The sequence below is a fragment of the Electrona antarctica genome (genome assembly GCF_951216825.1).
Source record: "Electrona antarctica genome assembly, chromosome: 5".
Lineage (NCBI taxonomy): Eukaryota > Metazoa > Chordata > Actinopteri > Myctophiformes > Myctophidae > Electrona > Electrona antarctica.
This window is the reverse complement of record NC_136810.1, coordinates 55278261-55422439: the sequence shown is the minus strand read 5'-3', so window position 1 is coordinate 55422439 and position 144179 is coordinate 55278261. Positions and strand designations below refer to the sequence as shown.

Below are 144179 nucleotides of genomic sequence, written 5' to 3'. Positions count from 1 at the left end.
ATCTGAAAGTTTGATGGGGCATTTTTTTACACTTGAGTGCAATTAGAACTTTTCCATTGCATCTTATGAGAGGTGGTGTTCTTCTGCTGCCTTTATGCGCGTGCATGCTGTTTCTTATCAGTGTGATGTCGTCTGATAAGGCGTCTATAGCAGGGGTTCTCAACGTTTTTGTCCGGGGACCCCCGAAAATGCTTTGGCAACGTCTCGGGACCCCCGCCCCGCCCCCTCCCGACCCCCAATATAAATTGACTGCTACAATAACCTTAACCCATTTTGGGCGGGAACCCCTTTTGGTGTTTTAAGCATTATGTTATAATTTAGCTAATGAAAAATAGCAGATCTACAAGCTCATAGCGCGCCACCGAGTGGCGCGCTACGAGCTTGTAGGTCTGCTATTTTTGAAAAATCGTGAAAATAAAATTTAAAAAATAAACTTTTTATTTTTTTATTTTTTTTGAAAATAATTTGGGGACCCCCTAAAATATTTTGGCGACCCCCCGAGGGGTCGCGACCCACGGGTTGAGAACCCCTGGTCTATACCGAGGGGCGATTTGTTGTACAGCAAAGCATCATAACAGGCAGACAACATGAATCACATCAAATACAGTAAAATCACATCATGGTCACATAAAAACAATAAAACAGGAAGTCAGTTCAAGTCATCAGTGTAGCATTGGAATTCATCATCACGTGCATGAAGAACAGTTGTATATTAAAAATCACACCCGTGTGAACTGAGTGGTGTAAGGTCTTATATAGACTGATCAGCTGTGGTCTGACGTAATATCTGACGTAATGAAATCACACCCGTGTGAACTGAGCGGTGTAAGGTCTTATATAGACTGATCAGCTGTGGTCTGACGTAATGTCTGACGTAATGAAATCACACCCGTGTGAACTGAGTGGTGTAAGGTCTTATATAGACTGATCAGCTGTGGTCTGACGTAATGTCTGACGTAATGAAATCACACCCGTGTGAACTGAGTGGTGTAAGGTCTTATATAGACTGATCAGCTGTGGTCTGACGTAATGAAATCACACCCGTGTGAACTGAGCGGTGTAAGGTCTTATATAGACTGATCAGCTGTGGTCTGACGTAATGTCTGACGTAATGAAATCACACCCGTGTGAACTGGGTGGTGTAAGGTCTTATATAGACTGATCAGCTGTGGTCTGACGTAATGTCTGACGTAATGAAATCACACTCGTGTGAACTGAGTGGTGTAAGGTCTTATATAGACTGATCAGCTGTGGTCTGACGTAATGTCTGACGTGATGAAATCACACCCGTGTGAACTGAGTGGTGTAAGGTCTTATATAGACTGATCAGCTGTGGTCTGACGTAATGTCTGACGTAATGAAATCACACCCGTGTGAACTGGGTGACCATAGCAACCATGCTCATTTTTTTAGCACAGACAGACAGACAGACTAACAAAGCCAGTTGTAGGAGTGGTTTACACCACTCAAAAAGACAGCAGACACCATGTCGACCCTATTCTGATTCTGGTGATTCTGAATTTATCATTTGAGTAACGGGTCCGATTAATCGATTAATCGATTATCATTTAAAGGACCCGAAATCGATTATGAAAATTAATAATCGATAATCGATAATCTTTTTTCTTTTTTTTTGAATGAAAATCTGTTGGAAAGGCAATATTGTCATCCCAACAGGACAGGGCTATAGGCCTACCAAAGTGTGCCTGGGATGTGTCTGTGTAGCTGCATGACTGAGAGGACTGTGAGTGACTGAGTGTGAGTGGAGATTGATTCCAATCAAGATACAGGTTTGGAGGATTTAGCAGGTGTTGGGAATTTGACTTAGGTACCCCTTGGGGGGGAAGACATTTTTTATTTTCTAGGGTCCATTAAAAAAAAAAAAAAAAAAAAAAAAAAAAGTCCCCCCCCCCCCCCCCCCCCAAACGATTAATCGATTAAAGGTATATTCAGTGATTTGACTTAATCTAAATATCACTTATTTTTTCTTTTTTTCTGGATAATCCTCCCTACTATAGAGTGTGCTGACCATATAAGGAGCTCCTCCCTGTCCCCAGTGAGCCCCTGGGGTCAAAAAACCCTAGTTTCAGTTTTGGTTGAGGGTGGCAAAGCCTTCATCCAATCAGGATGAGAGGGGCCTTCCTCCGATCATGATCGAGTGGGGGCGGGCCTTGGTGCACATGCCATTGGCCTGTTGCACTTCCCCCCACTGTAGAGCGTGCATGTGCACATTTTGTTACCGGGGCGGACTGGGTGGTTTTCCAAATCACTCAAATCACTGAATGCTCCTTTAATCGTTAATATTGAATTATACAAATCGATTTTGGACACATTTACACATCCCTAGTAACGATAAATCATTTAATTTCATATAGCCTATACTGTATAAATGGTTTTGCATTGCTAGTATGCGTCCTTGTCATGCTTCCTGTTCATGCAGCCTCTGAATAAAGTAATGCCTATATCAAATCATTAATACCGGTTTAATTACAAGATTGTGTTCGCTTCTTTTGTGTAAGGTTCAAGGTGGGGTTTTTTTTGTGTCTCATATGGTAGCAGTATTATAGGCTTTGAAATTCCTATTCTTCAGGCTTCCTCAACAGTCAGTGTGGATAATGGACAAATAAAAACAATACACAATGAAATGAGATAGAAAGGTAAAATGGCAGTGGTACTGTAATAAGTGTTGTTTTGAAAGGTGTCGCTTCGTGATGTTTGTCTGTTGGATTGTAGTTGACAGACAGCTGAACCACAACGTGAAACAACTTGGGAAAATAGGAACGGCATTGAAAAGAAAATGGACTTATCCTTTATACTGTAGCAGTCGGGCAAGACCAGATCTGACAAGGTCACGCCGAAGCGCTACGCAGTCAAGGTGTATCACACACTGTACTGTACCAGCTTTGAGTTATGACCTACTGTATGCGCTCTCCTCTCCGCCACATCCCACGTTTATAAACACATCAGCAGAGCTGCCCTTGAAATGACTCGAAAATATCAAATGGCCTGTAAGCAATAATAATATACGAGTTAGTAGACTGTGAGAACGCAGTGTTGTGGCTGTAGGCGTGAGGGGAGAGAGATAGGCATTAGTTATCAGATAATACTGGTAATGCAAAGCCTGTAGGGTCAGGGGATGTTAGTATAATCTGATCGGCGGTAGGAATTGACTTTAGAGAAACACGTTTTTTTATGTTTGTTTCTGAACAAATATCAAATATCAAAATATCAAAGCATTGTCCTGATTTATTTTGTGCATGGCTAGACAATTAGAAAAATGAACCAATATTTGATATGAACGGGCTGTCAAATTGTGGCTCAGACACCATTGGAACCATTCATCATTTTGTCAGCCAATCAAATCATCACAAAAGTCATTCCAATCACTTTTGTCGTCTTCACTTTTCTGCCCTCACTTTTATCTTCAATATGTAGGCTATGTACTTTGCTCAGCCAATCAAAATACATTTTAGTCGACTAAATCAACTGTAGATTTAGTCGACAAAAACTAGACTAACACTAAAACATTCCAGGTGACTAAAGTGACTAAAAAACTAAATGAAGTTTCATTCCATATAGACTATGACTAAAACTAAAATAGAAAACAAACACTGGTCTCAGCCTCCATCTACCTCGACATAGCAAGGCAAGTGCCCTGTTTCCCTTCATCTCTTTTTTCCAGAAATAAACTATTCAAGCTAAATTTGCATGCAGCTGTTGAGTGTTGCAATTAGAACAACAAGACCGTTCTAGGTGAAGGCGCGCTCTACTCAGCGAGTCAAGTTGATAGTCTCTCTGTAGCTGACATGGGTGCAGATTCTTGAAGATCAATGGAAAAAGGGGAATATCCGCACTCTCTTAATAAAGTTTGAGTTTCTTTATTTCATGAAATCTCATGCAGCATGAGCAGTATCCACCTAGAGAAACAAACGCGTTTCTCTAGGCACCTCAGAGTTTCAAACTAGGGTATGTCTCACAGAGAAGACATGCATATATAGGCTAGCAGTGTTGCAATTAAAGGACCACTTCACCACTTTTCAACCTATCTTCATATAATAGGTCCTCACTAATAATCATGAAAGAATGGCGCAATTTTTTTCTACTCGGTCTGTGTCTCATAGGAGGGCTGTGGGCAGTTCAGAAACCGTCTTCCAGTGACATCATCGATGGGGAATACAAGCTAATAGAAACTGCAGGCTTTCTAGTCCTGAAAAGTTGCAATGCGAAAATGGAAGCCATCGTTCTCACGATAATGAAAATCTAAACATTTTTGTAAAAAAAATCTTGTTTAAAAAAAAATCTGCCTAATGATGATGTCACTGGAAGACGGTTTCTAAACTGCCCCACAGCCCTCCTATGAGACACAGACCGAGTAGAAAATAATCGTGCCATTTTATCATGATTATTAGTGAGGACCTATTATATGAAGATAGGTTGAAAAGTGGTGAAGTGGTCCTTTAACCACGTTGAGGGTTAGACTGATAACTCAATTCAGCCACAAATGAAGAGAGAGAGAGAGCGAGACTGTGAAATGGACTGAACAAGAGTGTAAATCAGACGGTAGATTATAGTGTATAGATTTGGCTGACGCAGCGCTTATGTATGGATATTTCTGCTCTGTGATGTGATGTGCTATGTCCTTAATTGTTTTTGCATTGTCATCTAATTTTGACTTTATTTTTTTCAAGAACAATGAATCCCAGCGTGGATTTTTTTTCTTGGCATCAAAAAATAGCAGCAGTCAGTCATTCTCAATTATACTTAACCCATTTTGGGGCGGGAACCCCTTTTGGTGTTTTAAACATTATGTTATAATTAGCTAATGAAAAATAGCAGATCTACAAGCTCATAGCGCGCCACCGAGTGGCGCGCTACGAGCTTGTAGGTCTGCTATTTTTTTTATTTTTATCCCTGGATTTTGTAACCCATTTTTTCACCCCTGTGCCAATTATCTAATGTGATCCTGGGCTCTACACACCCTCCGCCAACCTAGTCCCCATATATGGGGACATGGGGAGAGCAACGGACTTGAACTCATGCTTCCTTCCTGCCTGAGTGTCCAAGTTGTTCCTTTACACCTGACAGGGGGGAGTTTCCCTGGTCTGCTATTTTTGAAAAATCGTGAAAATATTTCTTTCGGAAAACTGGAGGATTTAGAGGAATTCTTTTAAATTTTGAGGTCAGGCCTAAATGGGTTAACTGTACTATAATGGTACAGTAGACACAAATAAGCGATTAAAGCGTTCAGCTTTTCTGCATTTACCTGTCACGCTCATCTGGAGTTCTTTTTTTAGAGCAGGGGTTCCCGAACCTTTCAGGTCGTCGCGACCCAAAAGATGAAAGAGATTAGAACGTTTGCCCCGGGACACAAACTAATGAGCATCGCAATTCGCACCTGTCACAGACATGCGCAGAGCAAGTTCAGTGAGGCTTCGTACACACATATCAGACGAACATGCTCTGTGCTGTCCGTGTTTCATGGCCGCCTCAATGCTTTTCCAATGGAAGTCACATGGTTTGACCAAACAGTTGTGTGTGATGGGGGAGGGGGGGCAATCAAACACAAGTGTTTGGTCAAACCATGTGATTTCATTGGAAAAGCATTGGGGCGGCCATGAAACACAGGCAGAGCACAGCACAGTTGTTCTTTATGTGTGTACGAAGCCTCAGGCCTCATTCACACGTACCAAACACCAATCAAGCAAATGTTGGGCCACCACAATGCTTTTCCAATGGGAGTCACATGGTTTGATCAAACATTTGTGTTTGATAGCTGATTGCTGGTGGTGTTCTGCCCCTCCCCCCTCATAAAAAAAAAAAAGTTTGGTCAAACCATGTGACTCCCATTGGAAAAGCATTGTGGAGGTGGCCCAAAAAAACAAAAAAACGACCAAACATTTTCTTGATTGGTGTTTGATACGTGTGAATGAGGCCTCAGGAAACTCGTTCATTGGGCCGCCTCAGGCCTCATTCACACGTACCAAACACCAATCAAGCAATGTTTGGTCGTTTTTTTGTTTTTTTGGGCCACCACAATGCTTTTCCAATGGGAGTCACATGGTTTGATCAAACATTTGTGTTTGATTGCTGATTGCTGATTGCTCCCCCCTCATCAAACAAAAATGTTTGGTCAAACCATGTGACTCCCATTGAAAATGAATTGGAGCAGCAATCAAAAAGCAATCAGGCATCACACACGGACCAAACATTTGTTGTGTAGGTGTGAATGAGGCCTCAGCATCACGTTCTCATTCACATGATTCAACTTCATCCAATCACACACTCATTCCATCTTCATACCGGCTATTTAAACTGGAGGTTTGCTCTGCTCAATCTGCTTGTTTGCTTGCTGCTGCACACTGATACTGCTGCGCTGCTGTCTGCTTCAACTTTTGCTGCTCACCCTCCTCCTCCACCCCAGCTACCACCTGTCGTTTTGGATCTGCTGTTTAGGTACGGGGGGGATTCGGAGTCCCTGTGGTTGGGACTGATGCGTTTGATCTGAGTACCTAAAAGCAGATCCAATTCATCGCCAAACCATATAGTAAATTATATATTGCTCATTTTATACGCAATAAATATATATTCCATCCGTTCTTGAGTTGTCCTGACTGAAGTGAAAATAGCAGATCTACAGGCTTGCAACGTGGCGCGAAGAGCTTTTTTAGGGGTCACATTTTTAGGGGTCCCTTCATTTTTTGTTTCCCATGTTTTTAATTATCTTTTTTCTTTAACAATACAAATAAAAATAAAGAAATATTCCCAAAAAAGCATAATTTTTCATGAATTCAAAACAAACAAATGCAGAAATCAAAGAAACTCCATGAATTAGAAAACAATAGTGAAAATAGTGTGTCGCGTTATGAGCTTGTAGATCGGTTATAGTTTAGGTCCCGGGCAAATGTACGTCTCATTTCTCTTTTGGGTCTCGAGCTAAAAAGTTTGCAAACCACTGCTCTCTCTCTCTCTCTCTCTCTCTCTCTCTCTCTCTCTCTCTCTCTCTCTCTCTCTCTCTCTCTCTCTCTCTCTCTCTCTCTCTCTCTCTCTCTCTCTCCCTGTCTCACATCCAAACAAAGCCACACAGACACACGTGTCGCGGAATGAAAAATACACACACACACACACACACACACACACACACACACACACACACACACACACACACACACACACACACACACACACACACACACACACACACACCTGGCCTCTCTATCAGAACCTAATCTTGGGTCCTCTCTTGGCAACTCCATCTGTAACCCACACCACCGTCTCTCCTCTCTTCTCCTCTCCACGCTGCCTTCAGGGCGGGCCGCCGCCACCGCCGCCGCCTCGACCAGAATATTTTCAGCTTGGCTGGACAAAGTTGTTTTCCCTCCCCACACCCCGGACTTTATCCCATTTTGGGCGGGAACCCCTTTTGGTGTTAGCATTAGGTTATGCTTTAAGTAGCCTTGCCGAGCCATGAGGCCCATAGGGCAGGAGCCTATCTCCTGTTTCTGTAGCGTGAGGCAGCTTGATGTACAAGTACACCCCCTGGACATGACGCTAGTATGTCACAGGGACTTACCCCCAATCCAACCCTTGATGCTAAGTGTCAAGCAGGGAGGCACTGGATCCCATTTTTAGAGTCTTTGGTATGACCCGGCCAGGGATTGAACCCCAACCTCCCATTCTCAGGGCGGACACTCTAACCACAAGGCCACTGAGCTGGTAATGTTACGGTATGTTATGCTTTAGCTATTGAAAAATAGCAGACCTACAAGCTCATAGCGCGCCACCGAGTGGCAGATTTGGCAGATCAGATTCTTTAGAATCTGATCTCAGGTCAAAATGGGTTATGCCGGGAACAGTGGCCCCATTACATCTGATCTACTGCCTGTGCAGATAAATGTCAACGGCAAGGGGATAATTCGTAAAGTAATCGTGTGACCTTTCGGGTGTATAATAGTTCACGCGGCAGCTGGGTGGGGAAGTGATTGTCATCACTCACCCAACACCACTGAAGTGCCCTTGAGCAAGGCACTGAACCCCCAACTGCTCCCCCTGGAGCTGCTTAGTGGCCAACAGTATAAGACTGTGGTTGTACTGGTCAGCTCCCAGGTTTTAATGTGTGTGTTTCTATGTGCAGGGCGTTGCTGAAAATGAGCACTTGTGCTCAGCTACTACCCTGGGTAAATAAAGGATAAAAAAAGGGGTTTTGTCATTACGATGGCATCAACGCCCACCAAAAGAAGTTTTAGTCGATTAAATCAACTGTAGATTTAGTCGACTAAAATCTTATGAAAACTATTGAACTAAAAACTAAAACTAAAATCAAAATGTGCTGCCAAAAACCACACAGCTGTGGAAGTTGAGAAGGTTCCTGCTAAAGCGTTTCCTTCCCAGCGGGAGATATCCATCATTTGAAAACAAAACAAACAAAACAAAAACAAAAAAAGACAAACACTTATTCTTAGAATCTTGACTGATTGATTTTGATGTCACAGGATCAGAGCAAGTTATATATGGCAAGTTTGTGAAGACAAAAAACGAATACAGGTACTCTTTTTTTTTTCTCCCCAAGCGAAAATAAATAACAAAGTTTGTTATTGTCCCCGAAGGTATATTCGTCTTCGCTGGTCGGTTCAAAAACGCCCACAACAAAACAACACAATACATACAGTAGCACAGAAAAACACATCACCAGAAGACAATACATAAACATGAGGTCCCCACGACTGTACACAGAACCTTCCTATCCATATCTTTGAAGATATTGATAGATGTTTTTTGGTTAGTCCAGCATCTTGAATCCTTATGTTTTACAGTATTAGAGCTGTGGAGGTGCATACCGTATATATATACAGCCTGACCCAAATGTCCAGGTTGTGTGTCAGTCGTATTAAGGTTGAGCGGGTACAGTAAGCTCTCACGGTCGGCATTCGCCCTGTGTGTGTGCGTGCGTGTGTGTGTGTGTGTGTGTGCGTGTGTGCGTGCGTGTGTGCGCGCGCGCGTGCGTGCGTGCGTGCGTGCGTGCGTGCGTGCGTGCGTGCGTGTAGCTGCTAGGCCGACCAGTGTCATATTTACTGTGCACATTGCCAGCAGGCTAATATACTTGTATAGATAGAGAGACACAGAGAAAGAGGCTGATAATCTAATCCAAATACCATCATTTAATTACTAATTAATAGACCTGCCATATAAAGTCTTAATTAATGAATGATTTGGTGATGAAAGAAACTGTTGTGCACCGCATGTCGCTCGACGAGAAATACTTTTTCAGCTGAAAAGAATTGTTGTTGTGCTGGCTCACATTTTATCGTTTTTATCATGACTTCTTGACATCATGACATTTTCACAGACCATTTCACATTTGCTTTAATACTGTTTATCTGCTTTGAAGAAACATCTCAACAGCTGTTTTTATTGTGTTTGCCCTCCAGGAGACAAGTTTATGGTGGCTCCACGGTGGCCAATTCAAAAGGTAGGATAAACTGATCCTGGTGTGTGCGTGTGTGTGTGTGTGTGTGTGTGTGCGTGCGTGCGTGCGTGCGTGCGTGCGTGCGTGCGTGCGTGCGTGCGTGCGTGCGTGCGTGCGTGCGTGCATGCTTGTATGTGTGCATGTGATTGTCAGCCTTTAGTTTACACTTGAGCTGGCATGAGAAGCCCTTTCCATCATGGAATATGAATATCTAGGGCCATCTTGTGGAATGTTTAGTATATTGCGCTTGCTTCCACTCCAATGTGTGTTTTGGCCTTATTGGACTTCAATAACTAGAAACCAAAGAACCAGTAACTATCTGTGCTGTTTGGGAATAGTGGCCCAAACCAGTATAAAATAAAAAATAAAACAGACAATCTTAGTGTTTTTAATGGCTTCCATTATATAGCATGCAAACTTTCCAGGAATAGAAAGCCTGCCGTTTCTATTAGCTTGGATTTCCCATCAATAATGGCACTGTTTTCTGAACTGTCCACAGACCTCCTCTGAGACACTGAGTGAATGGACAAAAACGCTACCATATTATAATGAGTATTAGTGAGGACCATAAAGATAGATTGTGTGGTCGTCCTTTAACATGATAAATCACATATCCTATTGTGAAATAATTGCTGTGGTTAAGGCGTTACCCAACAAAACAAAGAAAACACAGAGGAACTAAATGGAAAATGATAAGTAAGTTGTATATTAATTGAGCTGTTAGGAGAATTTAGAGTGCTGACACTCTCAACTAAGCTTGCACCAAAACTAATGTATAGCCTAATAATACAATGCATGCCATCCTGAAATCACAGATATATGTACAGTTTCTGAACAAGAATGCTGGACTTGAACACATGTTGTGGGTGATAATCAGGTGCATATCATCATCATCATCATCTTCATCAGAGAGAGAGAGAGAGAGAGAGAGAGAGGGAGAGAGAGAGAGAGAGAGAGAGAGAGAGAGAGAGAGAGAGAGAGAGAGAGAGAGAGAGAGAGAGAGAGAGAGAGAATCCAACAGTTTATGTAATGACTGACTCCAAACTACTCTCGTTGGGTTTTAGGACAGCGGTAATGCAGCAGTGGAGCACCTCGATCCAGGCCAAGCCGAAGGCAGTCGTCTAAAACAAGAGAACCCAGCAGTCTCCAACCGCGGAGGAGACCTCCATCAAACCTCCTACTACTCTCCTCCACCGCCCTCCGAAGACCAAGCGGTTGGCCCCAAACAGCCGGTCACCAAGCGCCACAGGAAACTGCTACTGAAGACCAACTCCGCGACGTCCACCGCCCCTGCCGGTCAGGACGAGCAGCAGCAGCAGCAGCACCAGCAGCGTTTGTCCAGCACACTGGAGTCCCGCCGCCGCCTGCTGAGCGAGGTCTGCGCCAAGTACCAGCCCGGCGTCACCGAGCAGAGCGTCTCCCGCCGACAGGTGTCTCGCATCTACGTGGAGGACCGCTCCCGGCTGCTGTACTGCGAGGTGCCGAAGGCCGGGTGCTCCAACTGGAAGAGGGTGCTCATGGTGCTGGGCGGGAGCGCCGCCTCCACGCGGGGCATCCCCCACGACGCGGCCCACTACACCAACCACCTGAGCCGCCTGGAGGGCCACGACAGCGCCGGCATCGCCGAGAGGCTCCGCTCCTACGCCAAGGTGCTGTTCGTGCGGGAGCCCTTCGAGCGGCTGGTGTCGGCGTTCCGCGACAAGTTCGAGAGCCCCAACTCCTACTACCACCCCGTGTTCGGGCGGCCGATCATCTCGAGGTACCGCGCGAACGCCACGCAGGCCGCCTTGCGCACGGGCACCGGGGTCACGTTCCGGGAGTTCGTCCGGTACCTGCTGGACGTGCGTCGGCCCGTGGGCATGGACATACACTGGGAGCCGGTCAGCCAGCTCTGCAACCCGTGCCTCCTCCGCTACAACTTCATCGGGAAGTTTGAGAACCTCCAGGAGGAGGCCAACTTTCTGCTGAGGAAGATCGGCGCGCCGAGCAACCTCACCTTCCCCGACTTCAAGGACAGGAACCCGCACGCGGAAAGGACTTCCTCCAGAATCACCCAGAGGTACTTTGCACAGTTGAACTCCACGGAGAGGCAGAAGGCTTATGACTTTTATTATATGGACTATTTGATGTTTAATTACCCCAAGCCCTTCAAGGACCTCTATTAAAATTCCCTCACTTTATAGACGTTATAGCTGTGAAGAGATTTTTTTCTGTGGGTTTTGAATACTACCCTGCTGGCACATTTTCAACATGACAAATTCATGCTTAATCAAATGTGTGGAATTTCACTATGGACCCTGGAGGAAAGTATTTTCCCCCCTCCCTCTCTAACCAAATACCAAAAAGGTAATCCAGACGTTTTTGTATACTGTACATTTGAAATATTATATTATTCGGAAGATCACAATAGGCCACCCTATAGAGCGTCGCAGTCCCGCCTCCTACCCTGGACCAGGAAATGAAACCCAATGCATTTTCCTCATAGACATTTCTTAAAGTATTTATTTAAAGACGGTTACGCCGCGGACAAAGCCAACTCGAGTCGTGACAACTCATGACAACACAAACAATATTTTGGACCAAACAAATAATTAGAAAGAAAAAAACGGCAGGTTACAACACTTTTTTTGTTGTTTTTCTTCTTTGTAATTATTTGTTTGGTCCAAAATATTGTTTGTGTTGTCATGAGTTGTCACGACTCGAGTTGGCTTTGTCCGCGGCGTAACCGTCTTTAAATAAATACTTTAAGAAATGTCTATGGGATAAATGCATTGGGTTTCATTTCCTGGTCCAGGGTAGGAGGCGGGACTGCGACGCTCTATAGCAGCCTTCAACTAATCTATTTAACTGAAATACCACAGCGCTTATACAGTTTGAAATGTATTATTTAGTGACTTCTATGAAGTTAAATATACATTACGATAATTGTGTCAAGCTTATTAACTTATGAACAGTGTCACTTGAAGATGCTCGTTAATTTATATATTATGGTGGTGGTCATTATTAAATAAGACGTGTGTAAGAGCTAAGTTTTATGGAATATAATGGTCTGCTCTTACGCAGTTTCATGTGATTGTAAAATTCCTGGCTGAAATTCAATTAAATCAAAACTGCCTTATCGGGGAATTACGGTTTCTTGCACTTCCAACGGGACACATGGTTTCAGGACTAATGACTGAAGTGGAAACATGTGTTCAAAATATATGAACATTTATATCCTAGCCTTAACACTGCCATTTCACCTGATGCATTCATGTTAGTTGTTCTAAAACATGTGCTGTGATTATAAATAAATATATGAACCTTTTAGACACAACTGTCTCCGTGTATTCATCTTGAAACAAGAGTTTTGTTCCAAAGTTAAACCCTTTTGAAAACACAACTGTTCATGTGATGCAGACACGGCAAAAGGTTTAGGCCTAGAGGCTATGTCAAACACTTTTTCTTGAAGGTAAATATTTCGATATGGATTGTAGCTCTAGTAATAAACTGTGAAGATGTCAACGTTGTGTGTTCAGGTCCCCCAACCTAAACAAATCGTGATGTTTGAGAGCCAATATCCTGAACACATGTAGCTTGTAGCCTCGCGTTGCGATACTAATATACCACTGCGCTGGGCTACGGGGCATATGCATAATTATGCAATAGGGGCGGGTGAAGTGTGGCTGCGCCCATAGATATATATAAACTCTAGATAGCTCACCCGCGCTGTTGGCCAATGGAGAGTGACGTCGTTACGTGGCGGCCATCTTACCTCGGGACACATAACATTGTGTCTATGGGGCATGTACTCTTAAATGACCATAACTTGCTCAATTTTCAACCGATTTTCAAACGGTTTGGTTTGTTATAAACGTCAGAGACGTCCGCATACTTATATGCTTTTATACGACAAAAAAATAAATTAAGCAGATAAGTGTCCTGAATCATAGCCACGTTGACAACGTTTGTAATAAACCAACCCGTTTGTAAATCCGTCAAGATTTGAGCGAGTTATGACTGTTTCTGTTTGAGCTGCCATTGAACATACTGTACTGTAGCCCCGAAGTAAGATGGCTGCCGCCTGCCGGGTGAACGACGTCAGAAACTCCGCCTTGAGCCATCTAGTGTTTATATATATCTATGGCTGCGCCAGGCTATGTAGCTTGAGCTTATGCTATTCTTCTTTTCCGTGTCACACTGGGGGAACAACATTTTGTTGGAGTTGAAATACACAGTCTAAATAAGAAGAGGTGCAATAAGGCACTCTGTTCCAGTCAAGTGAAAAAAGCCTTTATTATGACGGCATGGCAAAGGTCATTAACCCATTTTGGGCGGGAACCCCTTTTGGTGTTTTAAACATTATGTTATAATTTAGCTATTGAAAAATAGCAGATCTACAAGCTCATAGCGCGCCACCGAGTGGCGCGCTACGAGCTTGTAGGTCTGCTATTTTTGAAAAATTGTGAAAATATTTATTTCAGAAAACTGGAGGATTTAGAAGATTTTTTTTTAAATTTCGAGGTCAGGCCTAAATGGTTTAAAATAGACCCCCCCAGAGAGTCATGTGATGCAAACGTTGAATAGAGGAAAGAAGCGCTGCCATACGTGGTCCTCGCTGAACCCTCGCCAACGAGCACCTGTTTTCAGTTCACGACTGCAAGGACCTTCTTTCCTCTATTCAACACAGTCTGGAGGTGGTGGTATGGTATGGGTGTTGGGCCTGTTGGCAGAGATGGGTGACCAGATCCAAACTGTTCATTTGAGGCCGCAGTGGCGTGCACAGATAGACACTAGGGGGTGCTAGAGCACCCCCTGCCCTTTTGGCAATGTGCCCTTTTGAAAAAAAAAGAAAAAAAAACTTTTTTTTCCTACTTTTTATTTTATTTTTCAAAAATAGCAGATCTACAAGTTCATAGCGCGCCACTCGGTGGCGCGCTATGAGCTTGTAGATCTGCTATTTTTCAATAGCTAAAGCATAACATAATGCTAACACCAAAAGGGGTTCCCGCCCAAAATGGATTAAGGCAACCGGCCGGTTCCACGCGCTGCACAAGGTGCCCTTTTTTAACTTGAGCACCTGCCCCTCTAAATGTCTGTGCACGCCACTGTTTGAGGGACAGAGATTTTGCTTGTGTGGGACAAGTGGGATCCCACTTGTCCCACACAAGCGATACTGGAGTACCGGGTTAGCAACTTACTACTTGAGTGCTATTTGAGTGCTATATTAAATGCCTTGATGTCATATTCGACCATAGGCCTATTGGGTATAAACTCCTCTGGTGTCTCACATTTTGTTTTAAAATCATGCTTTATTTTTATTTGTATGCTATAGAGGGTATGCGTGTGACATCATCATCAAACCCGGAAGTTATGCAGGAATGCCTACTGAGTGGCAAAAAATACTTTCTGGCCTTGACAACCCATGCATCCAAACAGAAAAGTCCTATCTGATTGCATTAAACAACGTTAAACAATGTTAAAGTCACTTTGCACGTTGCTTTGCCACTCGATTTGCCACTCGATGTGCCATTCACTTTAAGCATGCGCATACCCTCTATTTTAACAGGCTTAAAAACACATCTTGCAGGAAGAGACAATGAGAGAGCTTTACAACAGAAGGCCAACTATTAGGGGACTAAACTATTAGGGTATTTGAACACTGATGCAATTGCCTGCCAGTCACAATGTGGGACAGGGTCTCAATTTGTGGGATGCCTGAAAAGTCTTGGAAATGAGGGACTGTCCCACGCAAAGAGGGACATCTGGTCACCCTAGAGGCCCAACAACAACAACAGCACAACAGCACAAACATGGATGACTAATGGATGACCCTTGCTGGACGGATGACCCTTGCTGGACCTGTTCTCTTGATCTCGACCCTGACCTTGAGGTTCGTCCCTGCTCCCTCCACCTTGATCCTGATCTACTGGCCCCCCGCACCCTTCAATCCCTCCAAACAAACTAAAATCACTCTTGAACTCTTCGGAAAGCCACTTCTCCAGATCAGCCACACTAATGTTCAACGTTTTGAAATCATCCTCATTGTTTGCACGATAGGCTTTAGATATATACTTATCAATTTTCTTTTTCATTTTGCAGCAGTAAGCGGTCCAGAACCACTGGGGAACGTTGACTCGTTCTGCCCCCAACCATCTATCTCCTGGCACTACCCCGGTCACTAAGTAGGCCATTTTACTGCATTGTTTTATTCCTAGCTCGTTTTGAAAAACAAGGTTCTCAACCTTGCTCCATCCTGCATTAGCTTTACTTAATTGTGGTGCTGCGTTTGTGAGAGTGAAGGTGGCTTCTCTCCCCTCCTTGCTGTCAGCAGCGCGCTTTGGGTTCAGGTGGCCTCTGGTGTAAATGGGTGGCTGTTTTTGACCTCGATAGTCGTCATCCACTGCCTGATGCTTATATTGGAATCCTATCTCGGCTTGGACCATCTGTTTCACCCCCTGCTCGTCTTCAAGCTGTAAAATGAGTATAAATTATAGTTTGTCACTGGTGTACATCATTGTACATCAGATTTAATCTCTGTCAAATATATACAAAAGTAAATAAGGAATAAGCCAATCATTCAAAATGCTAACAGATCGAAAGACATTTCTAAATAGAAGCAACTTTCAGTACTTTTTCCACCACTGTAATAGGCCCCCTCCTTTTCCCCTCTACACTAAATCTATTTGCTGAAAATAGACAATCTACAAGCTCAGAATGTGAGCTTAGATAGTTTATTTGTTTTGCCAAATGTTCCCCCACCACTAGACACTATAGAGTTCATGTTCAAGTGGTTAAAGCAGTTAAAAAGATGGACTCACCTGGGGTTCAATCTTCCACTCTTCCACGCCTTTTGTGCTTGTCTTGTCAAGTGCTACAGTGTATGCAGAATACACCGGAATCCGGTTTCTCGTGTCATAGAGTGTGGCGAATCTGTTGTGGTTCTCGTAAAACTGACAGATCTGTCTGTAGCTGTTGTTTTGGTCTCCTTGCAGCAGGATGGTAGGGAAGATGCTGGCGTTCTGGTCGGTCGGGTTCGGGATGAAGAATTCTGGACAGCCTTGATCGAAGGCCACGACGTGTCCACTGGCCAGCGACGGGAGCGCCAGCGGCACCAACAGCAGAGCCAGGAGCCTCATGGTGAAGACGAGGAAGAGTCCTCTGCGAGGATAGAATAACTCATCAGAGGAGAGAGGAGAGTGATATAAGGTACTCTTATCACTCTCCTGATAAGAGTACCGGACTTTAAATACACACCAACACAGAGGACAGCCTGCCCATGTGTGTGTGTGTGTGTGTGTGTGTGTGTGTGTGTGTGTGTGTGTGTGTGTGTGTGTGTGTGTGTGTGTGTGTGTGTGTGTGTGTGTGTGTGTGTGTGTGCGCATGCGTGCGTGCGTGCGTGCTTGCGTGCGTGCGTGCGTGCGTGCGTGCGTGCGTGCGTGCGTGCGTGCGTGCGTGCGTGCGTGCGTGCGTGCGTGCGTGTATGTATCTGTGCACTCTGGATGACATTGACACCTTTGTGTTCATGTAAATTGTTCATGTAAATTGTTCTTGCTTAATGTAAGTCGCTCTGGATTAAGAGTGTCTGCTAAATGCCTAAATTGTAAATTGATAGAATCTACTGAATCTACTGAACAACACTGACACATTCTCATGTACCCTCTCTGCGACCTTTTTAATTTATCTCTTTCAACCCATGACATACCCTCCATCTGGAAATGGTCACGTATCACCCCACTCTACAAAGCAGGTAATCAACTTGATCCCAACAACTACAGACCAATTTCAATTATCTGTTCCATAGCAAACGTTTTCGAAAGATTAATTTACAATCAACTGTCTAATTATCTTTCCAAATACAACATTCTCTCACCTGTTCAATCTGGTTTTCGTCCAAATCATTCTACAACTACTGCTCTACTGAAACTCACCAATGACATACACTCTGCCTCTGCTAATCGGAAACTTACTGGTGCAATCTTTATTGATTTAACCAAGGCATTTGGTTAAACCACTACCTCCTATTAGACAAACTCCACTCTATTGGCATGTCACGTAATGCCTTACTCTGGTTCAACTCCTATTTGCACAATAGAAAACACTGTGTTGTCATTCAGGGCAGTAAATCGGATCTAGCAGTACAGGAACGTGGTGTGCCACAGGGCTCAACCCTAGGCCCACTTCTATTCTCCATCTTTATTAATGATCTTCCCTCAATTTTCTCTGGTTGTAACGTTCAACTCTACGCTGTGATACTGTCATATACACTTCACAAACTCAGTCGACATTGCAACTAAATTTTAATTATCTTGAATCATGGCTTATATCTAATAAATTACTTATCAACAAAACCAAAACAAACACTATGCTATAAGGTACTCTTATCACTCTCCTGATAAGAGTACCGGACTTTAAATACACACCAACACAGAGGACAGCCTGCCCATGTGTGTGTGTGTGTGTGTGTGTGTGTGTGTGTGTGTGTGTGTGTGTGTGTGTGTGTGTGTGTGTGTGTGTGTGTGTGTGTGTGTGTGTGTGTGTGTGTGTGTGTGTGTGTGTGTGTGTGCGCATGCGTGCGTGCGTGCGTGCTTGCGTGCGTGCGTGCGTGCGTGCGTGCGTGCGTGCGTGCGTGTATGTATCTGTGCACTCTGGATGACATTGACACCTTTGTGTTCATGTAAATTGTTCATGTAAATTGTTCTTGCTTAATGTAAGTCGCTCTGGATTAAGAGTGTCTGCTAAATGCCTAAATTGTAAATTGATAGAATCTACTGAATCTACTGAACAACACTGACACATTCTCATGTACCCTCTCTGCGACCTTTTTAATTTATCTCTTTCAACCCATGACATACCCTCCATCTGGAAATGGTCACGTATCACCCCACTCTACAAAGCAGGTAATCAACTTGATCCCAACAACTACAGACCAATTTCAATTATCTGTTCCATAGCAAAAGTTTTCGAAAGATTAATTTACAATCAACTGTCTAATTATCTTTCCAAATACAACATTCTCTCACCTGTTCAATCTGGTTTTCGTCCAAATCATTCTACAACTACTGCTCTACTGAAACTCACCAATGACATACACTCTGCCTTTGCTAATCGGAAACTTACTGGTGCAATCTTTATTGATTTAACCAAGGCATTTGGTTAAATCACTACCTCCTATTAGACAAACTCCACTCTATTGGCATGTCACGTAATGCATTACTCTGGTTCAACTCCTATTTGCACAATAGAAAACACTGTGTTGTCATTCAGGGCAGTAAATCGGATCTAGCAGTACAGGAACGTGGTGTGCCACAGGGCTCAACCCTAGGCCCACTTCTATTCTCCATCTTTATTAATGATCTTCCCTCAATTTTCTCTGGTTGTAACGTTCAACTCTACGCTGTGATACTGTCATATACACTTCACAAACTCAGTCGACATTGCAACTAAATTTTAATTATCTTGAATCATGGCTTATATCTAATAAATTACTTATCAACAAAACCAAAACAAACACTATGCTCTTCGGGACTAATCAAAACATTAAAGCACAAACTAACAATCATTCATTCAATATATCCTGTCTTGATGGTACACAACTGGACAGAGTTGAACAATGCAAATATCTTGGTCTCTGGCTCGATTCAAATCTAGCATTTAAATGTCATATAGATAACATAGTCCGGAAAATCAACTTTAGTACTGGTGTTCTATATCGTAATAGAAACTGTTTTTCTTTTACAGTAAGAAAGAAACTAGTTCAACAACTCATACTACCAATTCTTGACTATGCAGATGTAGTGTATCAGACTGCCACTAAAATAAACCTTCTTCCCCTGAACTCAGTATATAACCGTTTATGCAGATTTGTCCTTGACTGCCCATATTTGACCCACCACTGTACTTGTACGAAAACCTCAACTTACCATCTCCCACCTCAAGAAGACAGCAGCACTGCATCTTTAAATGCATTCATTTCAATTATCCACAGTATTTAAAACAGCTTATGATACCATACACTTCTACACATCAACTTAGACATTGCTCACAGATTTACTTTAACATACCCACATCAATTGGCAAAAAATCATTCATGTTCAAAGCTCCTTGTGACTGGAACAATCTACCTGTCCATATACGTTCAATAACATCTTTTCATTTGTTTAAAACTATGCTGTCCTCTCATCTTGAGACTACCTGTTCATGTTTTCACTAATCATCACTGTAATAGATCCATGATGCAATGATCCATGTGTTATGTCTACGTTATGTCCATGTTATGTTCAGTGAAATGTTGTTTTGTTTTTGTTTTTTGTTTTTCCTGTTTGTTTTTGTTTATCTATGAATTGTATTGTTTTGTCTTGTCTTGTTTTTGTCTGGTTGAATTGTCTGTAAAAAGTGTCTATGTATGAAGTGTACTTTGTGAATCGCGGACCCCCTTGAAAACGAGATGGTTCATCTCAAGGGATTGTTCCTAATAAAGAAATTTCAGACTATATAGCTGAGTGAGGCTATTAAAATAGCCAAAAGACCAGATACCTCGACCTTATAAACCTTCACTGAAAAAGTGAGAACCAAAGTATCCCAAAAAACATAAAGATGAACTCTAGAGAAACTTAGAGTTTTGCAAAAGACCTGAAAGGATTTTGGACACAAGACACAAGTTCTTAAAGTAAAGTAAAGTTTTCTTTATTAAGTATTCTTCAGATCAAGAGCGTGTACAAATGTAAAGGATAGAGGAGAGAGAATTCTCCTATAAGTGCTCTGAATTAAATGTCACATCATTTTGCACAAACATATATACTGAAAAATATGTCATAGATCAGGATTCAGCTGTCACATTTCAATAGGTTGAAAGGTCCCATCAGAGTGCGTGCTTGCGTGCGTGCGTGCGTGCGTGCGTGCGTGCATGCGTGCGTGCGTGCGTGTGTGTGTGTGTGCGTGTATCTGTGCAATGACATTGACACCTTTGTGTTCATGTAAATTGTTCATATAAATTGTAAATTGATATGATATGATATAGTACTTTATTGTCAGTTCACACTGAAATTTGTCTTGCGACACAGCAGCCAAGTATGCAGAACACATATACACACATTTGACATATAACACAAAGAACAAGACAATTTACATACATAAAGACATGAAGACAAGACAGACAGACCCATAAAGGTCCATTTGGTTCCTAATTATCATTTAGCTGGGTACCCCCTGGAACCACTGCATGACTTACATTTGGGGTGGTACAACGTATACAATTGGGGTGGTTGTATTTTGTCTCCCTGCTCTTCTATTGAGACATTTAGATGGTGTCAAAGGTCATGTCTCACCTAGACACAGGATCTGACACGAATTTTGACCTGATCCCCTGAGCAAGCAATAGCTCAATGGTAAAAAGAAAATAAGCACTTCATTCAAATCATGCATGGAATTGGTTCTGACAGCCCTATAGGCCTACTGTCTTATAATGGCAACTTGAGGACTAAAACATCACAGAACTTCACAGGTTCTGGAAAGTTCTGGGTTAAGGCCTCACTCAGACCTTTACTGCATTGATGTATGCTTGTTGGATGAATGTTGTGTAGTGTCATGGCCGCCCCAATGCATTTCCAATGGAAGTCACATGGTTTGTAGTCCACATTTTGGACTACAAGCTGTTGTATGGCTTTCGGCTGTGTTTCGACTGCGCCCCTCCCCCTCATACAACACAAATGTTGTGTCAAACCATGTGACTCCCATTGGAAATGCATTGGGGCGGCCATGACACTACACAACATTCATCCAACAAGCATACAGCCAGGCCCGGTTCTTCCTACAGGCCGACGAAGCAGCGGCTTCGAGCGCCATGGGGGAGGGGCGCCAACTCTGTCTGCCCAGTGTCCCCCCAGTGCCCCCCCAGTGCCTCCCCAGTGCCTCCCCAGTACCTCCCCAGTGCCAGTGTCCCGCCAGTGCCTCCACAGAGCCTCCCCAGTGTCCCCACAGTGCCTCACCAATGGACCCCCAGTGCCTCCACAGTGTCCCCACTGTCCCCCCAGTGCCTCCACAGTGTCTCCTCAATTTTTGAGGGGGGGGGCGCCAGATTGCTCAGGACCGGCCCTGCATACAGCAATGCAGTAAAGGTCTGAGTGAGGCCTAATAACCCTTTGTAGTCAAAAAGAGCCAAATGAGCGCTCGGTGAGAAACGCATGAACAAACAACATTTGTTATGTCGTGGGCGAGGCCCGTTGGCGTTGGGCAATGTTGCCACGCACTGTCACCATGACTCCTTGCTTGTATTGATTGAAATGATGATACTGTCATCATCAATCATCTGTGGTTTTTTGTTTTTGAAATAACAAAGGTTTTGGAAAGACCTTAATTCAACTCACTCATTTTCAGTTCTGTTTATTTACATATACATTGTGACGTGCAAATAAGGCCTGTCCGAACTTGTGCTCAAAAGTACCAAAAGTAGAAAGCACTCACTCACTATGCAGAATGTCCCATTTCAACTTTTCAAATGTAAAACTATTTTGAAAATAGCCGCAATGTACATAGGGCTGAAGTGTTTAATGTATGTTTTGTAATAATCTAGAAAGTAACTATAGTGACTAAAGTTTTCAAATAATTGTAGTGCAGTAAAAGTACAATATTTGCCTCTGAGATGTAGTGGAGTAGAAGTAATAGTGTGGTAAAGACAGATTGACTTTCCCACTTATGTCTTTGTACCACCAGTATTTTATGTTTCAGTACAATCACCTTATCTATTATACAATTGAAAAGGTGTGCCCAAAACGCTGTTCCCAGGACAGGAACAAAAGGCACCAGCTACTACGTCACTGACACACTGCAACACACACTGCAACAACCCACTAAACACACTAACACGTCACAGACTTACCCTCCGCGTCGTTCGTTCCCTATCTCCTCATGTCGCGCCGCACGTCCACACTCAACATCACCCGCGTAAAAATTGTCATTGCACTGCCACTACAGCCGCCTCCCGTCCAGACTCACAAACAATAACACTATCAATAATAAACACAAACACGCCACAAGCACCGACACCCCCGCCTAATTTGTTGCCAGGTCTATGAAAACAACCCCAGAAAAAATGCCATTCAACACGCTACTTACAACTCGCTTACAATTCGCGGACCTGGCAACACTGCATCCTGTTTTCCCATTGGCTACGGTTGCTACAACACGCATTTGCACTGCATGCTGGGAGCAACACAGCTTAATGTAGGGGTCACCGATTGCTGTGCTACATCCCCCTCATGTTCTCACCACCCCGTTCGGCTACACCACACACACTAACCTACACAATTCTCCACATGCAACACCGGGCCCTTATTGGCTAGCCCCCTCGCAGCAAAAAAGTCGCGAGGTAGGGAAATAGACATAAATGTAGCAATAGGAGCATACGAGTGCAGATCGATCATCAAAAGGGAAATAACAGCAGGCTGGCAGGAACAGTGAGAAAGTGGAAAGACACCTGGCGTGGAACAAACGGGACGAACCGAGGCGCATATAATCGGTTCGTCCCGTTTGTACGTGTGTGTGTGTGTGTGTGTTGTTCTTATCCAACAACACACACACTCTGGGTACCAGCCCATGTGGGGGTGGAAGGGAATGAAATGGCTGATAGGGCAGCACAAAAGTCGCTAGGTAGGGAAATACACATCAATGTAGCAATAGGAGCATACGAGTGCAGATCGATCATCAAAAGGGAAATAACAGCAGGCTGGCAGGAACAGTGAGAAAGTGGAAAGACACCTGGCGTGGAACAAACGGGACGAACCGAGGCGCATATAATCGGTTCGTCCCGTTTGTACGTGTGTGTGTGTGTGTGTTGTTCTTATCCAACAACACACACACACACACACGCGCGCGTGCGCGCCAACAACGCGCTGCAACACAAAACAGCTGCGTACAACGCACGTGTGTGTGTGCGTGTGTGTGTGGGTGTGTGTGCGCTGTGGGGGAATTTTGCATCGCCTCGCGATGCAGCTGAAATGGCACGCACACACACGCCACCAAACGCTAATAATCATAATAATAATACAAAATAACAACACAACACTAATGTCAACAGTACAGAGTACAGTACATCACAATATTAATCCATGTAGTCATAATAATAATAATAATAAATAACAACACAACACTAATAACAACTAGAATATCAACAGTACAGAGTACAGTACAGTACATCAGAATATTAATCCATGTAATAATAATAATAATAAAAAATCATAACACAACACTAATAACAACTATAATATCAACAGTACAGAGTACAGTACAGTACATCAGAATATTAATCCATGTAATAATAATAATAAGAACAAAACAAAAAACAACACTGTCCTGCGCCTTGCCATGATCGCTTTCATACGCAAATACACAAAAACAGGCCACTCAGCCAGCTTGGCAACTTTGCGCTTTCCAAGCAAATGCATAAATGAAAACATCATGGGTTGCCATTGCCTTCTTCCCATTTGCGTATCGCATGGCGTTAGGATGAGCGGGCCGAAGGCCCGCGAAATTCTAGTGCATTACAAATGGACAAACTCAGTTGAAATATATATTTATTGATTTAAAGAAAAAGCTCATTGCTCAACCAAACTTACTCCCTGTTTTTGGGTTGATCATCCAAAATAGTCACAGCTGATTCTGGGGATCTTTTTATAGGCTGGTGGAGGGACCTAATTGGGACTTACCACTTATGGGGGTGTGTGGGTGTGTATTTGTATCTTTATATTATGAATTATGAATGAAGAGTTGTTTGCTAAAAACATGATTATAGTTACCTTGTGGATTATGATGTCTGTAAGGTTTGGGAAATGTTTTCTGCTTTATTTTGGCTAGAGAGGTTGGTGAAACTATAGTCTTCAGCCAACGCTCCACACGTCCCAAACTCTTCTCCCTTCTGGCCCCAAAACTGTGGAATGCACTCCCCGTTGCAGTCAGAACTGCGGCATCACTCCCAATCTTCCGCCGTAGTCTGAAGACCCACCTTTTCAGACTCCATCATGGCCCATAGCACTTATCCTACCCCCTTAGATAGCACTTTTTAGACTTAGATAGCATTTGAAACAGACTTATAGCATGTCATGTAGACAGCACAATAATTGCATTGTATATAGTCATAGCACATCATAGTAGCCTACATATGTATAGCATAGTATAGTATATATGTATAGTTAATATGTATAGTGTCATATATGTTCTAGTTACGTTCTTAGCTTACGCATGTTTCTTGATAAATGCATTTTATATATGTGATGTATTCCCATACTTTTGTTCCTGCCTAATGTAAGTCGCTCTGGATTAAGAGCGTCTGCTAAATGCCTAAATTGTAAATTGTAAATTGTAAATTGTAGAGCTCAAGACTGTTGGTTTGACCCAACAATTGAAAGGCCCAGATTGTGGGTGGGGAAGGGATTCCAGTTTCAGGTAGTAGAGGGAATAGAAGGGCACAATGCTGGATAGCTCTGCCCTTATAGTGACCAGTCAGTAGCACAGAGTATAGCTAGACTGTCGTGTTGTTTTAAACACACCCTCAGTGAAAGGTTCGGCTTTAAACTTAGGCTTGATTAGAGGTCTGTAAGTTTTTTGTTTCCTTTTTCGTGAACTACCTTTCTTGTGAAACCCTATTCGGAAGAATGATTTTTGAACATTATTTTTGAACAGCTTGCAAAAGAAGAATAAAAGTACATTTTCTAAATCTCTGGAGTGTCATTTCTGTTCACCTAGCCCTCATCCAAACGGACTCATTTACAAATAGTATTGAAAATTGGAAATATACAAATACCTCACAATTGTACTTAAGTACTGTAGCCTATACTTAAGTAAATGTATAGTTACTTTCCACCACTGGTTATTATACTGGAATATCTGTGTGTAATTATATGTATTATATTATAATATAATGAAGTATACAAGGCCTGGTTACGCATTAAGTCCTTTCCTGGTGAAATAAATTACAATACCAAGACGAGAGCAGATTAGAGCAGCTGCGTCATGTTTGCAGTTGAATTAATTAATTAATGCACACAAAGTAGGCTAACTGAAATAAAACTAGAAAAAGTGCCCCTCGGGGCACAGGTCTCCACCAAGCCAGGTCAGGTTGTGGCCTCCTGGTGGCGCTATAATAGGCCAATGTGAAAAGGGTGCCATTTCTTCATACGCCTTTGATGGTAATTGGATGATTTGAGGCATTTTGTTCCAAAAATGTGTTTTGCAAAAATCAACCTGTTGGTGGCGCTATAACAGGCCAATGTGAAAAGGGTGGGATATATTCCTCAGCCTAGTAAGAAAATGTGTGAAAGATTTCACGTAAATTGCATGCTGCGTTCATGATTTGAGGCTTTTGTTCAAAACGGGGCAATCTTGCAAACTGTGAAAGCCAATTATAGCCAATTAGGATGGAACATGAAATATCGGACAGATCCGACTTGAGCACATGACCATAGAGATACTGTGTAACGATTTGTGAGATTTTTGGACAGAATCTGGAGGAGTAATATCAAAAAAAAATTTGTGTTTTACAATGTGTTTTACAAAAGTCGGCCTCCTGGTGGCGCTATAAAAGGCAGACGCGGAAAATGCAGGTCAAAGGTTTGTCCTTGGCCTCTAGGGAGTGTGCATGCAACGTTTCACGCAGATCGGTGCAGTTTTAGGTAAATAATGTGAAAAGCTGCCTCATGGTGGCGCTATAACAGGCCGTTCTGGAAAATGTGGGGCAGAGGTTCATCGTTGGCATCCAGGGAGTGTGTGTGCAAAGTTTGGCATCGACCGGGTTAACGGTGCCGGAGATGAGCTGGTAACGGACGGACGGAAGGACGGACGGACACACACACACGGACGGAGTGCAAAACATACTCTCTCCCCCTGCCTTCGGCCTGGTGGAGACAATAAAGTCAATAGTGATGTAGAAGAAAGGCATATTAGTGGCAGCGGTGGCCGAACGGATTGCGGAGCGGTCTTGATACCGGAAGGTCGCCAGTTCGAATCAGCGGTCCGACACGTTAAAATTACCACCGCTGAAGTGCCCTTGAACAAGGCATTGAACCACTACGATGAAATGTTCTATGAGCAGGGCCTGGCTGGAAACAAGTTATTGAGCTTAGCCCAGATACCCTGGGTAAATATAGTAATAATTTCATATACATTAAATAAGAAACCATGCACTGGATCAGTGATTTCATTTTATTTCATGATTTTAGTATTATCATTAGGCCTGCAACGTCCACTGTGTCCACAGGAGGGCTACTGAGACCGTGGAATGAAAGCGGACTTTGCTCAGGTTCACATTACCAAACCTGCTTCAATGGCTTTAATGAAATGAAATGAAATCTATATTTACCCAGGGTATCTGGGCTAAGCTCAAGAACTTGTTTCCAGCCAGGCCCTGCTCATAGAACACATTTCATCGTAGTGGTTGATGCCTTGTTCAAGGGCATTTCAGCGGTGGTAATTTTAACGTGTCGGACGGCTGATTCGAACTGGGAACCTTCCGGTATCTAGACCGCGCCGCTATCCGTTCGGCCACCGCTGCCACAAGTTTAATAGTTCTTATTCGTGAATCGTGGTGGTACGTCACACATACGGTATTTGTCTAACACTGTATGACTTGGATAATGGCTACAGCCTACAGTATAAACATTATGAGGGGAGGCTATAACGATATTATCGATATATCAAAGAAATATGTATGCAAGCAAGAGCTGTTTTATGATAAGTAGGAAATTGCTTTTGACAGAAGACAATGATATTGTCGGTACCCATGGCCAATATTATGCATAGTAAAGCACCATAGATGACAGGGAAGCGCCACTCATCGTGACATATCCATATATGGAGTTCTATATTAGCATGATGTCAGAAGTATTATGCTGTATTATGTCTCTGCCGGCTCCATATATGGAGTTTGTGATGATGTCAGACTTGGATGGGTTGTTCACGTATTGTCGGATATCTCCATATATGGAGTACCAATATTCAGAGGTTAACTATGGCGACCTATCAAATAACCATATGACGTGAAGGTGACTGAAACTTTGAAAGCCTTCGTCGTTACAGCCACCACTCTGTAATATTGTGACCAGATCTAAACCATCCATTTGAGGGACAGAAGTATCGCTTGTGCGATACTGGAATACCGGGTTAGCAACTTACTACTTGAGTTGCTATTAAATGCCTTGATGTCATATTCAACCATAGGCCTATCCCACGCAGGGACTGTCCCACGCAAAGAGGGACATCTGGTGACCCTTCTTAATTATTCAAGTCTGTAAAAGCATGTACCTGTAAAAGTGTTTAAAACTCACAAGTGAAGTGAGGGAGGCCTTTTATTTATCCACATGATGATATCACACAAAAATGTCACGCAACGTTATTTGCCAGTGACTTGGCCTGTAAGTTTGTACGTCAGAAGATTTGTCATAAAAAGTCCATAGACTCGTGGACCAATTGGGATCCACTCATACGAGCTTGTAGGTCTGCTATTGTTGTCAAAATGTGGCACAAATCTTTGAATATATATTTCAGAGCGAACATTTTTGAGTGGTGTAAACCACTCCTACAACTGGCTTTGTTGTGCAGAAGAAATGAGCATGGTTGCTATGTTCAAAATAATTTCTGACGTAATGAAATCACACCCGGGTGAACTGGATGACCGTAGCAACCATGCTCATTTTTTTTGCACTAACAAGGCCAGTTGTAGGAGTGTAATGAAATCACACCCGGGTGTGATTTCATTACGTCAGATCAGAGCTGATCAGGCTATATAATACCTTATCTTATATAATACCTCACACCGGACAAAAACTCCAGCTGAATCAACTTCATGGTCACAAATCATCACATCAGAAGACGACCCTACCAGAATCAGACCTGAAGGCCATTCATTCTTTGAGACCCTTGAAGCCAAAGATCTTTAAAGACGGTGGGAAGCCCAATAGACGAGACGCAAGACAAAGTCTTGTCCAACACCAAGAGAATATTAGATCACGGCTGCTCTTTGCCAAGACAGACCCTCCTGACCAGACCACAGCTCATAGCTGATTAGGCTATATAATATCTTACGTTATATAATACCGTACATCAGACAAACACCCCAGCTGAATCAACTGCATGGTCACAGATCATTTTCAAGGAAAAGAACATCAGAAGACGATACTTTCCATTCACATAAAATGAAACAACATAAAATTGATATTAAAAAAAAAGCCACTCTGCTCCAAATTAAAACTACAGACAGAAGTGAAGAAGAAAAACGTCAAATTAAGCGATTACAAAATTCAATAAGAAGAGTAGAAAAAGAAAGACCAAAGAAGAAAAAGATCACACAGAAAGAAGTTAGAAAGAAAAACAGAGAAAGGATGACACTCGAAAGGGCTAAAAGGAAGATACTCGGAAGAGCTAAAAGAACACCTCAACAAAAAGAACTTGAAAACAAAAACATTGCAACACACATGAAAACCACTCTGCTCCAAATTAAAACTACAGACAGAAGTGAAGAAGAACAACGTCAAATTAAGCGATTACAAAATTCAATAAGAAGAGCAGAAAAAGAAAGACCAAAGAAGAAAAAGATCACACAGAAAGAAGTTAGAAAGAAAAACAGAGAAAGGATGATGATTTCATTACGTCAGACATTACGTCAGACCACAGCTGATCATGCTATATAAAACCTTACACCACTCAGTTCACACGGGTGTGATTTTTAACTAAGATATTGGCTTCTGGGGGGTCCCTGGAACAACATATTTTGAGATGGGGGTCCGCAGCCCAATAGAGATAATGCTGGGGGTCCTTGACATGAAAAAGGTTGAGCACCACTGACATAGAAACATAGGTTTTTCAGAAAAATAACCCAGTGTACTCTCTGCTGCCCCATCTGGCGGAGTCAGGTTACTATGATGTATCTCTGACCTATGACTCAGAACCAGCATGGTGCAAGGTAGTGCCTGATCCAAGCCCCATCAGAACCAGCATGGTGCCTGATCCAAGCCCCATCAGAACCAGCATGGTGCCTGATCCAAGCCCCATCAGAACCAGCATGGTGCCTGATCCAAGCCCCATCAGAACCAGCATGGTGCAAGGTAGTGCCTGATCCAAGCCCCATCAGAACCAGCATGGTGCCTGATCCAAGGCCCATCAGAACCAGCATGGTGCCTGATCCAAGCCCCATCAGAACCAGCATGGTGCCTGATCCAAGCCCCATCAGAACCAGCATGGTGCCTGATCCAAGCCCCATTGACTTCCATACTTACCCAGAACTAATAAAGTTATATATATGTAATAAATCACACTTGTGTGAACTCTGGGAAGCCTACTATGGCTGGCTTTTATTTTGTTTTGTTTTTGCCCAACATAAACATCCATAGACTGGGCTGCCATGCACTTGATGTCAGGAGTGCATGCGGGTCCTGTTTTTTTTTAAATGTATTTTTATTATAATTTTGTTATTAAGGTTAAAAGTCCATAGACTGGGCTGCCACATGACGTCACGAGTGGGGTCGTGCTTCTTTTTTTTTTTTCTTCTTTTTTTTTAAACATAACATTTTCATAGCTTCCACATTTAATTGTAATTTCGGAAGGCCAGACGTTAATAACACGATAATATTATTAACCAACGGCCCTCAATAAACAAAATGTATGTATTTTGTTTCAAATTGTATGCCTGACTTTCTGCATGTTGTTTTTTTCTGATCTTGTTGAAGTCAATACATATAGTGAAAACACAAAGGCCCATGAAGGAGGAAGGAAGACCAGTCCAGCTCAGATAGGATGCCTGAAGTTCTGGCCGGCGAAGCGGGCGTCACTGCCCAGTTCCTCTTCGATCCTGAGCAGCTGGTTGTACTTGGCCAAGCGCTCGGATCGGCACGGTGCGCCCGTCTTGATCTGTCCGGTGCAGAGTCCGACCGCCAGGTCAGCGATGAAGGTGTCCTCGGTCTCTCCGGAGCGGTGGCTCACCATCACGCCCCAGCCGTTTCCCTGGGCCATCTTGCACGCCTGCAGGGACTCCGTGACAGAGCCGATCTGGTTGACCTTGAGGAGCAGGCAGTTGCAGGCCTTGTCGGCCACGCCCTTGGCGATGCGCTTGGGGTTGGTGACCGTGAGGTCGTCGCCCACCACCTGGACGCCGCTGGCGTCGGCCGTGAACTTGGACCACGCCTCCCAGTCGTCCTGGTCGAAGGGATCTTCGATGGACGCCACGGGGTAATCCTTGATGAAGCTCCTGTAGAGGTCGGCCAGCTGGTCGGGGGTGATGTGACGGCGCGGGTCGTCGGGGGACTTGAAGTCCAGGTCGTACTTGCCACCCTTGTAGAACTCGGAGGCCGCCACGTCCATGCCGATCAGGATCTTGTCGGTGTAGCCGGCCTTGGCGATGGCATTCTTCAGCAGCTCCAGTGCCTCCTTGTTCTCCAGGATGTTGGGGGCGAAGCCGCCCTCGTCTCCTACGTTGGTGGCGTCCACGCCGTACTTCTCCTTGATGACGTTCTTCAGGGTGTGGTAGACCTCTGCACCGATGCGCATGGCCTCCTTGAAGCTGCCGGCTCCCACGGGCAGGATCATGAACTCCTGCATGGCCAGCTTGTTGCCGGCATGGGAGCCGCCGTTGATGACGTTGAACGCGGGGACGGGGAGGACGACGTTGGCGTTGCCGGCGAGGTCGGCGATGTGTCGGTAGAGGGGCACGCCCTTCTCCGCCGCGCCGGCCTTGCACACGGCCAGGGAGACGCCCAGGATGGCGTTGGCGCCAAACTTGGACTTGTTCTCGGTGCCGTCCATGTCCAGCATCAGCCTGTCCACCTTCTCCTGCTCCAGGACATTGATGCTCTGGCTGACCAGTGCAGGCGCGATCGTTTTATTTATGTGCTCGACAGCTTTGGAGACGCCTTTGCCCATGTAGAAGGTCTTGTCGTTGTCGCGGAGCTCCAGCGCCTCATAGATGCCAGTAGAGGCACCGCTGGGCACTGCGGCCCTAAATAGACCTTTTTCCGTGTACAGGTCGACCTCCACGGTGGGATTGCCACGGGAGTCAAAGATCTGACGTGCATGGATCTTCTGGATGGACATGGTTCTAGAGCTGGTCAAGGGGTACTTGAATGCGAATATAGCCTTGAGAAGTCAAGTGTAGTAAATACAGCTTTTATCTAATGCTCAAGGGGTGACGGTCACCCTTATAGTACGTGCTTGATGTCACGATGAGTCAGCTATAACCATATACAGAGTTCTATATTAGCATGATGTCAGAACTAGGTGTCAATACGGCTCCATATACAAAAAGAAAATACAGTATGGAACTCTAGATCAACCACGACCAAATATGGAGTTTGTGATGTCGTACTTAGATAGGTTGGTTAGATACGTGGGATATAGCTCCATAGATGGAGTACCAATATTCAGTGGGGTTAGGGTCCCTGCACACAGATCGCGTTTTTCAGATTTTTAGCAGCGTTTCTCTGTCGGTTTTCCGAAAAACGCGCCCAGTGTGCAACCGCACCTTAACTCTGGCGACCTATCAAATAACCATATGACATGAAGGTGAGTGAAAGCCTTCCATATACCTTGTCTATATATACTGTACATTATAAACAAACACACACACGCACGCACGCACGCACGCACGCACGCACGCACGCACGCACGCACGCACGCACGCACGCACGCACGCACACACACACACACACACACACACACACACACACACACACACACACACACACACACACACACACATCCTATGTCACGGTACATTTATGGCATAGGTGCTAGCCGTTATTTTAGGGATTTTTCATCATTTTTGAGGGACGCTAGTGCCTCCAACGTCTGCCTTTCAGAAATGACCTCATGTGGCAGCCAACGTCTATGGACTTTTAATGTTTGCTCTAAGCAGTGACGTCAGGTGGCAGCCACAGTGGGCCCTCCTCACTTCACACAAGTGTGATTTTTGAGGGGCGCTAGCCCCGCCTATATTCAGCTATTAGTGTAGATTTTCGTCTTACACAAACATTAAATTCCCATTGACAATGAATGGAGAATTTACGAGCAAATCTGTATTTTCATCCTACACAAGATAAAATTCCCATTGACAATGAATATAGTATTTATGTCATATGTGTCTGAGCAAATAGACATGTTACGTCATGATGATAAGAGCGCCCTCACTTCACACAAGTGTGATTTCTCCTTTCAAGAATGCAAACCCTTGTGAATATGTGTTATATTGGATCGATGCAAAGTGTAGGCATGTACAATTATATCAAAATCTTCTTTTTTCATGGTGACCACCAGGCCTAAAACCCTATAGAGCGTCGCAGTCCCGCCTCCTACCCTGGACCAGGAAATGAAACCCAATGCATTTTCCCCATAGACATTTCTTAAAGTATTTATTTAAAGACGGTTACGCCGCGGACAAAGCCAACTCGAGTCGTGACAACTCATGACAACACAAACAATATTTTGGACCAAACAAATAATTACAAAGAAGAAAAACAACAAAAAAAGTGTTGTAACCTGCCGTTTTTTTCTTCTTTCTAATTATTTGTTTGGTCCAAAATATTGTTTGTGTTGTCATGAGTTGTCACGACTCGAGTTGGCTTTGTCCGCGGTGTAACCGTCTTTAAATAAATACTTTAAGAAATGTCTATGAGGAAAATGCATTGGGTTTCATTTCCTGGTCCAGGGTAGGAGGCGGGACTGCGACGCTCTATACCATATAATTCTAATCAAATGTCTTGACACATTGACTCTGATGTGATTGTGTCTTTATAACATTTGTGTCCAGTCTATGTCCACACATGCAGAAACCGGCCTCGGCCTATAGCAGGGGTGGGCAACTTTGACGATGGAGAGGGCCACTGTATTTCCACACTCACTCCAGAGGGGCCACATTGCATATTACTGTCGTAGCAAAAAATAGCCGATCTACAAGCTCAAAACGCGTCGCAGTGCAACGCGTTTTGAGCATAATTATAGATCTGCAATTTTTGCTATATTTAAATTTTAATCCTGAATTCTTTTTGGCTATTTTTTAATTGGAATCCTGAAAAGTATACATTGGACATAAAAAAGAAAAAGTAATTAAAGCGGGTCATGTTTTGCAAATACATAACATATCAGTATTCTGATATTAACCTGCGGGCCGCATTAAGTGTTGGTGGGGGCCGCCAGTTGCCTAGTATGGCCTACAGCAAGTCTGAAGTCACCCGGTAGGCCATACTGTCTGTCACCTTTTCATCCACAGTCATCTTCTTTCCTTGCCTGGAGGAGGGAACAACCGAACCAACCCCCCCCCCCCCCCCCCCATCCTGTTCCCTTCTTCCCTTTGTCACATCAGCCCCCCCCCCCCCCCCCCCCCAGCCTAGACTGGCCTAGCGACACTAATATCACTGCATGGTTGAGGCAGATGAAGGCTGGCTACGCGAGGCTACCCCCCCCCAGCCCCAGGCTCACTGTCAGGGGGGTGCAGCCATCATCAGCTCCCCCTGACCCCTCCCCACCACCATGCACCCTTCACATGCATCACACATGCATATGCTATAAGGCTTACATGTACACACATAGACAGTAGACACACATGCATCTTAACCCGTTTTTGGCGGGAACCACTTTTTGGTGTTTTAAGCATTATGCTTTAGCTATTGAAAAATAGCAGATCTACAAGCTCATATAGCGCTACAAGCTTGTAGGTCTGCTATTTTTGAAGAATCGTGAAAAAGTGGCGCAAACCTTTGAATATATTCTTTCAGAGCGAACGTTTTTAACTCAAATCTTTGCTTCTGGAAGATCCCGGAGAACAACACATTTTCAGATGTGGGGTCAGTGGCCGATTACATATCATTTTTGGGATGAAAATGTATAAGAACCACTGACATAGAAAAACAGGTTTTTCAGAAAACTGTCAAACATTTAGAAGGCATTTGTAGAATCGTCCTCAGGTCAACATGGGTTAAGGGCTGCAATTATTGTCTCCACTTACAACTAGTAATGTATTTACGTGGCCTGTGACCCCATGTAATAGGCCGCAACATAACTGTTAAGTCCCACTATAGTGCCATCATCATCACGCCAGCATTTCAGCCCAGCCCTTTGGCCTCATAATGTCACATTGAGCTTGATGGATTTAGCAGCACTGTGTGATGATGTCGGTGGTGGACGAACCGACCGCGAGTGCTTTGGAGTGGACACTCTTCCCCTCATCCCTATATACCTTTTATACACCCTTTGCTCGCATCATTCCTTATACTGCGTATATAAGATTCATAAATTAACTAAATTAACTGCGTTGGCCCGGGGTGGGTTTACAAGCTATTTAAATCTTTAAATTCACAACACCCCCCCCCCCCCCCCCCCCCCTCTCTTACTTCATCTAATTGAGCTAACTGCAGGGTTGCTTTAATTAGAAAGAGAGAGAGAGAGAGATACACAGAGAGAGAGATACACAGAGAGAGAGATACACAGAGAGAGAGAGAGGGAGAGAGAGAGAGAGAGAGAGAGAGAGAGAGAGAGAGAGAGAGAGAGACACACACACGAACACACACACACACACACACACACAGAGACACAGCACAGGGATGGGGAGAGAGAGAGAGAGAGAGAGAGAGAGAGAGAGAGTAGAGTACTTTCTGCCGGTTTGCACAGCAAAGGGAGACATGCGCAGCCATGGAGCCCCGGGCAAAAACAAATGGAAGAGAGGAAAATGTAACAGTGGAGTCTCGGTGTCTAAACAGACGTTATGTGTATCGCTCTATTTCTTTGCTTGACTTAGTCGAGGAGGGGAGGGCAGTTCTCCAGCAGCGTCAAGCTATAGGCCTATAATGAAGACATATAGACCTACAATATGTCTGTTTTTAATGACACCGGCCTATTGGTCCCCGTGGGAGAGGACCAGAGACAAGAAAACCCCATGCAAACAGTATTTTAATTTAATTTTGTAGGCTATCACAGCCTTCTGTAAGACAATGGAGCGTTGATTGGGACTTGAATGGATGGTAGTGGTGATGATGGCGCGTCAGGGAAGGTTGACTGCATGTCTGACTGACTTGAGTTGACACCATAGACTGTAAAACATTTTTTTACAGTGCACTTACATTAACAAGATCACCATAATGAAATAGAAAGCAGTGCCTCCTTGCCCTTTGTAAGTGCATTGCGTAAAAGCATAGTATATATAGCCTATACACAATGGACTTGGGCCTGGCTATATCCATTTGGTTTGATGATGCATTCATTGAACACATTTGACTAAAATTATTAGCTACAGAATTTCCAACAATGTTTCGTAGCCATAACAGAGGGGACATTCGAGACAACAACAGTTCCCGAGCGTCCGGGGATGAGGAGGGAGAGAATAAAACGAATCTATTCTGTCTGTCTGTGCACCCTCGCGGCGTCCATCTCCATCTAACCAGTGCGCAATAATTGAAATGGCGCATTTGGCCGGCGGCTGTTGAAAGGGCGCTTTTTTTGGCCATGGCATAATGCATGACGATAGACGTCATTTGGCTCCTCCGGTGCCAGAGGGATTTGATGTTGCTAAAATGTGAGTTGTTAGGGAGATAGTGAGAGAGAGAGAGAGAGAGAGAGAGAGAGAGAGAGAGAGAGAGAGGGAGAGAGAGAGAGAGGGAGAGAGAGAGAGAGAGAGAGCAGGATCTGTTGGTGACGGTCTGTTTGTTTTTACGAGCTTCTGTCTCCGGAGTCCTTCCATCGTAAAGATAGTCTAATGAACCTATTTCAAGGCTTGACTTCAGAGAAGAATGATAATATTTTCTGAATCTCATTTAATTATTAGTTACCCCAAAAAGACGCCAGCAGCAGAGCAATGAGTAGGCTAGTATAGTAGGCTATAGCACGCAAACAATGCATTTTGTCAAGTCAAATTGACGCTTAAGTTGGACTGCGAGGCAGAGGATCACATTTTCCTGGTGAGTGAAGCGAGTTGGGGCGAGAGAGAGAGAGAGAGAGAGAGAGAGAGGGAGAGGGAGAGAGAGAGAGAGAGGGAGAGAGAGAGAGAGAGAGAGAGAGGAGAGAAGAGAAAGCCTGCGTTATTTGTAACCTAATCCTCGGCCCTGGGGCGGTTTGGGACAGCCCCGGGCACGAATTATTTCAGCCCTCCTCTCTCTCTCTCTCTCTCTCTCTCTCATTTGGAGACCGACTGGCTTCTCTCTCAGATCGCTCAGAGGCTTCAGTCAGTCGGGCGGTTTCACACTGGCTGGCAGGGAGGAAAGAAGGGAGACGAGGACACCAGCAGCTCCGCAGCAGCAGCAGAACAGCGAAGAAAAGTGACAGATCTTCTCCTCCTCCTTCTCACAAAATATCTGGAACTGAGAAGATAGAATATATCCATGTCTACTGTGTCGTTGTCCTCTCAGGTAAGGACGCGCCTTGAACCTGCGTGTGTGTGTGTGTGTGTGTGTGTGTGTGTGTGTGTGTGTGTGTCTGTGTGTGTGCGCGCGCGTGTGTCACTGTGTGCGTGCGTGTGTGTGTGTGTCCTGAGTCCTGACACTGACAGTCTTGACAGACTGTATGTGGTCGTCTCTTAAAGACACACACCAACACAGCAGCTATAGCGTCAGACAGTCGTTTAGCCTACTGTATAGATTTAAAAGTCAAAGTTGTGTCTGTTTGCAAATTTATTTGGACGCCATTCAGAGGAAACCGCGAGAACATCCGGATTTTGATAGACATTTACGGACGCTCTATCATATCTATCTTGGGATTTTCATTTCACAATAATCATGTTTGAAACGGTAGCCGATACAAGGTTCACTGAGGTAGGCGAATGTATATTTCTGACTATAAGCCCTGAAACATGACTGTCATAACGAGCGTCATGTTTGTGAACCATGGCTAATTTCTGACTGGATTTTATATAATTAATAAATAGGCTACACGTATCGACCTATAGCCCCCCCTATACTTTTAATCTATTGCTTTACTTTGGTGCACTAGCTGAAGTAGTTTGATTGAAGTATTTATTAACAGTTAACAGCTGTTTATAGTCTACTCTAGACTAGTCCTAGACATTATGTTAAAAAAAAAATGTCTACAACCGGCATTACTGAACTCCTTAAAAAGGAATAATTACACTTTCGCAACCATGCAGTATAGCCTAGTACGTATCCATATAAAATTGCTTTTTGCATAGAAAGAAAGACAACACCCAAAAATGTTATGTGGATGGAATAATCCGCGGTCTGTTTGTAGCCTACTATAGCCCAGGGCATGGACCTGCCCGGGGCGGAGAGAGGTCCGCCTCCTGTTCACCTTTTATGGTTCAAAGAACTTCTTCACAATTGAGAGACTTTCTGTGGGGGGATGGTTCAATTAATCCTGAATCTGCCCTTGCCCACTTGCCCCGGGACACAACCGCCCTCTGTTCATCATCAATGCGGGGCATGCACGGCACCCTCCTCGACCAACCACCCTGCATGCGCTATGAATATGAATATTTGCCTACTTTCATGGTAATTTGAGCGACCAGTTTTTTTTTTTTTTTTTTTTTTTTTACATCTCTTTCCCCCCCTGATCACCGATCTAATTAAATGTTCGAGTTGTGGCATATAGATTAGCGGTCTATAGAAATATGATTGAAAAGCATATAGCATCACATTAACAGTGAGTTCAATTGGAGGGACAAGCAGCTATAAAGTGAAACAACACAGTCACAGTGTGCCCTGTAGCTAAGTCTTAAAAACAGAAACCATCCTCTTGGGCCAGGAACAGACCAGCAGCAGCAGGCAGGCAGCAGCTCACCATGAGCACTGAACAGCAGCAGAACAGCTCTTGGGATTTTTTGGGGTTGAAAAAGAAATGGTGCCATGCAAGGCAAGCGCCCGAACGACGCCACGGCTGAGAGATCTGGGTTTGTGAGCGTAACTCAGACCCTTTCATTTTATTTATACATGCAGGGACCCAGTCCCGTTCGGTAGCCAGAAGTTCTATTAGTGTCTATAGCCTTAGGACTGGTGGTGGTGGCTGCATGGACATCTTTTTGAGTTGAGTCCCATCGGTGACTGTCTGCTCATGGATGACCCTGGCCTGGCCTATAGCTATAGGCCGAGAAATCAATGTTACACTATAGTCTGTGACTGAACCTACAGGCCTTAGAGTCTGAATTTAGGGCAGGGGTCCATGCATGGCACACAGTGGCTTTCACTCTGCAGAGTCTGCACTATTGACTGGTTATAATGTCCATCCATCCATCCATCTTCAACTGCTTATCCGTAGTCGGGTCGAGTGCTCCAGACTTCCCTCTCCAGAGCAACATTAGTGACTTCCTCCTGGGGGATTCCGAGACGTTAGTGAGTCGATGTGTTTCCTCCCCGGGGTCTCCTCCCAGTGGGACGTGCGTCGAGGACCTCCCTAGGGAGGCGCCCGAGAGGCATCCTAACCAGATGCCCGAACCACCTCAGCTTGGTCTTAATAAGCTTTCTGCAATATTGCTCTCAATATCATCATGTTGTGGTTGCTCCAGTCTATAGACATCTCTTCCACCGATAGAAATAGGAGCCGAAAAAAGTTTTATGCATTATGCCTACAATGTAAATGTGATTACTGAATCATATAATAATATACGTTAAATTGTGTCTTGTTCCCATTATTATATATCAGGAGGGACGGTGCATGTCCAGGATGTCCCTCAGCAGGTCCCCCGTCTCTCCGATGACCACGCAGGGCATCCCCTCGGCGGCCCAGCTCACCAAGTCCAACGCACCGGTTCACATCGACGTCGGAGGGCACATGTACACCAGCAGCCTCTCCACCCTCACCAAGTACCCAGAGTCACGGTAAGAGTGGAATGATTATAGGCTCCTATACTACGCCCCAATACTACGGGCGGCTGTGGCTCAGGAGGTAGAGCAGGTCGTCCAATGATCCCTGGGTCGGCGGTTCGAATCCCGGCTCCTCCTGTCCACATGTCGAAGTGTCCTTGGGCAAGACACTGAACCCTACATTGCCTCCAATGAGTCGGTCGGTGTAAGCTTGCCACCATTGGTGTGTGAATGTGGGAAGTGAGGACGCTGGCGTCGACTGTTCGCCGCTTCACCTCCCAATGTATGAATGAATGAAGCGCTTTGAGCACTTGGAAAAGCGCTATAAAAATGCAATTCATTAATGTTCTATCAATGATATAGGCTCCTATACTACACGTCAATGCTCTGTCAATGATATAGGCTCCTACACACGTCAATGTTCTATCAATGATATAGGCTCCTATACACGTCAATGTTCTATCAATGATATAGGCTCCTACACATCAATGTTCTATCAGTGATATAGGCTCCTATACACGTCAATGTTCTATCAATGATATAGGCTCCAACACACATCAATGTTCTATCAATGATATAAGCTCCTATACACGTCAATGTTCTATCAATGATATAGGCTCCTATACACGTCAATGTTCTATCAATGATATAGGCTCCTATACACGTCAATGTTCTATCAATGATATAGGCTCCTACACACGTCAATGTTCTATCAATGATATAGGCTCCTATACACGTCAATGTTCTATCAATGATATAGGCTCCTATACACGTCAATGTTCTATCAATGATATAGGCTCCTATACACGTCAATGTTCTATCAATGATATAGGCTCCTATACACGTCAATGTTCTATCAATGATATAGGCTCCTACACACGTCAATGTTCTATCAATGATATAGGCTCCTATACACGTCAATGTTCTATCAATGATATAGGCTCCTATACACGTCAATGTTCTATCAATGATATAGGCTCCTATACACGTCAATGTTCTATCAATGATATAGGCTCCTATACACGCCAATGTTCTATCAATGATATAGGCTCCTATACACGCCAATGTTCTATCAATGATATAGGCTCCTATACTACACGTCAATGTTCTATCAATGATATAGGCTCCTACATGTCAATGTTCTATCAATGATATAGGCTCCTATGATACACGTCAATGTTCTATCAATGATATAGGCTCCTACATGTCAATGTTCTATCAATGATATAGGCTCCTATACACGTCAATGTTCTATCAATGATATAGGCTCCTACACACGTCAATGTTCTATCAATGATATAGGCTCCTATACACGTCAATGTTCTATCAATGATATAGGCTCCTATACACGTCAATGTTCTATCAATGATATAGGCTCCTATACACGTCAATGTTCTATCAATGATATAGGCTCCTATACACGTCAATGTTCTATCAATGATATAGGCTCCTACACACGTCAATGTTCTATCAATGATATAGGCTCCTATACACGTCAATGTTCTATCAATGATATAGGCTCCTATACACGTCAATGTTCTATCAATGATATAGGCTCCTATACACGTCAATGTTCTATCAATGATATAGGCTCCTATACACGCCAATGTTCTATCAATGATATAGGCTCCTATACACGCCAATGTTCTATCAATGATATAGGCTCCTATACTACACGTCAATGTTCTATCAATGATATAGGCTCCTACATGTCAATGTTCTATCAATGATATAGGCTCCTATGATACACGTCAATGTTCTATCAATGATATAGGCTCCTACATGTCAATGTTCTATCAATGATATAGGCTCCTACATGTCAATGTTCTATCAATGATATAGGCTCCTATGATACACGTCAATGTTCTATCAATGATATAGGCTCCTACATGTCAATGTTCTATCAATGATATAGGCTCCTATGATACACGTCAATGTTCTATCAATGATATAGGCTCCTACATGTCAATGTTCTATCAATGATATAGGCTCCTATACACGTCAATGTTCTATCAGTGATATAGGCTCCTACACATCAATGTTCTATCACGTTTATTAAATCGCTGGTGCAAACACACAAAAAAAAAAAAAAATATATATATATATACAAACAAACAAACATCTAAGAAATTACATGAATAAAAGTAGCCTATAGTGAAAACTAGAAATGCACTCTCTCTCAAGATGCCAACTTGCTCCTGGCGCACAAGTAGGCCATGTATGGCCTACTTGTGCGCAAGCAGAGCGCGCCATGAGGTGCGCTCACCGCTGCTGGTACGACTGCTGCTCTGAGTCCTAAAGCTCTCTGCTGCTGTCTGGGTACGACTGCTGCTCTGAGTCCTAAAGCTCTCTGCTGCCCCCCCTTCACGATATCCAATTTGTGAGTGCAATAGAGAGGAAGGGCAGAAAGAAAGAAGAACAGAAGAGAGGAGAAGTAAAGGGTAGATTTTAATTGCCTTTCAGAGGACAAAGAGAGAGAGAGAGAGAGAGAGAGAGAGAGAGAGAGAGAGAGAGAGAGAGAGAGAGAGAGAGAGAGCAGCAGAGAAGGGCTGAGATGGCCTGGAGCAAGGAGGTGAGTCTCCGAGTGGAAAACAGAGGAACGCCACAGGCAGCGAGGGAAAGATGAGCACTGGCTCTTAGAAAATGATCTGGCATCGATTTACTGAGAAAGAAATGAGGGGGGATAGAGTGGAATTGAGCAAGACAGGAGGAGGGAGATGATGGGAGACAGGGAAGGAAGGATAGAGAACGGAAAAAGTGAGGACTTATTGCCCAGAGTTAAAGGACCACTTCACCACTTTTCAACTTCTCTTCCTATAATTGGTCCTAACTAATGTTCATGATAAAATACCACAATTTTTTCCTACTCAGTCTGTGTCTCATAGGAGGGCTGTGGGCAGTTCAGAAACCTGTCCACCAGTGACATCATCAATGGGGAATCCAAGCTAATAGAAACGGCAGGCTTTCTTTTCCTGAAAAGTTGCAATGCAAAAGTTGAAGCCATCGTTCTCACGATAATACAAATCTAAATATATTTTAAAACAAATCTTGTTTAAAAAAAAATCTGCCTAATGATGATGTCACTGGTGGACGGGTGTCCGAACTGCCCAAAGCCCTCCTATGAGACACAGACTGAGTAGGAAAAAATGGTGGTATTTTATCATGAACATTAGTGAGGACCAATTATATGAAGAGATGTTGAAAAGTGGTGAAGTGGTGGAGTATAGAATACTTGTGTATGACAATGTACAGTATAACCTCTCCCCCATAAAAACAAGTTTATACGTGGATTCGTTCATCACAGTATTTTGACTGCTATCTCTGTTGAAATTATTTTTATATTGTTATGAAGTACCAAATAATTGAACATTTTGTTTCTATGCTAGAAATCGACTTCCCGGGAAACATCTCCTAAAATAAAAAAATAAGAAAGAAAAAAATAAAAGAAAAAAATAAGGCAAATTTACTTAAAACGTTGCTGTTCATAGCACAACAACCATTTAGCTCACAAAGTGCTGCCAAATCTGGATACTAAAGACAGCCTTCCAGAAATTCATTGATCACGTTTGAGTTATTTCATTTTGTTTTGTTTCATTTACTATGAAAATTGTGCATTTCCCGTCAGTGTTTGGTTGGTTGGTCACATGACCATTATGTCATATGACATCACGTGACATCATCAGGGATGGAGATCCCTGATGTCATCAATATTAAGCCCATATATGGAGATCCCATGTCATCAATATTGGCCAGCAACTCATCACTACATCTGACCTCAAACCTCAAACCCCTAGATATCCATATATGGAGCTGACCTGTTCTGACATTCCATATGTTGATCCTTCCCCATCCATCCTTCCTCTTCGATGTCTCCCTTTTGACTGATACCTTTCCATTTAAAAGGCCTGGCCCTACCTGGGCCCTCATGAAACCCTGTACACTCAACACACTGCCCCCGCTGCCACCCTTAGATCTCCATATATGGAGCTGACCTGTGGACATTCCATAATGTTGATCTGACCTCATCAAACCCTGTACACTCAAGACATGCTCCATATATGGCCAGTACAGAATTCATAGCAGATTAGCTCATTAGTCTTATAATACAATTAGTTTAAACCCATTTTGGGCGGGAACCCCTTTTGGTGTTAGCATTATGTTATGCTTTAGCTATTGAAAAATAGCAGATCTACAAGCTCATAGCGCGCCACCGAGTGGCGCGCTACGAGCTTGTAGGTCTGCTATTTTTGAAAAATCGAAGGACGGCTGACATAGAAACATAGCTTTTTCAGAAAACTGTCAGGATGTAGAAGACATTTTTAGAATCTGATCTCAGGTCAAAATGGGTTAACTAATCTTTCTTCATTTGACCTAGTCTGTCTGTCTGTCTCTCTGTCTGTCTCTTTCTCCCCTCCAGAATTAGTCGACTCTTTAATGGCACAGAGCCAATTGTGCTGGACAGTTTGAAGCAGCATTACTTCATCGACAGGGACGGAGACATCTTCCGTCACATCCTCAGCTTCCTGCGGACCTGCAAACTACTCCTGCCAGAGGACTTCAAGGTATTCTACTGTCCACTTAATCCAGGCGGGAACCCCTTTTGGTGTTTTAAAGCATTATGTTATACTTTAACTTTAGCTATTGAAAAATAGCAGATGTACAAGCTCATAGCGCGCCACCGAGTGGCGCGCTACGAGCTTGTAGGTCTGCTATTTTTGAAAAATGTGCCTCAAATCTTTGAATATATATTATTACAGAGGGAACATTTTAACTCAAATCTTTGCTTCTGGGGGTCCCTGGAACAACATATTTTCAGATGGGGGGGAGGCATATTACATATAATATTTGGGGTCCTTGTCATGAAATATTGAGCACCACTGATACAGAAACATTTTCAGAAAAGTGTCAGGATTTTTAAGACATTTTTTAAATTTCGACGTCAGGCCTAAATGGGTTAACTCTCAAGCGCTTCACTGCATAACAAACAAACAAGAAACAAACTTTTTATGCTCAACACATAGGCCTGAGTATAAGGTTGTCGCATCTACTGTACGTTTGATTGTAAACTGCTCTCAAACGATCATCCATCTGTCCGTTTGTCCGCAAATACTGTTGTGAATTTTCCTCAAGGCAAATTCATATAATTCACAGAAATCTGAGCAATGACACGGTTGACACCGAGTTCAAACAAATTATCCGCCCAGTGTCCACACAAGCATTATCTTCATTACTCCACTGTGCTACTGACAGCAGCCAGTCCTTTACTGCGTTTAACCCATTTTGAGCGGGAACCCCTTTTGGTGTTAGCATTATGTTATGCTTTAGCTATTGAAAAATAGCAGATCTACAAGCTCATAGCGCGCCACCGAGTGGCGCGCTACGAGCTTGTAGGTCTGCTATTTTTGAAAAATCGAAGAACGACTGCCATAGAAACATAGGGCAGTATTATGCGTGTCTTAAGTACCAGGTCTTATCACTTAACTTAAGACCTGGAGGCGTGGTCAATGCTGTTTGGCCACTCAGAATAGCCAAATGGCATTGATCACGCCTCCAGGTCTTAAGTTAAGTAATAAGACCTGGTACTTAAGACATGCATAATACTGCCATAGCCTTTTCAGAAAACTGTCAGGATGTAGAAGACATTTTTAGAATGTTCAGGTCAAAATGGGTTAAACTGTGCAGACGCTGACACTTTAATCAGTGCTTCAGTGTGCCCGTGGCTGCCATCGGGGTCGACTGTGCATGGCTTGCAGCAGGCGGGACACGCTGTGTGTTTTATTAAATTGATGTGCGAGAGGAACGTGGTGCAGTGTCTGTGAGAGAGAGAGAGAAACTGTGTTTGAATGCATAAACGTGTATGTTTGATACTGTGCGAGTGCGCGCGCGCGTCTGTGCACACATCGCATCTCTCTCATCTTCGCCGTAGTTAGCTATAAGCGTTGCCTCTGTTATTCCTCCGCTTCTGTGCTCAGGATGACTAAAAAGCCCTGCGGACATGCAGAGCCCCCCCCCCCCTTCTTTATTTTTTTTATAAAATACATCTATCCCTTGCTTCAAGCCCATGAAGGGAGGGGGGAGCTAAGGAAGGCTGAAGCTTTGATACCGAGCAGAGCCCCGGGGCTCCAGAAGCTCTGTAAGCTCTGTGTATGCTTGTTGTCAGAAACGATATGGACTAGGGAGAAAAAAAACGGAATACAGCGAGAGAAAAGCCGCTCGTTCCCTTTCACACGCACTAATTATGAATAGACATGTCTGCTGCTCGCCCGCTAAAAGCGGGAACACACTATAGGAACACGTCGGGAGACGTCATTGAGAGCTTTAGAGGGGGATTTGGCGCAGGAGACACCATTGGCCAGTTGGCCACCTGTGTATGCGGGGGGATGAGAGATTGGATATCAAACGCTATACAAAAGCATGTCGTCGAGTTCACAGATACTGTTTCACGTCGCGAGTAAAACAAACTTGTGTGAGTTCTATGCTCGAGTTGCACACACAGCCTCTCGGGCGGTTTCCGCAAAGTGAGCTTGAAGCCGTCTTTGTTGGCATAAACTGTTCCGTAAACCCAAAACATGCTTTCACAGTTTGTTTTTTTTGTTATCGAAGTTTTGCCATGTCTTTACATGCGTCGTGGGACTTTGTATCGATTTGCATGGCTAATTATGCCATGCTGCAGGCGGTGGTGTGGTTTAAGTATGTCATGTTGAAGTCTTTACATGCGTTGTGTGTGTGTGTCGACTCGCAGGACTTTCCCCAGCTGTACGAGGAGGCACGCTACTACCAGCTCACTCCCATGGTTCGGGAGCTGGAGCGCTGGCAAGTGGAACGCGAGGCTCAGCGCACTGCCCCCTGCGAGTGTCTGGTGGTCCGCGTCACCCCGGACCTGGGGGAGAGGATAGCCCTCAGCGGGGAGAAGGTCCTCATAGAGGAGATCTTCCCCGAGACCGGAGACGTCATGTGTAACTCGGTCAACGCCGGCTGGAATCAGGACCCCACGCACGTCATCCGCTTCCCGCTCAACGGCTACTGCAGGCTAAACTCTGTGCAGGTGAGTTATGCTACATACTTCATCACACGGCCACATCCGTTACCGTCCTGTGATCAACACCACAACAATCATGAGCCATTTAGACCCAAAGTCAAAGTCAAAGTCGTACGATTTGTCACACACGTTACCGCAGTGAAATTTGTTCTCCGCATTTGACCCATCTCTTGGAGCGGTGAGCCGCAGCGTGCGCCGCGCTCGGGAATCATTTGATTAGTAGATTTGACCCCCAATCCAACCCTTTGATGCTGAGTGTCAAGCAGGGAGGCATTGGGTCCCATTTTTACAGTCTTTGGTATGACCCGGCCGGGGATCGAACCCCGACCTCCCAGTTTCAGGGCGGACACTCTAACCACAAGGCCACTGAGCTGGACGATTCTACAAAATGTCTTCTAAATCCTGAAAAACCTGTCAGTGGTGCTCAAACTAGGTCAAGGACCGCCAGAATTATCTGTATTTGGCCATGTCCCCCCATCTGAAAATATGTTGTTCCAGGGACTCCCTGGAAGCAAAGATTTGAGTTAAAAACGCTCTGAAAGAATATATTCAAAGATTTGAGTTAAAAACGCTCTGAAAGAATATATATTCAAAGATTTGCCACGATTTTTCAAATCGTGGCAAATCTTGGCACTTGGTGCCGCGCTATTTTTCAATAGCTAAAGTATGACATAATGCTTAAAACACCAAAAGGCAACACACAGTCAGAGTACAGTAGTAGTACAGTTTCAGTTAACCTTATAAAACGATCGCTGTTCAGTTCCATGTCAATGATCAAGCTAGCGGCCATTGTTGACGCTCTCTGTCTTTGCAAATCCTCCAGGTCCTGGAGAGGTTGTTCCAGAAGGGCTTCTCGGTCAAGGCATCGTGCGGCGGCGGAGTCGACTCGTCACAGTTCAGCGAGTACGTCCTGTGTCGCGACCTGAGGAGGAGCCAGTCCATCACCAGCACACCAATCAGGATCAAGCAGGAACCACTGGACTAAGCGCGACCAATCGAGGGACTCCTCGTGGCAGTTGTCGTCGCCATTATACCAACTCAAATTGTAACAGCAACGTCTGGATCCTTTCTAATGTCTCTCCAGTAGCCAGAGGGGAATATCCTCGTGCACTAATGGCAATGCCGAGCCAGCAAATAAGACCCGATCTTGTCGAGACCTGAAGACTTGGATCACGTTGCAGAAAAGGATATCTCTTTTTTTTTTTTTTTGGACGAGTGCTATATCATCTCTTCATTAGAGACTCTGAAAAATCTAAACGTGCACCCTGGACTGAAAAGTAGCTACTTAAAGACCAATCATCCAATGTCCTTCCTCTTTCAGTATGAGACTGATGACGCAATCTAGTAGCTTCTGCAAAGCAATCGAGCTTCCAAGTCCCGTGACACAAATATTTGTCGGGGGGAAATTAACAAAATCCAAGTATGTATGTAATTAATAGATACCAGAATCTAGGCCCCTCCTTTCGGGAACAAAGGATACATTGTTCAACATCTATACAAGAGTTCTCCCTTTACAAATGTAGATATTTGTAATAAGAATCAAAATGTTTTTTTGTTTTTTTTTGTTTGAGAACTTTCTTGGTGAATATGTTGTGTATACAAATTCATTGAAAAGGTATTTTTTTTTAAATCTGTGCTTTGGTGCCATGAGGCACATAATTTAATTCTTTTTTATAAGGAGCGATTTTGAAAAGATATATTTAATGTATTTGTTAGCTTGCTTTGTGTCACAAGTTTTCCATTTGTACAGATGTATTGGTAAAAAGTCAAAATGGTCTCTGTTGTCTTGTTTTCACACCTCTGCAACTCAAACTAGAAGAAAGCTATGGCAGAATGTTCTGAGAGAGCAGTGAGAGTTATGGGGAAATATTTATCACACAATGTTTGAAACGTGTTGACCATTTTTCACACATTGGCTTTTAACCCATTTTGGGCGGGAACCCATTTTGGTGTTTTAAACATTGTTATAATTTAGCTATTGAAAAATAGCAGATCTACAAGCTCATAGATCTACAAGCTTGTAGGTCTGCTATTTTTGAAAAATCGTAAAAATATTTATTTCAGAAAACTGGAGGATTTAGAATATATTTTTTTTAATTTTGAGGTCAGGCCTAAATTGGTTAAATCTACACATTGGAAATCATTGTCGACTTATACGAGCAGATCAAAATGTTCATCATTCCATGATGAATATTTCCCATACAACCTGTCGCCACGCATTACATTACATTACAACAGACAGATATCACTGACGGTAAAGCCATACCAAAAACAAGACGTATTTATAATTTTCTTTATTTAGTTCTTTTTTTTTTTTGCAAAGGTACAAACAATAGTAAAATTGCATTGCCTGAAATGTGTCAGGATTGAATACAGAATGTAGGAAATATAAATAGTCACAAAAATGTGTCCTTCCAACAGATGATACTTTTTAAGCTGGGTGTCTCCAAGAACCCAGGCTCCTACTGAGTTAACTGTACAAACACCACAGCTCCAATCATCAATTAGATCTATATACTATACAAACCAAATGCCCGTTACTTGTAAAAAAGACATTTCAAGCGTTAAAAACCCTCAATGAATGCACAGTCTTTCCAAAACAAACTTAAACTTAAAAACAGCCTTTGACGCCTTTGACAACAAAACCGTGAAGCAAATCGTGTTATAATCAATCAAGACAATGACGAATCAATAATGGAAGCAGTTAAACAAGTTGGGCTATCGTGTGAATCCTAAAGCGTTTTAGCGGGTTGGGCTCAAATCATTGTTACACAATGATCGAAGGATGAGGGAGGGGAAATCCATTTGAAGGGGAATTTTTGTTTTGAGGAAAATCACAGGAATGTTGTTTCATATGACATTTGCTATCTTTTTTTTGTTTGTTTTACCCTTCATGATCGCAGCGTGAATTAATGTTAACGGGAGAGCCAGCTCCCTGATTCCGCTGATTGTAATCTAAACTTGGATAGCTTGTGTTAACCAAAGAAAACAAAAAAAAGCCAGACAAATGTAACTGTGTTCACAGTTTATCCTAGAGAGCCATGCTTTCCACTCGTGCATGCACACCGCCACCACACACACACACACACACACAACCACCACACACACACACACACAGCCACCACACACACACACACACACACACACACACAGCCACCACACTCAGTCAGTCACACACACACAGCCACCACACACACAGTCACACACAGTGTCACACAGCCACCACACAGTCACACACACATACACACACAGTCACACACACGCACACAAACCACCTTTCGTAGTACCATGCATACTGTGTACATCACCAAGGAAACGCCACAGTACTGTCGGTACATTCATCTGACAACTATGGAGATTTGACGCGGACACAGTTAGACATTCAGCCTTCAGACAACAGTAAAAATGCAAACATGACGTTAACATGATCGGGTGTATAAGCGTCCGTTCCTATACAGACTTTGATAGACAGAACTAAACCATGATGAGTAAGGTGAAAACAAAATAGAGAGCCCGTGAGCCTGTCGTTACGTAGCATCCTGAGTGAGTTGTATTTGGGCTACAATTAGCAAGGAGAAAAAAAAAAAGAGCGGACATGATCTGGATTTTTTTTTTCATGGAGAAGTGTGGACAGACTCTCAAAAAGGCACCTCTTCAGGTACAGCGCTGGAGCCATCATAGCAAATAAAAACAATCCTGGCAGAATTTCTGCCAACAAGGATTCAACATCTCACCTAGTTATCAAACTACACTTTTTTTTTTTTTACTTTAAAAAAACGTATCATTTTCAGCATATTTTGTATCTCTTTTGGGAACACATACACTAGTGTTACATTGCAACACGATATATGGTTTTGTTTGTGTTTCTGTTAACATGTGTGATAAAAATGTAACATAAAAATACTATCGGCCCCAAAACTAGACACGCGGACATGTTGAAAAGTGACATCTTGTTACGGGTGGAGAATCATGCCCAAATTGAAATCTCGGAGACTCGGTTAAGGAGTTGCAGGTCAACCATGAAGGTATGCGAGGGGCACGGAGGTCTTACGGAGGATTTGGCTACCCAATTCATAATAGGGGACAATAAACGTAAAAAGGGGGGCAGGAGGAGGGGGGGGGGGGGGCATAAATGGCTCTATTTTCGTCATTGCCTATACCCCTTTATCCCTAAACGTCTTTGCCTTGTTTGTTTTTTTTACTATTTTGAAAAACATTTCAAAAATGTTTTTCAAAATAGTTTGGGGATAATTAAAGCTGCTATAAGCAATAATATATCCACATTTTAATGACGTTGTTTTTTATTTATTTTTTGGTATTCAGACAGCCAGCAATGAGTAAAACGCTCCCCCAAAAATATTAGTCTCTGTGACACATCTAGGGGCCTCAATCTGCATTCAAAGACGTTCCTAGAAGCTTTGTCATTGGTCGAAAAAGAACCCGGTCGCAATGACAATCAGGAAGCAGACAGGCAAATCGACCAATGACAAAGCTTCTAGGAAAATCTTTGAATGCAGATTGCGGCCCCTAGATGTGTCACAGAGACTCGATTTTTTGGGAGCGTTCTACCCATTGCTGGCTGTCTGAATACCAAAAAATAAATAAAAAACAACGTCATTAAAATGTTGACATATTATTGCTTATAGCAGCTTTAAGGGCTAAGGCAGTGGCGAAAATAGGCCCCCCCCAAAAATGTTTTTTAACAAAAACCAAAGTGTGATCCGCAGTGGGCAGAGTACGCATCCTTGAGGGCTCCGGGGCCACCTTATTTCAGTAGTGCCTTGTAGAGCAGCAACGACCTGGCCGTGGTCCTCTCCTGCTCCAGACAGAAGATGAAGTCCCTGAGGTTGACCCGCGTGATCCTCTGACGGAGACCCCCGCGAGGGGACACGGCCGTGCTGGACGAGCCGCCCCCGCCTGAGCCCGAAGCCACCTGGAGGAGGGGAGGAAGGGAGGGAGGGAAGGAGGGCAAGCGTTAATGTCAGTGGTGGAAAAGTACAATCAATCTTTATTTCAGACTACATGGTCCATAACAATCAACTATACAGGTGATAATATAACAGAAAGAAATCTGTGTGAAGTGAGTGGTGGAACTCCGTGTGTGTGTGTGGGGGGGGGGGGGGGGGGGGGGAGTTCCAGACCTACAGGAACGCACCCAGGGTGCCGGCCTGATTCCGGCGAGCCGCCCCGCATCCGAAACGGTTGAGAAATGACAGAGTTACCGTGTGGGGGTCCCTCTACTGTACCCTCCACTGTACTGTACTGTCACTGTACTGTACTGGCACACCCGAAATCATCATATATACAGTTAATATGTGCGTGTGTTTGTGTGTGTGTTAGGTTGCGCACAGGTGGTGAAAAAAAACCATGCTGTTTTCGTGCTCAGACGCACCCAGCCAGCCAGCCACCCACCCACCCACCCACACACTTAGGGCAGTATTATGCGTGTCTTAAGTAACAGGTCTTATTACTTAACTTAAGACATGTAGGCGTAGTCAATGCTGTTTGGCCACTCAGAATAGCCAAATGGCATTGATCACGCCTCCAGGTCTTAAGTTAAGTAATAAGACCTGGTACTTAAGACACACATAATACTGCCCATAGTCACTTAAGGAAGTGGTTGCACCACTTAAAAAATGTCTTCTACATCCGGAGTACCAGACAGTGGCCTTGTGGTTAGAATGTCCGCCCTGAAACTGGGAGGTCGGGGTTCGATCCCCGGCCGGGTCATACCAAAGACTGTAAAAATGGGACCCAATGCCTCCCTGCTTGGCACTCAGCATCAAAGGGTTGGATTGGGGGTCAAATCTACTAATCAAATGATTCCCGAGTGCGGCGCACGCTGCAGCTCACCGCTCCTTGGCTGCGGCTCACCGCTCCAAGAGATGGGTCAAATGCGGAGAACAAATTTCACTGCGGTAACGTGTGTGACAAATGACTTTGACAGTTTTCTGAAAAAGCTATGTTTCTATGTCAGTGGTTTCTTCGATTTAAAAAAAATAGCAGACCTACGAGCTCGTAGATCTGCTATTTTTCAATAGCTAAAGCGTAACATAATGCTAACACCAAAAGGGGTTCCCGCCCCAGAATGGGTTATTTCAGACTACATGGTCCATAACAATCGACTATAGAGGGGACAATACAACAGAACAAAAACGGCAACAAAAACACAAAAATCTGAAAAACATACAGACACTCTCTCCAGTGTTTCCAGAAGCAGGAGGAGTACATGATGCTGCTCTTCTTGGGCATGGCCAAAGTCATTATGATTTCGTTGTTTTGAGTCATTCAACCTCGTCATAAAACTGTACATTAGACTCCTGAGAACAGCATCCAGAGTGGGAACACCACTGTTTACAAACGGATGACTGGCACTTGTCCACCTTGGGAGCCTCGGCAGGATTCTGAGAGCATCAAGTAACTAAGTACTTTTACTTAAGTACTGTACTTAAGTACAATTTTGAGGTATTTGTACTTTAGTTTAGTATTTCCAATTTCCAGTACTTTTACTTATACTCCCACTACATCTCTCAAGAGCCAAAATGTGTACTTTTACTCCACTACAATTATTTGAAAACTTTAGTTACTAGTTACTTTGGAGATTTTAATTTTGATCAGAAAACATACAATAACCACTTCAACCCTATTACATTTCGGCCCATTTGAAAATAGCCGATCTACAAAGCTCACAATGCGTTGCAACACGACGCATTGTGAGCTTGTAGATCTGCTATTTTCTTTTTTGCGGCTTTCGCCTTTTTTATTTTATATTTTTTATAGAGAGACAGACAGTAGGCTGACAGGAAATGGGGGAGAGAGATGGGGGACTGACATGCAGTAAAGGCCGTCGGGATCGGGAGTCGAACCCGCGGCACACTGCCAGACTTGGGCTACCGGCCAAGGTGCCTGGACCGCTGAGCCACGGCCCAGGCAGATCTGCTATTTTCAATAGATTTTGTACACATTTGGAACTTGTGAAATGGCACATTCTGCACAATGAGTACTTTTACTTTTAGTACTTTAAGTACATTTTGATGCCAATACTTTTGTACTTTTACTCAAGTACATTTTCAATTCCGTACTTTTACTTGTAACGAAGTAGTTCTAAATTGCAGTATTGGTGCTTTTACTTAAGTAAAACAATTGAGTACTTTTTCCACCACTGAGCGTTATGCACAGGAGAAGGGCTGGGCAACTTCTTATCTCTGTATTAGCTTTTTGTTTGTTTTTGTAAATTAATTCCCTACTTTGTCATTCTATGTCACACGAAAGTAGTAGAAATAGCCGATCTACAAGCTCAAAACGCGTCAAAGTTTTTAATTGGAATCCCAAATATTTTTTTTTGCTATTTTTTTATTTGAATCCTGAAAAGTACATGATTTATTACATTTCAAATGCATTTAGTTATACTTATTACTTATGTTAACTTTATTAACTCAAATAAAAATACATTGGACAATTTTCTTTTTACAAACATTTCAATAGGGCCAGAGCGTAGGGAGGAGTGTCGCTCAGAACGGGTTATTCTGCTTGCCATTTTCCTGCCTAGCAGTAGGCCAGTAGGCTATAGTAGTAGGCTGCTAGGCTACATTTTCCAGCCTCACTGTGGAGACATAAGCATTGTAGATATAAAATAATGAAATAAACACTGTGTGGTTTGGGTGTCAGACTGCGGGCCGTCAGAATTATGCTTCCATTGTAGCCTCGCAGTGCGTCGACTGTCGGAGATATCAAATCATTAAACACACGCTGTAGGTTTCTTTGATTTGGGTGTCAGCTGACAAAATAACATAACCTTCAGCAACATTCCCAAACACAATGTATGCTCTGCTCTCTCTGCCTGTCCTCAAACGAACATGACGGTGTAATCAAAATAATAATGGTCAGATCGCATACAGACAGATCTGCGTTGTGGTCACGGACACGGTAACACCATTACGCTATTTATTTATTTACTGCGGAGAGAACACATATTTTTTTTTAAAAGATTTTGGCTTTTTCTGCCTTTATTGATAGGTTGAAACTAAGTAGATTGACAGGAAATGGGGAGAGAGATGGGGGAAGACACGCGGCAAAGGCCGTCGGGATCGGGAGTCGAACCCGCGGCACGCCGTCAGGCTGGCTTGGCAGCCTAGGTGCCCAGACGGTTGAGAGAACACATGTTTGACTGATCACTCGTCACTCTCGTGGTGTGTTTCCCGCTCTCCCTGGTTCCATAAAGGATATGTCCACATGTCTTCTCGTCAGGTAAGATGTAAACATTGAGAACTGTTTTGACGTGAGGGGAGGGGAGGCGGCTATCGGATCAGAACACCCAAACATTTTCTTTTTGTTAAATCTTTTTTTTTTGCGGCTTCCACCTTTATTTTATATTTTTATAGAGGGACAGACAGTAGGCTGACAGGAAATGGGGGGAGTGACATGCAGTAAAGGCCGTCGGGATCGGGAGTCGAGCCCGCGGCACACTGCCAGACTGGATTACCAGCCAAGGTGCCTGGACCGCTGAATAATAATAATACCACCTTCGATCCAGAGCCATAGAGTAGAAGAGTTGTGACAAAGTCAAAGATAGTAGAGAGATGGAAGATAGTGTACTGCAGTGACAGTGTACACACCAGCGTCACTGACAAGCAAACTTACGAACTACAGACTGGGCAGCCAAGTAGCCTAGCATCCTAACTAGCCTACATGTAGGCAGCAAGATGGCGACCAAATAAGCCAAAAATCCTACCGAACGCGTCACTGCGCTCTCCCCCTATAGAGCTTCGCAGTCCCGCCCCCCCTGTCATGACGACGCCAGGCCCAGGAAATGCATTTTTCCCATAGCCATTTCAAAAGGTATTTATTTAAAGACGGTTATGCCGCGGACAAAGCCAACTCGAGTTGTGACAAATCATGACAATAAACACAATATTTTGGACCAAACAAATAATTATAAAGAAAAAAAGTTTCTTTCTTCTTTCTAATACTTTTTTTGGCCCAAAAAATTGTGTTTGTTGTCATGATTTGTCACGACAAGAGTTGGCTTTGTACGACGCTTAAAAAAGGTCTTTAAATAACTACTTTTTTGAAAAGTCTATGAGGAAAATGGAACGGAGAATCATTTCCTGGGCCCTGGTAGGGGGGCGGGACTGCGACGCTCTATAGTAGGCTGCATAATATCTAAAGCTGAAATCAATACTATATCAGTATTCTGATATTAACCTGAGGGCCACATTAAGTGAAGGTGAGGGCCACATGTACACGTAGGAGGATGTATTGTACAATATGGGAGTCAAGACACCTCCACGAGGAGGATGTGGGAGTCAGCCTTCGGGGGAATCAAGCTAATTGTGCAAGCAAGCAGCAGTAGTGGAAAAACTGGCTCCTACGAATGCAGCAGGATTGAGGACTTTTCTCACCTTTTCGTGGTTGGCTATAATTTGTTTGTTTTACCGCAATCTCCATTACACGTAACCATTGTAACCAAGGACTAGAGTGTTTACACCTACAGTCAGGTCGTTGGACTCTAACATTCCTTACTTTGGTCTGTTTATAATGCTTAGAGTGTGACGATTATTCTTCTGCTGCGTTCAGCAGCAAATTACATACAGTATAAAGCATGAGCTAAATTTCCTAAATATAAAATGGAATAAATAAATGCAAGTCCTTCATGAACATGATCCCTAGAACCGTTCTCCTCCTGACGGGTGCAGTACTTAGTTTAGACAGTTTTTGGTTTAGACTAGTCATTGGTTAGACCAGTCATTATTTTTACAACTACAACCTATCTCAAACCCTCACCCTAAACCTAACCTCCCACGGGGCAGCACACCTAAACCTAACCCATGTCTAACCAATGACTAGTCTAAACTAAGTATGCACCCCCTCCTGACCCATCGTCACTTATTCTCTGAATCATCGGTAAAAAAACCCCCGACAGACTACACCTCACACACAACACCAGTAATCACACACTCGGCCCAGACCTGTAATAGGATCGCCACACCTTTATATATCAAAAGGTGTGTCCATAGCCCACAGGCAAAGAGCCACGCCCCCCCCCCCCCCCTATGGACTATATGGCTGCTAGCCATATACGGCAGCACAAGACTTTGCTCCGACAAGCCCTGGCTGTGTGTTTCCCAACACAGTATATTATCCAAACAGAATAAATCCTAAATTCACACAGCGGCGGTGATGACTTGAAGCATCGCTTCCCATGCCGGCTGAAGTGAAATGGCTCCGGGCGTGTTCAGTGGGGGTGAAATATTTGAAAGAGCATCGCAGGGCACAAATGAACATTTGTGTGTGTGTGACGTGTGTGTGTGTGTGTGTGTATGTGTGTGTGTGTGTTAGTGTGTGTGTGTGAGAGAGAGAGAAAGAGAGAGAGAATGTTCCCTACCAGAGAGCCACTTCCTGAGTTAATCCTCAGGTAAATATAGCACGGTTGGTGTTCTGGCTGGAGGTGTGTGACATGTCTTTTTACCTGGTGGCATAGTTAAATGTTTTTTTTTTTTGTTGTGGCTTTCGCCTTTATTTTATATTTTTATGGAGGGACAGACAGTAGGCTGACAGGAAATGGGGAGAGAGATGGGGGGGGAAGACGTGCAGTAAAGGCCGTCGGGATCGGGAGTCGAACCCGCGACACACTGCCAGACTGGATTACCAGCCAAGGTGCCTGGACCACTGAGCCATGGCCCAGGCCACCTGGTGGCATAGTTGAAAAAGGGTTTAGTTGTATGCCTTTCCAATGTGCTGCCAAAACGGCTGTTGGCCGGAGGGCCAGTGATGCTACCTACCTACCATACCAAAGTTACAATTTGAACAGAGCCTGACGGGGAGAGGTGAATAAAATAAATACAAAGTTTGGGTACCAACTTGGGAACTTGGTTGAAAACGGCCCTGTGCCTTTCCGAATTTGTCCTAGATGGCTGTTCTTTTTTGAGCCAGTGAGTGAAAAAAAAACTATGATTTGTGTGAGCAGAACCCAAAAATACACCCCCCCACCCAACCCAAAAAAAAGAAAAAGAACAAAGAAAGAAATATGTTTTAATCCATTTTGACCTGAGATCAGATTCTAAAAATGTCTTCTACATCCTGACAGTTTTCGGTCATTTTTCAAAAATAGCAGACCTACAAGCTTGTAGCGCGCCACTCGGTGGCGCGCTATGAGCTTGTAGATCTGCTATTTTTTTTCAATAGCTAAAGCATAACATAATGCTAACACCAAAAGGGGTTCCCGCCCAAAATGGGTTAATAACCAAACCAACTGAAATATATTTGTAAAAATATCATGGTCCAGCTTGTACTTCTCCAATGTTATGGTGAGGGCGAATGTCTTTTTTTGTTTGTGAGCTAGTGCATAAACAACTAGGCTATCATTTTTCCTGAGGGGGGTAAAAAAAGAGAAAAGTTTGTGAACCAACTTGAACGCAGCTGAAAACGGGCTAGGCTTCCATCTTTTCATGGTGCAGTTCAGTGGTAGTGGTAGCCATTGTATAGTCAGTAGATAACTAGGCTACTATTTCTATGGAAGCAGAGCCCCAGGGGCAGAGCTGACACCAGAGGATAGGAATGAGGCTCCAGGTCCACACAGGAACACAATCAGAGCATTATGAAGCTCCACAGCCTGCAGGCACGCTAACCTCCTACTCTGCACCACACACACACGAGCACGCACAAACACACACACACAGTCTCACACACAGTCTCACACACACACGCACGCACGCACGCACGCACGCACGCACGCACGCACGCACGCACACACGCACGCACGCACAGTACATCATACATGCATGAATATACCCAGGGGTGTGTCCAATTTGGCTACAGTGCTTCCCAAACATCAAATCGTCATATATCCTGTGTAGTGTGTAGAGAGATGCTCCAATTATTCTGTCTAATCACACATTCAGTGGCACAGCGATCCACGCGGGATTCGCCAAGAAATATCCTTCAGAAGAAGAACCTTGGGTCCAGCCAGCTGTGCTATGCAAGTCAAACACAAATGGTTTTCTGTTCCTTTCACTTCAGAGTCTTTCTGGTTGTTGCCTCCTTCCATCTAATCCGCCCTCGAGGAGCGTCAGCGTGGCCCTAAGCTCCCCCAACGGCCGTGTGGCCGACTCAGGCTTCAGATAGGCAACATCAACCACGCCCCCCCTTAACCCCCCCCCCTCCTCTCCAAACACCTCCGAGGCACAAGGCTGTTATGAATACTTGCGAAACAATACAGGGCAAGGCTTTGTATTTTCACTTAAAACAGTAAATAAGCGACCGTATAGCGAGCGGCTCACCCCAGGCAGATGTCTGAGACGTTGGGTCAACCAATTCATGTTTATCATAAACGCCTGACATGTCGAGGCTAGGCTTGAGGGGGCGTGCTCCCTCATAAATGCCGCCGACTTACTTGACACACAAAACTAGCATAGTACGTACCGTACCAGAATCGAGATAAAAACACCCCCCTGGCAGTGTAACTAAAACCTGCAGGCCAGCAAATAGCTCACATATCACCCAAAGTTCAGCGAACCTAAGCAACCCCCCCCACCACCACCCTTCTCTTCAAGGACCCCTCAACTCTGTTGCCCTCCCTTCCCTAATCCTGTGCTTTCTGTTTCTGCACAGAGGCCTCTGCTTTTGTCTGAGGGGCTTCTGGAGGGCATGAGCCTCGGGCCGAATGTGTGAGAGAGAGGGAGGGAGAGGAGAGGAGGATGGGAGTGGGGCGAGTGCAAGGCAGGACCCCGCGTCCTGCAGCCAGGCGCCTTCGGGGGGGCACGCCCCAATGCCCGAGGTTCATTTCTGCCGAGCTGAAGTCTATGGTCCCCTCAGGGCGGTGTGTGTGTGTGTGGGTGGAGGGAGGGAGGGGTAATAGACGAACGAGTGAGGGGGGGGGAAATAGACGGGCTCCAGTGAAGAGCAGACACACCCACAATCAGCCTCCAGGCACACACTGACCCCCTTCACTCAACTTTGGTCACATTCACTCCACAGGGTGGGGGTGGGGTGTCTGTATATGTGTAATGTGTGTGTGTGTGTGTGTGTGTGTGTGTGTGTGTGTGTGTGTGTGTGTGTGTGTGTGTCTGTGTACGCGTGTGAGAGTGTGTGTGTGCGTGTGAAGATGAAAGAGGTCAGAAGGTACAAAAAGTTCCCACTCCTTGGTTTTGTCCTGTCATCATTACTCACACATTACTACACAGTGTTATGACACAGAGGTTCAGCATCCAGAGAGAGAGAGACAGAGAGGTCGAGACAAAGTTATGACAGACAAACATCATGGCCACCAGAGGAGGAAATGAACACCTGTCCACCCACCGAAAATAGAACTTAGTCTGGGCTTAGTGAACAGTTAATAAAACGTACATCATTTACAACCGCAATAGGCATAAATAGATAGGTCCCAATAGCCTAGCTACGTTTATAAGCGTAGATGGCAATAAAATAGTTAATAAAACGTACATTACGACCGCAATAGGCGATTGATTTTTGACCGCTTACGATCCAAATTAACGATCCGAAAATGTATTGGCAAATTTGACATAAAAACTATCAAATTGGTGATGCCTCATTTGTACAAGTTGATGCTTTTATCTAACCTGACTCCGCCAGATGGGGCAGCAGAGAGTACACTGGGTTCCCCCCTCCTGCTCCCATCTGGGAACTCTCAGGCAGACTTGATGCCCGGCCACAAAACGGCCTGGCCAATGAGCAGCAGCTAGAAGCTAGAAGCTGCTAGAAGCTGCTGCTGATTGGCCAGGCCGTTTTGTGGCCGGGCATCAAGTCTGCCTGAGAGTTCCCAGATGGGAGCAGGAGGGGGGAACCCAGTGTACTCTCTGCTGCCCTGCCCCATCTGGCGGAGTCAGGTTAGCTTTTATCCGCACTTGCTTCGAAAATAACAATTGCCTCATGACACAAACTTCCAAATGAACCCTAGCGTTCCTCCCTACTCTGTGGCAAAGACATTTTGGTGTAGCGGGGGAAAAGCAGATTAGAGAGACATTTTGGTGTAGCGGGGGAAAAGACATTTTGGTGTAGCGGGGGAAAAGGGGCCTATAGCATAGTCTGAGACCCTTTAGAGACTCCGGTCCGTGACGTGCAGAGGGTTTAAGTCTCTGAGCACCAACTGTACGGTACCTCTGTGCGACGCTTACCTCTGTATCTCCGGATCGCGGCGAGTCCATCTTGCGTTTCTTGCGAGGGCCGATCGCGGCGAGGGCCGTGAGGTTGGCATCTCGTTGCCGAATCTGGGCCTGCTCCTGCTGTTGCATCTGTGGAGGAAGGGCAGACAATGTGGGCATGACGATGTGAGTATAGAGCTGCAGATGAAAACAGTGTTTTATTGTGTCAAATACTACTACAATCACTCTGATTAGTCATCGTCAGCCAGTACTCCTGATGATCGGATGATTGACATTATTTGCTGTCCTTTGTAGGCCCTACCAGTACATAATGTCTAAAGATAGAGTTGTACCATTACCAAATACCATTCTTTTCAGACAAGAGTACGAGTTTTTATTTTAGTTTGTTTTTTGTGGCTTTCGCATTTATTTTATATTTTTTATGGAGGGACAGACAGTAAGCTGACAGGAAATAGGGAGAGAGATGGGGGAGGTGACATGCAGTAAAGGCCGTCGGGATCGGGAGTCGAACCCGCGGCACACTGCCAGACTGGATTACCAGCCAAGGTGCCTGGACCGCTGAGCCACGGCACAGGCCAAGTACTTACTTTTTAGTACTCACCGATACCGCGATTACCGATAAGAGTAGTTTCGTTTTTGTTGAGTAACCATTTATTTTACCCCCTTTTTCTCATAGATGCAGATGGATCTCCAATCTACACTTGTCAGTTGTCATTTATGCTTGTAGATCGGCTGTTTTTTGGCGATTTGCTGCAGTGTTGGGCCAGACTTGCTCCCGTTGCATTCCTTCAGCCTAGTGTCAATTAGATGTTTTGGTACTCGGGTCAGAGTATCTGGCCCGGTACCGAGTACGGGTACTTGAGGGTGGTACCGTATCGGCCCAAATAACCGATACCAGTATCGGTATTGGAACAACTCTATCTAAGGCCTCACTCACACGGTCGCAACAGATTGATGTATGCTTGTTGTATACAAAGGGTGTGACACAGCTTGCCCCAATGCATTTCCAATGGGAGTCACATGGTTTGACACAACATTTGTGTTGTATGAGGGGGAGGGGCGCAGTCGAAACACAACCGAAAGCCATACAACAGCTTGTAGTCCAAAATGTGGACTACAAACCATGTGACTTCCATTGGAAATGCATTGGGGCGGCCATGACACTCACAACATTCATACAACAAGCATGCATCAATGTTGTATGCTAGATCGAAAGGTGTGAGTGAGGCCTAAAGATGTTACTGTAGTTGTCGGCTTTCAGTAACAGGGTCACATATATGTCACATATTATGCGACATTATAATATGTACTGGTAAGACAACCCCTTTCTATTGTACATGACAAATAAGTGTTTCTGATTGTGTCGGCAGAAGTAGGGAATAATACCAGAACAGGGAACAACAACATTATTGTGGTTGCATGTTGTCTGCAAAGGAACCGAGTACATGTCGTTCTGCTATGCTGAGTTGTCTTCTTCTTTTTTTTATTTTTACAAATGAGCTGTCACTTTAAAAAAAAAAGCTGTAGGCCAAGACTGAGGGCCTGTTATGCCACGTCCAATAGATTATCATTCTGCTGAGTGACATTTTAATGTAAAAAAATATAAATTAAAGAGTCACAAAAGGGTCACAAAATTAAAGTTGAAGCAAAACCAGATGCCAGCGTGAAAGAAACATACAGACGATAACACAGCCAGCCAGGTTGGGAAACTAACACGAGCTCCAGGCAAAGTTGTGGTTAAATCTGCCATGTGTGGGTGGTCCGTTTGTCAACTCTTCCACCCATTTTTTTGACATCAGATGTTAGAATAGCGGGCTAAACAGTAAAAAAAGTAAAATCCCTTTGATCCACTGGATCAAAACATAACGTTTTCCTTCCCCGAGTGCAACGAACGCAGCATCCTGATGTAATACCTCAGAGTCAAATCCCTGTATAAACAACCTTTTGCTAGTTAAGCCCTGCTGGCGTCGCTCTCTAGAGCGATGTTGCCGATGCCTCGGAACGACTGCCTTCCTTTCTGCGGGGGAGGAGGAGAAAGTGACGAGGAGCCGAATGGACAGAGGACATAATTCAAGGCTATGTTAACCCGTTTAGGCCCGACCTCAAAATTAAAAAAATAAATCTTCTAAATCCTCCAGTTTTCTGAAATAAATATTTTTTTTTCAAAAATAGCAGACCTACAAGCTCGTAGCGCGCCACTCGGTGGCGCGCTATGAGCTTGTAGATCTGCTATTTTTCAATAGCTAAAGCATAACATAATGCTAACACCAAAAGGGGTTCCCGCCCAAAATGGGTTAACATCCTCGTTAAGAGGCTGTAATGTTAATTGGAAGGGAAGTTGTATACATGACCACACACACACGCGCCCACACACATGCACAGGCACGCACGCACGAGCAGCCACATACAAACGAAACTGGCAAATACACAAGCAACTAGAAAAAGTGCCCCTCGGGGGCACAGGTCTCCACCAGGGCAGGTCAGGTTGTGGCCTCCTGGTGGCGCTATAATTTAGGCCAATGTGAAAAGGGTGCCATTTCTTCTCACGCCTTGGATGGCAATTGGATGATTTGAGGAATTTTGTTCCAAAAATGTGTTTTGCAAACAAAACAAAACACCTGTTGGACAGGCCAATGTGAAAAGGGTGGGATATATTCCTCAGCCTACAGTCTGTGAAAGATTTCACGTACATTTGGGGCAGAGGCTCATCGTTGGCATCGAGGGAGTGTGCGTGCAAAATTTGGAACCGACCGGGTTAACGGTGCCGGAGATTAGCTGGTAACAGACGGACGGACGCACAGACGGACGGACTCACACACGGACGGAGTGCAAAACATACTCTCTCCCCATGCCTTCGGCCTGGTGGAGACAATAACCTCACACAGGTGCAAATTGGCCACTGATAGATACACACCTACAGACACATGCTGACTGCTGCCCCCTATCGGTCTATCCATGGCATGGCTTTTAACCTTTTAGCAATTAGCTGATCATGACTGCCAGTATGGAGCCGAGGTCATCTGCCCTAGGGTGCTAGAAGAACATACTGTATGCATTTAGCTGTGCACGTGTGTGTGTAGGCATGCATTCAGCAGAATTTTAATATGCATCTCTGCTGTTAATATAGACGTCGTCTTATATGTATATGCATGGCTGGTGTCGTCGTGTGGACCGTAGGTCCCTTTAGCGTGAGCGATGTATTGCTGTGGCGACATAACTGGCTGATTTTTACCTCTCATAAAAGGTATACTGACATTTGCTTCAATCACAATGCAACATTTGACACTTCTTTTAAAGATCCGTTTTTTTCTGTGCTCTCTTTGAGAAGGCCGCAAACAAACATATTGGTGTCTCTTCCATTCTAGCCATTAGCCAAGAAGATCTTATTTCCAGATGAGTGACGACGATCTGTTCAAAATAGATCAATGTTGTCAAATATAACAGACTATGGCAGTCTATAATGCCTGTGACATCTATGACTTATGGCACTTTGCCGCACTTACAGTACACCCACCTTCTAATGAGAGCGCAAAATCTGTCTTGGAAGAGCCACCCATCGACTAATCTAATATACGGCAACCTTCCCCGTGTTTCTTCACTAGTCCGATCCAGAAGAACACAGTTTGCCGGCCACTGCTACAGAGCTGACAATGAGGTTATATCTTCCCTTCTTCTCTGGAGTCCTGCCTCAAAGCAGACCAGAGGTAGAAAACTGTCGTTCCCCGATGTCATCGCTATAGGGACACATGCATCAGTAAGCAGGAACTGGGGATGGCAATGAAGGACTGGAAAGTTTGGCGTGGCGTTGTGAAATCCATGATCTCGAAAAATTATGATGACTTATGACTCATTATCTGGGCAAGGACTCGCCGCAATCTGACTTTCATTAACAAAAAAAGTTAAAAATAATTATATATTTTTTTTACATTATGTGGAAACAATTAGAGAATGAGAGAAAAGGTTAGAGATGGAAAGACAACAAAAAATGTGTCCAGAGTCGCATGTGTTTTGCAAGAAGGATTATACAACGATTTTATGAATGCCCTTTTCAGAACCATTTTAACTGTAAGCCTAAAGCCAAAACATAGCCGATCTACAAGCTCACAACCTGACACGTGTGAGCCTGGTGGGCAGGCATGCTGGACGGGCAGACTAATAACTTGGATGTGTGTCTCCAAGAATATGACTATCGGCAGAATCGAAAGTTTAGAATATTTGGCAGTCCTGTTTTCATTTTTCACGAGATCGGTGGTTGTTGCAACTACCTGCACAGTACAGCTATCATGCGACATGTTGGGAGGGATCGCTATTTTCGCTGTCCGTCGTCACACAACAAAGTATATATAGAGTTGAAGCATTTTCTGGCCATTACTCTGGCTACTACACAAGGTCCAGAAAGCATTGACATGTCTCGACATGATTCTCCATCTTCGTGCCTCAGCCTCCACCGGAGACTTGTGCGCAATGACCCTTGACCTCCATCCACCCTCCGGGCACGCTCATGGCTATCGTCGCGAGACGTTCCCTAACTATTGCCCGGGAGCAGAGAGAGGAATAAGGACACCAATCATGGTGGAGGTGTGTGTGTGTGTGTGTGTGCAACACGCGTGCAAGTCAATTTACAAATACATATCTAAATAGAATAGCTTAAACAAACCAATGACAACTGTATGTTGTGGTTTGTGCCGTATCAAGGGCCCAACTAATTAACCCTCTTATGGCCAGCCTAATTAACAGTGGATTGTGCCTTCTGCCTGCACTACTCAAATGTTTAATTTGTCATTTTAATGCCAATAGAAAAATCCGTGATATACACACTGCATCTCATTCTCACACGGCAATCCTATAGTATTACACCCAGTCCTGATGGTGGCGGTAGCGTCACCATTGTGCCGATTTTGACCAAATAGAGCGAATCTGGCGATGTCACTTCCGGTTTAAGGAATCACAATTCATTACGTCAATACGTCAACTGGCCATAAGCGGGTTAAGTGCATCTCCATGCTGCTGTGATGAAAAGCTCACTTTGAACGCATAACCCGCGTTCCACGACATTTATTCCATTGTCTTTCCACGCATAATATGCTAAACCCGCTATTTGTTTAATTCGTTGTTAGATGGTTATTATGAAAATCCGTTTTTGTCGCGGACATTGTGACGAGGCGGACCGGACGCGTTGTGATGACGTAACCGGAAATCAACCAACCGCCGGCTTTGCAAGGGATTCTGGGAAACTGAGTCCAATGCAAAGTGAACGAGGGGGTATACTAGGGACAATCTTAGCTCGCTTTGCTCTTTGTCTGTGACCCGGATCGCAGAAGTGGCTTTTTTTGTCGGCTCAATAACAAATCATGGGACTGTTTTCAAGCGGATTTTCATGGATCAAAGGCGCAAATACTTCTGCATATGCTCCAAAAGGTAATTAACACTTTGAGGGCGTTAAATTGATTGATCAAACGATATGCCCTGCTTAATACGACATCCCCGCTATTTGTTTTATGTGTCTAAATCGCCCTATTTTAATAATTAAAAAGAAAGTCCGTCTTTGCCGCGGAGCTGGTGGAAGGAGCTAACTGTTGTGATGTTGAAACCGGAAATCGACACATTCGCTGGGCTGCTAGGGCTTCTGGGAAATTGAGTCCAATGCAAGTGAACGGGGGTTTTGTCTGACTACAACAGCCTCACACCCCCCTCCATGTTGCGTAGCAAGATGGCGATTGGTGCGATGGAATGTAAACACACGGCGCAAGCTATCTTCGGCGGATTTTCGACGATCAAAAGCCCAGATACTTCAGCGTATGATCTAAAAGGTAATAAAACAATCGCGGCAGCTTAGAATATTTGATTATAATGCGGGTAACGCATAGTACGCAGTAGAACTGTTCATATGGAATCTTCATGAACAGGCTTTCATTATTTGTCCTTTGCTCAGAACAAGAATCGGGTGCTTCGAGGTGCTTTTGAAATAAATACAGTTAAAGAAGGGATTTCAAAGCAGAGGAGACAATACATCCTTTTTAGGCATTTAAATGTGTATTTATTACACATACGCGTGCGCGTGGCTTACCTCTTTTGCCTTTGCCTTCAGACGGGCCTGTTCGGGGTCCTCCTGTCTCGCACGACTCTGAAATTAGAGAAAACACGTAAGACAATCACAATAAAACATAAAGAGAAAGACAGACTAAACCAAGTGCGGGCCAAGAACTGCAATAAAAAGTAATTGCCTATGATAATATGGGTCATAACTTACAGATAATACTCCAAAAAAAAAAAAAATTCTAGATGGGGAAAGTACATTTAGTTCACAAATGGATAATTCAGTGAAAAATGTTAATGTGTTCAACGGCCCACATAAGTCACTATGGGGTGGAGAGTGAATTAAATTGGCCAACTTAATTCCTGTGACAGTGATGATAGCGTGGTTGGGGAATTCTACTCCGTGGAGGCCAAGAAATAATCACCTTCCTCGTGGCATCTCGATACTACATCAACATAATCACCCTGTGTGTGTGTGACTCCAATAATGATATCTTTACAGGACTCTGTGTATGCTTATCTAATTGTCTCAGTCCTTCATATGTCAGAATGCCCTTACACACACAAAAGCAGTTGCATGCAGGTATATGTAGGGACACACATATTTAACCCATTCAGGCCTGACGTCAATTTTCTGAAAGTTTTCTGAAAGTTTGAGGCACATTTTAACGATTTTTTAAAAATAGCAGACCTACAAGTTCATAGCACGGCACTCGGTGCCGCGCTATGAGCTTGTAGATCTGCTATTTTTCAATAGCTAAATTATAACATAATGTATGTAAAAGGTAAAAGGGGTTCCCGCTCAAAATGGGTTAAGGTGGCGGAACTTTCAGAACTGTATACTAATGTTAAACAATATTTATATTTTTATGACTCGACTCACAACGACGACTGGTTTACGTCTCGACTGGAGACTTGACTTGCTTTATGACTCGCCTTGACCTCAGACTTCAAAGCAAAAAACTCAAAACTCTTTTTTCTTAAGCTGGTGTGTGTGTGTGCGTGTGCGTGTGTGGTTTGTGTACCTTGGCAGCCTTCAGAAGGATTTCTCTTTCCATTTCGTCTTTCCGTTGTTTCTCCATTCTTTCCAGCTGCTCAAAGAAGCGGAGCTGCGCCCTGACATCTGACGACTGCTCATACCAGCCTTCATCCTGAACCACGGAGAGGACGGACAGACAGACAGACAGACAGAGGGGAGAGGACAGAAACACAGGACGGACGGATGAGAGGGTCAACAGGAGACATGGAGATGGGATCGAGGTCATAGAGGAAGAGAATGGTACTTCCCATTACAATCAGAGCTGCAGCCTCACTCCGAATCTTCCGCCGCAGTCTGAAAACGCACCCCCTCGGACTCCAACATGGCCCGTAGCACTTGCCCTAGCCCCGACGACCTTACAGGCATATGCAAAGGCTCGACTTATGTAACTTAGATAGCCGATCTACAAGCTCACAACGCGTCGCGCTGCGACGCACTGTGACGCGCTGTGAGCTTGTAGATCGGCTATTTTCAGCCAGTGTAAAAACAGTCATTACGACGGCATCAAGGCCCGCCGAAATACATTTCAGTCGACTAAATGAATATGTAACTAATAATATCACATCAGTAAGTAAAAGACGTTTACCTTCCCCCCCTCGGCGCGATGCTGGGCTACGGTCGACACCTTCTCCAGCAAGGACCGCAATCTGCACTGGGTAGCGTGGGAGATGAAGTTCACCACCTCCACGGGAACCTCCGTCACACCAAACTTCTTGGCTGAGAGGGGGGGGGGGGGGGGGGGAGGCTTTGCTTAGTGCAGTGGTTGAAAAAGGAAGAAAGAAAGTCTGCACACCGTTTTGAAAGCTCCCCAAAAACTTTATTTACCAAGGCGGGGTAAAACACAACGTTTCTGGGCTCTGTGGCCTTCGTCAGGTATGAATATACCTGACGAAGGCCACAGAGGCCGAAACCGGAATAATGGTTTGAGCATGTTTAATAAAATAACTGCCAGAATTATGGTTTTGGCAGTATTTTTGTTATTTCTTATTTTCTATTTTGCTATTTGGTTTGTTGGTCATGCATGTATTTGTTGCAGAGTTTAATTTTGTCATTTCCGGTCTTATGGCCATATATGGTGTCAAGTTATCATGCCTGACGAGCCGTCTGAAGTGGGCAGACGGAGGTTTGTTTGACAACAGCGTGTCACCATGTTAAGGTTCGTTTCCGTGTCAATATTTTCTGTTTGCTTGTCAAGATTTAAGTTGTGTGTTGTATTTGGTTATGAGTCTAATTTATCAATTGTGTTTTTAAGACATCACTGGGAGTGACATAATTTATATAACTTGCTCTTTCAAAGTTGACTATGACAAAACAACAAATTGTTCTTTATATATAATAGGAGGAGGGGTTCTGCGCAAGTTTACCTCATCTCCTTACCAACCACCAGAGGGCTCCACACGCTCATCTATCAATACATTCTAGGTATCTCTGTATGTCTGACTTTCCTTCATATATGTCAAGAACTTCACTCTTTGGTTAATATTGCTAAGGATGCAGAATTCTGCGAAATCGATCGCATACAAGCGTGTCTCCAGAAATGGCCTGGGCATTGTGTTGTAAACTACTACAGCCATGCCACGAATGGACACTGCACCAGTCTTTTTTAACTAACCTGAAAACATTTTCATTCAGTGATGCCTTTCCTTCACTGACGGGACTGTTGACCTGATCCTACTTCCAACCCAGTTCATTATCTTGTCTGTTTTCTTGATATGCTTTTGAAACTTTAAACAAGCATTCTGGGATAGTGCTGCACGATTCTTGCTCAAATATGAATCTCGATTTTTCTCCACCAAGAATTGAGATCATGATTCTCACACGATTATTTTTTTTTCCATGCAAAATATATATCGTCTTTAGTCTGTAGTTGCTGATCATTACTACATTCAAAATGTGGCACCTGGAGCCAACTATTGTGGCTTGAAACATACATCGCCAAAGTGCTCGACTTAAACATCTCTTAAAGTCTCTCTCTTGTAGCCAAAACATAAGAGTAACTAAAATGAATTGGACAGCCACCTAGTGCAGCACGATTCTTGCTCAAATTTAGAAATGAGATCACATAGATAGGGTGTCTGAATCTAGATCTCCATTTTCAGATGAATTGTGCAGAACATTTTCTGGGATCTCCTCTCTTGATGTAAACGTGTTGACATAAATCCTTGCCGTTAGTAGAATTGAGAGGGAGTGAAGACAGATTTTACAATACTTGGCAACCCTTCATTGACGATTTCAATAAGTGCACGATAACCCCTCCTACACAATAGATAACAATTAAAAATTGGAAAGGGAAAAAAAATGTGTTATTTTTTTCATTAAAATACATTTCTGTAATTCAGTTGATATACCCCTCTAAGAGGGCACAACAACTTTGTTTGTCTGTTACCTTCTGTCACTGTTTAACTTTTTTTTTTTCTCCTTGTTTATCGCATTTATATAGCTTTTTTTTAATCTGTATTGTATCTGGAACATTTACACTACCTATTATTTTTTCGTTTTATATTACTTACTCATTTATCTGTCAATGATATTCTGAAGTTATGTCAAATACAAATGCCTAATAAAAACAGTAAAACAACAGTAAAAACAAACACTGCAGTGTTACCTGTTTAAGAGGACGAGACGCGAAGACCGTACGGGCGACGCCATGTTGCTTATGGTGCTCCATGGAAGGAAAGAAACATGCGCAGTTGAGACCAAGGAAGCTGAACGCGGAAGTGTTGGCTGCATAAAGCCCATTGCGCATGTTTCTTTCCTTCCATGGAGTTGCATGGAGCACCATAAGCAACATGGTGTCGCCCGTACGGTCTTCGCGTCTCGTCCTCTTTAGACAGTCCTTGCCCGTTTCTAGGATGTGTCGCTGCAACAGGCCGGTACGTTCCGATTACGATACGATTATGATTATGATACGATTCGTTGCAAGCCGAAAATAGCCGATCTACAAGCTCACAACGCGTCGCCAAAATACATTTCAGTCGACTAAAGTCTTATGATATTTAGTCGACTAAAACTAGACTAACAGGTGACTAAAATGTGACTAAAACTAAATGAAAACTATTCAAGAGACTTATGGCTAAAACTAAAATAAAAAAAAGTCGCTGTCAAAACCAACGCCGGCTGTTTACCCGTTTCGAGGATGCGTCGCTGCAGCAGGCCGACGGGCAGGAAGGCCTCGTCCTTACAGGAGCGGATCTTGGTGCCCACCAGCTCCGAGCTGGTGGCCAGGATACGGGCGTTCTCCTCGTTAAGGTTGACGCCCGCCATGGACGCCACGTCGTTGATGTCGTCGTCATCTCTGGAAGAACAACAGATGGCAGAGTCAAAAAGTAGTCAAAAATCTACAAATCTTTCAAATAATTGTAGTGGAGCTAGTGAAGTACTATATTTGCCTAGTCTGCGATGTAGTGGAGTACAAGTAAAAGTATTGGAAATGTGTGAGTGCTCAAGTAAAGTACAAATACCTCAGAATTGTACTTAAGTACAGCACTTAAGTAAATATACTTTACACCACTGCTTTCTAAATGTACACAGTCGACTTTCAGTTTCAACATCATGGGTGGTTGTAGAATGTTACCAGGTAGATAAAAGGATCTACTGTAGATTCACCTCTTTATCCATCAAACCCAGGCATTCGGTCAACGTTACAGACATTTACAGATCTTTAATAATTTTTATCCCACGACTTTGTAACCCATTTTTCACCCCTGTGTCAATTATCTAATCTGATCCTGGTCTCTACACACCCTCCGCCAACCTAGTCCCCATATATGGGGGACAAAATGGTAAATGGTAAATGGTGCATTTATATAGCGCCTTTATCCAAGGCGCTTTACATAGATTGTGCATTACATTCACCCATTCACACACACATTCACACACTGATGGCAGCGGAAACCATGCAAGGTAATCAACCAGCACATCAGGAGCAATTAGGGGTTCAGTGTCTTGCTCAAGGACACTTCAACACTAACTCTGGGGGAGCCCGGGTTCGAACTGGCGACCTTGCGGTTACCATACGGAAACTCTACCCCTGAGCCACCACCGCCCCCTCGGGGGACATGAGGAGAGCAGACAGACTTGAACTCATGCTTCCTTCATGCCTGAGTGTCCAAGTTGCTCCCAACCAGTTCCTTTCCCCTCCATCAGGCTCCCTGGGCCACTTACAGATCTTTATTGTATAGGGCAGGAGCTGCCCCCGTGTGGCCGATAAGTGTACCTACACGTTAATAAGCAGCTTATCCGCACAAAGCACAAGCATCAGGTCATGAGTTCCATATCCTATTTAAGCACGCCAAGGGGCTTTGCAAACAAAACGAGTGCATATCTCACCGGAAAGTCCCGCCCCCCGGATCACTCAGCTTCTTCTGATTGGCTTGGGCGGTCACACTAATGAGACTCTTGCCGGCTGTGATGGTAGGTGCCCTCACAGCTGTGCCTGAGGAACAAATGAAGACACTAAATCAATGCACTCACTATTGTGGACGGCCATAACATAACATAACATTACTCTTGTGCGTCATTGTATAAGTTATGTGTAGACAATGGCATCCTTTAGTGTGTATAGTTTCAATGTACAGATTTATTGCTGATAGGTTCTTGGTTTGAATACCAACAAAGTCGCCCTTTTACCAACTCGACCCGGGCGTACAGCCTCAGCCTGGTATTCCTAAAGTAACCCAAGTAAATTATGCTTAAACGGTTAAACCTAACCTTATTCCTAACCTTAACCTCAGTAAAACGGTGGAAAAACCTAACCCCTATTCCTAAACTTAACCCCAGCAAAACTATGCCTAACCTTATTTCTAACCTTATTCTCAGTAAAAAAGCAAGGCTTTTGCACACCTACAGGCGACAGGTGTGTAGGAGAGGGTACGGTGCCCAACAATGAAAAAGGAACAAACACCCGCACACTGTCTTCAAATGCAGTGACCAACTTTTATTTAGGGAAACAGCAACGTTTCGGCCTATGCAGTCTTCATCAGGCTATCTTTATGGTATAGCCTGGTATAGAGGACAGGAAATCCACCTTTCCAGCATTCTGTCTCTCAGATGCCACTCTAGCTGTGTCCAAGGAATTAAAATACCATGGACATATCCTCTCTGAGGATCTCAGGGATGACAGTGACATCCAGCGACAGTGTCGCAAAATACATGCTCAGGCCAATATGCTTTTAAGAAAATGTTCTATGTGCTCAGTAGACGTAAAATGTGCCCTGTTTAGATCGTATGTCACCCCTTTGTACACAGCCCATCTATGGTCCTCGTACAGAATAAAAAACATGCAACGGCTCAGAGTGGCATATAATGATGCCATGAGGTTACTGCTACATGTTCCTAGGTGGCACAGTGCCAGCCAGTTGTATACTTCTGTTGGTGTGCCCACACTTGATGCTTTGTTAAGAAAATGTACAATTTTATGCAACATCTGGAGGTGTCCTGTAACAGCATCATAGTGGCACTAACGAACCCTATGAAGAGCTGCTACCGGGTCACGTCCAGGCTGCGTAAGCACTGGCTCAGCAGCCTGCTGCTGATTAGGTAGGTCTGTACGTCTTATATGCACTACTGTACTTGTATTAATTGCTCGCTCTTATCCTTTTCCCATGTTTTTTGTACGTTGATTTTATGTGATATGGACTACTGTCTGAAATAAAGATTATATATATATAGAGTGTCGCAGTCCCGCCCCCTTTCATGACGACGCCAGGCCCAGGAAATGAATCCCAATGCATTTTTCCCATAGACATTTCAAAAAGTATTTATTTAAAGACCTTTTAAGCGTCCTACGAAGCCAACTCGAGTCGTGACAAATCATGACAACAAAACACAATATTTTGGACCAAACAAATAATTACAAAGAAGAAAAACAACAAAAAAAGTGTTGTAACCTGCCGTTTTTTTCTACTTTCTAATTCTTTGTTTGGCCCAAAACATTGTGTTTATTGTCATGATTTGTCACGACAAGAGTTGGCTTTGTCCGCGGCGTAAACGTCTTTAAATTTCTGAAAAGTCTATGAGGAAAATTAACAGGGATTTCTTTTCCGGGTCTCTCGAGGGGGCGGGACTGCGACGCTCTATAGCCTTTACAGATAGCCTGATGAAGGCCGCATAGGCCGAAACGTTGCCGTTTCCCTAAATAAAAGTTGGTCACTGCATTTGAAGACAGTGTGCAGGTGTTTGTTCCTTTTTCAACCTTATTCTCAGTAAAACAAAATAAAGAATACAAGAACCGCCGCACTGAGCGGTCGGCGCAAAGAAAAGCGAGGGCGAGATGGATTATGGGCGACGGTACCCGTTACCCTTGGTTTAGCTATGATCCTGATTACTGTTTCTATGCTTTTTGATGTATTACCTCGTATTTTCCTTGCTTGCTGTAAATCGCTCTGGGTTAAGAGCGTCTGCTAAATGCCTAAAGTGTATACATGAGTGGAAAACACTCACTATCATTTATTTTACAAATACATGATATATTCAGTTTATGTACTTGGGCACAACAGTTTTGATTTTTGATTGATTGAAATATTTATTAACAGTTTGCAGAATTACAGTACTACATTTCAAGCACAAACTCAATACAAAGACTGTTAACTGTGAGTGGACGACCCAATTAAGCATTACACTTGTTTACAAGAGGGTCCACCTTGTTCAATTCATCAAAACATTTAGAGACGTACAAATAGACACTTCTATATAGTCAAAGAACAGAACAGGAATTCATCATAAAGGAGGTAAAAAGGGAAAATAAACATATACAGTGAAGGGAAAAAGGGGTGGGTGGTGGTGGGGATTCAGATTTTACGTGGGCCAGTTTCGAATTGCAGCCGTCCGTAGGTGCCCTTTGAGAGCGTTTTTGAAGGAGTCAAGGGATTCGCATGTCTTAATGACTGTTGGTAGGGCGTTCCACATTTTGGTGGCATAGGAGCGAAAAGTTGGGCAGGGTTAACAGCAAATGCAGATACATCCGCAACCACTACCATAATGATTTAAAGAACAATACGCCATTTAACAAACATTGCCTAATGTGGTAAATGAACGTCCGCCCACTTCATTACAATAAAGCAAACGGGGCTAAAACAAACAACAGGACTTATGACTGGATGCTGTGTGGTTGTGGTACCTTACCTTGCGGTCTTATAGACGGGGACATCATAATGGGCATACGGTTAACGGTGTTAACTGGTTGGACCCCGGGTCTCCTCATAGCCTGTCAGGAAAGAGGAAGAAAATTATGAATATTCATATAACTTAAAGTGGAAAAAGAGTCAAAAGGACACACACATCTAAAATCCTAATATAATAGGCCGGGTGCCTGATCAAAACCAGTGATAGTAGCCGAAAGTCTGATGAAGACCTTCGTCTCGAGACGTTACCATTTATAATAATAAAGTAATGATATTTTTCTTTTTTTTTAATGTTTTTTTTTGTGGTTTTCACCTTTATTTTATATTTTTTTCATGGAGGGACAGACAGTAGGCTGACAGGAAATGGGGAGAGAGATGGGGGAGTGACATGCAGTAAAGGCCGTCGGGATCGGGAGTCGAACCCACGGCACACTGCCAGGCTGGATTACCAGCCAAGGTGCCTGGACCGCTGAGCCATGGCCCAGGTCAAGTAATGATATTTCTGGGGGCAGAAAATGGTGTGCAGACTTGTCTTATTCTTGAACTATTCATATAACTCACTTTGGGACGTCAGTGGGTTGATGTGTACACTAGACAGACTAGTCAGCGGTTGAGTTAGTACAATAATAGGACTAGTGTACAATATTAGGACAAGTGTACACACTTAAGCATAAACTAGTAGTCTTACAACACAGACTAGTCTTAATCGTAGAATTCTTGCTTTTCCACTTTAGCTGAGCTTAAGCTCTAATGATCTGTAATGGAACTTTACTCTTTATATAGTGTTTGAACACTGATATAGACATTAACATCAAAATCTAAAAAAAGGCATCCATATCTACCTATCTAAAATATACAGAAAATGAGTGATACAGTGGAGCAAGAGCTGACACTGTTTCCCCTTTGTAAAAAAAAACTGATTTGTATTACCCTTGGACCAGCTAATCCTTGTTAAAATGCCTTGTAAAGCCTAATTACCCCCTTTACAATGGTGTCAAGTCAATGGAAAATGAATAAAACATCATTGAAAAACGAGTTTCTTCCAGGACAAAGACAATTATGAACCCACAATGAAAGGTTTGTAATGAAATTGCTTATGGCCTGGTAGTGCACGTCAATAGCTTGGATCACAAATTGAGATATCCGTCATTTGGAAAATACAACACTTGCCATTGTAAAAAGATAATTTAAAACAAACTTAACGTCCATTTTAAATGATAGCAGGTAACTTATGTACTTGGTTGACAAAATGACACTGTTACACACACTGGATCAAACCATGTGTATGCACAACTAATACATGCTGTTGGTGATATGAATTGTGTTAACCCATTTTGACCTGGGAACGATTCTACAAAATGTCTTCTAAATCCTGACAGTTTTCTGAAAAACCCTATGTTTCTATGTCAGTGGTTCTCAAACATTTTCATGTCAAGGACCTCCAAGATTATATATAATTGGCCGCCGAGCCCCATCTGAAAATATGTTGTTCCAGGGACACCCCAGAAGCAAAGATTTGAGTTAAAAACTTTGGCTCTGAAAGAATATTCAAAGATTTGCGCCACATTTTCACGATTTTTCAAAAATAGCAGATCTACAAGCTCATAGCGCGGCACCGAGTGCCTATTTTTCAATGGCTAAAGTATAACATGCTTGAAACACCAAAATGGGTTCCTGCCCAGAATGGGTTAAGACAACAAGCAATCACTATAGGAATGCTACACACACCAGTCCTAGTGCCGGTTCACGGCAGAACAATTCAAATAACTAGTCTTCAAGAGACATAAAGTTGGCCCCACACACACAAACACAAAAATGCTCGCCCCCGGATCAAATACGGCAAACCTAACCTTATCCCTAAACCTAACCGGCATCAGTCAAACTATATGCTAAATCCTAAATGTATTTTTCTAACTTTAACCTCAGCAAAACAAATACAAGAACTGCTGGGGTGAGTGGTCAGTGGGGGAAAAAATTACCGCCTGCAGCACACACTATTAGCCCAAGACATGCTAATATTGTAGCTGGGTGATTGCTGCAATAGAATTTCACCATAATGTATTACAAGCCTATGAATTGTAAATGTACTGTATATGCCCGTACAGATGGCAGCTGTTGATAATCACATGCTAATTTATATCTGTATATCTTTTTTGTTTCACAGACAGAACCTTCATTTTAAGAAACGGTATGAGGAAACGTCAACCATATTTAGCCATTGAGAGATGTATTGCTGCCTGCTAGCGACAGACACATACTAATACTACTCTATCTGGTATGGAAGAGCAGACAGGCAACATTATTGAGATGTTAGTATGGCTGACATGAGTCATTCATCACACTCAATTAGAAAATTGTACGCTCTCTGGGAATGCATTCCCAGGAATGTGACAAATCCGCTGCTAAAGCAACAACAGTCACTTAAAAACACACGCACGCACGCACGCACGCACGCACGCACGCACGCACGCACAATGTCTCATTCTTGTCTTTTATGTGACCGAGCTGTATCCCCAAGGCACTTAACACGCTGCCGCAAGATGTGTGCTCATGCATGTCACCATAAAAAAAAACGAGAAAAATAAATAAATGCTGGTCAATAAATCCTGTCCAAAATATTGCTACAAACATTTCTCAATGATACGTCACGTACGTTTTCATAGGAACCAAACATGACACCGGCTGATTTCTTTAATTTGTTCTTCTAATCAATCTAATCAATATATTCTCTCTGGTTGAATGTGTGTGCTAATCAGTAAAAGCCCCTAGTGTAGTGTTCTCGTCTAATGAAAACCTACATACATTAGACACCACGGGCTTAGAGCCCCCTACAATATTTATAAGGTTTTTTTTTCAGATGTTTAATGTTTTCCTGTGCCAATGTTTAGTGCTATATATTGAGGCATCGTATACAATTTCTTTTCAAGTAAATACATTTTGAGCGCTAGGTTTCGACATTTTAATCTCATCTTAAAATGGAATTTAACGAAATACGATGCAGCTGGTTTCGAACCCTAGGCTGTACCGCTCAGGATTTGATTTTATAGACGGAAGAGATTAGTCTCCCACCTCAAAATGACTACGCTCTTAAGACGTTTCTGTGCTTTCACTTATACTTCAAAACGCAAACCGTATGCGGTTTGGTGAGAAAAGCAGCACATACTTAAATATGCTTAAATCAGTGTTGTTTTTGGCAGCAAATTTTGATTTTTTTAGTCATAGTCTCTTGAATAGGTTTCACTTAGTTTTAGTCACACATTTACACATTTAGTCAGCCGGAATGTTTTAGTGTTAGTCTAGTTTCAGTCGACTAAATGTCATAATGATTTTAGTCGACTAAAATGAATTTTGGCGGGCCTTGATGCCGTCTTGATGTTTTAGCAGATCTACAAGCTCACAACGCGTCGCACTGCGGCGCGTTGTGAGCTTGTAGATCAGCTATTTTCAGCATGCAACCAAGTGTAAAATAACTTATACTGGATCTCTTGTCCACTAGTCCCTTCCTAACATTTTAGTCTAGTTTTTTATTTGTTCGACGAAATTGTCGATATATTCAGTCTTAAGGTGGCCTTACACTAGCCGATAATCGGGCATTTTTGACGCTCGGGGGGTGCCCGACCGTTCAAAGCGCGATCGGGATCGGCCCGATCAACATCAAGAATGTTTGATATTTGCTCTGCCCCGCTCCGATTATCCTGTAGTGTGTGGTGCTATCAGATTTCAGATTGAAAGAAATCGGCTAGTGTAAGGCCACCTTTAGTTTTAGTCATCATAGCTTAGTTTTCATTTAGTTTCCATTTAGTTTTCGTCAGTGAAAAAAGGTAGTCGACACTGGCTTAAACCTGTTACATCTAAATACCCAGGCTGTCTAGGAGTAGAGCAGGGGTTCTCAACGTTTTTGGCCGGGGACCCCCGGAAATGCTTTGGCAATGTCTCGGGACCCCCGCCCCGCCCCGCCCCCTCCCGACCCCCAATATAAATTGACTACTACAATAACCTTAAACCATTTTGGGCGGGAACCCCTTTTGGTGTTTTAAGCATTGTTATAATTTAGCTATTGAAAAATAGCAGATCTACAAGCTCATAGCGCGCCACCGAGTGGCGCGCTACGAGCTTGTAGGTCTGCTATTTTTGAAAAATCGTGAAAATAAAATTTAAAAAAATATCTTTTTTTTTTTTTTTTATAATTTGGGGACCCCCTAAAATAATTTGGCGACCCCCCGAGGGGTCGCGACCCACGGGTTGAGAACCCCTGGTCTAGGAGTAGAGCATCATCATACCACGGTAGCTGTGTTTGTGAGCGTCGGCCTGATGCTGCTCACGGTGGGGTTGATGGGCAGCCGGGCCCTGATGGTGGTGGTGGTGACGCTGGTGTTGTGTGCTGTCGGAGTCACCATGATGGGCTGGGGGGTAGTCGACGGGTTCAACAGAGACTGCTGGTTGTTGAGCAGGGATTGGCGCAGGGCGGGGAGGCTTTTCTGTAAGGAAGGGAAACCGGCAGGGAAATCAGTCACAGGTTTCACGATAATGTATTATTATGATGATTTATTAACCCATTTAGACCCGAGGACGATTCTATGAATGCCTTCTAAATCCTGACAGTTTTCTGAAACATCCTATGTTTCTGTGTCAGTCGTTCTCAAACATTTTCATGTCAAGGACCCCCAAAAATGATATGTAATTGGCCTCCGCCACCCCATCTGAAAATATGTTGTTCCAGGGACCTCCCCAGAAGCAAAGATTTGAGTTAAAGTGTTCACTCTGTAATAATATATATTCAAAGATTTGAGGCACATTTTCACGATTTTTCAAAAATAGCAGACCTACAAGTTCATAGCGCGGCACTTGGTGCCGCGCTATGAGCTTGTAGATCTGCTATTTTTCAATAGCTAAAGTATAACATAATGCTTTAAAACACCAAAAGGGGTTCCCGTCCCAAAATGGGTTAAGATTGTAATTATGTCCAGTTTATTACAGAGATTCTGTGCTAGCACTTGTATTGGAAAGAGAGTTCATAGATAAATGGTTTCCGGTCTCGCCCCGGCCATAGTCGTCATATTTTGCGTTTACTTTTATTTTTAATAAATGCCTGTAAGTGCAAATAAGGTTTTACATTTGAAATTGTAACTTTGTGAGTCTGAAACAAATTATGTGAGTTTTATCATTCAAGTGTCACAGGACAGGCGTGCAAAATTAAAATTCACTCAACGACAGCATCTAAATCACTATGACAGACGACTTGATATCAAATTTAATCAAACAGCCTTACTTAATTTGATTCATTATGAAGTGCTTTAAAGGAGTAGTAGTGGTATTAATAGATGGTCATTAGAGCATTGTTAATACTGTATCTTGAGTACATTTACTTAAGTACTGTACTCAACCCATTTAGACCTGAAGACGATTCTACAAATGCCTGACAGTTTTCTGAAAAACCTCATGTTTCTGTATCAGTGGTTCCCAAATTATTTCATGTCAAGGACGCCCACAAATATATGTAATTGGCCGCCGACCCCCATCTGAAAATATGTTGTTGTCCCCCACCCCCAGAAGAAAAGATTTGAGTTAAAAACTGTTCTGCTCTGAAAGAATATATTCGGGGCCACATTTTCACGATTTATCAAAAATAGCAGACCTTCAAGCTCGTAGCGCTGCACTCGGTGCCACGCTATGAGCTTGTAGATCTGCTATTTTTCAATAGCTAAAGTATAACATAATGCTTGAAACACAAGCATGGGTTCCCGCCCAGAATGGGTTAAGTACAATTTCAAGGTATTTGTACTTTATTTGAGTATATCACATTTTCAGTACTTCAGTACTTCTACGCCACTGTAACATTTCAGAGGCAAACATTGTACTTTTACTCCACTACAATAATTTGACTAACTTTAGCTACTAGTTACTTTGTAAATTTGGATTATTTATTATTACAAAACACACATGAACCTTACACAACTGCTATTTTCAAAGGATTTGTAATACATATTTTTGAAAACTTGTGAAATGGGACATTCTGCATAATGTGTACTTTTACTTTTTGGTACCAATTTTGATACCAATACTTTTGTACTTTTACTCTAGTAGATTTAGAATTCCGAGCTTTTACTTATTCCTACATTGCAGTATTGATACTTTTTTTTTTAATGTTTTTTTTCCGCCTTTTTCTTTTATGGAGGGACAGACAGTAGGCTGACAGGAAATGGGGAGAGAGATGGGGGGGAAGACATGCAGTAAAGGCCGTCGGGATCGGGAGTCGAACCCACGGCACACTGCCAGAGTGCCTGGACCACTGAGCCATGGCCCAGGCCAGTATTGATACTTTTACTTAAGTAGAGAATGTCGAGTACTTTTTCCACCACTGACCTTGAGGAAGGGGATGAGGTAGGGCTGAGGGGAGGAATTCAGCTCAGCCTGGAGCCGAGTGGTGAACTCCTCTGGCTCGATCTTAGCATCCTAAAACAAAGAAAGAAACAAGTGGAGTCATGAAATGGGATGAGACCAATAGAGCACCAAAGTCTGACATCAATATCGGTAGAGGGCGCAAATCCACGGGTTCATGTACTTTTTTTTATTTATTTTTATATAATTTTTATCCCACGATTTTGCAAGCCAGTTTTTTCACCCAGTGCCAATTATCTAATGTAATCCTGGGCGCTACACTTCCTCTGCCAACCTGGGGGGGGGCAGCGGACTGACCTCATGCCTCCTTCTATGCATGAGGAGTCCAAGCTGCTTCTTTTCACCTGACAGGGGGGAATTTCCCCGGCCGGACATAGCGCGTGGAAGGAACACGTTATTCCACGTTATTTCCCCTCCATCAGGCGCCCCGGTTGGCCAGGGGGAGGTAGTTTTAGAGACCAGGATTACTGCATGTTTTTGTGAGGGTACCTACCCTAGAGGGTACCTACCCACAGGGAGAACATGCAAACTCCACATGTACTTTTTATTTGCATTGTAATCCCCATAGGGGGATTTTAGATCGCCTCATATAAGAACTGTGTTTGATAAATAAACATGTCACCCTGGCCGTTTCACTCATATGGATATGAAGAATCAACTGACTGAGAGAAAACGCTATTGTTACTGCTACTGAATTAGTTTTCTCTAGAAACAGACGGTATCATATATGAGTGACTGACTGTCGCAAACGATACAGAGACACCTCCCTGACAGTAACGCCGAGACAGCTTGTTTATTTTTGGACCACAATGCTTATATGAGACGATTTTAAGAGGACCCCATGTTATTCTCCATAGAGAAATTACTTCCGTGAACCAGGTGATGAGCGAGTGACATCAGAGTGACTTCGGCGCTCTATAATTATTTAAAAAAAATCACACCTGTGTGAAGTGAGGGGCGTTATATACACGCTGCGGAAGGCTTGACGCCGAAACGCGCCCGTGTTTTTGTCTGTCCGTGCTGCACAATGAAATAAATGCACCAGAAGGACTTCGGAGTGCTGGCTATTTCTCTATTATATTGAAGTGAGGGGCGCTCTCATCATCGTATCATACAACATCTCATTCTGGCCAATCACAATTTGCGTCCTCACTTTTGTCTTCAATGTTTGTGTTTACGTATTATTTGTGTTTACAAAAAAAGTGTTCAAAAATGGCCATTAATTTTCAATGGTATTCGATGTTTGTGTTAGGACAATGTTTGTTTACACGCACCCTCAAAGCTGGACATAGGAGGGACTGGCGCCCCTCAAATATATATATATATATATCATTTCAAAAGGATGTGTGTGACAATTTACAATTTAGGCATTTAGCAGACGCTCTTAATCCAGAGCGATTTACATTAAGCAAGAACAAAAAAAGCATGGGAATACATCACATATATAAAAAGCATTTATCATGAAACATGCGTAAGCTAAGAACGTAACAGTGGAATATCTATATAATGAAACTATACATATGTACTATGACTACATACAATGCAATTATAGTGCTGTCTACATAACATGCTATAAGTCTGTATGTGTGTCTCACACACACACACACACACACACACACACACACACACACACACACACACACACACACACACACACACACACACACACACACACACACACACACACACACACACACACACACACACACACACACACACACACACACACACACACACACACACACTTACTCTACAAAAGTAAATGTGGCTTCTTTTTTTTTACTCACAAGTAGATCCTGCACCAGGGCTTTCACATTCTTGGAGGTTTCTGGGGAGGGGGAATTGTGGGATGCCAACTTGATCAGCGTGGCCAGAAAGTTCTTGCATTTCTTCACGTTTTCCTGCATTTCCTGTAAGAATTAAAGAACAGAAAATGTGAATACCATTCATTGTTAAGATTTCTTATTATCTCTGTGAACTGTGTCCAGTCAAAAATGTGTGGTCAAACGAAAGCGCTGGTTGATTTGAGCTGTGGCTGGGAAGTTAGTCTACGTAATCAGCCACTCTGGTCACTTTGGTGGACCACATCAGAAACACAGACCTCTACGGAGGAGGCCTCCTATTGGTCACTTTGGTGGACCACATCAGAAACACGGACCTCTACGGAGGCGGCCTCCCATTGGTCACGGACGAGGTCAGAGAGAAGGAGGAGGCCGGCAATGCACCAGTGATGTTTTTGGCAGCAATTTTTTTTTTGTTTAGTCATAGTCTCCGGGAATGAAACTTAATTTAGTTTTAGTCATATTTTAGTCACCTGGAATGTTTTAGTGGCAGTCTAGTTTTATAACTAGACTAAATATGATTTTAGTCGACTAAATCTAGAGTTGATTTAGATATAGATCGGCTATTTTCAGCATGCAACCAAGTATAAAATGACTAACGGATCTCTTGTCGGCGGCGGTGGCTCAGGGGTAGAGTGGCTGGATGGAAACCGCAAGGTTGCCAGCTCGAACCCGGGCTCCCCCAGAGTTAGTGTCAAAGTGTCCTTGAGCAAGACACTGAACCCACTAATTGCTCCTGATGTGCAGGTTGGTGCCTTGCATTGGTTTCCGCTGCCATCGGTGTATGAATAAAATGGTAAATGGTGCATTTATATAGTGCCTTTATCCAAGGCGCTTTACATAGATTGTGCATTACATTAACCCATTCACACACACATTCATACACCGATTGCGGCAGAAGCCATGCAAGGTACCAACCAGCACACCGGGAGCAATTTGGGGTTCAGTGTCTTGCCCAAGGACACTTCGACATGTAGCCAGGAGGAGCCGGGATTCGAACCGCCGACCCATGGATCATTGGACGACCTGCTCTACCTCTTGAGCCACAGTCGCCCACAGTGAATGAATGGGTCAATGTAATGCACACATCTATGTAAAGCGCCTTGGATATTAAAAGGCGCTATATAAATGCACCATTTACCATTTTGTCCACTAGTCCCTTCCTAACATTTTAGTCAACGAGGTGTGGAACTCAGAGGATCGACGTTTTCCTCAGGTCAGGTGAAAATAGTTAACCCATTTTGGGGCGGGAACCCCTTTTGGTGTTTTAAACATTGTTATAATTTAGCTATTGAAAAATAGCAGATCTACAAGCTCATAGCGCGCCACCGAGTGGCGCGCTACGAGCTTGTAGGTCTGCTATTTTTGAAAAATCGTGAAAATATTTATTTCAGAAAACTGAAGGATTTAGAAGATTTTTTTTTTAATTTCGAGGTCAGGCATAAATGGGTTAAGTAAGTTAGTAACCAGAATACAAGAGATCTGCCCCTGCTGCTATGTCTGTTGACATCTAAACTCAACATAGGGGCTAAAACTGGTTGAAGAAATGCTGGCATTTGATGGCAGAACCTCTCACTGCTGCTCTATAGTCCCTTTATTACCTGCGCAAGCAGAGCGTGCAAGTAATGTTATCAGTCAGGTGCTACGAAACGTATGTCCCTTAGCAGCAAATGATACGACGTCATATGCTGGCACGGGACATACGGAAGCAGACCGTGCAGGTATGTGTTCCGTCATGCTACGAAGCGTATGTCCCATGACGTGATGAAGATATGTACCAATGTCCCTTAGCAGCAAATGATATGACGTCATATGCTGGCACGGGACATACGGAAGCAGACCGTGCAGGTATGTGTTCCGTCATGCTACGAAGCGTATGTCCCATGACGTGATGAAGATATGTACCAATGTCCCTTAGCAGCATATGATACGACGTCATATGCTGGCACGGGACATACGGAAGCAGACCGTGCAGGTATGTTTTCCGTCATGCTACGAAGCGTATGTCCCATGACGTGATGAAGATATGTACCAATGTCCCTTAGCAGCACATGATATGACGTCATATGCTGGCACGGGACATACGGAAGCAGACCGTGCAGGTATGTTTTCCGTCATGCTACGAAGCGTATGTCCCATGACGTGATGAAGATATGTACCAATGCCAGGGTATAATTGGTTTACGATGGTGACGTAATGATGATATGTTTCAGGTGTTTCGGGTGGACTAAAGGTAATGCCCCTATGTATACATGTATGTAATCTGACACCACTGCCATAACAGGCATAAGTAATCATTACCATACTCCAAATACTACTTTTTTTCCTCCAAAAGCAAGGTACGTAGCAAATAGCTAAACCTAAACATTCAATATTGCGAACGTTCTTTCACAGAGAGGCTGAGATTTGAACGTTTGTAGCGGTCTACAGTACTTGCACGCTCTGCTTGCGCACTAGTAGGCCATGTATGGCCTACTTGTGTGCAACAAGCAAGTAGGCACTCGACAGAGTGCAGTTCTAGTTGAATTTAGATTTCCGCAGAAGGCTGTGACCCCTGTGCCCAGAGTCATATGTGTTTCTATGTATTTTTGTTCCAATGACTGTATGACGTACTTTTTATTTTCTATGAATCTGCTGATCTATAAGAAGCCACGCTTACTTTCTATAAGATTACCATACTCACATTTGAGTTTAGTTTATAGACAGTGCCAGGACACTTCAAAAGAGTGGCCGCACACACTGATAGCCAAAGTGCTGATTATTTATTAGGGACGCAGAGTGAGCAACCAACGTTTCGACAGATGCAACTGCCTTCCTCGAGTCAGGAGGAGTCAGGACACTAACTGATATGATTTAGTGTAAACCTTTTGAGTCTATTTTATTTGATTTGGTTTTGTTTAAGTGGATATTTTGTTGAAGATGTATTTGCTTTGTTTAATAAATGTCAGATAAACTTATGAAAAGTGCTAGTGAATTAAAAAACCCACCAGTGATTTTATTTTTTTTACTTTCTGATCAGATAAAGACAATTCTTTATCTGCATTATGTGTTCTCTGTAGATCCCGTTGAGACTGCAAATAGGTGCTGACGACGAAAGCAACTTTGTCATTATTGGCCTGAGTTTTGCACAAACCTGCGACACCCCCGCGATTCTGACGGCAGGGGTGGAGACTGTGGCTGCTGGTACGCTGTTCATGGCAAGGTTGCTTTGAACAGTGCCAGGCTTGGCCATGGTCTGTCCTGCCGTTATCACCGTCTGGGCCTTCTGAGGGGCATTCATCTGAGGGGCACTCATCTTCACGGACATGGCCGTCCCCACCGGAGCCACCGTGATGGCCTTCTAGAGAGAAACACGGCGATATTTCATTTCAATATTTAGGTATTATTTAGTTGACAGTATTATCAAGATAACTGTACTGATACTTCAACCCGTAGCGTAACGCTAGAGGCCGATTCTAGAAATGCCTTCTAAAATCAAGATTTTTCAAAAATGTTCAAAAATAGCAGATGCTGTGAGATTTGAATATCTGCCATTTTTGAGTGGTGTAAACCACTCCTACAACTGGCTTTGTTAGTCTGTCTGTCTGTGCTCAAAAAATGAGCATGGTTGATGCCGATTGGTTGATGCTGATTACATTACGTCAGACCACAGCTGATCAGGCTATATAATACCTTACACCACTCAGTTCACACGGGTGTGATTTTATTTGACTAGCAAACGCAAACATCTAAAATGACACTTTTCCCGGTTTTGATGGGTTAATGACCCATAAGCCAATATAATAGAATATATTCATATTATTTGATGTTTTATTATTGTAATGTAATAGTAATAGACTAGTGAAAGTGACTGGTACACATCTAGAATTTACAAGCCACTTAAAAAAAGTAATCTTGTCTTGACAGAACCAAACCAGAACCAAAACTAAATACCTGCTATGCTAATGCTAACTAGGGTTTCAACAGTACAGAAACTGAATGGCAGTAATATTGCATTGATGATGACAGATGCATTCTGGCAAGGCAGCTGTTAGTCGTTTAGCAGCTTATTAGCTTCCTTCTATGACTATGACCGCCAATCTTAACATCAACCCTTTGGAAAAGTATTACTACTACTACTCTATGTGCAGATAATATGGTACTTTATAACAATAATCGATCCGAGCTCTGTCGACTTCCATTATGAAAATAAGGTGACATATTTTAAGTATAAAACATATGTAAAAAATATATGTATTTGAAGGGTTACTGCCTTGGCCAACTGGCACTGGCAGTATGTACATGTACATGTATGTAAGATATTTTAGCTCCGAGTCCGATTGGTCCAGTGGTTTGCAGGATCAGCCCAAGAGGACAGTCCCAAAATACAGATATTCTTCAAGAGTCATGCCGTAAAACAAATCTCCCCCTACTACTAACATCAGTTAGGCTGAACACGAAAGTAAGGAAATGCATTACATTGAAAGCAGCATAAAATGTAAAGAATGGATTATTAGGGTATTATCCCATTTAGGGGGCAGGAACCCCTTTTGGTGTTAGCATTATGTTATGCTTTAGCTATTGAACACCGAGTGGCGCGCTACGAGCTTGTAGGTCTGCTATTTTTGAAAAATCGAAGAACCACTGACAGAAACATAGCTTTTTCAGAAAACTGTCAGGATGTAGAAGACGTTTTTAGAATCCGATCTCAGGTCAAAATGGGTTATTACAGTGTAGTACACACCTGTGTCATGGCAGCAGCAGAAGGAGATGGGGACTGTACCATTCTAGTCTGTCCGGGAGATGCCATTCGGACTGTCTGGGCCGTCACAGGCACCTTCAGAAAACAGGCAGAGGTCAAGAGGGATGACTACACACCTTATAGAAGTATATATAAACCTTCATAGAAGTATAGAGACTGTCTGACACAACTGTAAATCTGATCTACTCGTTGTTATTTACCGGACTGGGTGCACTGACTCGGACTGTGGTCGCAGCTGTCGGGGTGGCAGGTCTCGGGGGGATGTTGGTGACCGTCTGTCCCTGTTGGGTTTTGGCCTGGGCCTGGGCCAGGACATGCTGTGGTACCATCACCAGCTGGCCAGTCTCTGTTCTCACCAGAACCATACCTGAAAAGGACGAAAGGAAATAATTAGGGATGCACCGAAAGGGAAATTTTACTTGGCCGAAACCGAATACCGAATATAGGAAACAGTTGGCCGAAAACCGAATAATATATATTTTTTCCTAACATGCTGTCATGGCCGTACCTTTAAGCTACCTGATTTATGGCAAAAGACATGATTATGGCAAAACTTCACTTAAATAATAATCACTATTATGGGTCCATAAAACATTTATTCAGCACTTTTGAATGCATTAATTGCATACACTATTCGGTGATATAAATAGGCCGAAACCGAATAGGCCGAAAATGCATTTTTAGCCATTTTCGTCCGAATATTTTCTGCGGCCGAATATTTGGTGCATCACTAGAAATAATCAGACAGTTAAGAGTCAACTGTATCCGACAGATCTTCCAAGCCGACCCACCACTGACATAGTATACTACGTCCTGAGATTAAAATAGGGTGCATTTTGCATCCCAAAACGCAGTTTATAGTTAAGGGACGCAATAAAACAACGGCCTCTGCATCCACGGGATGCACTACTGTACTGTTTTTTATTCTAGTTTATTTTGCTAGCTTTAGTTATAATAATCATTTCTTCTTCTGTTTTCTACATGAATATAACCACATTATAACCATATAAAATGAAATGGGAGATAAATGCTGCAAATTGTAAAAATGGCAAAATATGACTCCTAATGTCGTTGAAGTGGGACTCATGAAATGTCCCTGGGACTCATCTAAAAGACCATCCCTGCATCCCGGGACTCATTACATTGAAAACCTATTTACATCACAACGTCCAACTACCAGTATGAATCTAGTGGCTCTTGGTTTTTGTTGTAAGATTAGATGTTTTCATATGCCCCTGTGTTTATTTCATCTTTGCAAATGTGCCACTTCTTTCGTTGCTTTCCATGCTGTTATTTAGTTCATTATGAAGGGTGAAATACATTAATGATGATAAACAAAACTTCCTAATGAAGGTGTCTTGGTGCATTTTAACGGAGGCTGGTATGTTGGTTAACTCTAGCAGACACTTTGACACGAGGTTCTACTCCATTATACCAACATAAAAGCAAAGCAAAGTTACTATATTTACCCAGGGTAACTGGACTAAGCATCAGATACTTGTTTACAGCCAGGCCCTGCTCATAGAACATTTCATGGTAGTGGTTCAATGCCTTGCTCAAGGGCACTTCAGCGGTGGTAATTTTAACGTGCCGGTCCGGGGATACGAACTGGCGACATTCCGGTATCAAGACCGCTCTGCAAACCGTTCGGCCACCGCTGCCACATAGCTATTTGAATGATGACCATGTTAGCTAAACATATCGACAGTTCAACAAGTGTTTTGCAAAGACATTGCATGATGGTGCTGAGCGATGTTCACTTTCAGCAACTGCTCAAAGTCTGTCTAAGCAAACCGACTTATTAAGTGACAATTGGCATTGTGCTGAACTTAGGTTTTAATCACTTCATTTGTCAACCAGAACTATATAAAAATCACACCCGTGTGAAGTAAGTGGTGCAACTCCGTGTGGGGGTCCCCGGGGGGGGTTCCAGCGTCCGAAACGGTTGAGAAATGACAGTTACCGTGTGGGGGTCCCTCTACTGTACTGTACTGTCACTGTACTATACTGGCACACCCAAAATCACCATATATACAGTTAATATGTGCGTGTGTGTTTGTGTGTGTTAGGTTGCGCACAGGTGGTGAAAAACAACCATGCTGATTTCGTGCTCAGACACACCCACCCAGCCAGCCAGCCACACACATAGTCACTTAAGGAAGTGGTTGCACCACTTAAAAATAGCACAGGAAATTGTCCTGGTGGTACTGTGGGAGAAACTTAACACATTCTGGGGGGGAAATGTCAACTATAGGAGGTCATAGTTACCAGGGGGTATGGTAAATCCAGGAGGCAGCTGAATTGTGGTCTGTTGTTGTGGTCTGACAGCCAGCTGAGGGACAGCGGTCCTGACAGGGCTTGCAACAAGCCCCGGCCTCTGCTGCTGGACCGAAGTAGCCATTACAGGTGCAATGGGCGGCCTCACAAGAGTCACCGCGGGCTGACCGACTCCGTTGACCGAGGGTTTCACGCCGGCGGCCAGTGTGTGCGTGACAGCGGTGCTGGTCACACTCTGAGGCTGGCAAATAATGGGGGAATTGATCGGAGGGGGAGTCGTTCCGAGAATGACAGAGTTGCCCGAAATTGGCTGGTTGGGCTGCTGCTGCACCAACATTTTGGTGTGCATGAGAGTGTTGCTGTGGTTCATGACCTGAGGTGGAGGAGCGGACGCCGGGGAGCCCGTCGTGCCCCCCTGCGTGACCATAGGAGAGACCTTTATTGGGTCCATCATCCCGTTCTGGGACACCACGCTGGACATGACGGGGCTGCAGGGGTGCCTTTGCAAAGCAATCGTAGTGGACGCCACTGAAGACTGAGGTATGGGAAAGTTGGGGTGCTGCGAGGCCATGGACACAATAATATTGGAGCCTCCTCCACCGGGGGCACTGACAGTAACGTTACTTATAACGGTGCCCGCTTGGGGTAGCGGTGGTGGTATCACACCGGGGGAGTTGTTGACCCGTTTCGCCGCTCCAGAGTTACCGTTCAAACTCTGTAATCCGGGCGAGGCAGTTCTGATCCCTATCCCTTGTTGCGTTGTGATGTTCGGGTTGTTGGGAGCGGACACCACCGACGTGGTGCTGCCCACCGAACCCAGAACAGTAGCCCTGTTGAAGCTAGCAGCGGCAGACTGAGTGGGCAAAGTTACAGATCCTGGCACGGGAGAGATCGCGGGAGACACTCCAAGTGTTTGTAAATTAGATCCGGCGTTAATGACGCCCGCGGGGGACAAAGTAGAGGTAGAAGAGGTGGGAATCTTGTGGGAGAGCGCCTCATTGGCGCTCGGTTCCTGGTTTAACCCCGCTTTTGGTTGTCCTTGTTGTGGCTGCTGCTGCTGCTGCTCCACTGCCACTGCCAGAGACCCCACTTGATCACGCACTTTCCCTGAGAACTGGCTGACAGCGCCCGCAGCTCCCTCTCTCTTCGCCCCGCTATACGAAGCGATGGGTGTCTTTTGACGACCGAGTTGCGATTCCAACGAGCCAACTAAGTCGCTAACCGCTTTCTCGTCCACCTCATTGAAGAGCATGTCCTCCAGTGGGTCGGAGGCTCCCGCCATCTTTGATGTCGGACCGTTGTGCAAATCGTATTTTAGAATGTACGCGTGCGCGCACCAACCCGTGTTGTTTACGACCATAGAAACGGAGCGAGCTAGAAGAGAACATCGGCGTCGTGCGTCGGTCTGACGTGCGCTCTTTTCTTTTCTTTTCTTTTGCTCGATTGGGCTATTTTTTGGGGGGGGGGTTGCACTTGCAAAGATACATATTAGAATATAATTAATAACACAACATCTAATTACCGGTATATAATTTAAAAAGGTATTAAAATGAAACATTTGATGTTCAAATTAAGCAACATTAACATTTATGTATAGTCGGAGTTGCAATTATTATTATTTGTAGGCCCTATTATTATTGCGTCACCACCACCCTAATATGGCAGTAGGCGTTCCTATTTACTGCTCATATATCTGGCCGGTCTAGAGCCCGCCTACTGTATCCGGTATTCTTTTTCATTACGAACAGATACATTCACGCAACACGTTTCCGTATCCGCTCGAGGCGGCGGATGCGAAAACAAAACTGTTTGGGGTTGGCGTACGTGCTCGCGCACGATGGTTCTCCACGTCGTACGTAACGTACGTAGCGTTGGTTTCTTCCCCATAGACATATATTTTCTCTCTACCTGGCACGGATCTACTTTCCCAGTCCCCAGCCAGCGCGTAAACGCGCGATATTATGATTTTCCCATTAACCCCCGCGTGAAGATGGGAGAAAATGAGGTAGCCATGTTGTAGCGGTGTGTTGTGTCGTGCGCTGTGTGTCTGTGTATAATGTAACCCGTCTCTACCCGAGTTGGAGAACAACAACAACAAGCAAGCTTGAAGCAGGCAGCACACGTTCGAGCAAGGTTGGGGTGGGGGGTGGATACTAGGCCTTTATTATATCAGATCTTCATCTGCGATTATAAGCACGCAGTTGGGGGGAAAAAGGCGGAGGTAAAAGGAGCATTGTGTGGACGGAGGAGCGGAGAGAAGGAGTCACAATGAGCGGAGGAGGGACGCCCTATCTGGGGAGCAAAATCAGCCTCATCTCCAAGGCCGAGATTCGCTACGAGGGAATCCTCTACACTATTGACACGGAGAACTCCACCGTCGCGCTCGCCAAAGGTATTTTTATTTTATTACGCCTGCGGCTGGCTGGCTGGCTGAGCAAATTAAGCAGCTCCTCGTTCGTTATTGTAGTTCGACGGCGTGTCCCTTCTTTGCAGAAAAAAGAGATACGGCCATGCACGCTTAATAACAACAACGCATCAAAATTTATTTTTGGGGGGCACAAAGCGACACTTTCGCTCTCTCGTCGCGACGGCTCACTGCGTTCGACGCGCGCGAGTTTTTCCGCGCCGCGCTACTAAAACAATGACGTGTTGTTTACAACTGAAATACATGTTAATTTATTTATTATTATTGTTTTATTTTAAATAAATTATTCGTTTATTTTTCATTACGCCATTTGTGTTGGAAATAAACGTCATCTTGGTACGATAATACGTCGTTTCGTCGAGCGAAAAAGGCTCGTGCGATGTTTATAAAAAATATAATGTAAGAGAACTTAATTGCGTTTGGTTGGCCAGCAGCAGGCGCTGACCAGTCCAGTCTGGTGTTTGGTATTTTATCATCATTTTCGGAGTCAGTGGCTGAATTTAGCATATATTGCTAGCTAAGCCTATAGTCAACATTACTAGTCAGATTGGCTGGGAACTCAAGAAGGATACCCTCGTCTGTTAATAAGTCAGCTGATGTCCCATGTCAGCTGATGAATTGACACACATATGGAAGAGAACATGATCTTCTAGTACACATGACACAGGTTATTGAGGTTAACACGGATGATGTTAACCTGTGTGTGTTTTTGTTTGTCACGCAACATGAGCCAGCTTGGCAACTTGCTAGGACAGTAACGAGGATGTGTGAAATGAATGCACCTAAAGAAGGGTCCATTGATTACACTGTAATACACTTATTATGTATGTTACTGTAGCGGCCCCAATTTCTGCAAAGTTTCAGGTTAGTTACATGATTTGTGATTTGCTAAACTAGTAAGTAAGCAGCTTTGAATGTTTTAGTCCTCAAAGTTGGCAGAGTGGTAATTAAATCATGGTGTCAATTACAGTACTACTGTACACGTTACACTTGGGCTGGCCTGCAAGAAACGGTTTAACCACTTGAACCCCGTCCCCAGCATCCATATTCTGGGAGGCTCATTAGTCAAGAACATCAGAAGCTCACTCACACGCTGTGAGCTTGTAGATTGTCCGAAGAGATTTGGTGTATGCAGAAATAGCAGTCCAAGTACAGTTGCAAGTCGTGTCTGTTTCAGTAAGAATGGAGGGTTTAAGTGGTTAGTTATTTGAATTGCCTTATATTAATAAGCAATTTCCAACATTGAAGTCCTCTATGTAAGCTCATCTTGAAAGAACATTGCTATTCAAGCACAACACAATCCTGATGATTCCTGGGTGTTGTGCATGCAGAAGGAGCAAAAGGCTTTACGTGGTTATTAACCCATTCTGAATGGGAACGGGGTTTTAACTAAGCATTATATTATACTTTAGCTATTGAAAACTAGCAGATCTACAAGCTATACGAGCTTGTAGGTCTGCTATTTTTGAAAAATCGTAAAAATGCGGCACAAATCTTTGAATATATATTATTTCAGAGCGAACGTTTTTTTTATTTCGACGTCGGGCCTAAATGGGTTAAATTGTAAAATATCTATGATATGTGTCTTCTTTTTAGTTCGTTCTTTCGGCACGGAGGATCGCCCCACTGATAGGCCCATCCCTCCCAGAGATGAGATCTTCGAGTACATAATCTTCAGAGGAAGCGACATCAAGGACCTGACTGTGTGTGAGCCACCTAAGCCAACATGCTCTCTGCCCCAGGACCCTGCCATTGTCCAGGTATGCAATCCAATGTGTGCTCCATATACTACTACATTGTTATTGTTTGCAAGTGACACTGTCACTCCCAAAACCGTGGAATGCACTTCCCGTTGCAGTCAGAACGGCAGCATCACTCCCAATCTTCCGCCGTAGTCTGAAAACCCACCTTTTCAGACTCCATCATGGCCCATAGCACTTACCCTACCCCCTTAGATAGCATTTCTGTAGACTTAGATATCATTTGATACAGACTTATAGCATGTTATGTAGACAGCACTATAATTGCATTGTATGTAGTCATAGCACATCATAGTACATATGTATAGCATAGTATAGTATATATGTATAGTTTATATTTATAGTTTCATTATATAGATATTCCGCTGTTACGTTCTTAGCTTACATGTTTCATGATAAATGCTTTTTTATGTGATGTATTCCCATGCTTTTTTGTTCTTGCTTAATGTAAGTCGCTCTGGATTAAGAGCGTCTGCTAAATGCCTAAATTGTAAATTGTAAATACTTATACCCTATAAATTAAGTTTCAAGCTAGAGTTTAATGTCTGTTACTCTCTTGCAGTCTTCCATGGGCTCGGCTCCATCATCCGGTGCTTCCACGGCCTCGACCCCATTCCAGTCTGCTGGTTCCTACGGCCTCTTCAACAGGGTCCCGGTTCCCCAGTACAGCCAATTCAGCAACAGCCCTCTGGTTTCCCCGCAGTTTGGAGCTGTCGGTGTCGGTAAGATCACCAATTCAGGTTCACACATACTGGGAAAAGGGAGTAAGCAAAGTAGAATTAAAGAGTGAATAGTCTGACACTTAAAGTCTGTAACTATTGCTCTTCCTCCTTTTGTGCCATGCTGAACTAGGAGCTTGCTGTGAAGGGGGCCCAGTCAAGCATGCTATCCAAAGGTTCAGGGTCACTGTATGGATCATGGACCACAAAATTAGTCAGGGCAACGAACGACTGTTCCCTACACTACTTCCCGTATCCCCGTTCCCCCGCCTCCCCCATTCCCCCCGCCTCCCCGCTCCTCTGTCGAGAAAGATCAACATTTCTACATGGAATTACGGAAGGATGTTGAACAAGCGTGCGTTGAGCATCATCTCCACATGGCAGTTGTGCTTCTGAAATGGTACTGTGAAGACGAGAAATATATTGTTTTGATGCTTAATTACATCGCTTTGGCTAAATCGCTGAATCATGGAATCGAGTCATCCGCTGGGCGAGTCCCGCTGATAAACTAGGCGGCAAGTAGTCTACATGTAACTACAGAAATTCATATACGGTAGACTACATGTGAAAGGACTGCAATGGAAACGCGCAGATGGGTTCAGAAACAAGCCGCCGATGGCTTTATTGCGTTGCATTGTACATTTATATAGCCTACATTTCCGACCTACATTTAACGAACGAGCTTCATAATCATACTTGAGTTGCTGAATTCAGCATCGTGTGGCATCTAGCCAATGAGACACGTTGGTGAGCGTGGTCTGGGACAGAGCTACGGGAAGTAGTGTAGGGAACAGTCGTGGCAGGGCATGCTACAAGAACTGAATCCTCATCTCAGTGCGCGCTCAGACCACTGAGGTGACTCTTTCCCCCTACACACACACACACACACACACACACAATATCTTTAAATTATTTTTAATCAGGACTCATGGTCCTAATTATTTGGCGTGCAAGATAGTAACATTGAACACTTTAAGCCTAAGGCAAGCATTACAGATATGACAACTTTGTGGAATAATTAAATATAGAAATTGAAATTAATTTGAGCACACACATTTTAATTGTGCAGCAAATGTGGAAAGTGACCAAACAAAGGAACCAAGAGTGTTGTTGCACTCAATGCTCCTGCCTGCTGTTCCTTCCTATGCAGGGCGATCAGTACCCTCATTTGGGAGTGCCACAAGCCAGTGTCAGGGCAGTGCAATTGGCTCTGCTGCTCTCCCCACTGACTCACGATATCTGGGTACCGAAGGTAAAAGACCCCCAAAAAGAGGGTTTGAAAAATAAATTCCACTGAATCCGTTTGACTAATTCTTACCACGCCGTATAGAGCGTCGCAGTCCCGCCCCCTTTCATGACGACGCCAGGCCCAGGAAATAATTCCGTGTGCATTTTTCCCATAGACATTTCAAAAAGTATTTATTTAAACTAAAGACCTTTTAAGCGTCGTACGAAGCCAACTCGAGTTGGCTCTTCTTTCTAATTATTTGTTCGGAACGAAAAATTGTGTTTGTTGTCATGATTTCTCACAACTCGAGTTGGCTTTGTACGACGCTTAAAAAGGTCTTTAAATAAATACTTTTTGAAATGTCTATGAGGAAAATGAACGGTGAATCATTTCCTGGGCCCTGGTAGGGGGCGGGACTGCGACGCTCTATTGTGCTGCGCCCCCGTGTGCCTCTACCGGTCCGTGACTGTTGTTTTGATGAGGATGACATGGAATGAGATTTCACTGTAGAAGATACACACTTTTTTTTCTAGCCAGATAGAGATCAAGTAGAAAACATGACATCTGTCTGAAATGAATCAGATTGCCTGAGTTATTGAATATTTGATGTTCAGTAATTAACTTCAACGTCATACATACAAGTTTGCTTTAAAAAAATAAATAAGCTAATGTAATAACTGCATCCATAACATATACTGTACATATTTGGTTAAATCTTGAAAAGTGGTGTATTTTTGTAACTTGGTTTAACTTTTATATAACTTTTATTCTATGTCCTGATGACAAGATTATAACTGCATGATTATGACTGTCTTGGTAATCTGCATTTTCTGTGTTTTTTTAATCATTTAGAGTCCATGGGCTTCCGGTCCATTTTAGGCTTTTGAAGCCTGTACAGACTACAGTGCTTTGTATTAATCTAAAGTTTGACTCCTAATTAGGTGATGTGCATTTTCTAACCTGACCTTGAGGAGGATTTTCCATCTCACCAAAAGGTCATTTAAATACATTGAAGTTAGTCTATACACCCCGACTTTGAAGCTCTGAACCATGCTGTGAGAACACAGTGTGTCTGACACTTTGGCTCTGGTGACCTGGAACCCCCTTCTCACCTGTTCCCCCCCACCCCCCTCTCTTCCTTTTGTCTATAAGCAAATGGTTCTTTCATCTTTGTGAGCTTGTATTCCTGTCTGCATCCTGTCTCTGAAACCCTTCTCTCAGGGGTCCACCTTGTGGGTGGGACTAACCCTATATAAACTGCACCTCTGTATTCTGACATGAAGCTGTTTGGACATACGTGCCTGTGTTGTTGGGAAACCAACATCCGTGATCACGTTAATAAACATCATCTATTAAGACGCGTTAGTTCAGTGCAAAACTGCCACATCAACCTCAATTTGGGTTTTAAAGGTGGTCAAATAAATACGGCCATTTGGTGTATCAGTAGTAGTCAAGACCAGTCATCTTTAACTGTTGTATTTTGCTCTAGGTCGCAGTAGCCCCAGCCTGGATGCTCTGAGGAAGAGCCCCACCCTCCTGGAGCAGGCGGTACAAGCCACCCCGTTGGCTCCGTCTTCCGCCCCCACCGGCGCTCCCGCACCCGGCCTGGGACGCAGGAGCCCGGCCCATGGCCGCACGGCCCCCGCCCCCTCCGGCCATGGAATCCAGAAGTCCCAGCATCAGCATCATCACGATGGCCTGTTGGAGCCCAGGCGGGGCGAGACCGTGAGGGGTGTCGGCGGCAGCAGCAGCAACCAGGGCTGGCCTGCGCTCCGTCCAGCCACCAACGTCTACCACACCACGGCTGTAGATAGGGCTCACGCTCACCCACCGGCAGGGTTTACCCACTCTATCTTTAGGCCCTCAGGTGAGAGCCCAGCCCAGTGTATTATACACTAATGTGTGGTTTTGTTCTTTGTGCAACTAAAACAGCAATCGTTGGAAAAGAAAGTTTGTGTAATTGCTTAACATTTTGTTCCAGAGGTTCCATATTTGAAACAATTGTGCCTTTTCTCTGCAGAAGGTAGGAGACTAGTGGCACATCTCGATACAGCGCAGGGCTGTTATCACTCTTGATTGTTCAAGGTGTTTTATTTTTTATTTTTTGGAAGACTAAAGGACTCTACTATTACAGGCACAGATGCCCAGAAAGTCCACAAGTCCGAGTCTGAGCAGGCACGAGGTGAAAGCAGGGATACCTCTAAACGTTCCACAGGTTATAAACCCCCTCCGTCCACCAACCCTCTCCAACCCATGTTTTTCTTTTTTTTTAAAAAGCCATTCAGCCTCACCGCCCCCCTTTTTGTTTAAGGGGCGACTCACACCTTCGCATCTAGCATACAACATTGATGCATGCTAGATGTATGAAAGGGTTTGTTTACATCTTGCCCCAATGCATTTCCAATGGACGTCACATGGTTTGACACAACATTTGTGTTGTGTCAAACCGGCTGTGTTTCGACTGCCCCCCACCCCCTCATACAACACAAATGTTGTGTCAAACCATGTGACTCCCATTGGAAATGCATTGTGAGCTTGCATCAGTCAATAAGTCTCATGCATCAGCTATACATCAGTCTGTTGTAAAGGTGTGCGTCAGGCCTTAGTGTGTTTGTTTGTTTGCATACGTGTGCAGATTGACATGCTGTTCATGTCAATGACTACATGCAGGTGAATGATGAGCCATTTCTTTGTTTTGGAGGTTATGCTTGTCATTGCTAATCACTGTTGGTGATTAGTAACTGTGATTTGTGACCTTACACAGCATCATTCCATGGTTGTTTTTTTTTGCATCTGACTTCAATGGGAGTGTTTGGTTATTTGTTTTATATAACCAACACTTCGTGCCATGAACATGAATGTATTATGTTGGTTGGCAATTGAAAAAGAAAAAGGATGCTCTTGTGTTTTAACAGACATTGTGACTTGGTTGACTATTTCCAGTGGTGAAAAAAGTACTCAAATGTTTTAAGTATCAATACTGAAATATAGAGATGGTAAAAGTAAAAGTCCATAATTCAAAGTGTACATGAGTAAAAGTATAAAAGTACTGGCATTGAAATGTAGCAGAATAGAAAATAGCAAATCTACAAGCTCACAATGTGTCACATCGCTTTTTTCAAATGGCCAAAATGTATATAGGGCTGATGTGGTTAGTCTATGTTTAGTAATAATAATCTAAATCTAGAAAGTAACTAGTAACTAAAGTTTTCAAATACATGTATTGGAGTAAAAGTACAATATTTGCCTCTGAGATGTAGTGGAGTAGAAAAGTATTTGAAATTGGTACAAATAATAACAACTCAAAATTGTACTTAAGTACAGTACTTAAGTACATATACTTGGTTACTTTACACCACTGACTATTTCCTATGCGCATATGAAACATTCTTGTCAGTCATTTGGTGTACCTTAAATATATCTTAATTAAATTAATGCAATTCGCTCAACCATAGTAATTTACCCTTTTTTCCCCCGTTGGTGTGCCTGTTTGGCAACTGCAGGTCCCCCACCAAACCGGCGCAGTCGAGGAGGCGGTCACCGCGGCCGGGGGCGCTTCAATGTGCGCCACGACGGACCCATGAAGTTTGAGAAAGACTTCGACTTTGAGACCGCAAACGCCCAGTTCAACAAAGAGGACATCGACCGGGAGTTTCAGAGCAAGCTGAAGCTGAAAGGTAGCATGCGGTATATGTTCATTTCAACACTGAAAAACAGGATATTCTCATTCTCAATACTTTTTCCTCACAAATGGTTCTTGGAAAAACGGGTTTTTTTTTTGATGATGGCAGTATTTCATTACATTTTCTCACTGGAAATTGTTTGTACTTTGACTGTATTTATTTAATCAAACTGATTTCCAGGCCATCCTGCACAATCACCGTGGTCCCCTAATATGCCTTGTAGCTACAAATATTATGGCAGTAACTCGAACAGACCATACAAAATATATTATTAACTCTTTGAGAGTTTCATGGATTTCTATATAGTTTTTAGACTTCTCTATGGCAGAATGGCGTTTTTGAATGATTTATTGAAAATTCTCTGTTGTGAATGTGTGACAACGAAAGACCTTCAGAGAAAGCTTGGCTTGTCTGCTTCCAGGAAAAAAATGAACTGAGTTGATAAAATGTTTAGTTGTGGTGTTGGAAGCCATTTAAAAGAGCCTGCATTTACACTGGGTAGTGTTTCTAGGACAACAAAAAAAGTTATGACCGGTTGAAGTTTTATTTTCTAAATAACTTTTTTTCTGCTGGGCGTACATAGCCATGCAATATCTCATTTTAAAGGGTGAGTTGTCTAGTTCAATTAAAATAAAATAAAAAGTTTCTCACATGTACCACTGTAGATATTTTGCCATCTATAAATAGCATGGTCAGTCATGATCAATCTGACCTATCCAGCTAAAAGTCCCCCTAGCTCTGAAATGGAACATCATATAAACTCAATTCTTTTTTGGGGTAAAATTAGACATTCTAACGCACATTTTGATATATACCATGTTTACATAGTCTTACCAGTACCGTGTCTATTCATGCATGTATCTCAAAAACCTGTTGTGAAGAAACAGTTTTGATAAAAAACTCATCCAAGGACATTGTTTTGATATGACTTTGTGCCCATGATATGTATCAAAATATAGACTTGAATGTATACTGTATTATAACAAAAAAATTGGGTTCTTACCATCTACCGTTACAGAGTAAATCACAGTTGAAACTCGCTTAGTCAAACCATAAACCTCAGACTAGTGAACAAAATAGCCATGACAGGTCTAACTCATTGTAAAAGCTTGTCTTTTATTTTTTATGACTACTAACATAATACAATTATAATAAATATTACAGAAAATAAATAGGCCTACATACAAAACAGTTGTCCCCAAACTCCCCAGTGTCCCCAAACCACTGCATTCCAGTTGTTCTTGACGGTGTGTGTGTGTGTAGGCTAAATTTAAAAAAAAAACAACTGAAATGAATGAATGCATCCGGTTCAGTGTCGGAGAACTCCATCGCAGTCTTGACTCTTCGTCTTCATCATCATCATCATCATCATCATCCTCCTCCTCCGATGCCAGTTCTAAATATATAAAAATAAACATTTAGCTGTAGTCAGCCCGGCCAATAGCCAGTTGGGGGGGGGGGGGGGGACGTAGGCTATCTGACATCATCGTCATCATCATCATCACACGGAGACACACTAAACAATGTACAATCATGATTGTATACAATATACAATGAATGCAATTATCATGCAAGCTCAGACGTCAATGAAACGTCATACAGATCTTATATAATACGCTACTGTTAGCTTCACTCCCCGTCCCCCCTCCGATCCTTGTAGCAACGTCATCATAACCACGCGTTGCTTCAGTAAACGATCAGTTCAGTTCAGTTTATTTTATTTATAGTACAAAATCACCCCAGGGGGTCTCTGTGCACTTTACAGCATTTATACAAAACAAATCAAACACAAATAGCAATAAAAACATAGTAAAACATGGTAAAATGTGCATAAAAACTAAGCGGAACTGTAATGTATAGAAAAAAGGTGTGTTTTTAGCCTTGACTTAAAAATTTCCAGGGAGTGTGAATTTCTGACATCCTGAGGGAGAGCGTTCCAGAGACAGGGGGCACGGTGTGTGAAAGCTCTGCCCCCAACCGTTATTTTATTATGTGTTGTGACTGTGAGTTTTCCAGCATCCTGAGAGCGTAGTGGTCTTGGGGGGATGTATATATTTATTAAACTGGACATGTAAGGTGGTGCGAGTCCATTTAAGGTTTTATAGGTCAGGAGGAGTATCTTGAAGTCGGCTCTGGCCTGTATGGGTAGCCAGTGAAGTTCTATTAGTGTTGGTGTGATGTGGTCAAATTTCTTTTTTCTGGTGAGTACTCTAGCTGCTGCGTTTTGTACTAATCTGAGGCCATTTGTTGCTGTTGATGGTAAACCGGAGAAGAGGGCATTGCAGTAGTCTATTCTTGAGGTGATGAAGGCGTGGACCAGGGTTTCGGCGTCGGGAAGTGAGAGTATTGGACGGATTCTAGCAACGTTGCGCAGATGGAAGAAGGCAGATTTTGTAATGCTTTTTATGTGGTGTGTGAAAGATAAAGATGTGTCAAAAATGACTCCTAGATTTCGGACTGTTGGTTTGTGGGTTATTGGGCAGCCATCGAGGTTAAGGGTTATGTTATTGAACAGATGAGTATGCTTGACTGGACCGACTAGTAGCATCTCTGATTTGGCAGAGTTCAGGAGTAGGAAGGAGCTGTTCATCCATTTCTTTACCTCGGCTAGACATATTTCAAGTTTGTGAATGTTGGATGGGTCAGTTGCTGTGATGGGGATGTAAATTTGGGTGTCGTCTGCATAGCAGTGGTATTCTATGCCAGACTTTCTAAAAATGTCGCCTAATGGTGTCATGTATAAACAGAAGAGGATTGGACCAAGAACTGAGCCTTGTGGGACACCGTAGTTAACACTGGAAAAATCGGACATTGAGTTATTGAAGAGCACACGCTGAGATCTATGTGAGAGGTAGGAGCGGAACCAATCGAGTGCAGGACCTTTGATACCAATTAGATGTTCTAAACGATCGAGGAGAATTGAGTGATCGACCGTATCAAATGCGGCACTAAGGTCGAGGAGCAGCAGGAGAGAGGTCCTGTCCGCATCCATTGCCATTAGCAGATCATTTGACACTTTAACCAGAGCGGTTTCTGTGGAGTGGTGGGATCTGAAACCGGACTGAAAATTGTCAAAGAGATTGTTATTGCTGAGATAGGCTGTAAGCTGACTGGCAACAACTTTTTCTAGCAGTTTTGACATAAATGGGAGATTGGATATTGGTCTATAGTTCGCTAATGTGTGTGGATCTAGACTAGGTTTTTTTAGTAGGGGTTTGATTATTGCGGTTTTGAAAACTGTTGGAACGGTGCCACTGATTAGGGACTCATTTATGATATGAAGAAGCGGGGGGCCCAGTGTAGAAAGCAGCTCTTTAAATAATTTGGTGGGGATTGGATCCAGTAGGCAGGTGGTGGATTTTGATGTGGAGACCAGTTTAGTGAGATTATCATAGGAGATTATATCAAAATGTGATAGGGTGATGCTGGAATGAGTGGCTGTGGAAGATGGAGGTTGGGAGGCGGTTGTGGGTGAAGCGGTAGCAGTGCTCTTAGTCTGCTCTCTAATTGACTCCACTTTGTTGTTGAAAAATGTAAGGAAATCTAGTGGATTGATGGAAGGGGGGGGAGCTGGGGGAGTGGTTTTGGTGAGGTTGGCGATTGTGTCAAAAAGGAATCTGGGGTTGTTTTTGTTGTTGGCTATTAATGTGGAGTAGTATGTGTTTTTAGCTTCTTGTAGAGCACGTTTATATGTGTGTACTGACTCATCCCATGCCAAATGAAATACCTCAAGCTTAGTTTTACGCCACTTTTGTTCAAGGTTTCGACATGTTCGTTTGAGTGATCTTGTATTATTGTTGAACCATGGTGAAATATTTTGTGATGTGCGTTTTATAGTTTTGAAGGGGGCGATGGAATCTATAGTATTGAGGAGGACATTATTGAACCCATTTGTGAAATTGTCGAGAGATCCAGAATATCCAGAATATCGATGCATGTTTGTTCTCCGTCTTTGTAGACAGTAAATAAAAGGAGCGAACATTACTCTAAAGATCAGATCGCCTATAAGGCACGCTACAATATAAAATACTTGTACTGCCATGCGTGCATGCCTGCTACGATACATTTGTACTGCAACAACCAACCGATCGACACCAACCCCCCCCTCCAGCCCTTAGCCAGCACCAATGCACCGACCAACACCATTAGCCAGCACCTTCGGTGCTGGCTAATGGCTGGGGGCCATCGTGGTGAGTCATTCTGGCGTCATGATCTGACTAGTAGTAGTAATTATCCAAGCATCTATTTGTAGCGATCATCTTATGATTTCTGATCACTATAGAAGGGCATTTTCTACAATAAGATTACCTCAAAACATTCCGGGTTGATCGTCTTCTTCAATGGTTTCCCGGTATAGCTCATCGGACGACGATGGGGAGACAATGAAAAAAGGAGGGAGGGAGCAGCGAGTCTCGCTGTAAGCACTGGACCAGGGCTACTCCGCCTGGAGAAGGCGACTGGGACGCGTATGGATCAATACTACTACCACAAAACTCGCTCAAATAAATAGTACTGCTTTCAACTTTTTCTGCTAGAAAATCGCTCGGGCGAGACGGCAAACAGGCAAAACAATGAAAACTATGAAGACTCCCTCTGCCCCCACTGTTTACAGGGGGTGGGACCAGCTTCCAATGGCAACACGTACACGTGTGTCACGTGACACGGGTTTTCTGGGTAATGTAGTTGGAATATAAGCTCAGGAATTTAAACAGCGCTTCGGAGCATATTAATATGTTTAGATTAATCAAAAAAGAGAAAGACGCCAATTGGCGTCATTGCTCATTTACGGAATTCTGATGAAGACGCCAATTGGCGTCTTTGCTCTTCTAAGGGTTAAGGCAGTTTTTACATTTTGCATTATGGTACGAGCACGTTGCGGACGCACAGATCCCGTCCTCTTAACCTTTTGTGTATTTTGCTATACCTGACAAGGAGAAGCTCCCAAAAACGGATACTCAAGTCCACATCAAACCCTTCCTCCTCCAGATGAGAAGAGTGACAAGCCAGAGAAGTCGGTGAATGGAGAGGACAAGGGAGACTCGGGCGTGGAGACCCAGAACAGTGAAGGGAACGTTGATGAAGAAGGAGACCCATTGGGCCCCAACTGTTACTACGACAAGACGAAGTCATTCTTTGACAACATCTCTTGTGATGACACCAGGTAATAGGCCCAGAGCAGTGGTGGGCAACTGGCAGCCCGGGGGCCACATGTGGCCCCCACCTTCACTTAATGCGGCCCTCAGGTTAATGTCAGAAAAATGATAAAATATTGGTTTCAGCTGTTACAATTCTACGACATGCAAACATGACCCGCTTTAATTACTTCAGTCTAAATTAGTAGCTCATTGCTCAACACAAGTATAATTAAAGGCATTTGAAATGACATAAAAATGTAAATTTTCAGGATTCCAATTCAAAAATAGCAAACATTCAAGATTTCAATTCGAACATAGCAAAAATAGCCGATCTACAAGCTCAAAACGTGTCGCAGCGCGACGCGTTTTGAGCTTGTAGATCGGCTATTTTTGCTACGACAGCAATATATGGCCCTATAGGGAGTGAGTGGAAATATAGTGGCCCTCTGCATCGTCAAAGTTGCCCACCCCTGGCCTAGAGATACCGGTAATAAAGTTTGAATTGCAGCAGCATCCACAATGTACCACAATCAGAAACACTTGAATGCCAAGTCAATAAGTCATGTAATGTAATGGCATACTAGCTAGCAAACAAAGGTACAGTGCACCAACATTACTAATGAATGACACAGTGGCGGGGGTCAGATAAGTGTGCTTAACTGCTAGTGCTACTCTACAGTAGGCTGCTACAGTGGTGGTTTTATGTACAAGGACAAGTACAGCCACAAGTACTGCTGCAGGGGGTGCTGTGACCGTGTTTTTCCATTGGAGCATGCTGGTTGCAATATGCATGCAGTGTTATGTCCTTGCATGATGTATTTTCATTTATTCCCGAACATATTAAAATATAAATGAAAAAGATAAAGGAAAAATTACATTTAAAATAAAAGATAAAAACAAAGATCTATTATTCTTAAATTATGTTTGAAAAAGGAGTAGGGAGAAGTTTAATTCAAAACGTATCAGGTCATGTGATTGAACCAGCCACCATTTGAATCCTGATGTCCATGAAATGACTATTGTTATATATTTTTTTCATTAGGAAAGCGAATGAAAAAGCTGGGCTGGGCTTCGGGTTTCCAAGGTAATTGTGATAAATTACCGTACACACATTATTGTATTTGCCATTGTTGCCATATTTATTTTACTTCTAGTGATACTCTGCTTTCGTGCTTATTTTCTTAAATCACCTGATATATATACAGTATTATATTATAGTTCATGGTATGAACGCCATGTGGTGAAAATGATGTTATGTCATGAACTTTGATGTTGAAGTTTTCTACTCCACCCCCTTCCCCGCAATGTATATCCCCACTTCTTTTGAGAAGTTTTCACCTATGATGACGCGCCCAAAATAGGTTGAAAGCTGACGCCCCGCTCTGTTAACCCATTCTGGGCGGGAACCCCTTTTTGGTGTTTTAAGCATTATGTTATACTTTAGCTATTGAAAAATAGCAGATCTACAAGCTCGTAGCGCGGCACCGAGTGCCACGCTACGAGCTTGTAGATCTGCTATTTTAGAAAAATCGTGAAAATGTGGCGCACATCTGTGAATTCATATTCTGTAATTCATAATTCTGGGGTTCTTTGACATGAAAATGAAAACGTTGAGCACCACTGACAAAGAAACAGATTTTTTTTAGGTAACTTTTAGGATTTAGAAGACTTCTTTTTTTAGAATCGTCCTCAGGTCTAAATGCAATGGGTTAACTGTTTCGATGCAGGCAACGGAGACAGACGTGGGCCGAGGAGAGGCAGATGAACGCAGAGACATTTGGCATCCCCTTACGCCAGAACCGAGGCCGCGGCGGTTACCGCGGGCGCGGTGGCGGCATGGGCTTCCGCGGGGGCCGAGGTCGCTCCAACAGCCGAGGGTCCTTTGGACCCCCCCACGGAGGCGGCGGTTACAGGGGAGCGTACAGAAACAGCCAGGGAGGCCGGGAGTTTGCCGACTTACCAGAGTACAGGGTAAAATATGATCTGATTTTAGTTATTTTTGAAAGATGATGATGATGGCCTTGCGAGTTCTGATCTACAGATCTTTGTATTGGGAATAATGCTGAATTTCCGCCTTGAAGAAAGTTTAACCGCTGTTGAAATAGCAGAGTGTTTGCAATTACTATACAGTATACAGTTTATCATAGCTAGAAATGAGAGGCTTTCAACTTTTGCAACCTCTAAAGCCCTAACCACACCAAAGGGTCAAGACGGTTTTAGCGTTGTCCCTGCGGTGTGATATGTCTTGTTGCATGTTGACCCACGTTGACCCTAGTGATTCAACGCATGGAATTCAATGGCCCCAAACCACACCAAAGGGTCAAGACAGTTTTAGCGTTAACTCCTTACAACCGTTTGGGCCCCAAGGAGTTGCATGGTGACCCTTTGGTGTGGTTAGGGCTTTAGTCTAGGTGGGAGTGACACAAAGTACCGGTCTTGACTTGTTCAATTAGTTGGAAGAAACTCCAGGTCGTGAAATTGAAATTGCAGAGTTGTGACCAGTGGAGGGTTTAGGCTCTTGGCACACTGAGTCCATAGAGTGCAGCCACCCCAACGCCCAGCTATGTCTGACCCCATCTATCTATATAGATAGATAGAAAATTTCACAACTAAATTATAGATAGAATAGTGCATTAGACTCTGTGTGCAAGGTGTCTGCGCATAACTATTTTTTTATCGAATGATCTTTTATAAATTCTGTTTGGGGATTGTTTACCCAAAATAAAAAAGCTGGGGCAAAAATACAAGCTTGACAAACTCAAAATAATTGGCCAATATGTTTATTGAAAACTTGGCAGATTTTGTACTAATAGATGACATTTACTGCTAAGGTTTTGAAGATTCTGTTTCTTTTGTCTTTTATTTTCTTCCCCAGAAGGACAACAAAGTGTCTGCATAGTACACCTGGAGGAAGAGTCCATGGAAAGGTGCAATTCCTTGTGCTAAAAAAGTTATTAAATTAGTTTTGGTTGCTACTTTTTGACTAAAAGAATGAAGATTGTGTACTAGCTGTATATTCGTCACCAGCACTGGGTAGACTGCTTGAATGCAACTTCCTTTCCATATCTTTTCAACAATGGAAACAACAGCGCAGTCCTTCAGAAAATTTCAAGATCTCTACAAGAAACATTTCCAGGTGGCTGAAAAAAAAAAGAAGTATAAATGTCATATTTCAGAGGGATGTCATTACGGTATTTTTATTTTACAATTTTTAGCAGTAATGTTTGGTTTTTTTTCTCCTCCCTTTCCCTATAAACTTGTAGTTGATAATATTTTGTTTGGTGTTGAGGGTCATAAACCTCAGTCCTTGATCGCTGGTATAGCTTTATATTTGGGAGGGGATATTAGCCTTTAATGTAACTTAAGCACCAAATCAATCCACAGGGTCTCCGTCACAGCTTTTTACCATGTATTTTTCTATCACCACTCACCCTCCCACTTATATATTAACTCAGTCCATTCACTTTGGTATCTATCCCAATAGGCCTATCTCACAGCCCGCTTTCCACGCCCACTTCCGGTAAATAGTGGTGTCATTTAACATTAGCATTTACACGTTTTTTTCTCTGGAGAATCTAAGTACATTTTCTAATGTAAAAATGTGACAGACCAATATTATTATGAAGCAAACAAGATGGTAAATCAGCTCGAACAAACCTTACCTTGAGAAAACAAAAGTTGTAGACTTAAATTACCTCTGTTAACATGTAGCGTCTATGGAGTGACGTCACGCTATCACCACTAACCCCGAAAGGGGGCGTATTAAGGGGGGCGGGGAAATTCTGTGAGATAGGCTTATTCTGAAGTGGCAGTGCTTGTTTTTTCCCCCCCACTAGATCACCATAAAACTCATAATCAAGGCAACATTCTGTTTTGACTGACTACATCTCCTGTGTTTTTAGTTATGTCTTGACTCTTCTGACTTTTCTTTTAAATTGCTAGGTTTGAAATCAAAGGAAGAAAATCTGTCGAGTCTAACTTAGTTTAGATGTCAACTTGTACTTCAACCTCTGTTTTGTTCTTGTGGTAGTGTTACCAATGCACAACTCAACTTGGTGTTAACGCAACGTAGTATAAGGCAGGAGCATTGCAGATAATAGGACAAAGCTGACTTGCTTTTATTTTCTTGAATTGTTTCACAGGCTGCTGGTACAAATTAGAGATTTGAGATGCTGCTCTTTGCTACAATCATGTCAGTTTCATCTATATAGGCAAGATGGCTGTTGGCTGAAGCAGGCCGTCATATGAGTTGCTTCCCAGAAAATGGGCCAGTTAAGGTTGATTGCACTTTGTGTCTTGGCTAAAAAAAAACCTTTGAGGTGATATTATTCATAATTATGTGTATGTTCATTTTTATGTCGGCTGCTGTTTCATGACAGACACTCATTTCCTTTGGACTGTTTCTGGTATCTTTTGTAACGTCATACTGATATCCATAATGTCAAGCACAGGTACAGACAGACAAAGGTCTGTCTTTAGTTCATCTGCTTATTTAACTTCTCTCCATATCTAACTTGGATAATATTTTGATTCAATGCCACTAATTTTGTCCCATGGCACTGCATGGAGGTTGATGGCCTACTAAAGCTATTATATGAGATCAGTCAGTCAATGCAGTTACTCTGAGAAAAAAAAGAAAGTAAATACTAATTATTTATAGCTATAAGGGTGTAGCAACTAGTCTCCTAGCAATATTGATGCATATTTCTGAGGATATGAATGATGTTGTGGCCCAGTTGAGAAAAGGTACACAGGAACTAATGAAGTTTGGCTGAATAAAGTTTTGAATGGGAATGGAATTTTGTTCAGGCAAGAAATGTATACAGTTGCACTTTTACAATTTCAAAATTGTATTATAAAGTGGTGTCTTCTGCTCATCTGTCCTGATATTTTATTCTGCTGATCATAGAATCACATTGATACTTTTATATTACCCAACATGTCTCATGGTTCCCAGCTAGGGAAGCTAGATTTCAGAGTGGAGTTTAATTTATGGAACATTTGTCAATAATTGTTAGCTTTTTACCCCCTATGTGTTGCAGCAGATTGAATGGCATTACACCAGAGGCCAAAACACCAGAAAGCAACAATTTTAATACTTGGCATCTGTCATTAGAGTCTCCAGACGTAGAACATGGGCCAGAGAGTTGAAGTGTTTTACGGTATGCCTAGAGTTTAAAAGCCACGTGTGCATCAAGATGTTTTGGTGCACAAGGCTGTTACACTAATGCAAATTAGTGTTAATTTAAAGCCCAAACCACACCAGTTGCAACGAATACCAAACGACTCACCCCTTTACCAACTCGCCCCGCGATTATTTTTTAATGTAGTTAACAGTTAATTTAGTATTTTCCTCCCTCTGAAATTATCTTGTATACAGATTTATTTGATTGTATAGTAGTCAATCTCTATACTCTGTAAAATTTAGAAAGAACATGTCACAGACTGCTTAATTAAGTTTAGGACCTTCTAGCAGTTCATTTCGTTTTATTAATCACATTTCTTCCATGTAGCCCATGTTTTGTAATGGCATCATCATGCTAATATGCCTGTGGATATACAGAGTGAACTTAACAATGATACATTAATATGATAATACCTTTTAAATAATCACCAACATGAATTATGTTTGTTATTTACAGCTGGGTAGAGTAGTGGGGCGAGATGGAAAAGGGTCGACCGTACCTGTTACCGTTGCAACTAGTCGCAACTCCTTGCAACAACACGGTTTAAAGGTCAACCACACCAATGCAACTCCTTTCAACTGCTATTGGGGATAATGGTTGCAAGTAGTTGCATGTTGCAAGGAGTTGTGTGGCGAATCATTGGTGTGGTTTGGGCTTACAAGAGTTACAATTACTATTTCTTTTTTTCTTTTCTTTAAAAAAAGATGTAAGTTTGACATGCAAAGCTACCTTTAATGTACTTGATTGTGCTCAGGAAATGTATAGAAAATATATTATGGTCTGCCTTGATGCTAGATCATCACTAAGGTCCCCGGATGATTGAAAGTCTATGAACAATAATCAAAAGGTGTTTTGTTGTGTACTTATAACTAAGTAAGTTGTCTTACAGTTATTTTTTAACTTTAGCTTGATGGTGGTGCAGCACTTCTGAACGTGAATTAATTTTAAAATGTGTTCCAGTTATGAGCAGATAAGTTCAACTGTTTACTGTTAGGTTGTTGAATAGCTATTTGCATCAAGTCACTAAGTAATAAGTACAGTATCTAGGTCAGTGTGGCTCATTGACAATATAGATAGAATATACAGTATTTGATTTCCGTTTTACCATCTTCTAATGGGCTCTGTGACATAACTGTTGTCCCGCCATAACCCATCACTGTTCCAGTTGAGTTTCCCATATAGGTTTGTTTGATTGGCTAGACAGCAGGTTTGATCCGGAAATACACACCATATGTACTGTATAACCGGTTCAAATCTGTTGCTGGGCTAAGAAAACAATATGGGAAACTGAACTGGAACATCATGCCACTTCCTGGATACCCGGGACAGTTGTGCAATGTGCACAGAGCCTATAGAGAAGCCCTTGTAAATACCGCATGGCTGTCATGCATACATGTTGAGATATTTCCTCTTGGCACATTATCGAGGTGGCCGGTTCAAAGCATAAAGCCTGAGTTATACCGGGTTTGCACGTGGGTGTCATCAACTGACATGCATTATTTAATCGATAGGAAGAGTGGTTCTCAACTATTTCAGTGCCGTCACACACTTTAGGCAGAAACACAAATGCCATAGCTTTACATGTCGATAACGATGGCACACAAAGCCTTGCACTATGTAAGGAGAAGCATTGATCAGTGAAAAGAACTGACGTCGAAATTAAAAAAAAAAAAAAGTTTTCTAAATCATGACAATTTTCGGAAAGATTTGAGGCACATTTTAACGATTTTTCAAAAATAGCAGACCTACAAGCTTGTAGATCTGCTATTTTTCAATAGCTAAATTATAACAATGTTTAAAACACGAAAAAGGGGTTCCCGCCCCAAAATGGGTTAATGGTTAATGTGGTTAAACGCTAACGTGACATGGATGAGTTCCAGGTCTCAATGGGTTAAGACTTGATTTGGTTGCATTGAAATAAACTGTAGTATCTAACCTCATCACAGGAAAGTGTGATCTTAACGTACGTTTTCCTTGGCACACGAGTTTGGAACAACTGGTAGGCCTATAACCACTTAAACCCCTATACTTGGTTGACCGGGTTCCCAAGGGCTCCATACAGGCCTCCTGTGTTTTCACACTAAATATGTTTGCGAAAATAGCCGAGCTATGAGCTCACAATGCATTGTAAGCTTTTTAGATTTTCTATTTTTTACGAATGTTCCCCACAGACGAGGAGGCTATTACGTGCTAGGAGTTTAATTGTCACGTTTAAACTGATGGTGATGTAAGAATCCACTGAGCCCTGCATGGTGGTGCTGTTATTTGGTAGCCATATACATATATAATATGAGCGAAAGATGTCATCAGTGGATCTCTGGCCCATCGTGTGACAGACCTGTGTTACACAATTTAATAGAATTGAATGTTATGGCAAAACTTAAAATGCCTGAAGATACAATACGAATCCAACATTAGCAAAGATATTGGCCAAACAAAAAACTGATGGTAATGTACTACCAATGATGAGACCCAGATAAATGTAGAGGGGCTTCCTGCTTCGTCTCTCAGTGGTCTTTGGCCTGAAAAGGGTTGAAGACCCCTGCCAAAGGGCGACCGTATTACTGAAATGTAAGGTGGTAGTCAGAACATCAAACACGGGCAGTATGCACAGGTGATGGTCATGTTATTTATATATAAAATGTTATTAACAGTTTGCAAAATGTAAAGAGGTACAGTTATACAATAATGCTAAAAGTATAACACGAAAAGCCCTGAGGGCTTGTTTCCATTGTGGCCCTGTGTATTCAATTCATTAAGACATAATAAAGACACAATAATCTGCCCTCGACAGGAAGTTCCCCCTTTTCCAACTAGGCAGACAGACAACTGGGAGTCCTTTTACTGTTTCTCACAAGCGATGGATTTATTCCTCTCCACTCACTCACAGTAGCAGGATACACACAGTAAAACTACAAAAAAGGAAAATAGCATTGATTGGTAATATTTCTGTACTGCACACATCAAAGGAAGCTGTCAAATTACACATGACATGAGAGTAACCAACAATACAGAAAATAATGTACTGTAAATGCAACACATAATGCAACCCCAATAACAGAAGGCTGGCTTATGCAACGCCAGCTACAGGCCTAATACCACACACAGCATGTGTAAAGAAAGCTAGGCTACAATGTCTAAATTATCTCACAACTGTAGTCTAAGTCAGCAATATCAACAAACTGGCATTTGTGCAAAGAAGGGAATGCATAACTTACAAGCAATGATCCTGTGGTGATCACAAACAAGAGCAAGGATCAAAAACGTCTGCTCTCTGCATTAACAACTTGCAAACTGACTTCTCCTTGCATAATGGTCTACAGGTGTTCCTAACTTCATCTTAATTAGCCCAATCTGACCGCAGAGCCAGAGACAAGAGAAATACACAGCATAAATGCACCACCTAGTGGCTGAACAATGATAAGCATGAAAACAAGATACAGAAGCCAGCACACTCCCCGCCTGGTATCTGTGAAGATACCACCATAAAATAAAATGTAAGTCTCTGAAGGAAGCAGCAACCCAGTCTGGGAGACGGGACATAAAAACATTTGCATGACCCATCCTTTGCTGTCTTGATCCTTTTTAGAGGATTAGTTTTGTCTCTGTCTAGGCTCGCTTTGGGCAAGTGTCCTCCAACCTTGGGGAGGCCAGAACTATCATCGAAAGGGCACAGGCTGTAGAGTGGCCTGCATTTACAGGTGATGGTTTGTGAGCACGATCGAGGCAGACCTGTCCTACTATGACCCAGCCCAGGGCTAAACGTTGTGCAAAGGGAGCGTGCAGGGGTCCATTACGTAGCTCTAGCACCTTGTGAGCTTGAATAATGTCTCTTCCTAGAAGAAGCAGAATCTCTGCCTTGGGTTCTAGTGGGGGTATCCTAGAGGCTAATGACTTCAGGTGAGTATGAGACTTCGCCACTGCTGCCGTGGGAATCTCTGACCTATTATCAGGTAGCTGGTCACACTCGATAAGTGTAGGCAGGGCAAGACTGGTCTTCCCGTCGGCCGACTCCACGACGAAACCCCTTGCTCTTCGGCCTGCAGTTTCTGACACCCCTGCGCACGTTTTGAGTGTGTAAGGGGATGTGTCAGCAGCTATGTCGAACTTCTCGAAGAAGGCCGACCTGGCCAAAGACCTGTTGCACTGGTCGTCTAGAATAGCATATGCTTTGACTTTCTTAGCTGATTGGCCCTTGGGATATACATACACAAGGCTGATTTTGGAACAGGATCTTCCAGTAGTGCTGTCTCCGCAGACCTCTGTGCAAGTAGAAGTGGTGATTGAAGTGGAGGGAGATTCCTCTTCCTCCCCGCCATCCTCTTCAGGGGTTGGCATCACTGTCCAGGGTGCTGGGCCAGCATGAAGGGCTCCAATGTGCCTATCACTGTCGCACTCAGAACATTGAATGACAGCCTGGCAGTTCTTTGCTTGGTGTGAAGTTGAAGCACAGCAACGGAAACATATACCGTTCTCTTTAAGGAAGGCCTTGCGTTCCTCCAGGGGCTTTTGTCTGAACCCTCTACACTTGTGCAGAGGGTGCGGTAGTTTATGAATAGGACACTGCTTCTTAAGGTTATCCAATGCGCTGGCCTCATCCTTCTGTTGGGTGCTGTCCACTTCTGTTCTGTGCACTGTTATGGGCGTTCTCGTTGATTTCAGTTGGTGTGTGTCTCTCTGAGGTGGGGTGGTGCTAGAGATTGCAACGATGAAACTCGGGTCATTCCTCATCCTCGCTTCATCACGAATGAACCCGGTGAATACTGAGAAAGGTGGGAAGCTGAGGTGATAGCGTTGTTTATATCTCGTGCCGTGCACCATCCATTTCTCCTGGAGGTTGAAGGGTAGTTTCTCCAGAATGGGGCTAATGCCATGGGCGGTGTCCAGATAGTTCAGGCCGCCTAAGTAGCCTTCCTCTTTAGCTTGGTGAATTTCGAGGAGAAGGTCACCTAACTCCCGCAGGCGCTGAGGGTCTCTGCTTGAGATCTGGGGGAAACGTTTCAGCTTGTTAAAGAGAGCACACTCCATGGCCTCTGCAGAGCCGTAGCACTCCTCTAACCTTTCCCAGACCATACTAAGGGCCTCTGCGGGGTCTCTAATGTTAACTGACCTCATTCTCTTTGCATGTTCGGTGGATTCTGGTCCAAGCCACTTAATTAGCAGGTCAAGTTCCTCACTGGGTTTCAAATCAAGGTCTTCAATGACGTTGGAGAATGTAGATTTCCAAGCCCAGTAATCCTCCGGCATGTCGTTGAACTTTGTGAGACCAGCCGTGAGTAGTTCACGGCGAGCTAGGAACTTGGCTAAGTCTAAAACTGAATGGGATTCACCAGGGGCATTATGTCCATCTCTAGGTGACTGGTTGTTATGCTCTGTATTGTCTCTGGGTGATCGTGAGCTCTTAAACTCAGTAGACTGCGGTGTGTGCCACTTCCACTCACCTTTTTTAGGGCTGAAATGGACTGGTGGGCGTCTCAAGGTAGGGGATTGTTTGTTAGGAGTAGGGCTATGTGGAGATGAGAATTGCCTATCACCTTGGCTATTAGTAGGTTTCTGATCTGGGGGAGGTTCACCTGGTGGCTCGTGGCTGTCGGCTGCTGGGGAAGCCAATTTAACCTTAGCGTCGGGCTCTGCACCGTCGGTGTATGCTGATGGGTGTTTGGTGTTCATATATACATATTGCTCCTGAACATACTTTTCAGTTCTCTCGTAGGGTTCATGAGGTGAGCCATGCAGCTCGACGTTTGCCACCTCCTCAGCAGCAGCAGCAGCTTCAAAGACGGTGGCTTCGGCTGAGGCGGCTGCTGCCTCCTTCTCCAGCTGCATCGCCTCCAGAGTAGCCTCAAGTCGCGTTGCCTCTACTTGCAGTTGGGCCCTCAGAACCTTTATATCAATCTCCTTTTGTGCGAAGGATGCTTTGGTATGTGCCGCTTCGGCCTTGGCACGTGCTTCTACTGCTGCCAGACTAACTGCTGATTTACTGGAACGTTTTGATGCTTCCGATGAGCGTCCAGCCTCCGATCTCACCTCGAGCTGGTTCTCTGACATCTTGGCTGTTGTGGTTGGGGTTGTTGAGCAGGCTTCTGACCCACAGAAGTTGTAATCACCGTTGTGTCTGCTTTTTTACTAATCTGCCCTCGACAGGAAGTTCCCCCTTTTCCAACTAGGCAGACAGACAACTGGGAGTCCTTTTACTGTTTCTCACAAGCGATGGATTTATTCCTCTCCACTCACTCACAGTAGCAGGATACACACAGTAAAACTACAAAAAAGGAAAATAGCATTGATTGGTAATATTTCTGTACTGCACACATCAAAGGAAGCTGTCAAATTACACATGACATGAGAGTAACCAACAATACAGAAAATAATGTACTGTAAATGCAACACATAATGCAACCCCAATAACAGAAGGCTGGCTTATGCAACGCCAGCTACAGGCCTAATACCACACACAGCATGTGTAAAGAAAGCTAGGCTACAATGTCTAAATTATCTCACAACTGTAGTCTAAGTCAGCAATATCAACAAACTGGCATTTGTGCAAAGAAGGGAATGCATAACTTACAAGCAATGATCCTGTGGTGATCACAAACAAGAGCAAGGATCAAAAACGTCTGCTCTCTGCATTAACAACTTGCAAACTGACTTCTCCTTGCATAATGGTCTACAGGTGTTCCTAACTTCATCTTAATTAGCCCAATCTGACCGCAGAGCCAGAGACAAGAGAAATACACAGCATAAATGCACCACCTAGTGGCTGAACAATGATAAGCATGAAAACAAGATACAGAAGCCAGCACACACAATACAAGAGATCATCGATACTAGGAGCAGTAAAAGCATATTTATTTTCTTTTTGTCTTCTTGGTTTCCTTTAACAGTTTCTGGAGTCATAGCCACATGTTTTGTCTTTGAATCCAGCATGGTGTCCTCCTGTCGTGGGCCTCATTCAGTGGACTGTTTTTAGCATCAAATAAACGGTTCATTATTACTTTGTCTTGTGATTTTTACTTTTTCAATCCTTTACAACTGTCAGAAGATGTGGAAAGCAGCTCACTAGAGCCACACAACGAATATATGTAAGATTATATTTGTGAAAAAAAGAAAAAAAAACTTTTTGCAACTGAACTGCCAGTTGCAAGAAGTTACATATGTGATGTTGCAAGGAGTTGCATGTGCGGTCTGGCCTTAAATATGAACTTAAAAGCTCCTTCTACTCAGACAAAATATGCCAACCAATTGAATCTATTTCACTTTTTGAGGGCCTCCTATATTCAGCTATACAATGAAAATGTACGTCATACTATACCGGTGCCCGGCTGTAGAGCACAGAGTCGGTAACGATGGAAGTTGGAGATCCATGCCCCACCCGGCTATGCAATACTTGTGGAGTATTGTGGAACGTGTGTGTCGGATTTGAAGTCGGTGGGGGCCGGGGCGAACGGTTCTCGAGTTACGTGCACTACAGGCACAGCCGTAGCCTATACACATACAGAAAGATAGATGTATTTATATGTATATATATATATATATATGTATTTTATAGATGTGGACGAGCACATCAGTATTTTGTCCCTCACTTCACACAGGTGTGATTTCTTTTTAAACCTGACTTATAGTAACGCACGCACACACACACACACACACACACACAGTGCAGACTTACCATTGGGCTAGGGTGGGCTGCAGTATTGCAATCAAATTCAAGCAAGATTTATGGTTAGTTATTATATATTTAGTATTATGGTTAAAACACAGAGCTTCTGCTCTGCTGTCAGGGGGCCCTTGGGAGGGTAAATCCTGCCCTACACACACACACACACACACACACACACACACGCCTGAAGTAGCAATGTGGGTGATGTGATGGAACTGAACAAATGACAAGAAGATGCTTCGCTTTGGGATGATGAGAGAGACACCGTCTCCACACCTTAGCGCAAAACGGTCTTAAGCTGCGCACTTCTTAAGCTCTGCGCAGCTTAAATTCCGAGTTTTTAGACAGCTGGTGGATGGAAAAGAAGCTCCACCTCCGCGGACTTTCTGCGCGGAGGAGAGCGTTTCCGGGAAACTGTCCGTCGCGCAAAAAATCCGCGGAGGTGGAGCTTCTTTTCCATCCACCAGCTGTCTAAAAACTCAGAATTTAAGCTGCGCGCAGCCGAGAACGTGCGCAGCTCTTTCGATAGTGTGGCAGCACCTTCAGAGGGAGGCCTGCCCTCTAGGCTTTCTGTCAGTCTGCGAGGTGGGCGGAGCCTACACGGACGGTCATAGTAGGAGTGGTAACACCTGGGCCCTGTCATTGGTGCAGAGCGGTCAAACCATTCCTCTGCATTGTAGTACCGACCCCTTCCTTTTCTTTGCTGTAACGTCCCAGACTCACATCTCACTCACTCACTCAGCACTTCTGTCTGCCTGGAAGGGAACTAGACTATTAGTAGGGACCACTATACCATCACCTTATCACCATGGGACTTGCAAGCGATCCGAACTACGCGAAACTCGAGCAATGGTACAAAACCAACGCCGGGAATCTCAACATGAGAGCCATGTTTGATGCGGACAAGGAGAGGTTCAGCAAATTCAGGTAGGCGTGTGTTTCGTAACTGTCTGCATGAGCTGTCATGTCACACACTGACAGAACGCAACAGTTCTTTAATGTCAGGTGATGGTGAGATTCAATGTTAACGCCACTTTTGCAGTCCAGAACTAAAGACTAAAACGCGTTCTTTACATTACACACTATACTGTGACAGTGTACAGTACAGTGCGCTGTGGCTTTCTGTCTAATACTTTGTATGAGTTTACAAGGTCATCGTTTCGAAGTGGCTTCATTTGAAAGCATTCGGGAACTTGATCCACGTAAATTGGGACCTTTTGGTCGAGTTTTTTGGGGAATCTTCAGCTTCGACTTTAATAAAGACTGTCTCAGATGAGCTAAAGGCCTCATCATGTACTAGCGATATTATTATAGCTGGCTAATGCTAGTATAGCAGCTATAGCTGCCTGGCTGGCTTGCTGCCATAGCTAACCCAGTAACCCTAACCCGCCATGGACTCGTAGTCGTACGTTTCGTTTCGTGACCTCGGCGTGTGAATCCTTGCCTCCACCACAAACAGTTTAAAGTGCGTTTGGGTGTACTAGTGCTACATGTAACCGGTAACCTGCCGGTTACATGTAACCTGCTACGTGACAATGTTACGTTTTCTTTTTAAATGGATTAAAATTGTCAGTTTGACTGCAGCAGCGAAGGAAGGCGTTTCCTCCTCCTCTTCTTCTGTTCTGTCATGTGAATTAAAGCACAGCCTGCTACGTGCAGGTCTGCACATCCTCCTCCATCTGATTCTGAGCATCTGATTCTGAGGGAGCCCCAGTATGTTCCCTCAGCACTGAGCGTAGCGCTGAGGGAACATATGGGGCTAATTCTGAGGGAGCATCCGACGAGTGAATTGATTGAACATTGTATGAACAGTTTGTACTGGAATATACAGTTCAACGAAAGAAAGTACAGGTCAATACAAAATCTGCTATTAAAACCAGAAAAAGCACTACTTGTGTACATAACTCAGGGCATTTAGGCCTACTTTACTTGACCATTTCCTCTTGATAGTGATTTTTCTTTTTATTGTTCACGAATTGCTCATTTAGTTGAGCCGGCCCATTCAGTGTCCATTCATTCGTCAGAATTGGATTTTCCACCTGCACGTTTATTCGTAGATTCCAATTCAACATCTGACCAGGGGAGGCAGTAATGTTGCCTCTTCCTGCACGATTTTGTCATTATCGATTCAATCCTATGTTATCGATTAATAAAGTAAAGTTCTATGGCTAGTTGGCAACAGCAGAATCTGTGAACAGTTCTTCAGTATTTCTAAAAATGGAGCTGCCAGTCTGTATGTATGACTGACTTTACCATTCCCCCCAGCTCTTACATGCTCTCCTTTTTTCATTTTCATCATCACTTGCAAGCCACTGGTACCCGTAAACAAGCATCAGAATTGTCCCTGGTTTTATTATAGATGGATAGAATACTTTTTTTTTTCCCCTTTTTTTACAATAGTCAATTTAGAAAACGCCAACGTGGACTATACACAAAAAAGCCGAAGCTTGTTTCCATTGTTGTCCACCTTGTGACATAGAACAATACACAGCATACTGTACAAACAACCATGAAACAAACACAAAAAATCAATACAGCAATACACATAGGACAAGAGCTACCCTAAAGAAGTGTATGTATAAGTACGCTGAATGTAAGACAAAGCTCTTATCATCTTTATCTCTGACAGCACAACCCTTGAGACAGACGATGGAGAGATCCTGCTGGACTACTCCAAGAATCTCATCAACGAGGAAGTCATGACTCTGCTGTTGTCCATGGTACGGTAACTCAATCCTCTTCCTCTGCTGTAACAATAGCGTTTCCTCCTTTGTCTGTCTTTACACAACCCGACACGGGGGGGGGGGGGGGGGGGGGGTGGTGGTGTGTGTGTGTGTGTGTGTGTGTGTGTGTGTGTGTGTGTGTGTGTGTGTGTGTGTGTGTGTGTGTGTGTGTGTGTGTGTGTGTGTGTGTGTGTGTGTGTGTGTGTGTGTGTGTGTGTGTGTGTGTGTGTGTGTGTGTGTGTGTGTGTGTGTGTGTGTGTGTGTGTGTGTGTGTGTGTGTGTGTGTGTGTGTCATTTAGGCTGCAGCTGTCAAACTTGATCAGCCTTAAGCTCATTCTATCCGTAGTCAAAGAGCTTGTCAGCCTCTCAAAGCCTTCCCCATCATATGAAATGATGGTTGTCTTCATATACCAGCTGTTTTATATCCTTAAGTAGCGTGAGCTAATGTGTTAGCTTTCTGGTCTAGAGGGGCGGGTCGCGGCAGAAATTTGCGCACGCCCTGATTGGATCTCGCCGATCTGTCCGTCAAGCCCCGGTCCCTCCTCTCCCTCCCCCAGTGTACTGCTACGTCGCATCATTTGGAGCGACGCTCCAATCATTCTGGATAAAACCATAAAATGGTCCATGGTCTAATCTCATGGAATAAATGGATGATCAAATGTGACCAAATTTGACAGAGACTGCCATTGGATTTTTCATGTCATATGAAAGCAGGGAATCACAGCTTCAAATTGACATTGGTTGTTCAGTTTGACCCACCAGTTTTGGAGATATGGCTTATAGAGTAATGTCTTGCAGAAAACAGAGAGTTGAGAAAACAGGCTTGAAAGGTTCACTTCTGTGGTCTCTAACATTACACCTAGCTACATGTTTAAGCATTTATTTCATATTTACATGTCGATTTCAGCTCTGACACTTATTTCAGAGTCTGCCTGTGCTATTAACTCATTTTGGGGGGAAAAAATAAAGTTTTTCTCCTCTGAAAAGCTGGAATTTGCATGATGGCAGGCTCTCAGTCAAATCTGGTCACAATGGTCTTGAGCCCAAACAAGGACATTGTACCGAGGTGTTCCGTTAACGCCTTACTTGGAGATTGTGGTCTAAGTGTTACGCTAACATCTTTGAGAATGTGGTAACTCATTATCACTCAAAATGAGGAAAAGTTTATTTTTTTAAATGGAGCAACCTAAGATTGCTAAAGAAATAACTGCCCAAAGTGTTGGTACACGCCGTGTTGCTGATCCTAATATCTACTGTATGGGCAATAAATTGATTTAGTAAATAGTAAATGGTGTCCCTGTTTGTTTGTTTGTTTGTTTTGTTTGTTCCCAGGCCAAGTCCAGAGGAGTCGAGGAGGCCAGAGAGAAGATGTTCTCTGGAGAAAAGATCAACTTCACAGAGGTACTGACTTGCTAACAGTATCTGAAAAAGTTTCAACATCCTTCTAGTGCATTTCCACATTGTGTGAAAGCTTTATGAAAGTGCACAATTTTTATCAGGTGGCTTATGTCCTAATTTTTGGCCCGAGGAGCAAATATTGCTGGGGATAGTATTGTAGTTCTGTTATCCCATTTTGGGCGGGAACCCCTTTTGGCGTCAGCATTATGTTATGCTTTAGCTATTGAAAAATAGCAGATCTACAAGCTCATAGCGCGCCACCGAGTGGCACGCTACGAGCTTATAGGTCTGCTATTTTTGAAAAATCGAAGAACGACTGACATAGAAACAGCTTTTTCAGAAAACTGTCAGGATGTAGAAGACATTTTTAGAATCTGATCTCAGGTCAAAATGGCTTATACGCCATAGTTATACGTCTGACCATAATGTCGTGGTTTATCAGTTTGACCGCCTCCTGCGCACAAAGGTGCCTGCAGTGCACGCTGGCTGGTGTTTCTGCTTGTTGCAGCACACGCTCCGTTTGGTCATTCAGAGGGAAACCGTCCTCTTTCACACAGCACTATGATGCAAAGGCACTGCGTTACGTAACATCCTCCCCAGACAGTGACACTGCAATTTGTGCAGACTAATAAATTAAAGATGCATGCAAGGATAATGCAGCCAAGGTTGGATAGTAGATTCAGGGCCCTTATCTTGCATGCTGCCGTACCCCTTATCCCTAAAAAAACATTTAAAACAAAAAGTTCAAATAGCGAATCTACAAGCTCACGACGTGACGATGTAGATCGGCTAGCTGAACTACTTTAACCCATTTTGGCCTGACGTCGACATTTAAAAAATGTTTCTATATCAGTGGTTCTGAATATATTTCATGTCAAGGACCCCAAAAATTATATGTAATATGCCGCCGACCCCCATCTGAAAAAATGTTGTTCCCAGAAGGAAAGATTTTAGTTAAAAACTGAAACTAAAGAATATATATTCAAAGATTTGAGGCACATTTTCACGATTTTTCAAAAATAGCAGACCTACAAGTTCATAGCGCAGCACTCAGTGCCGTGCTATGAGCTTGTAGATCTGCTATTTTTCAATAGCTATTTTTAAGAATAGTAAAATGTGGCTAAGTTTAGGGGTAAGGCAAGATATGGCCCTCACTGTTTGTTCATAAGTGTGTATGTGTGTGTGTGTGTGTGTGTGTGTGTAGGGTCGTGCTGTGCTCCACGTTGCCCTACGTAATCGCTCAAACACGCCAATCCATGTCGACGGTAAGGACGTCATGCCAGAGGTCAACGGGGTGCTCAACAAGATGAAGGGCTTTTGTCACGTGAGTATAGTATTCAATTTCTGTGCTGTGTATACAATGCAGTTTGTGTGCATGCATATGCAACCTTTTGTGCAGGACTTCTAAATTGAAGTCTTTTATTTGTGTGGTTTTTGAAACCTTGTCATGTAGTCCCATAATGTAGTGTATTTCTTTTAAAATAAGAGCAATGTTGTAAAATACAAGACACTTTAACTTTGCCAATTTACTGTTGTGTTTACTGCAGAGAGTACGTAGTGGAGAGTGGAAGGGCTTCAGTGGAAAGGCCATCACTGACGTGGTCAACATCGGCATCGGAGGCTCTGATCTGGTGAGAGTTAATTTCTACGTCCAGTTTGATATGAGTCGAGTTGAATGTATTTTTTTTTGGGGGCAGCGGTAGATCTAAAGGTTAGAGCAGCGCACTTGTAGCTGGAAGGTTTGATTCCCCAGACCGGAAGAAAACAATCTGTATGAGGAAGTGAATGGCCCCAACCAGTGCTATAGTCTAGGTCAGGGTTGTTGGGCAACTTTGACAATGGAGAGGGCCACAATATTTCCACACTCACTCCCTAGGGCCATATATTAACGTTGTAGCAAAAATAGCCAATCTACTAGTAGATTGGCTATTTTTGCTATATTCGAATTTAAATCTCGAATAATTGTTTTGCTATTTTTGAATTGGAATCCTGAAAGTTTACATTTTTATGTAATTTCAAATTCCTTTAATTATACTTGTGTTGAGCATTGAGCTACTAATTTAGACTGAAGTAATAACAGCGTGTCATGTTTGCATGTTGTGGAATTGTAACAGCTGAAACCAATATTATATCAGTATTCTGACATTAACCTGAGGGCCACATTAAGTGAAGGTGGGGGCCGCATGTGGCCCCCGGGCCGCCAGTTGCCCATGTATGGTCTAGTGAGTGGGCAACTTTGACAATGGAGAGGGCCACTGTATTTCCACACTCACTCCAGAGGGGCCACATTGCATATTACTGTCTTAGCAAAAAAAAAAGTAATTTTGCGTCCTACTGGCCCCAACACACATGAAGTGTCCTTGAGCAAGGCAACAACTGCTCCAGTGGAGCTGCTCATAGGCCAGTCAATTTATGCTAAAAAGGGGCGTGACCCAAAATATATATATTATATATATATATATACACCGTATGTCCCCTGCTACTATAGCATTGTTTTTATTTTACTTTTTATGCCTCGCTATTTTGGTACTGCTCAAGAATCCAACATGAGACATGAGCTGAAGTAACATGGAGCTGTGCTTGGCTTTAATTAAAGCATGGTTCTGAAGCATGTTTCATTTTTGTCACTCCTTCACTGTAACCACGGTTTCATGGCATGACAAAAAAGGACCTTTCAAAGGGAGGAAATGCAGAAAAAAGTAATAAAATTCACCAGTATAACAAATTAGTTTATTTTATTTCCAATGCATCAAATCTAATCTTTCTACATGTCTCCATTTGCGAGACTGTATGCCATTTTGTCAAAGTTGATCTCCTCCTTCGGCGGTCCTTTTTCCATTTGGATGTCTGTCCTCGAGTTAATTTTGTTCACAGACAGACACGAGCTATTAAAAATTAAACCCTGCCAGTCACACATTTACTGTGTCACAGCCAGGGTAGTAATGAATCAAGACGTCTGACAGAAAGACATGAGTCTGAGACAAAAAACAAACTTGCATAATGACACCACGCATCAGGGCAAACAAAGGAGCCATTTTATGGCATCCCTCCCTCGTGGGAAAAGGTCAGACAGCACAATGCATTACCCGCCATGACGCAGCAGCAACATTGATTTTTGTTATGTGAACGTGTGCACTCTGTTGCAGGGTCCACTGATGGTGACAGAGGCTCTGAAACCCTACTCGGAAGGCGGACCCAATGTGTGGTTTGTATCCAACATTGACGGCACTCACATGGCCAAGACCCTGGCTCAACTCAACGCAGAGACCACGCTCTTCATCATCGCTTCCAAGGTATGAATAAGCACAATGAATGCACCCTGGCCTTCACTAAGCCCCACCCAGAGCCATGTAATAGAAGAGTCACGATATTGAGGGGGCAGAAACCGAGCGCTGTTCATGTATGTAGGCTGAACTGAGACAAGCTGGAGTTGGAAATGCATTGTTTTCAACGTGGGCGGCGCAAATGAGAGCTATTTTAGGCATGTGTGCAACATGACAACTGTTTTGTATTGTACAGTAACAACTAAAATCTCTGTAATATTTATGTTGTACTATTACTACAAAACAATCTAAAATAAAGGGATTTAAGATCATTAAAGCTGGGCTGTTGCCTGAGTCCAATGCATTTCTGCCTACTTCCGGTCCAGGACTTGTCCCAGTTGGTTGTCCCCATTCTCAATAGAAGTCTATGTAGAAGAGCAGCCATTGGACTGGCCCCATGAAGTGAACGCAGTTTGCGTAACTTTATAAAGGATCCCTAGAATCTTTTTGGCATTATGTTCTGTAAAACAATGTCATATTGGTCCGTATAATTTGACCACATTATACGGCGATTATGATATACCTGTGTTTATGTCGATATAACCTGACAGATGTATCGCTCAGGATCTAGTTATTACGGTTGTGATTGACTTGACATGGGCATAAACAGTTTGTGGGTTATTCAACACAGAATAGCTGATTATTCTACCTGTTCTCAGTGATACTGAGGCACAGGAGCATTAACCCATTTTGGGGCGGGAACCCCTTTTGGTGTTAGCATTATGTTATGCTTTAGCAATTGAAAAATAGCAGATCTACAAGCCATAGCGCGCCACCGAGTGGCGCGCTACGAGCTTGTAGGTCTGCTATTTTTGAAAAATCGAAGAAGAACCACTGACATAGAAACATAGCTTTTTCAGAAAACTGTCAGGATGTAGAAGACATTTTTAGAATCTGATCTCAGGTCAAAATGAGTTAAGTGTTCATTAACTGTGCGCACAGCATGCTTATTATCGGTTTGTGTTATCAACCTTTTTCAGACATTCACCACCCAAGAGACCATCACCAACGGCGAGTCTGCCAGGGAGTGGTTCCTCAAAACGGCAAAAGACGTGAGTTAATCCATTACATTATAGCGCCCAGTCGATTTATAAACACGGACCACTTTTACCGACGGACCGGATGATATTGTGAATGTGTGTGTGTGTAGCAGCTAATAATAGCCACATGGGGGTGTTAATTGTTGTTCTGAATACATGCTGAAAATAGCCGATCTACAAGCTCAACGTGGCGTGCTGTGTAAAATCAGTCATTACCACGGCATCGAGGCCTGCCAAAATACATTTTAGTCGACTAAATCAACTGTAGATTTAGTCGACTTAAATCTTATATTTTGTCGACTAAAACTAGACTAACACTAAAACATTGCCGGTGACTAAAACTATGACTAAAATCACAATATGCTGTCAAAATCAACACTGCACATCGTTCTGAATCGTTACCCATGAGGCCACAGGGTTTTCCCTACCGTGGTACGAGAAGATGGATTTGATAAGTGCATTAAATATAAATACAAGAAGAAGTGTCACATCATGCCCATGTCAGTGTCATGAGCTTGATGCATGTTCCTCTCTCTCTCTCTCTCTCTCTCTCTCTCTCTCCTCTCTTTGTTACAGAAATCTGCAGTCGCCAAGCATTTTGTAGCGCTGTCCACCAACGCAGTAAGTTATGCCATTTCCAAATGACACTGGTCCTCTCATATCGACATGCCTTGCCATGCTGGATAATGAATTTAACCTTTCGGTGATATTTTACTTTGATCTCCTCTCCCTTTTTTTCTTCTAGCCCAAAGTGAAGGACTTTGGCATTGATACAGACAACATGTTTGAGTTCTGGGATGTAAGTATTATTCACCGTTACCGCATGCTTTTATATAATAATCAAAAAATCAACAGACTTTCTTTTGTCAACAGTATAAAGACCATGCACGTTATTGTTATATGATGATGATGCCACGAGGCAAATATTAACAGAAATGTGGATAAAGGTTGAGAATGACAAAGGCCTGTATGAAAATGATTTGTAATGTAAATGGCCCTTTCCCCCCCCTTTTTGAAAAACAATCTGCACTTTTTTTGTTTTGCATTCTTTGCATGGCTCCTGGTAAGGGCCCTGAAGAGCGACTGTAGCATGCATAGCATCAGACCCGAGCCAGGTCAAGGTTTTATGTAGTTTAAAGTTTGCAATACGTTTCCCAAACTGTCTTTTGCTGGATTGTTCAGTGGCAACTATAAGTTGAACATACCAAGCCATTAACATTAACTAATTATTAATTATAAGATTTTTACCCATATTAGAATGAAACGATTACAAAGATGCCACGAAAAGGATTTCAGGTCGGCATCCGGCCGGCCTGCGAAATCATGAACAATCCTCGACGACATCAACAATTGTTCTGACATTTTTTGATGAATTGTGGCCTTTGTCTGAGCAACTAGGTCGTGTCTGTGTGTTGCTCTGATTTGGTTTGGTTGACCGTTATGTCATGTTTGCATATTTCAGTGGGTTGGAGGCCGCTACTCACTGTGGTCCGCTATTGGCATGTCCATTGCACTGCACATAGGTATGTCTGCTGGAAACGCTCAGAAATCTACTGTATGGCATTGTCGTAAACAAGAGGTTGTTATTAACCATGTTATAACTGTTATGTATGTGAATATGCTTTGTTATGCTCATTACCGAAATGTGTAATTGTGTATCAAATTCCCCTGCTCATCTTTGGAAGTATTTAAATTGTATTTTAAGTATTGTCAAAATGTTCCTCTGTGTTTCCACTCCTGTCCTGTAGGGTTTGATAACTTTGAGCAGCTTCTCGCTGGCGCACACTGGATGGTAGGCACACTTTTCTTTCTCACTTCCCTCCCCGCGTAGGCATTATTCAGTATTGTTCTGGCAACTGAGGGCAACTGTTGCATGCTTGTGGGCACAGAGTATGTGTCAGACTCGGATCATATTACTTCCACTGAATTTGATTCCTTTTGAAATGACTAATTCTTGTGTACCCTTATTATTTTGATATTAAAGTTGCCCCCGAGGGAGGCTGCTTTGAAAAATATCTGCCAGTACATCCCAGCTGGCTAGTTCAGACACTGTAGGTTTGGGATTTGCAGTCGTACGATTAGTCACAGACGTTACCGCAGTGAAATTTGTTCTCCGCATTTGACCCATCTCTTGGAACGGTGAGCCGCAGCCAAGGAGCGGTGAGCTGCAGCGTGCGCCGCGCTCGGGAATCATTAGTTGATTTGACCCCCCAATCCAACCCTTGATGCTGAGTGCCAAGCAGGGAGGCATTGGTTCCCATTTTTACAGTCTTTGGTATGATGACCCGGCCGGGGATCGAACCCCGACCTCCCAGTCTCAGGGCGGACACTCTAACCACAAGCCCACTGTCTGCACTGGCCTTGGCGCAGTCCAAAGAAAGAGATAAACAGAACTAGGCTATAGGACAACTAGAAGTCAGTCACAACTAGTTCTTTCAGTACATGCGGGCAAGACTGAATTTGTCTAAATCAGGGGTTCTCAACGTTTTTGGCCGGGGACCCCCGGAAATGCTTTGGCAATGTCTCGGGACCCCTGCCCCGCCCCCTCCCGACCCCCAATATAAATTGACTGCTACAATAACCTTAAACCATTTTGGGCGGGAACCCCTTTTGGTGTTTTAAGCATTGTTATAATTTAGCTATTGAAAAATAGCAGATCTACAAGCTCGTAGCGCGCCACCGAGTGGCGCGCTACGAGCTTGTAGGTCTGCTATTTTTGAAAAAAAGTGAAAATAAAATTTAAAAATATATATATATATATATATATATATATTTTTTTTTTAAATAATTTGGGGACCCCTTAAAATAATTTGGCGACCCCCCGAGGGGTCGCGACCCACGGGTTGAGAACCCCTGGTCTAAATGATCGAATGTTGCTTTGGGACACTAATGAAGGCCTTTTGCGTTCTAGTTGGTTACTGTTGTTTTCTAAAATCCCACCTCCAGGACAATCATTTCCGCAACACGCCTCTGGAGCAGAACGTGCCGGTGCTTCTGGCCGTGCTGGGCGTCTGGTACATCAACTTCTTCCAAGCTGAGACCCACGCCATGCTGCCGTACGACCAGTATATGCACCGCTTCGCTGCCTACTTCCAGCAGGTTGGTTTGATTTTTTTGTAGAGAAAAGCATAGTTCGAGGAAAGCACAAGGTCAATACAAGGTTCGCCTCGGAGACCGCGGGCGTTTTTGTTAATACAGGGTCTGCTAAAGAGGATTGAAATGCCCAGAAGAGCACAATGGCTTGTTTACATTGTGGTCAGTAGTCACGCAAGAGACAGAAACGCAGAACAAAAAGGATAGAGAGAGGGTAGAGCTAGCAGAAAAAAAGACAGGAGATGGGGACATAACATCTGTTGGGACAACAGGGGACAGGTTATGTGTACTGAGTGGTCTGCTACCTGTTATTTAAATTATTCCTTTTTAAAGTACTCTTGAGATTATTATATATATATTTTTTCTTGGTGGCATCTTGTCGTCTGAGTCTTGTAAAAGAGACTTGTGTGTACCACCATTTGACTAAATCAATAAATTGTGTGTGTGTGTGCGTGCGTGCGTGCGTGCACGGGGAATGCATGTCCCACCCGGTTATGCAATACCTGGTTTTTTTTTTATTGAGAAGAAATATACAAACCGTAAGAGCTTGTGATATTCAATTTTATTCAAGTGTCAAATCACATAAAGTTGTGAACCGATAGAGATCCCACCCTGAGCAAGCAATAGGGTCTTTAAGCAACGACTGTTTTCAGGACGTCTCCGCTAGGCGGAACTACGGCGGCTATGACGCCGTAGCTGTCAAAATCGTTAAGCAAACAGCCGTCGGCGATGGTGACATTGGTATGCAGCGCGTGTCAAACATAAACACCCGGTCACGTGTCAGCTAACTTGCCGATATTGCTTAATTCTTACATGCGCTGGACATGATCAGCAGTGGAAAGAGGAAGGTGCTGGAGAAATTTGTGTTATTCTAAAACCGTTTTAAAAAACAGGTTAATGGAATAACGTGAGCACGTTATTCCATTAACCTGTTCTTCCACGCGCTACGTCCAACCAGGGAAACTCCCCCCTGTCAGGTGTAAAGGAGCAACTTGGACACTCAGGCATGAAGGAAGCATGAGTTCAAGTCCGTTGCTCTCCCCATGTCCCCCATATATGGGGACTAGGTTGGCGGAGGGTGTGTAGAGCCCAGGATCACATTAGATAATTGACACAAGGGTGAAAAATGGGTTACAAAAATCGTGGGATAAAAAATTATAAAAAAAAACAGGTTAATATGACATGGTATTAGTGTTATTTCTTCATTCAGAGCATGCCAACACATTACACAACGTAAGAGAGGTGATGGAGCAATCGGTGTAAATGTATGACAGCTATAATTTCAATAAACATGGTTATGACATGGCGTTGTAGACACTACATGTAAGTGTAGGTTCTTCCGTAGTAGAAAGGGCTGCGACGGCAAGCAGGTTTATGTATCGATCACTGATTCATTTCCGGTTGCCATAGCCGACTGCCGTAGCCGTCGTTGCTTAAAGTCCCTACCGCGACATACCAAAGCCTACATGGGTTGTGCAGTCGACGCGCTGTGATTGGCCAGTCGTTGTGATTGACAGCCTAAACCTAACCTTAAACCTCAGTAAAACTATACCTAACCCTAACCTTAACCTCAAGAAAACTATACCTAAACCTAACCTTAACCTCAGTAAACTTAACTTGCCCGGGGGCGTGGTTATAAACACAACCCGTGTAGGAATTAGTATGTAGCGTCCCTACTATTGCTACAGTGGTACGAAAAACTCCCTCCCTACCTCGACCGTGTCGGGGTACGGAAAGAGAGAGAGGAGAGGGAGATACAAGTAGTAGCAATACTAATACATTTAATAGTGATAATATAATATAATATGGCATAAAAGTGATGTCAGATAATATATAGTGGTATAAGACTGTTAAGATAAAATACAGTGCAGTGGTATAATGTAATATGGTAGCAGTCCATGGCTGTGCTCTGTGAAGAGGCCAGGTCCACGGTCACACTCTGTGAAGGCTCCGTGAAGTCTCCTGATAGCACCATGCAATGTCACTTACTGTATCTAAACCTTGCTGGTGTCACTGATGTTGCCATGCGCTGTCAGCGTGCCAGAATAGTCTCCATATATGGACGTACGTACTGTATAAGATAATACGGTGTGTGTCTGTGTGTTTATACATCCTGCCTGTTGATTATTTAAATGCACAGATTTTATATATAAAACGTTTTGAGAATTAACCCATTTTGGGCGGGAAGTTGGGAACCCCTTTTGGTGTTAGCATTATGTTATGCTTTAGCTATTGAAAAATAGCAGATCTACAAGCTCATAGCGCGCCACCGAGTGGCGCGCTACGAGCTTGTAGGTCTGCCATTTTTTAAATATCGAACGACTGACATAGAAACATAGCTTTTTCAGAAAACTGTCAGGATGTAGAAGACATTTTTAGAATCTGATCTCAGGTCAAAATGGGTTAAATGCACAGATTTTATATATAAAACGTTTTGAAAAAAGGAGAGCCAAAAACTGTCTTCTTCCCCAAGCTTGACAAATATATATATTAGTCCAGGAACAAAAGTTTTTAGTTTTACTGTAAGTGCTAGGCCCCCCTGGAGCGTTGGTCTGGTTGCCATCAGGGAAGCCTGGTCGCTGTCAGGATGGCAGAGATAGAGAAGCTGTGCTGCTGTGTCTGATTGTGACTGTGATCTTTTGTTTGTGGTCCACGCCAGGGTGACATGGAGTCCAATGGAAAGTACATCAGCAAAAGTGGCACCCGTGTCAACTACCACACTGGACCCATCGTCTGGGGAGAGCCAGGGACCAATGGGCAGCATGCTTTCTATCAGCTCATTCATCAAGGTACTAATACTGTAACATTAACACACACACACACACACACACTGTCTCGTACTCGTACGATGCATAGTTTGCAATAAGCAACAGAATTCTTATTTTAATTAATGTAGACACATTCATGTAGACATGAATGTGGTGAAAGTGAATATAGTAGGGAAGGAAGCCCATTTCTGCCACTAAGAATAAAAAGGCCTGAATTAATTGAGGTTTTTTTCTCACAATTGTCTTATCAATTTTAATGTAGATATATAGTTAGATATATGTAATACTTTATTAATCCCGAAAGAGAAGCATAATATAGTTTTTTCACTGCATTCTATTTTTCACTGACGTAATGTACTTTATAAGTTATGAGTTAAGTTAAAAGACCCAAGTTAAACCGAACTGTTCGGTACGGAATACACGGTTCAATACGCCATAAGGAACCGCAGTCTTTCGGTTTGAAATTAATACATTTCTTAACAGCTGCGGATAATGTATTTCTCGGTCACACACCGTCGTACTAAAGAAGTGTAGCACTCTGTCGGCCACACACCGCTGCACTGAACCCCCACCCCCTCACACACACACACACACACACACACACACACACACACACACACACACACACACACACACACACACACAGCACAGAGAGAAAGAGACCGCGTGATCCTGTTGGATCCTTCATCTTCGAGGATGAGTCTGATTTGTAGGATGCGTGCCAATCTCTATTTTTCCCTCTGTCCAAAGACAGAAGGGCAAAAATAATGATACATTTCCGTGCGCCTATTCTTTCTTTTTTACTGGCCAGGATATCTGGATGGAATTATATTTTCTGGTCTTTGTTTTCTTGTCATTTTGTTTTAAATTGCTTAAGCCGGTAATTACTGTACCAAAGGTTGCCTACAGCGACCTCTGGTGTGTGTGTGTGTGTGTGTGTGTGTGGGGTGTACATGTGGCCTGTGTGTGTGCATGACGCCTAGGCTTGAATTATTGTCTTTATATGTCTCTGTCAGGCCACAGCAGATGCTCTGATCTGCAATTTGTAAAGGGCATGAATCCTAGTCAACAATAAGGGCTAAAAACGGCCATAGCCACTTGACCAAATGTGATGAACCTCATCACATTTGTGATGACTGCTATGGACATTTTTAGTCCAATTGTTTTTGTGCAAAACAAATGGCCTGGCAAGGATTCAGAATCATGAAAACCCCCTAGTTTTACACGTCACATTCTACTTAAAGCAGAATGAAAATTACATTATTATTCTTTACTCTTTTATATATATAATATCCCAGGACCGGCACGTTAAAATTACCACCGCTGAAGTGCCCTTGAGCAAGGCATTGAACCCCTACCATGAAATGTTCTATGAGCAGGGCCTGGCTGTAAACAAGTTCGTCGAGCTTAGTCCATTCACCCTGGGTAAACAAAGAACTTTGCTTTGCTTTGGTACTTGGTACCCCAACTTTCAGCAGCTGTCACAGATTCCCTTATCTTTGCGAGATGTGTTGCTTACTAGACAAATTATGAATTGGTTGATTTTGTTCTGGCCCGGCATCTAATGGCTAAAGGCCTATTCATACTCTAGTTCTAGTTGATAAGGTGACCACCGAAATGGTGGTCGCCTTATCACCTAAAACTGGAGTATGAAATAGGCCTTTAGAATTGGCCCGTGGTAACAAGCGTACTTACTTGCCGACCACTGCTGTAAATTCCTGAGGACCTTCATGAATGTCCGTTCCCCTTATGCGTTATCTTTGACCAGTTCTCCTCTTTGTGTTATCCAACCAGGCACCAGAATGATTCCCGCTGACTTCCTCATTCCTGCCCAGTCACAGAACCCAATCAGGAACAACCTTCATCACAAGGTATCCGATTCTCATAGTTTTTTATCGAATTATTTACAGAAGATAGTATCTGACCATTTTGAATGTGAAAGCATGTACCTGCTTTTTCATGTATTTTAATCCAGTGCCAGTGGAAAATTTGCAACTGAGCAAACTGTAAAGGTGGTTGCAGTTGCACACTGGACGCGTTTTTCGGAAAAAACGATGGACAAACGCAGCTAAAAATCCGAAAAACGCAGCCAGTGTGCCGGGACCTTAACTGTCTATTTCTCAATGGTTAGAAGAAGAAGAATTCAAGACTCCGATTCCACTTTAGCTAATGATGGCGCTAATGGTCTGTCCTGATGATTCTGTGTTGTTCAGATCCTGGCGGCCAACTTTCTGGCCCAGACAGAAGCGCTGATGAAGGGGAAGACTTCAGACGAGGCCCGCAAAGAACTGGAGGCCAGCGGCATGGGAGGGCCGGCCCTGGAGAACCTGCTGCCTCACAAAGTAGGTGCACTGATCTCATCTCACACCTAATTCACACGCAAGACACACTTGCGTCCTGTGTCTTCTGTGTGTCAATGGGAGTCACATGGTTTCACCAAACATTTTTGTTTGATGGGGGGGAGGGGGCAGAAAACGGCCTTCAAAAGGTGCTGCCACACTTACTAACGTTCTCGGCTGTCCGCAGCTTCTTTTCCGAGTTTTTAGACAGCTGGTGGATATAAATTAAGCTCCACCTCCGCGGGAGAGCGTTTCCGGGAATCTGTCCGTCGCGGCAGTCAGCAGCGGAGGTGGAGCTTCTTTTCCATCCACCAGCTGTCTTAAAAACTCGGAAAAGAAGCTGCGGACAGCTTCTTCTGCCCGCGGCTGTCGGCCGTTTTCCGCTCGGGTGTGGAAACAGTGAAACAAATGTTTGGTGAAACCATGTGACTCCCATTGGAAATGCATTGTGGCGGCCATGACACACAGAACACACAGGACTCAAGTGTGTCTTAAGTGTGATCACGTGAGGCCATAGATCCGTTAGTCAGTTGATTGTCCAATCCTGTAAGAAGGATTTTTTTTATTCATCATGAACTGTAGTGTGCCAGTTCTGGGAATGTCATAATGGGCAAACATTCAGGGGAATTGGCATATGTATAAGCTCGTCAAGTTGTGAGCTTGTATGTAGATCAATGTTGATAATTGGTGTTGAGGGGGAAAAGGAGGGGACCAAGTGTAGACCCCTGGGAGGCTCCGGTCAACAAAGTATTGTTGAACCAAGGTTCATGTTTTAGGTTGTGACATTACATTTTTTGATTTGCTACTTTCTTTCGTTTTAGCAATTTGTAGCTATTTTTGACAGGGGGGCGGGGGCATTCGAACAAGTGACTAAATATGTCTTTATTTACAGAATTGCATCTGGCCACAAAACATCACATGATCTATGAATGTAGGCGGATAGTAGGGGAACGCCATACTGTGTTGTAGGCTCAATATGTCCGTTTATGTCACCTCCTCCTTCACATTCAATAGATCCCATGATACTAGGACTATACTAAAGAACACATGATCTATTGAATGTAGGGGGATAGTAGGGGAATGCCATATTGTGTTGTAGGCTCAATATGTCAGTTTATGTCACCTCCTCCTTCACATTCAATAGATCCCATGATAATAGGACTATACTAAAAAACAGAGAAATGGCAGTGTAAAAAATAAATAAATCACCACATATTTAGACACTTGTTCTCATGCCCCTGCCGCCCCCCCTGTCAAAACCTCTAACAAACTTAGTAAAACATGAACCTTTGTTAAAATAAATAAAACAATGTCGTCCTTTTTAAGCTTGCGAGACTCAATCCCAAAGGACATTAAGCTTGCGAGACTCAATCCCAAAGGACATTAACTTGTCTGCTTATTTGTACCTCACTGTAAATTGTCTGTAACTGCATAATTATGCTCTATCCCAATTGTGAATTAATAATTATTATATATTTGTTTCTATCCCTGTCCAACATTAGGTGTTCGAAGGGAACAAACCAAGCAACTCTTTTGTTTTCACGAAACTGAGTCCCTTTATGCTTGGAGCTCTCGTCGGTAAGTAAAGGGTGTTGGCATGGACTGCGCCTGTTTTGCCCCATTTTTGGCATCTTTGGTTAGCGTTTCTGCCATTTGTAACTAAGCTAGTGTCTCTGCTGTTAGGAAGTAAGCTAGTGTTTCTGCTGTTATAGGAAGTAAGCCTGGGCTTTGTTAGTGATACCGTGTTTAACCCATTTTGAGCGGGAACCCCTTTTGGTGGTTACATACATTATGTTATAATTTAGCTATTGAAAAATAGCAGATCTACAAGCTCATAGCGCGCCACCGAGTGGCGCGCTATGAACTTGTAGGTCTGCTATTTTTGAAAAATCGTTAAAATGTGCCTCAAATCTTTCAGAAAATTGTCATGTTTTTGAAAACATTTTTTTAAATTTCGACGTCAGGCCTGAATGGGTTAAGGCACCCTGAACTATGACGAGGGGACAATGCTGGAAACCAGTACATCATCTGGTGAGACATAAGTCGGCCAATGAGCTCAGGGGGAAATGTTTTTTGGCTGTTGTGTTTTTATCCATGGCTGTCAAAGTCAAGTCAACCCAAAGGAACCTCTCTAGACTGATAATAGTATGTTATCCGTAAGGTAAAGGTGGTTGCACACTGACTGGACACGTTTTTTCGCAAAACCGATGGAGAAACGCCGCTTAAAAATCCGAAAAACGCGCTCTTTGTGCAGGGACATTTATAGTCTCTGGACCCTACCACTTATGCCTTGATGATTATGAACTTTTGCATTTATTTATTTTATTAAATACAAAAATAAATGTATTTTTCTAAAACATTTTAAAATGTTAAATGGCCAATATACTTTGACAAGTTGTGAGCTTGTAGATTGGGTAAGGCTATACAGGGCCCTCTGTGTTTTATGCTTCGGGGGCGGTGGTGGCTCAGGGGTAGAGTGGCTGGATGGTAACCGCAAGGTTGCCAGTTCGAACCCAGGCTCCCCCAGAGTTAGTGTCGAAGTGTCCTTGAGCAAGACACTGAACCCCTAATTGCTCCTGATGTGCATCGGTGTGTGAATGGGTGAATGAATGTAATGCACAATCTATGTAAAGCGCCTTGGATAAAGGCGCTATATAAATGCACCATTTACCAAATGGTGCATTTATATAGCGTGCTTCCACTCTGCGTGCTTCCACTCTGATTGGATGGTGTCCTGTGTTGTTTTACAGCCATGTATGAGCACAAAATCTTCGTGCAAGGTGTCATGTGGGACATCAACAGCTACGACCAGTGGGGGTAAGTGAAAAATCCTGCCATGTAAATGATATACAAAACCACATACTTTTTTATAAATCTTAGGTAAACGTGTAATACTTTTGAGGGCCTCTCATGAAATTAGAGGACCTCATGAAATTAGACCTGTACTGTAACACTGAATGACGCAAAACTTTATTGTGTTAAAACTCAATTCACGGCAGCATTAATTAATCCCTCGATGGCGTATTGCCAAGGTTTTATCGCGCGTAACACTTACTTTGAAGAGCCAAATATCCGTAACCGGTTACAATGACAAACTGCTGTGTGTGGTGCCATGCCCGGATGTTGTTGTCTCGCTCTGTGTTGGAAAAACCCGACCGCGAGTGTCAGCCCGCCTGCTACAGCCCGTTGAAAACCCTTGTATTCACCAGAAACGGTCCCCTCAATGTCCTTTTCTGAGATACAGAGCTTTGAATACAGGCCTTATAATGGAAGTGGATGCGCGCGCATCTTCAAAATGGCCGCGGCCAGTGTCCCACTTTGTGTTGATGCGGTAGCAACATTAGCTAGCGATACGATCAGATTAAAAGATGGATTAAAGAATACAAGCCCTCAAACACGAGAGTCTCGTGTTTGGCGGGCTATGGTACTAATTTAAACCTTCGTGTTCCTCGTTTCTGGCGGAGTCCGTGTTAAATGTTGAAAATGCTTTTTTTTTTTATGTTTGACAAAGTTATTGCCTTTCCGTCCCATAGGGTGGAGCTAGGCAAGCAGCTGGCCAAGCAGATCGAACCTGAGCTCCACGGCGACTCGGAGGTCACCTCCCACGACTCCTCCACCAACGGGCTCATCAGCTTCCTGAAGAAAAACTTTGCCTGAATAAACCTCCACTCTGCTCCGAGCTTCAGTTTGTAACCCAACGCCATTGGCTGAATAACTTAAGTGTTGTCCTCTCATTGGCTAAATTAATTCACTATTATGTAGTCCCTGGCACACCATAGCTGTTTGACCCTGCCGCCAGGGTGAGCACTTTACGTTCGCGACCGCCAGTACGTTTTTAATTTGAGTGATGTACATTGTGAGACTTGACTGTATTATGTTGATAATGTATGACCTTTTTAAAAGGGAATCTTCTGGTTGCTTTTTGAGGGGGAGGAAATCCAATCTCCCGTTTAATGTGCAGATATTACTGTAGGTGAAAACGTGCCCCCACATAGTCCGCACTGAGTTGCAAAATAAATGTTCCATTTGTCACTTTATGCACTTGTATTTTCGTGCTTTGGTCAGTGGGTATACAACACATGCCATGTGGTGGATAATTATTCCTGTCCTCAAAGGTTAAAATGTTTTTTGTTAGTTATATTCTATATTTTAACCCATTTTGGGCGGGAACCCCTTTTGGTGTTAGCATTATGTTATGCTTTAGCTATTGAAAAATAGCAGATCTACAAGCTCATAGCGCGCCACCGAGTGGCGCGCTACGAGCTTGTAGGTCTGCTATTTTTGAAAAATCGTGAAAATCCTTTTTTTTTTTTTTTTAATTTCGACGTCAGGCCTAAATGGGTTAAAGTTATAAACCTATATTCTGATGGTAATAATTAGAGTGTTTGTAATAACAAACCCATGCATTTTCAGCAGCACAACACATCACTCTTCATGGGCTATAGACCATAAGGCTATGAAGCAATATAGAACTGGGCATAACGGGCAACGGATAAGGGATCTCTTAAAGGCAATGTCATATGGCATCATTGGCATGGTGATTGGTTTAATTATTGTAACGCCCAAACCACACCTATGCTTAATATAACGGGTAACGGAGGTGTTTTAGGGATTTAGACAGGTAACGAAAATACCAACTTTAGTGGGGGAACACCCCTTCCCCACTGCTAAATCCCCAAATTGTGTATTTAGAAAGCTAGAACGAAAATGGAGCCCAGTCTTTTTTCTTTTTTTTTTTGCATAAAATATTGTCTATATACATGCATTCATGAATCCACTAGCTGACCGGCTGTCAGTATTGAGAAGCTTTTTTCTATAGGGGTTTCTTGTGACCCTACCTACCATTAACATCTTATGGCAGGCAAAACTGTCAAATGTCAAACTTTCCTTATGCTTTAAGTACAGTAGCATGTGGCATGTCAAACTAGGGGGTTTTCATGATTCTGAATCCATATCAAGTATTAGTTTTGCACAAAAAACACTCCTTGGGCTAGAAACGGCCATAGACGTCATGAGGGAAACTTTGACAGGAAAAGACTCGCTCACCGTATGGAAAATAGAAGTAAAAACTCCTTAAACTGAGACTTAGAAAAATATTTTTTCTTTATTTTATCATGCTCATAAAGTGCAATTAAAAAGCAGAGCACTTTATGAGCATGATAAAATAAAGAAAAAATATTTCTCAGTCTCAGTTTAATACGGTGAGCGAGTCTTTTCCTGTCAAAGTTTCCCTTATGTTTTTGAGACCACCGCTACCGTAGTCAAGTTTGGAAAGAAAAAAAGGACGAAGAAAGGCGCAACAGTTTTCTCAGTGCATAGACGTCATGACCAATGTGATGAGGTCAGCACAAATGTGATGAGGTCAGCACAAATGTGATGAGGTCAGCACATTTTGGCAAGTGCCGATTAACAAAAGACAAGCTATAAAGATATTAAAGGGGAATACCACTCATTTTCAACATTTTACTATGTCATTAATATACTTTTGAGCTGTTTATTTCAGGGTGCCTGAAATAAAAAAGTCAATCATCAAGATGTGATTCACAATGTTAATGATTTTTTTCATACCTCCAGTTCTAGGAAACACAGAATGGGGCGACTTTTATTTTTATAATTTCCACACAACAGCTCTAAGGTATATTAAAGGACCACTTCACCACTTTTCAACCTATCTTCATATACTTGTCCCCACTAATAATCATGATAAAAAAATAAATCTACTCAGTCTTTGTCTCATAGGAGGACTGTTTGCAGTTCAGAAACCCGTCCACCAGTGACATCATCGATGGGGAATCCAAGCTATTAGAAACTGCAGGCTTTCTAGTCCTGAAAAGTTGCAATGTGAAAATGGAAGCCATCGTTCTCACGATAATAAAAATCTAAACATTTTTGTAAAAAAAATATTGTTTAAAAAAAACGATGATGTCACTGGTGGACGGGTTTCTGAACTGCCCACAGTCCTCCTATGAGAAGCAGACTGAGTAGGAAGAAATGGTGCCATTGTATCATGATTATTAGTGAGGACCAATTATATGAAGATGGGTTGAAAAGTGGTGAAGTGGTCCTTTAATGACATAGTAAAATGTTGAAAATGAGTGGTATTCCCCTTTAAGAAGGGACACGCCATTCCCTCTCCTGGCTTATAAGCCTAGAATTATATTCCTTCCTTATGATACAAACTCCTCCCCTCTGGAGCACGGTTAGGACACAGGTCACAGGTCTCTGGCCTGATTAACAAAAGATAAAAATATTAAGAAGGGACACGCCATTCCCTCTCCTGGCCTATGGATAAAATTCCTATCCTGACCTGAGAATGCATTTTCTGTTTAGAGAGTACTACCAGAGTACTAACACCTACAGTACTATAGTTTGTGTTAGTATTATACAGTAGTTACACTGTTGGTGCTAAAATAAGGTCAGTAATATTAGTTAACTGAGCTGCAAATGACTAATATATGGTTGTATTTATATTGTATAGATTATTATTGAAATGATGGGGGTTTTCACAGAACAATACTGTAGTGTACTTTTTTTTATTATATTCTTTATTTACCCAGGGAAGTAGCTGAGCACAGGTGCTCATTTTCAGCAACGCCCTGCACATAGAAACAGACAGACAGACAGACACACGCACGCACGCACACACACACACACACACACACTAAAACCTGGGAGCTGACCAGTACAACCACAGTCTTATACTGTTGGCCACTAAGCAGCTACTAATGCATGTGATTTGAGCACTGTAAACACACTTTCCCGATCAAGATCTTAAAAGGGGAAGTATGCTTTATATAGAATTGATTAATCCAGAAGTGGGTTTTTTGATCTACTGGTAAGGGACAATTTAAAAGGAATTATCTCTTCATCTTATTCATATTGGCTCTGATTATTAGACAAAGTAGTTTGCTGGCCAGAGGGATAAAAAGGCCCACCACCGATTAGATTAGACACTAGACAGATTAGATTATAATCTGTAAACTTCATATGAACTTGATAATCTAGGATGACAAGACGACTCTCTTTTAGTTGCTCGTAAACGAGTCAGGAAGCTTGAGACTTGATGTGTCTGCCAAATGACAATGTAGCACGGATACTCTTCCATCTGTCACCGCCTCTTAATTCAACAGAAGACGAATGGTTTCTTGGGACACGCCCGCTTACTCGAGTATAAAAGGCCTGGCTGATTGCTTGGTCGGTTGTAGTCTAGGAAAGCGGGGTAGGGCAAGTACAAATTAGCTTTCCCAGAGTGGAGAACATAAACACAGGGGGAGACTCGCAAGCAGGTTTCAGGTGACATGCCAATTTAAGGGCTACGGTTGACGGACTTGAATAATGGAAAGCCCTGACGGTGGATTCTGGTGTTCTATTTATACGGTAACCATAGGTGTGTGCGTCTGTGCTTTGATGTGGAAAGCCAAAAACTGTCACGGTTCTGGTCGTTCATCAGCCGTGGCCCTCGTCGTTGCCCTTGGGGGCCCTCTCGTCTTTCCAGGTTACTTGGGACTTCTGTTTTTGTGCTGTGGCGTCTGGCTGACCTGTAGGACGTTGAGGACGAGGGATGCCAAGTTGCTGCCGATGCACGGGAAAGCGGTTGTTGTCACAGGTGAGCGTGCACGCACTCAACTCACACTCAAACAGACAGACAGACACGTGTGAAAATAATTGCGTACCGACCGTTTTTCTGCCAGCTGTTTAAAACTTGTTCAGGTTCAAAGGTTCAAGTTTATTTAGTGTCCCCAAAGGGCAAATTGGGTTGCAGCATAGACAGTACATTAAACAATGAGACAGTACACCTAAACAAACAGTTCACATAGCAGATACCAAAGTACAAAGGTGCACATAACCATTCAAGTGCAGGCGTTCAAGTGCTATGCGATAGGTCATAAAAAGTGCGTGTGCATATAGGCATAAGGCACGAGACAAATAAAGTAAGTAAAAAGTATGTAAGTAAGTACAGTAAAAGTGCTTTTCTGAATCCAACAACTGTATAGTACTAAAGGTTTTCCTCAGAGTTTTTCCCAGGCATGCTGTAATGCAACGGAACGAGAATCTAAAGGTGATATTCTAGTATAAATGTAAGAAGATTATCATAGTAATCATTGTAATCAATTTTATAGCGTTCCAATTTTGTTTAATCACTTTCAATTAAACTTCCTCTATCCTATATGAATTCTCTCCTGATTGGATGAAAATGGTATCCCAAACAGATTTTTCTTGGGAGATAAGATGCCTGTCACTAAACAAACACTATAGCAATGATCACTATGGGAATGTAGTATTCTAAATATATAGTATATTAAAAAAATATATATATATCACTTACATCTCACTTATTAGCAGAATAATCACTTACATCCCCTTTAGATACGAATTTCTTCCTCTGCGGCTGTAGTAAATAAAAATACATCGCATGGATGCACCTGGGACGTATCTTCTTCAGTGATGTTTCCTGAGGTCAACAGGGTTTCGGGTCTTCCAACATCATACCCCTCACTCAGGCGACCCAGATCAAATCCCGACTTACGTCCCAGTATCTATACCCTCGATCAGTCCATCAGGGAATGAGCACAAGGCCACACAAAACAATCCGTTGCTCCGGAACTACTCTGCCGGTATACTGGGAGAACCAAAATCTGGCGCGTGGAGGAAGGACTAGGCTATTTTTAAACACGATCTGTGCCCTTTCTAACAGAACGAACTATCTTGATCCCTCATCACATTCCTAGAATTTTAACACGGCACACACTGGTCCCTCAACCCATGCCATCGGCCATCTGTCGATTGGGTGGGGATGGACACGGGCTAAGATTAGGGCTTTTGTAACACTTGCTATGCATCCCATGTCTATCCCATTCAGGCCTGACGTCGACATTTAAAAAAAAAAGTTTTCTAAATCATGACAATTTTCGGAAAGATTTGAGGCACATTTTAACGATTTTTCAAAAATAGCAGACCTACAAGTTCATAGCGCGCCACTCGGTGGCGCGCTATGAGCTTGTAGATCTGCTATTTTTCAATAGCTAAATTATAACAATGTTTAAAACACCAAAAGGGGTTCCCGCCCAAAATGGGTTAATGGTTAATGTGGTTAAACGCTAACGTGACATGGATGCGTTCCAGGTCTCAATGGACTATACATTGGGGTGACACACAGCACATGTCGCAGCAAATGTCGTCAGGATCGGGGACTCGAACCCACGATGCGCTGCCAGGCTGGATTACCACTAGCCTAGGTGCCCAGAGTATAGACCGCTATAGGCCAGTTGGCAGCCGCGGGCCTCTAACTTCCTTTTTCTGTTGAATTTCCTGACCTCCAAAACTTGTCGGTAAATGACTAGTCTACATGGACGGTCATCATAGGTCACCAGGTCATTCACTTCACAGTTTTTCCAACTAAGATTAATGTCTTGCAGAAAACAGCGAGTTGAGAAAACAGGCTTGAAAGGTTCACTTTGGTCTCTAACATTACACCTAGCTACATGTTTAAGCATTTATTTCATATTTACATGTCGATTTCAGCTCTGACACTTATTTCAGACATGCTCTAGTATGTGCTATTAACTCATTTTTGAAACAAATTAGTTAATAGCACAAAAACAATAGCACAAAAACAATAGCACAAAAAAATAGCACAAATAAATCAACAAATCCTACATTACTAAATGCATGGTCAGGGACCACATTGCAATAGCTTCTTCCCGGAGCGGTCCATATTGGACCACCTGTTGAAAACCGTAACAATCATTGTAAACCGTACATACTGTACAAACTGCACATTGTTATTAATAACGTATTCAATCAATCAAAAAAAGTACATTTTGGAAATTGTTGGTTAAACAGGCATTCAGAAAACGTTTTGTGATTCAGGAG

At 43.3% G+C, this 144179-nt stretch overlaps 7 protein-coding genes across 16 annotated transcripts in view; 5 read left to right on the top strand and 2 right to left on the bottom strand.

Moving 5' to 3' along the window:
* LOC306923672 (carbohydrate sulfotransferase 8-like) overlaps positions 1 to 11879 on the top strand; it is a 133593-nt gene extending 121714 nt beyond the window's left edge. For both annotated transcript variants that reach the window (XM_079501900.1, XM_079501901.1), the window contains exons 3-4: positions 9426 to 9466; positions 10528 to 11879. In XM_079501900.1, the coding sequence (XP_079358026.1) occupies positions 9426 to 9466; positions 10528 to 11628 (1142 nt within the window). In that variant the 3' untranslated portion in view covers positions 11629 to 11879. The remainder of the gene's footprint in view (positions 1 to 9425; positions 9467 to 10527) is intronic.
* Positions 11880 to 30211: 18332 nt separating this feature from the next.
* Positions 30212 to 31513, bottom strand: LOC306923376 (enolase-like; the record flags this gene model as incomplete). Its single annotated transcript, XM_079501433.1, has 1 exon — positions 30212 to 31513. The coding sequence occupies one exon, from the start codon at positions 31511 to 31513 to the stop codon at positions 30212 to 30214; it is 1302 nt and encodes a 433-aa protein (XP_079357559.1).
* A 5132-nt stretch (positions 31514 to 36645) lies between these two features.
* LOC306923674 (BTB/POZ domain-containing protein kctd15-like) lies at positions 36646 to 47237 on the top strand (the record flags this gene model as incomplete). Of its 2 annotated transcripts, none has more annotated exons than XM_079501905.1 (5): positions 36646 to 36810; positions 39053 to 39228; positions 43631 to 43775; positions 45956 to 46258; positions 47076 to 47237. In XM_079501905.1, exons 1-5 carry the CDS (start codon positions 36784 to 36786, stop codon positions 47235 to 47237), a joined length of 813 nt encoding a protein of 270 aa, XP_079358031.1. In that variant the 5' UTR covers positions 36646 to 36783. The 2 variants fall into 2 exon arrangements, with proteins under 2 accessions (XP_079358031.1, XP_079358030.1); XM_079501904.1 differs by lacking the exon at positions 36646 to 36810 and adding an exon at positions 37078 to 37212.
* A 1294-nt stretch (positions 47238 to 48531) lies between these two features.
* On the bottom strand, positions 48532 to 91199 carry LOC306923664 (transcription initiation factor TFIID subunit 4-like). 2 transcript variants are annotated; one of them, XM_079501887.1, is made up of 15 exons: positions 89818 to 91199; positions 87750 to 87916; positions 87532 to 87624; positions 85942 to 86148; positions 82755 to 82877; positions 80932 to 81021; positions 78849 to 79046; positions 74570 to 74651; positions 71777 to 71882; positions 70573 to 70742; positions 68034 to 68164; positions 67434 to 67559; positions 66440 to 66496; positions 60385 to 60501; positions 48532 to 51185 (listed from the first exon to the last, which is right to left on the bottom strand). In XM_079501887.1, the coding sequence occupies exons 1-15, from the start codon at positions 91184 to 91186 to the stop codon at positions 51018 to 51020; spliced, it is 3204 nt and encodes a 1067-aa protein (XP_079358013.1). In that variant the 5' UTR covers positions 91187 to 91199; the 3' UTR covers positions 48532 to 51017. The 2 variants fall into 2 exon arrangements, with proteins under 2 accessions (XP_079358013.1, XP_079358014.1); XM_079501888.1 differs by having other exon boundaries at positions 85942 to 86145.
* A 638-nt stretch (positions 91200 to 91837) lies between these two features.
* On the top strand, positions 91838 to 109649 carry lsm14aa (LSM14A mRNA processing body assembly factor a). Of its 6 annotated transcripts, none has more exons than XM_079501057.1 (11): positions 91838 to 92218; positions 93848 to 94011; positions 94574 to 94733; positions 95881 to 95982; positions 97448 to 97825; positions 98093 to 98173; positions 99462 to 99635; positions 104628 to 104802; positions 105819 to 105860; positions 106504 to 106747; positions 107652 to 109649. In XM_079501057.1, the coding sequence occupies exons 1-11, from the start codon at positions 92095 to 92097 to the stop codon at positions 107673 to 107675; spliced, it is 1668 nt and encodes a 555-aa protein (XP_079357183.1). In that variant the 5' UTR covers positions 91838 to 92094; the 3' UTR covers positions 107676 to 109649. The 6 variants fall into 6 exon arrangements, with proteins under 6 accessions (XP_079357183.1, XP_079357182.1, XP_079357181.1 ...); XM_079501056.1 differs by having other exon boundaries at positions 104574 to 104802; positions 107655 to 109649; XM_079501055.1 differs by having other exon boundaries at positions 104574 to 104802.
* An 8638-nt stretch (positions 109650 to 118287) lies between these two features.
* Positions 118288 to 138343, top strand: gpia (glucose-6-phosphate isomerase a). The gene is made up of 18 exons (XM_079501893.1): positions 118288 to 118549; positions 120252 to 120342; positions 121678 to 121746; positions 122948 to 123067; positions 123291 to 123374; positions 124890 to 125036; positions 126047 to 126118; positions 126683 to 126727; positions 126852 to 126905; positions 127569 to 127629; positions 127855 to 127898; positions 129053 to 129205; positions 131859 to 131988; positions 133762 to 133838; positions 134181 to 134309; positions 135809 to 135884; positions 137057 to 137123; positions 137840 to 138343. The coding sequence occupies exons 1-18, from the start codon at positions 118431 to 118433 to the stop codon at positions 137961 to 137963; spliced, it is 1662 nt and encodes a 553-aa protein (XP_079358019.1). The 5' UTR covers positions 118288 to 118430; the 3' UTR covers positions 137964 to 138343.
* A 3056-nt stretch (positions 138344 to 141399) lies between these two features.
* Positions 141400 to 144179, top strand: part of hsd17b2 (hydroxysteroid (17-beta) dehydrogenase 2) — a gene marked incomplete at its 3' end in the record, with an annotated part of 9980 nt that continues 7200 nt past the window's right edge. For both annotated transcript variants that reach the window (XM_079501903.1, XM_079501902.1), the window contains exon 1: positions 141400 to 141912. In XM_079501903.1, the coding sequence (XP_079358029.1) occupies positions 141642 to 141912 (271 nt within the window). In that variant the 5' untranslated portion in view covers positions 141400 to 141641. The remainder of the gene's footprint in view (positions 141913 to 144179) is intronic.

Coding starts and splice junctions, on each gene's coding strand:
- LOC306923664 (XM_079501887.1), bottom strand. CDS start 91,186: ATGGTCGTAAACAACACGGGTTGGTGCGCGCACGCGTACATTCTAAAA. Junction 86,149..87,531: donor CTGCTGCTGCCATGACACAG/GTGTGTACTACA, acceptor GTTTCTCTCTAG/AAGGCCATCACGGTGGCTCC. Junction 60,502..66,439: donor TGAAGGCAAAGGCAAAAGAG/GTAAGCCACGCG, acceptor CTTCCTCCACAG/ATGCAACAGCAGGAGCAGGC.
- gpia (XM_079501893.1), top strand. CDS start 118,431: ATGGGACTTGCAAGCGATCCGAACTACGCGAAACTCGAGCAATGGTAC. Junction 126,906..127,568: donor ACATGTTTGAGTTCTGGGAT/GTAAGTATTATT, acceptor TGCATATTTCAG/TGGGTTGGAGGCCGCTACTC. Junction 134,310..135,808: donor AGAACCTGCTGCCTCACAAA/GTAGGTGCACTG, acceptor GTCCAACATTAG/GTGTTCGAAGGGAACAAACC.
- lsm14aa (XM_079501055.1), top strand. CDS start 92,095: ATGAGCGGAGGAGGGACGCCCTATCTGGGGAGCAAAATCAGCCTCATC. Junction 92,219..93,847: donor CACCGTCGCGCTCGCCAAAG/GTATTTTTATTT, acceptor TCTTCTTTTTAG/TTCGTTCTTTCGGCACGGAG. Junction 105,861..106,503: donor CTGGGCTTCGGGTTTCCAAG/GTAATTGTGATA, acceptor GTTTCGATGCAG/GCAACGGAGACAGACGTGGG.